Source organism: Castanea sativa, chromosome 5 (genome assembly GCF_040712315.1).
Source record: "Castanea sativa cultivar Marrone di Chiusa Pesio chromosome 5, ASM4071231v1".
In the NCBI taxonomy this organism is placed as follows: domain Eukaryota; kingdom Viridiplantae; phylum Streptophyta; class Magnoliopsida; order Fagales; family Fagaceae; genus Castanea; species Castanea sativa.
In genome coordinates, this window is record NC_134017.1 from 50,597,672 (window position 1) to 50,741,850 (window position 144,179).

At 34.7% G+C, this 144,179-nt stretch overlaps 3 protein-coding genes, 1 long non-coding RNA gene, 1 other non-coding gene and 3 pseudogenes across 9 annotated transcripts; 1 reads left to right on the plus strand and 7 right to left on the minus strand.

The window, feature by feature from the left end:
• Positions 1-5,783: 5,783 nt before the first annotated feature.
• On the minus strand, positions 5,784-15,430 carry LOC142633994 (protein SRG1-like). Its single transcript, XM_075808256.1, has 4 exons — positions 15,087-15,430; positions 7,641-7,888; positions 6,698-7,022; positions 5,784-6,238 (listed from the first exon to the last, which is right to left on the minus strand). The coding sequence occupies exons 1-4, from the start codon at positions 15,336-15,338 to the stop codon at positions 5,996-5,998; spliced, it is 1,068 nt and encodes a 355-aa protein (XP_075664371.1). The 5' UTR covers positions 15,339-15,430; the 3' UTR covers positions 5,784-5,995.
• Positions 15,431-48,580: 33,150 nt separating this feature from the next.
• Positions 48,581-49,701, minus strand: LOC142635366 (uncharacterized). The gene is made up of 3 exons (XM_075809535.1): positions 49,433-49,701; positions 49,139-49,330; positions 48,581-48,857 (listed from the first exon to the last, which is right to left on the minus strand). The coding sequence occupies exons 1-3, from the start codon at positions 49,699-49,701 to the stop codon at positions 48,581-48,583; spliced, it is 738 nt and encodes a 245-aa protein (XP_075665650.1).
• Positions 49,702-50,450: 749 nt separating this feature from the next.
• LOC142635367 (protein SRG1-like) lies at positions 50,451-60,627 on the minus strand (annotated as a pseudogene).
• Positions 55,517-59,835, minus strand: LOC142636888 (uncharacterized). Of its 2 annotated transcripts, none has more exons than XR_012844423.1 (4): positions 59,747-59,835; positions 59,154-59,225; positions 58,346-58,414; positions 55,517-55,900 (listed from the first exon to the last, which is right to left on the minus strand). It is a non-coding gene; the product is annotated as an uncharacterized LOC142636888 (long non-coding RNA). The 2 variants fall into 2 exon arrangements; XR_012844422.1 differs by lacking the exon at positions 55,517-55,900 and adding an exon at positions 56,862-56,995.
• On the minus strand, positions 56,715-56,808 carry LOC142637729 (small nucleolar RNA Z223). The gene has a single exon (XR_012844855.1). It is a non-coding gene; the product is annotated as a small nucleolar RNA Z223 (small nucleolar RNA).
• A 12,521-nt stretch (positions 60,628-73,148) lies between the features above and the next one.
• LOC142636739 (protein SRG1-like) lies at positions 73,149-76,327 on the minus strand (annotated as a pseudogene).
• Positions 76,328-77,533: 1,206 nt separating this feature from the next.
• On the minus strand, positions 77,534-80,747 carry LOC142634386 (protein SRG1-like; annotated as a pseudogene).
• Positions 80,748-85,382: 4,635 nt separating this feature from the next.
• Positions 85,383-111,499, plus strand: LOC142637193 (cyclic phosphodiesterase-like). Of its 4 annotated transcripts, none has more exons than XM_075811482.1 (3): positions 85,383-85,904; positions 86,214-86,268; positions 87,026-87,372. In XM_075811482.1, the coding sequence occupies exons 1-3, from the start codon at positions 85,608-85,610 to the stop codon at positions 87,229-87,231; spliced, it is 558 nt and encodes a 185-aa protein (XP_075667597.1). In that variant the 5' UTR covers positions 85,383-85,607; the 3' UTR covers positions 87,232-87,372. The 4 variants fall into 4 exon arrangements, with proteins under 4 accessions (XP_075667597.1, XP_075667598.1, XP_075667596.1 ...); XM_075811483.1 differs by lacking the exons at positions 86,214-86,268; positions 87,026-87,372 and adding exons at positions 110,323-110,377; positions 111,140-111,499 and having other exon boundaries at positions 85,517-85,904; XM_075811481.1 differs by lacking the exons at positions 85,383-85,904; positions 86,214-86,268; positions 87,026-87,372 and adding exons at positions 109,651-110,225; positions 110,323-110,377; positions 111,080-111,499.
• The last annotated feature ends 32,680 nt before the right edge of the window (positions 111,500-144,179 follow it).

Here is a 144,179-nt window from a genome sequence, read left to right on the forward strand (position 1 = left end):
TAGCCTAATCTAAGTGTATATGTGTGTGAAACTCCCTTTTGGAGACTTGAACCCTGACCCTTACCCCTCACACCCCACAAGCATTTATACTTGTGGAGTGACCATCGCATCAAGGGTGCGCGGTGGCAAGAGTTTATATATGCAAGAAAAGTACTTCTAAAAAATAATAATAATAGAAGAAAATTTTGGGCTAATAATAATCTTCTAGGAGTATTAATTAAGCCCTAAAAATTGGCCAATGCATGTGAATATAACTCTAATCTTCCTTATGCATGTGAATATAACTCTAATCTCTGAGCTCCTTTGCACACTAAAAATATAGACCAAACTCTCTCTCTCTCTCTCCCTACTAGCACAAGAACTTTAGGGTGTGTTTGATAGAGTGAATTTTAGGAAAGATGGAAAAAAAAGGGAGAAAAAAATGAGGAGAGAAAACTTTTTGAAAGGTGTTTAGTTGAAAGAGAGAGAGAGAGAGAGAGAGAGAGAGAGGAAAATAATGGTGAGGCTCACGTGGGCTCACCAAAAAGTTCTCTCTCCAAAAATAAGGAGAAAACTTGGTGGGGGAAATTTGATAGGTGAAGGACAAAAATGCTCTCGTGCAAGTACATATGGGCTTCTTTAGAACTTTTTTTTTTTTTATATTCCAATTTTAATAAGTTTTTGATTTTTGTTCTATTTTTTTTTTTCATTTGCTTTCCTAGGCTTCAGTACCATTGTTAAGTTTTTCTTTGTTCTCATTCCTTTTTTATTTTAGACATGATTTTTTTTTTCTAGACATGATTATTTTATTTTTTCTGATAAAACTATATAAATTAAATAAAGAAAAAGATAAATGAATTGAATTTCAAAAAGGATCTCTGAATAAATGTGTTGATAGCAATAAACAAAATATAACAAAAACTTGGTTCTAAAATCGCACAAATAAGCAAGTAATTTATAACAAGAAAAAGGTTAAAATATTATGGAATGTTACAACTAGAAAATAATAATAAAAGTAATTATAATGATGATCAAAGACTCCCCTTAACAATTTGTATTTTCTCTAATGGTGATAATAATTACACCTCTCACCCTTGATTGAAATTATTCACTCATATAGGAGGAGTCCCTCCTCCTCTCACAATAGTGTGGTACTCACCATGATTTCTCCACCCTTAGACCTTGGCTTTGCTTTTAGATTCACAAGTAAAATATTTGTGAGATAAGCTTTAATTTAATTAAGATTTTATGTTTGTGGAAAACTAAACATAAACTAAGAAAAAAAAAAACCTACAAACTATATTTAACTGCGCATATAACAACAAAGCATGACCCTTTTGAGCAACATCAAAGCGTGACCTCGAAACCGTAGTTTACTACGTAAAATTGCTCTTCGCTTTTTTATTTTATTTTTCAATAGCAAATAAATTACCAATGATACCAAAAACTTAAGCTCTAATGGTTACATATTTGATATTACAACCATACTATTCTCCTTACTTTACATGTGGGCTTGAACTCTCTCTATTAAGTGGGGCCAACACGTGAGAATTTTTTTAAATACAAAAAAAGATGGAGACAACTTTTGAGCTGAGGACCTCTAACTTGAATATTATAATAAAATAGTTGGATATTGATTTTCTCAAAAGTTTAAACTATTATTAAGTTTCAGTTAACTCAGTTGAGAAAGTTTTTTGTTGTTGAACAGAGAGAGAGAGACAAAGAAAGAGAGCTTACCGATCTAAGAGGCGTGAGGGGTGAGAGACCATGAGAGGCATGAGGAGTGAGGGGAGAGAGAGAGTGATATCTGATGGTGAAAAATTAGGGTTTAGATTACTTTTTTTAAAAAAAAAATATTTACTATTATAGGCTTTATAGTGATGATTTGTTTTCCTTTGGTGATAAATAATATATATATATATATATATATATATATATATATATATATATATATATGTGTGTGTATATATTACTCCTAATCGCGCCTAACAATTTCAACCCACGTACTTTGATATTTCACAAATGGGTGACAAAAACATATTTCGTCACCAATGGCACCAAAGTTTTTACATATTGAACGACTATATTAGCATTTTATCTCCTATTATTAGTATTTGGCGACACCTATTTTATTCTCCATAGATACCACTTTTCAGGACAAAATCGTTTGTTGCCATAGACATTCATGTATCTCGCGCCTAAAAATTTGGATTCGGTGGGTGCTTCAATACATTACAATCCTCTCTTTCTCTATTCTCATTAATGGAGTTCCTTATGGGTGCTTCAAATCTAAAAGAGGCCTTAGGCAAGGGGATATTTGTTCTAGCAGTCAAGGTCTTATCTAGAATGATTGGAAGGGTACGTCATAATGACAGGATCAAGGGGGTCAAATTATCTCAAGATAGTGAACCAAATACTCATTTAAAATTTGCTGATGATCTATTTATATTTGCCCATGCAAGGGAGATTGATGCAGATGGCATCATGGAGTGTATTGATTCATTCTCAGCATGGTCGGACCAAAAGATGAACTTGTCAAAGTCTGTTATCATGTTCAGCAAAAATGTTTCACTGCTGCTTAAAAGTCGGCTGGCAAATATGTTAGGGATAAATGCCTCAAACAGGAAGGAAAAATATCTTGGGCTCCCTCTAGTCTTGGGCAAGGAGAAAAGGATGGCGCTTCAAGAGGTTATTGGTAAGGTTAATAGCTGTCTTCAAGGATGGAAAATGAAAACGTTATCTCAAGCAGCGAGAGGGCCTCTTATCAGGTCAATATCTTCATCCATTCCTTCTTACCACATGTCTTCCTTCCTTTTGCCAAATGCTATCTGTATGAAACTTGATAGTATTAATAGAAATTTCTGGTGGGGAATAGATGAAAAGAAACAAGGGTTGTTTTTAAGAAGTTAAGACTCAATATGCCTCCCTAAATGGGCTGGTGGTATCGGTATTAGGAAAACAGATGATTTGAATAAAGTTTTAGTAACTAAATTATCTTGGGAGATGGCAAGTACTTCTGGGAAAAAATGGGTTCAATTCTTTCGGAAGAAATATGTGAAGCATAGAAATTTTATGAAGATGCAATGCCCATAACTTGCTTCTTGGGCAGCTATGAGTATATTAAAATGCAGAGATGTCCTTAGCAATGGGCTTTGCCATAAGATTGGGAATGGTTGGGGTACGTGTATATGAGAAGACCCATGGGTTTCTGAAATCCCAAGATTTATTCCCCACCAGCTCCAATGGCATAAGTAGCAGTGATGTTTATGTGGCTAGTCTCATTGACCACGACTCAAGATAATGGAATCGTGGTAAGCTATTCAATTTATTTGGTATGGAGACAAAGATGAAGATCTTTAAGATCAATCTTCCCCATCCCCAACAAAATGACCAGATTTTTCGGTGTTTATCAAAATCAAGCTCTTTCTAAATCAAGTTAGCTTATATCTCAATCATCCAACCCAAGTTAGCTGGCCCAAGTCCTCTTGGTATTAAAGAATGGAAAGGTCTATAGAAACTTAAGGTCCATGCCACATTCAAGAATTTCCTATGGAAGATTGCTTGGAGGCTGCTTCCTGTAGATGCAGAGTAGGAAAAAAAGATTTCATGTCCATCTATTGAGTGCTTCTTATACAAGAATGCAGTTGAGGCAATTGAACATATTTTCCTCTAGTGTCCGTGGACCTCTCAAGTATGGCTTATGTCTCTATGGCCTTTAAATATGTCTAATTTATCACATATTGATATTATAGAGTGGGTAAAATGTATCATTGACCCCAAAGAAAAATTTGGAATAAGGGAAGAGGAATCCCAACATTTCCAATTATATGCCTCAATTGTGTGTGACAGGATTTGGATGTTGAGGAATAAGGCGAGATTGGGCGAAGATATTGGTTCGTCTGTAGAACTAGCCAGGAAAATCCAGAACTTTTTCAACGAACAAAAAGCAGCTTGGGGAGAAGATTGTGGGGAAAAACTAAAATTGAATGAGTCTAGTTGGACCCCTCCAATTGGTTGGGTGAAATTAAATTTTGATGCTGCAATAGGAGAGAACAAAACATCAATTGCGGTGGTGGGCAAAGACAATCATGGCAGAGTTTTTTTTTGGCTTGGATTGACATTTTGGACCCAGGAAGCCCCTTGTGGGGTGAAGCTAAAACGGCCTATGCAGCGGTAAATCAAGCAGTTGAAACTGGGCTCAAAAGAGTGATAATAGAAGGTGATGCTTGAAATGTTATTGCTCCTCTTAAAGACAAAAAGACATCCTCTCAATGGACTATTGATGTAATATTGCAGAATATTTTAGCTTTTTGTAAGCTGTTTGATGATGTTTCTTTTTCTTTTGTGAAAAGAGAGAGCAATTCCTTAGCTCATTTGTTAGCCCTTTAGGCTGCTTTATGTAAAAACTCTGGGCCTGTCTCCATCTCTGATCTGTCCTTGTTAGTGGTTTTAGCTTTGGAAAGAGATGAGCAAAGGCCCATGAGTTCTTTGTTGTACCCTTTGTGGCTTCTTTTGTGAAATAAAGATGTTTATTCAAAAAAAAAAAAAAAAAAAAGACAATGGTCTTGATTAGGGTCAAAACGTACTGTATATTAATACATGCAATTTAACTACTGTATGCGGCATGCCCCATAATCAACATATATGATAGAATTCATATTGGCTACAGAATCTGATTTGGGTACCATTTTGTCCCCGTTCTCCTTCCCTTGTACCCAAATGTAATGGCTTATAATAAATCTAGATACATAATAAATGTGACAAGCTGTTCTTTTCACAATGGTTGAAGTGATAGTATGATAGATTGTGACTGATATATTGTTAGGGTAATATATTTATGTATTTAATATATTTTATAACAAAACACATTTTTCTTATAATTGGATAGCGTTTAAGTGGTGTTAAAAATATCATAACAAGTGGTATTATTGAAGATATGAAAATTACTCAAGAATCAATACAAGAAAATCTAAAATCGGTAGTCTCGATACTTAACTCGACACCTTCAATCTATCGAGCTAAAATGAATCCCGATACCTATCTCAATACTTCTCGATCTACCAAGATTCGATAATTTTGAAATACGAGATCTGTTTTCAACCCATGATGACAAGGTCTTTCTAGGGTTTCATGGTGTAGGTTTCTAGAGTATATAAAAGCTATCTTTTACTACTGTTATCATTCATGCATAGATATACAAGGACCTAGAGAAGCACATATTGAGATACACGCTTCATAAGAGTTGTTGCGACTTCTTGTGTGTCTTAGGGTTTTGTACCAAGCTACTTTAAGATCTACAAGCATGGATTGAAGAACTTTGCATCAAACAGCAACAATCAAGTTACTATGCTGTTAGTCATGCACTCGAATCCATGCAAAGAGAAGTCTCTACATGAACAAATCTAATTGAAGATTAGAAAAAATGTTCAACTGTAAGTTGGTATTTTGGAATAAGCCAATAGAATAAGATTCCTTATACTTGTAACTATTTGTTTTTTAATTAGTGGATTCTTCGGAAATGATGCCTTGAAATTTACCTAGTGGGGCTTTTGCAAACAAAGGTTTTTCTCATTCATAAGCAATTTACCATTTAAGATTTAATTTTCGCTACACTCTAATTTAGATTGGTAATTTTTTATGTTCTGATTTAATTTGCATATAATTTGATCTAATTAATCAATTTGGGTAATTGGTTAATTAATTGAAGCCAATAAATTTTTAACCCATCATATATAATAAAAGGAATATCAGTAATAATTCGATATTAAAATGATTTTGTACTAATCACAGTTTGCCAACTAATATACAGTAAAAAATAGTAATCGCAATTCATTCATCACAAGCTGGCCTGAATATAATAGTGATTATTAACACTAGTACTAGTTTGCACTCACATAAAGATAATGACGTTTTCCAGTCACTCCTTTAACATTTATTTCCTTATAATGTCTTTAAGGGTAATCATATACAAATTAATACATGTGTAATATGTTCAAATACTTTTATCTTCCTCCTTTTAGATCCTCATGGCATCCACGTACGATTTGCCATGGAGTTCACGAGAAAAAAATCCCTTGAAGTAATCTGCAACCCCTATTCTTTTGAATAATGCAGGTCTCTCTGGCTTAACAAGGCTTGGTGCCGGTCCCATATCCCCATCCAGCTTTGGGCTGTAAAATGTAGCTATAGAGAGTCTTTCACGTTCTGAATTAACTGTTGCTCGATGTTCGATGCTACGGTATATACCGTTTGTCACAATCTGGCAAACCACAATTAGCTAGTTTGAGCTCCCATGATTAAATACAGAAGCTCTGTGAATTATTGTCCTCCTTATATATATATATATATATTTGATGAATCCTCCTTATATTTAATATATTATATATTAGATCTGTATTCTATCTTATAACATGTAGACTTACGGTGATGTAGACTTACGGTGATATATGAAATAGAAAACATATCTATTCGATGCATTAGATGCAAACTCCTGACATTTATTTATTTATTTTCCTTAAAATCATTGGTGAGGATTAGCTCTATATGTGCATAACCTTTGTGCATATACTTTTTACGCATTAAAAACATTATTTATACTCAAAAAAAGAATTCAAGATATTCGAAGGGGGTGACGTCCCTTGATTTGGTTTTTGACGAGATATGAAAGTTGATTACGACAAGTCAATTACACAAAGACAATGTTATGCCATATAGGTACCTCCAAAATATCTCCGATGTTGACAACAAAAGCATTATGCGGCGGTTTCACGGGAATCCACATCCCATTTTGTCTAATCTGGAGACCTTCCATTTCATTGACTTGTAGAAGGATTGTTAGACCAACGGCATCAGAGTGAGAATTGAGGCCAATAGCAAGCTCTGGTTGGGGACATGGAGGATAATAGTTCAACCTCATCGCTTGATGCCCTTCTTCAAACAACACTATCATATCCACGGTTTCCATTTTGAGAGCTTTTGCCATGAGGTCAAGGATTTTCATGGCAAGAGCTTTCAAGTCACGAGAGTAAGCTTCTAAGGTATCTCTACATTCAAAGAACGTATGGCTCAATCCTTAGTAGAAGGTTAACCAAAATTGGAGTACTTTTCCAAAGCAACAACAAATTGATTTGATTTATGGATAGATCCTATAATTAGTTGCTGTATACAAACACTACTGCAAAAATTTATAGAATATTTTGAAAGTACAACTCCCTCTGCTCATATGAAAAGTTTGTCATGTCATGAATTTAATTAGCAGCACTTAATAATATTTGAGGAGTACAAATTCATTGTACTCTCAAAGTATCTATAATTACCGTACTATTGCTCGCCTGTAGTTGTTGCTGTATTAAAAAAGGACTATAAAAGAACGGTAATGATAGAAACCAAACATCTTTCACAACCGCTTCCATGATTTGTTTTTATTTAACATGAACTCCTCACTGACACCGTTATTATTATGTACTAATCACAACAGATCATATTATAATATTCTAATCTTGGAATAAAGTTAATTTGTTATTTGGCACAAGTATCTCATATTGTGTTAGTATTTAGTTGGTTGTTAATATTCTAGTCTTAAAATAAAGTTGATTATTAATAGTGTGAATTTATCAATTCTATCTTATATATATTGCATACGTAATTGGGAGAGAGAGAACCTGAATGGAAGAGGGAGCTTGGGAAACAAATGAGGCTTCCTCAAATGGACAGGAAGTGTGATCATGTAAAACATGTCTGCCCAATCGAGCTTCTGCTCCTCAGACACAACAAAGGCTTGCCCAAAACCCTCTATATCTCCAGTTTGTTGCGAAAACATCTTCTTCTCTTCCATCGGAAGATTAAAGAATTCTTGAATGCCTGACTTCACATTCTCCAACAGTGAAATGTTCACCCCATGGTTTATTAACTACAATCAATCAATCTTTAGTTAAAGCCGAATATTAAGGAGATACGAAGAAATGATATTGAAAATTGAAATACTCTTCTTACTTAATTTGGTAAAATTACATTTTTTGTTTTTAATTCTATAATTTAGGAGGTGTAATAAATTAAGGTTCTCATAGAGTTTAAAATCAATAATTTTAAAAAGTAAAAAATTAAACCTATAGTTTCAGGATTAATTAGAAACTAAACCATCAGCTTATATTAAATCACAAAGACAATGTCATACCATTCAAATGAGTTGGGATTTAATTTATTACTTCATTTATTCTTAAGGTTTAATTGAAAATGAATTTTGTATAAATAGAGTTTTTCTATTCTATATGAATATTGGAAATAATTCTTATTACTACCATGCAAAAGTGGCACACGCACAGAACAATTGAGGGAGGAAATTGTTTGCTAGTTATGATTAGTAAATTTAATCTTAGAATTTTTATTTATATTTGGTTAAGTACAATAAAAATGATTATGACGTCTTTAATTTTGACGAGGTGAGCCAAGTCCGTGTTGATTTGCATTACATGTGATGATACCCATTTATATATCTAGCCCACTTGTTTTAGGTGACTTTCTTTTTGTGTGTCATTTAATAAATTTTTAAAGAGTAATATTTTTAAAAAAAAAAACTATTAGATTACATGTTCTTTAAATTATTATAACATATGTCAAATTTTGTATGAATTAGATATTGTTTACTATTGAAATTTAAACAATTTATCATGCTCAAAGTTGCACGTGTGTGTGTAAACGACCTAAGTTTGAATCTCCCTCTCTCCCAATTAAGATGTATAAAACAAAATGAAAAAGAAAAGAAAAGGTGTTACAAGTAAATCATAGTGTTTTGTATATTGGTGTGAATCGGAACCACCAATTCAATGAAACCCAACCCAATGCTTCAAGTTGATTTTTGTGGGTTGGTGGGTGGGGTTGTGTTGGAATTTTATATTAAGTCTAAGTTTGGGTTGGGTTTCGACTTTGGGTTGATAGTTTTTTCAACCATCTTACTTCTCACCATATATATGCTTACTATATTTCACTTATTGTCATTTTTTTTCCTGTTTCATTTATTTGGTATTTTGATAATTATTTTGAATGAATTTGAAAAAAATAATATAATTTAAGAATAATTTTTTAATTGTAATAATTTATTGAAAAAAGTAATTAAATATTTGATAAAAGTTCAACTATATTCAAGTGATAAACATCTAAATACAACCTACTGACCCAACTCAACCTAACCAAACCTGACTAATATGGTGTGGTTGGATTGGTTTCAACACATGTGATGAGTTGGGTTGGGTGGGGTTGAAAATTTCTCATCCCAACATGCTTGGGTTTGATTGCAAAACCTTGCAACCCAATATAACCATTGACATTTCTAGTTAAATTACTTTTTTTCAATAGAAATAAAATTAGATTGCTTGAAATTATTTATTTTTATTATTCACGGTTGGCTAGCATGTGGTCTCCCCCCCCCCCCCCAAAAAAAGAGATAATAATTGTGGGGGTAAAATGGTCAAAACATGAATTTGGGCCTTAGGCCTGATTTGGTGATATGAGCCTGTCTGAGCAGAGACTTTGGGACCCACAAGCCAACTCGTGCCAGAGAGATTGGTGAGGTTGTCCGAGGAGAGGCATCTCCTCGAACAAGTCGAAATAAAGATCGTATGACACGTCATGATGTTTGGGGAGAGAACTCCGGAAGGTTTGGTGGGTAAAGATGTGTTTCACATAGTTATAGAGAGGAAGAACGTATGAGAAATATTTAGGGAAAAAGGCTGCTACCACCACATTAAAGACCCTACACCTACCTCCCTGGCCGCATTAATGGAGAAATGACCTTTGAACAGTAATGTTCAGCCTTCCAGCTATTGTTTGAAGATATCAAGAAGGTGGTGGATGTGACAAGTATCTAATAAGGTAATTTGTGATACACATAGAGGATAAATGGAAGAAGAAAAATGATATAAAAGGGAAAGAAAGGGCATCGGAAGGGGGGAAACATGAAAGAAAAGAAAGAAAGAGAGTATTGTATACTTCACCTTCAATTCTAGTCTATAATTCAAGGAAAGAATAGCAATATAAGGCTTCCTCGGCTTACGTCTGAGGAGGATTTCTCACTATTTTCATCCTTTGATTGTGTGTGAAGTGGTAATCTAGCCTTCCATCTGTAGTCCAATATCCGTAAGACCTAGGTTTCAAGTCTACACTCTACAAATTTGATTGTATAAGGGCATTTAGGCCTGAGCCCATCACGCGTTAGGGTCTGGGTACCAATTGTGCGCTTACAATAATAATAATAATAATAATAAATAAATAAGAACTTCATGAATGAAAGAAATTTGAAATTATTAGATAGCTTAGAAATTCTCTTTTGGACCGCTTTAGGGTTGGACCTTTCATTAGGCAAGGCCATTGCGTAAGAGCATTCACATTTGGAATGGCATATGCCATATGTTGATAGTATTTAGCATCTAAGCCCTAAAACCTCCCAACAGCCGGTCTTGCAAAACCTAACTATTGCAAAAAAAAAAATCAATTATGTTACAGTACGATTCTAAATGTAGAATTGCACTGTAGCACAATTGTAAAACTAAATAATATTTTTTTTATTCACATATCTGACTCTCTCTCTCTCTCTCTCTCTCTCTCTCTCTCTCTCTCTCTCTCTCTCTCTCTCTCTCTCTCTCTCTTTATTTTCTCTTCTTTGTTTCTCATCTCCTTTCTCTTTCCACAACGGCCTCTCTCTCTCTCATCACACCTCTCTCTCACAGTGGGCTATTCTGGCGTCGGTCATGGGTCTGACGTGGGTCTGGCGGTAGCTTGGATCTGGTGGTGCCGTGGGTCTAGTGGTTTAGCCACACAATGTCAAAATAGTAAAAGCCACACAACAGAAAATGAAGGGATGCAGGAAAAAAAAAGGAGAGGTATTTTGGAAGACATTAGAGAGTGAAATCAACTCAGATTAGTGAAGAGAAAAAGCATACCTTAGCCGATTAAACTCGTGGGTAAGTGTGAGCATTAACAGTAGATCGGATCGGAGGGGAGGTGGAGAAGCACCAAGCCACAAACAAAGAGAGAGATGAGAGAGGGAGATTGAGAGTGAAAACGGTATGGGTAAAATTTTGAATTTGTGATCTGTGTATTCAGATTTGTAGCGATGAGCTTTTGCAGTGATGGGTTTTGCAGCGATGTTGGCAGCGTGTTTTGCAGTGATGGGTTGCTCAAGATCGCTGCCAATGGATTTGATGTGGCAGTGATTTGGTGGTTTTTTTTTTTTTTTCTTAATTTGGGTTTTTGGTTCCAGTGAGATTTTGGTGGGTGGTGGGCAATGTTGGCGTGGTGGGCATGGTGGTGATGATTGGGTTGTTTGGTTGTTGAGAGAGGAACAGAGACTCAAAGAGGCAAGGACAGAGATGAAGAGAAAGGAGTGATAGATAATTTGTTTATTATTTATTATAAAATTTATATTATTTTAGTATGTGGTATTGTAAAATAAAAGTTGGGATGTTGAGAATATTGTAAAATAGTATGTTATAATTGATAAAATAGCTTTTTGAGATGGTTAAATAAGATATGATAGAATTTTGGGATGAGGATGCTCTAAAGCCCCAAGTGGAAGGGGCCCCAAAATTTTAGAAAAGAAGGGTTGTAGGAAAAAAAAATAGTTTTAAATGAAATCCAAAAAATATGATACATCCTTGGGACCAAAGAATAAAAAATCTGGTATATTCTAATAAACATTGGTACCCCAAAAAAATTTCTGGTTTAAACAAAATCAATTTTCTCAAAAATAACATCAGTAACCTCTAGACAAACCAAAATTCAACTAGATAAAATACAAATCCGATCTAAAAGATTAATCACAAAACAATCACAAATTAAAAATCTCAAATCCCTAAAATCTACTCATATTAATGTTTCTCTCTCTCACTCTTGCTCTCTGCCTCTCTACCACAACTTTTGCTCTTTGCCTCTCTTATTCTTTCTCTCCACTAGTCTTACTCTTAAATCCTTCTGTTGCTAGTTCAGGCTTCCTCTGATCTGATCACATACTCTCTAAGCACTGTTTTATTCTTTCTTTGAGTTTCTCTTTCTAATTTGATTTTTTCTACTGCATTATGCATAGGCCTATCCATGGGTCGGGTCGGATCGGGTTTGGGCTCAACCTGCATCCGACCTAACCAGATCGAGTGGACATAATTTCAACCCGCCGTCGACCAAGAGGATGATTGGTTCGGACGGGTTGGAACAACAACGAGCGGCGGTCAGGTTCAGTTGGAGCCGAGATCTGGAAAATAGAGCAAACCGACGAGAAAATGATGAAAATCGGCTAAAATCCTTTGAGATTTTGCTGGAAATAGCAAAGATCTTAACTAGATTTGGCGAAATCTCGCTGAATATAGCCAAGAACTCAACTAGATCTAGCGAAATCTCGTTGGATTTAGCCAAAAAACATCTCAAAATTCGCCGGATGATGAAAATTGACCAAATCTTTGGAGGTTTCGCTGGAAATAACCAAGATCTCGACTAGATCTGGTGAAATCTCATCGGATCTAGCCAAGAACTCGACTAGATCTAGCGAAATCTCACCGGATCTAGCTAAAAAACATCTCAAAACTTGCCGGATTTATCAAATATCACTGGAATATTTGTGGGTCGGTCGGATCGGGTTTCTCGGATTTTGAAGAAGGAGAACCAATGTCCGACCCGTCAAAGTCGAGTTCTGGAGGAAGCAAACCATCACCGATTGTTGGAGAAGTCAGTTCGGTCGACAACAGGTTGGGTGCAGTCGGCAGAGGCGGGTGGGTCGGGTCCCGCGGTTGATTGGATGGCCCTAATTATGCAGATTCTATGTTTTTACTGTGGGTGGAGTCTTGTCTAATAAGACTTCTAGATAGGGCCGTGGGCCTACTTGAGTGCCTGTGTTCTGGTTGGGGCCGCTGTGCCTTGAAGTTTTAGTTTTAAATTCTTGCATTTTTTTTTTTTTTTTGGTTATATGTAGTAGGATCTTTTTTCTTTTTCTTTTTTGGGGGTGAGTCTTATCTAATAAGACTTGTGTGGCTGTGGGTGGAGTTGTACGCTGGGCCTTGAAGTTTTAGTTTTAAATTCTTGCGTTTATTTTTTATTTTTTGGTTATATATAGTGTGTTTGGAATGATGAAATTTGTCAGCTTATTATACTAATTAGCTTTTTTTGTTACTATTCATGGGTCTCACTGCACTTTTTAATAGTATTTATGGGTCTTATTGCACTTTTTGATACTATTTATGGGTCCCACTGTACTATTTCAGCTAATTTTTACCTTCATCTACAATACTTTCAGGAAAAAAGTTTTTAGTTTCAGTAAAATAAGCGGATCTTAAACAGACCTGTAGTAGGATCTATTTTGTTTTTTTGGAGGTGAGTCTTATCTAATAAGACTTGTGTGGCTGTGGGTGGAGTTGTACACTTGTACTTCTGGTTGGCTTTAATTTTTTTTTTTGTGCTTATATGTATTTATTTATACAGGTTGAGATTGCTAGATACTTGTTATCATTTGGTGAAATTACAATAGTACTTTTTATATATATCAAGTTCATTGCTCTACACTTGAAGTTATTTTTTATTTCAATCATTATAAATATATTGTTTGATTAGAAATGTCTACTAGAAAATATGCATCTACATATGAAAAAATTAAAAAAAGAAAAAAATAAGAAATATTAATCTTGAATCTTTTCTCAAACATGTTGTTTATTATGATATTGATGGTTTAGATTTATTTCCAAAGTTAAAGGTTTTAAAAGAAATTTTACAAATAAAAAAATATACTCTAGTTGACATACTAAATTATATAAAAATGTTGGATTCATTTCCATATATATGCATTACTTATTAAATTTTACTAACAATACCAGTTACAGTTGCTTCTACCGAAAGACGTTTTTCAAAATTAAAATTAACAAAATCATATCTAAGATAAAAAATGTCTCAAGAAAGATTAAGTAAATTAGCTATATTATCGATTGAATATGAGATGTTAGAAGAACTTGAATATAAAAATTTAATTAGTTAATTTGCATATTAAAAAGTAAGAGAAATAAAACCCTCTAAATAAATAATTTAAGACACATGATGCAAAATTGGACTACAATTGTATAATCTAATTAGATTTCTCTAAACTTTACCTATTAATATATATATATATATATATATATATATATATATATATATATACATACATACATACATATATATATATATATATGACTTATAAAATTGATTTTTTCTTTTTTAGTTATACAAAAAGAAGCTCATAAATATAAAATCATTCAAACTATCTCTTTCTCTATTTTTATATATAGTGTTAGATATATGATTTTTTTTTTTTTTTTATATTGGACTCTTGGTTTTCTACATTAAATTAACTAATTTGGCACAAAAATTAATTTTTTTTATTAGATGGGACATATATATATATATATATATATATATATATATATATATGTGTGTGTGACTTATAAATTTGAATTGTTTTTAGTTCTATAAAAAAAGGCTCATTAATATAAAAGCATTAAAAAATTATGTTTTTTATGATTTACTTATATTGAACTCCTAGTTTTTTACATAGATGACTTATAAACTTGAACTGTTTTTAGTTCTATAAAAAAAAAATGCTCATTAATATAAAAGCATTCAAAAATTATTTTTTTTATAATTTACTTATATTAAACTCCTTGTTTTTTACACTAAATTAACTCATTTGGCATAAAAATTTAAAAACTTAAATTAAATGGCACATATGTCGCAAAATTAAACTCTAATTGAAATCTAATTTTTACATTGAATTAATTTAGTTGGCACAAAAATTTAAAAATTTAAATTAGATGACACACGTGGCGCAACATTAGACTCTAATTGAATTTCAATTTAAAATCTAATTGAATTTTCTCTTAGTTTTACCTATTATTATTATATATAGATAATATAAAAATATTGAATAAATATTAATTTAATTAATACATAATTATTTTTAAAAAAATCTCATTTTAGTTCTCGGCTAAAGCCCTAAAATATTATAGAAGGATTAATCCCATCATAGTTTCACTTTTGAGGTATATTATAGAAGGATTAACCCAGACAGAGAGAGAGAGAGAGAGAGAGAGAGAGAGAGAGACCTGAAAGAAACCCCAGTGTTTGCAAGCATGGTGCAACTTCTCCAGCTCCTTGTCCATGAAATCCTTGGAAGTTAACCTTTGCATGTCGATGACTGGAACTTGGGGTAAAGAAGAGGTGTCAGATACAAAAGGAGGGTCTTGATCCAGCCGTACATATCTTGGTGGCACTGTAGTTAGTGCCTCCTTCGCTAGCTCTTGAACACAAGGTACCGGAAGAGAGCCCCCCAGATTTGTTAAGTTTATTTCTTCCATGGCTGCCAAATAAACTCAAGGTCACAAAGAAAGAAAAAATGAGTCTAAATTTTTTATTTAATAGATAAAGAAGAAAACTAGAGGATATGAAAGGAAAGGTGTACAAAAGCGTGAGGAATGAAATCTTATCTAGGCCCTGTTTAGTTAGACTTATTAAGCTGAAAAAGGCCAGTTGGCACCCTTTTTTTTTTTTTTTTTTTTTGTGTGTGCGTAAAAATAATAGCTTTATTTCAAACTTAGTGAATCTACTGATTTACAATTTTACATTGTGCATGCGTAATTAAATTAATAGCAATGTCTACTTCATACACTCACTTACACATATAGTATACGTACTCACCACTTTTGCACAAAAATTGACTTCAAAATCATGATTTTAGTTCAAAAAACTTGAGTACCAAGTAAGTGTGTGCAATAAAAGTTTTCCTTATTACTTTTTTTTTTTTGGGTGTGAACTATGGATTTTATTGAAAAGGAAAACAGAGATACAAAGACAAGACAATGCTACGACAGTGAGACAAATGACCAAAACACTACAACATAACTTAGAACATGACTAGGGGTAGAGCTACGACTAGGCTTGGGGCCCTGACCCCTCCAAAATTTTAAAAAACTCTTTTATTTTATGTATAGTTATTAAAAAAATTTAAATATTTAGTTACAAAAAAGTATTACAACCAAGCTACTCTATTATCTAAATATTAAGATTTATATATGTATATGTATGTTTAGGTAGGATGGTTTATCTCGACTCCTAACTAATATATTAGTACGACAATTCAGCCCCCTACAGAAACACCAAAAGGCAGGACTTTGGTGGTAGGAGTTCTTCCAAATGTACTACACCTAACATGTGACTTGTATGCGCATTAGTTTTTGTGACATACTTGCACTCTATTCTAGGCTATAATCAGAACAAACTTGTGGATATTATGTTCTATAGACTTTATCTCATTGTTATTGATTCCGTTCCGTTCCGGCCGGAACGGCCAGAATATTTCGTACCGGCATGCAAACCGGTACCACAATAACCCTTGTTTCACCTCGGGTCAAATTTTGGCCTATTTCGGAGTGTTCCGGCCATTCCAGCCAATTCCGGCCAATTTCGGCCGAAATACAAATTTCAGCTGGTACCAAATTTTGGCTTAAAAAAAAAAAAAAATCATACCTTCTTCTTCTTGGTTACGGACCCTTCTGCTTCTTGTTTTTTTTTTTTTTTTTCTTCTTCTTCTGGGTTTCAGACCCTTCTTCTTCTTCTTTTTTTTCTTCTTCTTTTGGTGGGTTTCGGACCCTTCTTCTCTTCTTCTCTTTTTTATTTTTTCTTCTGGTGTGTTTTGGTCCTGCTGCGGGCTGCCACTCTGCGTTTTCTTTTTTATTTGTGTGCTGTAAAGGTAATGTATGGGACTACTTGTGAGCCTCCTTACTCTTCATTAATTGCTATGTCCTTTGTTTTGATTTTTTTTATTTGTTTCTTTTTGCCAGCCGACATGCTCCCTTTTGTTACTTGTATTTTAAAATTTGAATTCTTTCTTTGTTTTGTTTTTGTGTGCCCACGTGATTAACAATAAAAATGAATGTGGGAGCTTTTACCCTCTTTCACTGTTCCAACTTCCAATGTTAACTTCAATTTTTTTTTTTTTCATATTATTACTCTTATTATATTTTATACATGATTTAACTGATACTTATTATTATTATTATTATTATTTGGACTTAGAGATTACATATTAGTTGAAATATGTACTTATAACTTCTTTAAAACCTTTAATAATTTATAAAGGTTTTTTTATTAATAATATATATATTTTATTATAAAATATCGTAACTCCGAAATACTCTGAAACAGTACGCTGAAATAGATTGATACCGAAATATTTCGTTCCAATGGACAAACCGAAACAGGGTCCGAAACGGTATTCATAACAATGTTTTATCCATTTTTCTGTTTCGTGGGCCACTGGTTAACACTTAACACTCTTAGTGCCAACATATTTGATGTCATATTGATGAATTTTCTCCATGCTAGCCAAATGGCCCAAACCAAATTCAGCACACGTTGATTCTTAGGATTTCTTTCCCTTTATTTTTTTGGTAGATAAGTATACAAAACACAAACAACCAGATAGATAAAGCCAATGGCTTCTTTCCTTTTAGAGCATCTCCAATGGCTTCTTTACAGCAAATTTTAGAGAGAAAACACCCCCAAAAACTCACTCCAACAGCAATTCCATCTCCATTTTTTAAATTAGAATTGTTACAGTGCTTCTCTACAAGTAGAGAACACTGTAGCGTTTACTGTTCACACTTCAAACATTTTTAGCTATTATAATAATCAGCTATTGAATAAAAAAATGTTGGAAGATGTGTAGTTACTAAAAAAAGAATAAAGAATGAATAAAGAATAAATGAAAAAATAATATTTAAATGAGATGGAGAAAAATATAGAGAATCTGTTAGAAAGCATATTTAAAAAAGTAGATAGGTAAAAGTTAAATATCACTGCTCATTGTCCAAACAGTACAAAAATTTAGATAAACTGCTGGAGATTCTAAGACCCATCATGTCAAAATTTAACAAGGGAAATATATCTTTTTGGAGGCAATGGATGTACGACCCCTAACCTAACCCCTAAAAGTACTAAAATTAAAAGGCCTCCCTAGGAATAGAAGAGGCATCTTAATGCAATTACATTAGAAACTTTCTAATATCGCATTGGGAAGACTTACACGTCCCAAATGACCCAAACCCATGAAGCTCCACAAGAACCTTTGCACTTTTTAATTTTTGCCACTCACACACACCACATCCGTTCAGGTTCCTTAGAATCCGTTAGGATCATTTAGTGCTGGAAAATTTCATGTCAAAGTTTCAAATGCAAATGCAACAAGTTTTATATGTATTTCTGTTATTTGGGTTTTCAAGAAAAAAATATCTAGCGAAAAGTTTTTTTTTTTTTGGAGAAACATCTAGCTAAAAGTTTGAAGTGCCGATTCTGAGGAGTTGGGTCAACCAAGCTCATTAAGATGGACTTGTAGAGGAGTTTGTCAGACAATTGGGTTAATCAAGCCTTTGTGGAAAGCATAGACCTGTACTTTTCCAAGGGCTTTTGCAGCCACTTTAAAACCAAACCTTACATATATTTAAACATAGTTTTAACCCTAACTTAGAGAAGAGACGGCCATAGAGCTAAGAGAGAATAGAACTAAACATTCCTAAAGCCTTTCTACCCCTCCCATTGAATATCCCTGAAAGGTTTATTGTTCAAACACCAAGATAAAAGAGTGTTGGACATTTGTCAAAACCACAGAGCTTTCATCCTAGAAGTGTTGCTGTGGAGTACAAATCTTCCAAAGGTTCTTTGATGTCGGTCAAAGGTTTCGGCCATGATATACCGTGGATGCGTCATTCATAGAAAGTTCATATAGTAGAAGAGTTCAGAAATTTTAAAGTTGTAGAAGGTTTCTGCAGTAAGTTTATCTATTATGATTATAGAGTTTAAGGACAAAATTTTTGTACTAGATCTTAAACTTCTTTTTACTATAGCGAAATGCTTGTTGGGAAGGTTTCTCTCTAATGGTTTTTACTTTGGGAATAAAACAAGAAGAAACCTTGGTATACATTGCTGGAAAAGGTACATATTTGGGTGATGGGACCGACATCATCAAATTGAAGATGCCAATGTATGAAACAAATTAAACATTTAAAACTACAAATATATGAGCTCAAATTGGAAAAGACACTGTAATGAGAGAGAGAAATTTGTAATGGAAAAAGTATAGCTTTACACCGGTTTGAAACTATCTTTCTCTAATCCATTATATGGAGTTGTGGTATGCCTTTGTGTTAGAACCCCTTTCCTTCTCCCTTGTGTGTGTGTGTGTTTGTTTGTTTGTTTCTAAAAAAATAATAATAATCCATTATGTGGAAATGGAAAAAACAATTCATGAATAGTTTTAGTCACATGACTATTTTAATGAGTTATGTAATTTCTTTAAATAATACACACATATAGTTTTATAAATCACTACGTAGTGGATTGGACTAAGATCTCCCACACTAATTTGGAGCTAATATTTGTCACAAGGGATTTTATATGAAGTCATCTATCAGATCATGGATGTAAAAATATGTTAGATCATTCACCATTAGTCAAGTAGTATGATAGAAATTGAGACTTGAAATGTGTTACATCAGTGCTTTGTTAGTCACGTAGATAGTAGACATTGAGACTGCTCAGGGGCCTTTTTCGATTGCTCGGCCACATGTGGTCCTTTGGAGGGGCGACCTTGCTAGACCCGAGTTTGTTTAGGGAGTTACGTCCCGAAACTCAACATTGGGTCACGTGGTTCAACGGCTACCGGTGTACTTTTAAGCCTACAAAACCATCAAAGCCAAAATCTAAGAATCATGATAATAGTTGAATAAATATGTAATATGTGTTAGATATAATAGGTTTGATTATTAGTTGTAATAGTAGTTAAAATAAAGTAGTATTTATTTAGAAGTAAAGTAATCATGTACTCAATGATGTAAATTTAAAGATATGGAAGCAAAGTCATTTATCTTCGTATGGTTTATAGCCCAACTGTGTAGCATCAGTGACCTGATAGGATTCTAGCAGAATGCCAGCGGTAGAGGCTAGTTAAGCTTGTCCCTCTTATCATGCATTTAAATGAGTGTAAGCCTTAGTTAATAGTTGTAATAGTAGTTGGAATAAAGTAATATGTATTTAAATGTGAAGTAATCGTGTATTCATTAACGTAAATTGAAAGATAAGGAAGCAAAATCACTTATCTTTGTATGGTTTGTAGCTCAGCTATACAGCTTCTGTGAGTTGATGATATCCCAGCAGAGTGACCCTAGCGGTAGAGAGGCAGTTTGTCATGATAATTTCAAGATTGAGGGGGAAAAATGGGTGCAACTGGAGGGAGAGAGAGTATGTCCAACTGTGTGTAAAGGCTGGTTAAGCTTGCCCCTTTTATCATGTACTTAAATGAGTTTTTCCCTTGACAATGCTCTTTTAGTTCTTGTGAAGTTATGAATAGTGTTGTCTTCCATGAGAAGGGCTTTGGTATGGAGTATTTGTGCCTTCTTAGAGAAGGGCTTTATGTAAGATGGATTTGTAACTTCCATAAGAAGGGCTTTGATATGAGATCTTGATGCCTTCTAGGAGAAGGGCTTTAGTAATAAATGTTCATGCCTCCCATGAGAAGGGCTTTTATAAGAGAGATAAAGAAGAGTATTAATATGTGTTTATGAGCAGCAAAACAGTAGAACTTCAGAGTGAGAGAGTATGAAAGTGGAGTTTAGCTAAATGTAGTGTATTATATGTAATGGTGTAGTAAATGTATATGGGACTGTGTAAGAGAAGTGGAGAAAGAGATGTTTAGAGATATGAGTATTTTGTGGAATGTAGCATTTGTAATATGTATGGTATATGAAAGTATGAGATGTTAAGTTTTTAGACCCTTTAAAACCACAAATTAACCTAGTTATTTAGCCAAGTTATTAACTTAGATAAATTATACAAATCTAGGTTAACACAAATATATCATATCATGCAAAGCAGCGGAAATATAAAGAACACAATGATATGAGGACCTAGGAAAACAAAACCGGTAAAACTTGAGGAGGATTTAACCTAGCTATCCTTAAGATAAAACTGAATCCACTATGAAAGAATCGAAGTTTGTACAATAGCGACTTAAACCATTAACATCCTATTGCTACCCACCAGTAGAAAACTTATTGACACGACCATGTGCAAGCTCCGAGACTATGGACTCCTTCTTTCTTGGATTCTCCAGCAAGCATAAGCACTTCCGCTTGTATATCTTTAAGCTCTTAATGCAACAACTAAATGATCATCAAGTTCTTGACATAATCTTGATTCTTGATAACCCTAAGTATATGTGAAGGTAAACACCTCTAGATCTCACAAAAGATTCACAAATACAGCATAAATAAAAAGACTCTAGAGAGCTTTTGGGTACAAACCCTAGATACAAAAAGAGGCACACTCTTCTCTCTCATAGAAGCCTTTAAAAATGTGCTTAGGGTTTCCTTTATACAGTGGGAGAAGTAGATCTGAAACCCTAATCCTTAATAGGCTTGGGCTAAGTTGGAAAAATCTGCAGAAAAATAATTTGCATGACTTTCAATCAGTCGAGTCTAATTTTTGATTGATCGAGCCAGGTAGAATTGCACAGTAAATTCTGCAGTAACTCGATTCCAACTTTACATATAAGACACATACTTTGAGCAGTCTAAACAATACTAAAACGTTTTGATCATGGTTTACCAATATTACAAATTAGTATTCTAATACATTTAAACCTAAAGGTCTTAGAATCTAACAAACTCCCCCTTTGGAAATTCGTGACAAAACACAAACATAACAAAATGCTCAAAGTTTACATATAAACAGCCAATTACAAAAACATAGTCCAACATAACAAATTCAACCTAACTATTATTCATCAGTTGCAAGTGTAGACAGCAACACGACTTAATCAATCTGTATATTCCTATAACACTCAACAAACACATAAACGCATGTGTGGAAAGAAAAACAGAAAAACAGTAAAACAATAAATATGTAAACTAACTCTCCCCCTAAGTTAGATACATAAGAAAGTTTTTATATTCTCCCCCTTTCAAAAACAAATTCAACTCCTCCTAAACAAAACCAACAGGATTCCCAAAGTTGTACATTTCATCTATTTCTCCCCCTTTTTGTCACGTATTGACAAATACAACTCAAACCAAGAGTAAACAGAAAACATACGCAACAGAGAATAAGAGAAAACAGAGAATTAAGGGAACACAAAATAATTCAACTCTATACAAAATAGAGACAACTCCCCCTATGAAGAGCAAAGTTTAAAAACAAGTTTCTCCCCCTATAAATATAGGAAAAACAAAACAAATTTTGGGAAAAACAGTTTTTGAGAAAAATAGGAGGTGGGGAAAAATAAAAAGACACAAATCAAACTTAAAAATTAAGTTGAGAATACACATGAAGAAAAATATTCTCTCTTTTAATAAATGCAAACTGGACACTATGTGACCCATAAACAGTTGCATGAGTAGAGTAAATATTTGCACATTGATTATTCATCATATCTCTTAAGAAAAATATTTTCTATAGTTCACACATAAAAATAGCATATACTAGAAAGTACAAAGGACTCAAAAATTAATCAATCAATTTTTAAATCAAATTGAGTACTCAATTTAGCAAAGTGTATGTATGTTATGTGTGAAAACAATGAGAGATATGACTGCAAAACTACGAGATAGATACAAAAATTAGTGCAATGCATGTGAATCCTAAGCATAAATGATGCACGAAAAAAAAATTTGGTCAAAAACATAGAAACTGAAAATTTTTCAGTTTTGATCGATCGAGCATCGATCGAATACCAATCAAGTTAGGTAGAAGCTAACCAAAAGTTTTATTGCAATTTCAATCAGTCGAGAGACAAATTCGATCGATCGAAAATTTGGAAAAATCAAATTTTTTGAAAAACAGAGCATTGTAATGCAGAAACTCCTCAAAGCATAGTGTTTTATGAATGAAATGCATAAGTATGAGATCAAAAGTTTTTCAAAAACACTTGTATTTAACTCAGATTTTCCATAAACAAGATTTTCACACTTTTTTTCCTCAAAAAACAATCAATGAACACATTTTGTATCAACACCGTAGAAAAATTAATCTTGGATGGCGACAACAAGATCACACACCATATAATGTACTAAGTTTAGTAAAGAGTAACTTGTGTAGTGTGTGCAACTAGTAAAAACTTGAGATACATGTAAGGTGATAAGTAGATAGTAATCAATCACAATTTCTACAAAATCCATCACATACAGTTAAAAGAGCATATCCCTTAAATAGTTACATCATATAACTCTCACATCTTCTAGAATAAAAGTTTGCAATCATGTAAGTTTCTTGATTTGCCTCATAATATACACACCAATTTTATTTGATCAAAAACTTATTAAAATGGCTAGGATAATATATACACCAATTTTAATTGATTGAAATTATTATAGTCCAATAATATACACACCAATTTTATCATTTAAATCAAGGCTACAACTTATGTTCTTTTTGTACATGTGATACACTTTTTTGAGCACAAAATCTTACGATATGCACTAAGGTGTTCATAATTGGCTAGTAAACAGTGATGAGATAGTTATTAATACATTTCTCATTAAGATCAAGTCCGACAATCAAAGGCATGTGACCTCAAGTTCAAGACAAAGTGATAAAAAATTATAAACATCTTCCCATACAACATGCACTATAAAGCTCAAACTAGTAAAATGCAATAAAATAAGCTTATCTAAGCTAAACAAGGTACATAAACAAGTTATGTAAATATAATATGGGCAACCTCAATTGTATATCCATGATGTGTAATACAAAAGAAATAAAAATCTTTTTGGTTTAAAAAAAATTTTATGATCAAAACTAAAAACACACGTTACGCTAAATGATTAAAAATGCAATGCATGACAGTGCTTAATTAAGCTATAAAGGGTACACAAACAAGAAATATCAATTTCTTAATTAACCCTTGAGTACATGTACTAACTAGTATATAATCACACAAAATCAAAAATAGTTTAGCACATATATAACACATACTATTCAAGTTTCTCCACAATATCAAACATGTTCTAAATCAAGAGAGAGATATTATAACTCATGTAATCCTCAAAACAAATAAAACAAGACACAAAATAAAATATTTTTGTCTTTTTGAAATTTTTTTCAATGTTTTTGGATTTTTGAATAATCAAAACAACCTAAGAAAATAAAACAACCAAAAACTAAAAGAAAACATGTCCACAATTAATTGAAAGAATTAAATCAAGGACAAGTAAACAACACTCACCTTAGAGAATCTTTTCTTACCCATATAGCACGAGTTTTCGGGTTTGTAGGCGAAAATCCATGAGAAGTAGAGTGTATTTGAGGCATTACACCAATTTTCTGAGAAAGACTGAAATCCTGCAAATTCCTTTCACAAGCCAACAAGCTTAAATTTTTTAAAAGCATATGAAACAATTTATTTAGACGTATGGCAGGAGAAATATCATCACATATCCTAGATTGAAACAAAAAAAAAAATTAAATTTCAATTTATGACAATTAGGACGAATGTGACCGGAGACACCACAAAAGTGATAAAAAGGAACAAATTTAGGAACATCAGTATTCCTAATAGAAAATCTAGTCTCAAATTTTGGTTTTTGCCTCAACAAAGAACAATTTGGTCTAATGTGACCAACAACACCACAGAGGTGATAGGTAGGCACAAAAATAGATTTCTTATGCTCTCTAACAGTTGGTTTAGACATAGGTTTAGAAACTTCAGCGTCTACATCAGAACTTTTACCTTTGTCTAGCCTAACAAAATAAGCATTTTCTTTATTATTCCTCTTGAAAGGAGGGATATGAACTTTCTCATCTTTAGGTTTAAGAGAAACAGAAACACTTCTGTTATCAACAGCAGACTTGGTACTAGTCAAATTTTCAATTCTAGCCTTAAATTCAACTAACTTTTGTTCCAAGCTTTTCATCTTCTCATCTTGAGAGGAAATTTGATTTCTCAAAAATTCATTCTTTTTATTAGATTCATCTAATCTAACAATCAAATCATCTTTTTCAAGATTAGCCTATTTTAACTCTTCCTTGAATTTCTTAGCAATTTTCATAGATTTCAATGATTCCTTACGGAGATTTTCACAGGCATCAATAAAATCAACAGAAACAACAGTGTCCTTTTTATTCAAATCATCAAAAATATGAGCAGAAAGACACTTCAAATTATCCATAATAACAAGGATCCAAGATCAACTCTTAGATCAAAAGATCTAAACACTAGAGTTAACCCGCTCTGATACCACTTGTAAAGTTTTTAGACCCCTTAAAACCACAAATTAACCTAGTTATTTAGCCAAATTATTAATTTAGATAAATTATGCAAATATAGGTTAACACAAATATATCATATCATACAAAGCAGCGGAAATATAAAGAACACAATGATATGATAACCTAGGAAAACCAAACTGGTAAAAAATCTGAGGAGGATTTAACCTAGCTATCCTTAAGGTAAAACTAAATCTACTATGAAAGAATCAAAGTTTGTACAATAGCGACTTAGACCATTAACATCCTATTGCTACCCACCAGTAGAAAACTTACTGACATGACCATGTGTAAGCTCCGAGACCATGGACTCCTTCTTTCTTGGATTCTCCAGCAAGCACAAGCACTCCCGCTTGTATATCTTTAAGCTCTTAATGCAGCAACTAAATGATCATCAAGTTCTTGACATAATCTTGATTGTTGATAACCCTAAGTATATGTGAAGACAAAAACCTCTAGATCTCACAAGAGATTCACACATATAGCATAAACAAAAAGACTCTAGAGAGCTTTTAGGTACAAACCCTAGATACAAAAAGATGCACACTCTTCTCTCTCATAGAAGCCTTTAAAAACGTTATTAGGGTTTCCTTTATATAGTGGAAGAAGTATATCTGAAACTTTAATCCTTAATGGGCTTAGGCTGAGTTGGAAAAATCTGCAGAAAAATAATCTGCACGACTTTCGATCGGTCGAGTCTAATTCTCGATCGATCGAGCCAGACAGAATTGCACAGTAAATTCTGCAGCAACTCGATTCCAACTTTACATATAAGACACATACTTTGAGTAGTCTAAACAAGACTAAAACGTTTTGATTATGGTTTTCCAACATTACAAATTAGCGTTCTAATACATTTAAATCTAAAGGTATTAGAACCTAACATGAGAGATGTGGTAGTTAAAAATAGTAAAAATATGAAATTATAATCGTTGAAGTTGTAAAGATTAATTTCCAAGAGGAAAGATTTTGTAAGAGAAGAGTATGAAGATGTGTATAAGTATTTGGGGTTAGGATTAGTAAGATAAACGTATTTTTTGAATATGGAGAGTGAGATAATGAGTATAAGAAAGTAATGGTGTTGTAGTGTGTTTAGCAAAACTGCTGGGATTTATAGCTAGGATGGACAGGAGCTTATAAAGAGCTCATAAGTGGGGAGTAAGGGAGTATTTGAGAGCTAGGGGTGTGTTATTAGAGAGAGTATAGGTAGCTTAGAGAGAGTATATGTAGTAAGTAGTGAGTTATTTGGTAGTATGGGCAGTGAGAGAGAAAGTGTTTAGCAGGGCTACTAGGTATTTTTGTTGGGATTTTCTGCTGGCGGGTGTATGAAGGCTTATGAAAGGCATTTATGAGCTAAGAGCTGAAGAGTTTAGTTCCTGATTTTGAAACTAAAAACTAAAAACTTCTTTAAGAGCTTGAGAAGATAATTAGAGGGAGAGAAAATAGAGAGGTTTATGAACGAGTTGCTCTTCTCCATTTGTGTCCCCCCCTTAAGGTGTTGATGAGGGGTCCTATTTAGCTGAGTCTAAGGGAGGTATTTTAGCAAAGAATCTCAGTCAAGATTTGTCCCAACTAGCTATGAATTTTCAAAAAATCCATCTTAAGATTTGGGCAAAAAATGGTATGTATAGCTTTAAGGTGTTCTTACTGTTTTGGGTAAGAGCTACTGGGGAAAGAGCAGTAGAAAATGAAGGTATTTTGGCAAGAAAAAGATAGTTACTTTAGTTGGTTTTGGTTTTAGCCAAATGTGGAAAAAATCAGTAATGCTCAGGCTACTGGGTTAGCTGTTACATCTGTTCTGAAAAAGTTGTCCCAGTTGTCAAGTAAAACTGTCCCAGCTGTCATAAGTTAACTGTTGCTTTGGGCAGAAGCAAATGAGGTCAGCTGGGTGATTTCAGACTGCTAGAAAGGACATTTAGCATTTACTTTATGGATTTAGTTGAAAATGGTAAGATCTCTTTCAAGGGTATCTTGCTATTTTGGGTATTGCAGCTAGCAGTTGGAATTTTAACATTAAATGGCTAATGATATTGTAAGAAAAAACTGGTTTTGTATCTCATACAAAACACATAGCGGAAACAACAAATAAGGATCTATTTCATTCATAATTGATAACGTCCACTATGTAAATTTCAGAATTTAAGACCAAGATAGCGTACCTTGATGTGGAGAAATTCAAAAAAAAAAAATTAGAAGCACTTGGAAACACTTTTAATCTTCACTCCAATTCCACTTTACGCCCAAGATGTGTGATCTCTCAATCAGTTTTCAAGGGAGAATGAAAGTGTGTCTCACACTCTCTCACACACCGTTTCTTATTTCACTAATAAAAATTCTGTATGTTTCTCCCTTTATAATTAATTGATTATCTAATTGGGCTGACCTATTGGGCCTTTCCAATTGGGCTTTAGTGTGTGGCTTGGAGTGGAACCAAAATGAACCAATAAGACACTAGCTCCAATAGGCCTTAGGCTTTTCCGTCAACTCTTGACAAGTCCAAAGTTACCATTAACTATATTTAATATCACTATATAAATATAGTTGCACTCTAGGCCTTATCTATAAATTATATTCCAAGACTTTATTGTACATGCAACCCCTTCATTAAAATATTCGTAGTAATACAAAGTCATGAATATAGACTGCCACTTTGAAGATTACTACATCTTAATCTTTGAGTACCCGGTTTAATCTTTTATGTTATTCATCATATATTTATGAAATCCAATTTCATAAATATATACTTTAGTAACTTCTTACTAAAGTGGTTGGGTCCAACTCTCTGAATAATTAAACCCATTAAACTTATCTCAATGGAATATTTTATATCTCCATTAAGAGATTATGAATTCCATCTTGAAAATATATGTTCCATCAACACTAAATGCGGCTGCCCAACATACTGAGGTTTTGATCGTGACAAATAGATCTGACTCCTGATATATCAAAGCAACCTACACATCATGATCAGGTCCATTATTCTCTCAAGATTAAGAGTTCATGCAAATAGAAGTCGTGAGATTTATTATTCATTTGACAGTCGTTAGAAGAATAATAAATCTCACAGCAGTCCAGCTCAATATGTCTTAACTCTTAAAACATATCAACATATCAACTAGAAATCTCCACTTCCATGATCAAGACAAATCATCTTAGTTGATACGTTATAGTCTTCGCAGATAAAATGCCCAATTTCATCACCGACTACGAACTATAAATTTTAAGTTTACAAAGAACATGTGATTTACATCTTCTATGACTAAATCACATACAATGCATCTCATGGACTATTATAATGTCTCATTAGTTCATTTATAAATAGTCTCATATAATTAAACAATTTAATTGTTTATGACATGCCAATAAATTGGATTTTAGGGCACAAACCCTAACAGATATTACTTCTAGCCAAGTGTCAAGTGCTAAAAACACTGTTGGGGTTCTGCTAGAAATGTTTCCTTTTTTGGGTGTTTGTGTTTTTGGTACAAGGTTCCATTACAACACATTTCTAGTAAGTAATAGAAGGATTTGTTGAAAGTTAATGAAGTTTTAGAGATTTAATCAAGGTCTCATTGTATTGTGACACAATCTTGATGAGCAAGAAGAGTATCTAATGTTTTGTTCTAGCAGCTGGCAAGAAATATATGTTCAAATTGTGGTAGACAGTAGCTGGATATTGAGAGATATCATGAATATTTTGCATATAGTTGGAGATTAAAGATAGCCAATCAAATTAGGTCATGTGTTTGGGTTGGATTTTAACTTAAAGTAGTAATAAGATTTATGTAGAAAAATATAATGAAGTTTCCAAATTTGTATAGCAACAGCTGGGGATTGAATGAACAGTTATTTTCCCAACAGTTAGATGGCTGGGGATATTGAGTATTTGTCAATTGATGAATATTAAGTTTTAGGAAAAGTGCAATGAGGAATTTTATCATTTTAAATGTTTTATGATAAGAGATGCTTACCATATGTTACCCGCTACACACGCACTCATCAGAGTTTAGGGAGTTGGAGAAGACACGCCAAGCAACATGCTTCTTTTATCAACTTTAAACCGCTGGAACTTTACTGAACATATCTTTGGGCCCTCCAAACCACAACTCCCAAAGTTTCCCCAAAGAGACTCATGAGCTTGGATCATAAGTCGAAGATGAGATGACGTACCTCGGGTTTTGTTGTCATTTTGTGTAAATATGGGCTCTTGTTGAAGAAGTCGCTTGCCATGAGTGTAAGAGAGGTAATATAGGCCGTAAGTTTTGATTCATTGCTTAAGCCCAATTCATATGTTGATGTTGATGAAGTCATGAGTTATGATCCCAATTGATGAAAAGGAAATGTGGACCATGAATTCGCCTTTTGAAGTGAGGATCTTGTGGGCCATGCGGGCCCAGTCCATGAGATATAAGCTTATTTTGGGCTTTATAGATATTTACCAAAAAAATCAATAATATTTTGATGTGGCATAGGTTACCGATGAAGTAGTGCCACGTGGGACGAAAAAAGAATCCTCAATAGAGACTAACAACTTGACAATTAACTGAACGATCAATCACACTAATTTTTTGAAATTTAAAGGACTAATAAAGTTCACTTGAAACTTGAGAAACTAAAAGCGCTTACTTAATAAACTTTAGAGTCCAAAAGTGTTGTATTTTGGCCTTTTATTTTTGTCCCACAATTTTCTTTTGATACAAGATAGAATTTCTACTCTAGCCTAATCTAAGTGTATATATGTGTGAAGCTCCCTACTGGAGACTTGAACCTCGGCCCTTGCCCCCTACATTCCATAAGCACCTATACTTGTAAAATGACCATCACACCAAGGGTGTGTGGTGGTTGTCCCACGATTTTAAATTTTCTAATTTTGTCATTGAAAATGGAGAAAATGGGTTTTTATCTATTTTGCCCAAAACAAGTAGCAAAATGCCCCTGTTCTAAAACTATTTAGCAAAATGCCCCTGTTTTGAAACTCGATTTTTAGAAAATCTAATTTCAATGAAAAACTTGATTTGGCAAAAATCGAGTTTCAATGAAAAACTCGATCGGTAAAAATCGAGTTACTTGAAAAAAAACTATACGGAACTCGAGTTCCATTTTTTTTTTTTTTAAAGTTTGATTGCCTATAACTCGATTTTCTAAAAATCGATTTTTTCATTGAAAGTATAAAACAATGGAATTTTCCTAAATAGTTTCAGAATAGGGGCATTTTGCTACATGTTTTGCGCGAAAAGAGTATATCCCCATTTTGGTCCATTGAAAATTATAGAAATCTCTTTATTGATCCTTCCACCTAGTTTTATTATTAATATTTTCTTTGGTACAAAACAGTGAAATACATATTTTAGGGATGGAAATTGAACCTAAACTATATTTTCAAGGATAAAAAGAACGTAGTGTAAATTCTATTTTTGTTCCTACAATGATGTCAAAGTTATATTCCACTGGCGAAAAGAATATTTTTGCTTATGTATATAAAGAATATTCCAAAGAATAAGCCACCTTTCATTTGCAAATTGTTCTTAGACGCTTATTGTGAGGTACAGGAACTCCAATAAGGTAATTGTGCTACGTTTCATACCCATGGCCGAGAAGGGCCATCGTAAGGCCGAGGAGGCCACGCACTCGGACAGTAAGGTTACGTCAGTAGCACGTCATAAGGGGAGAGTGTACTATAGAGAAAGAGCTTCGGGGAGGCGCCTAGCACTAACATGACTAAAGGGATGATGGTTGCCACCACATTTAATGCAACTCACCAAACCTCCTGGCTACATTTATGTGAAGAAAACCTATGAACAGTGCTGCCTTGGCTACCACGACTCACAAGGAGTTTGGGAAGGTGCTGATGGGATAGGCACTCAAGTAGTGGCCTGGATGATCAACAAATGGAAGGCCAAGATCATTTAGGGGTAGATATGTAATGTAAGGGACCCTTCGGGGGCAAGGGGAAATCAGAGAAGGAAACACTATAGCAGCAAGACTGTGATAGGATCTAAGTCTAAAAGAAATATAAGCCAGGATCAATCTCCTTGGACGTTGCCGAGGAGAATTTCTTTCGTTTAGGAGCTTGTTCATCTTACTTTCCTGCTATTTTTTATTCATTGTGTGTATTCATGGATCTACTGAGCCTAGTTTTTAAGTCCACTTTCTACAAATTCACTGTGTTGGGCTCTTTGGGCCTTAATCCACCCATCCTTTGGGCTTGAGAACCAAAATGTGCCCTTACACTTATCCATCATATTTTGAGATTTTTTTTTTTTTTTTTACAGAAGAATTTTGAGATTTCTTCATTGTACTGTAACAAAAATTTCATTTAAGTGTAGTGAAAATTTAAACATTTCTATAGTGCCACCTAAGAGCATTCACATCCGCAAATCCTATCCTATTCTATTTTACCATCTCAAAAACCTACTTTATCAATTATACAATACCATTTTACAATACACCCAGCATCCCAACTTTTATTTTCCTATTCTACTCATTAAAATAATATATCTACACAATAAAATATATTTTTTCCTTTTTTGTTTTTTCCCAATTTTCTTCTCCATATGCGTATGTACCTTCCAGACTCCTTCATACCTTTACTTTTCACCTTCTTCCAGACTCCTCCATTCATTTATCTTTCATCTTAATTTTTCTTTCTTTCTTCGTGTTTTCCCATTCCTTTATCTTCAATCTTCATTTGTTTCGTCTAACCATACGATTTTTTTTTCTTTCTTTGTGCATCTCTCTGGTTCTCACTCACTCTCAGATCAACCCATCATTTAACGTTTCGTCTAACATTTTCTTTCTTTCATCTAACGTTTCATCTTCATTTCTTTCTTGTTTCGTCTAATGTTTCCTCCATCGTTGATCAGCCCAGATTAGCCCATCATCCATATCAACCCAGATCGGCGAGAATCATAGCATCACAACAGAGGAAAAAAAAATAAAAAAATAAAAAAGAAAAGAAAAAAGAACCAAAACTACAAACCCACCATCCATATCAAACCCATACCCAATTTAGCCATACCCACCTTTTCCTTTAGGCGTCAATCACAATTAGAAAAAAAAAAAGAAAAAAAAAAGAAAAGAAAAGAGAGAACCCAAAAGAACCCAGAACACAAAACACGACCCAGATCGCAACCCACCAGAAAAAATGAACCACTGTGATGTGGTTTTGCCTTTGAATCAAGTTTTGCTATTTCAAAACTAGGTTGGGTTGCTATCTAGTATTTTGTCTCTAATGTGGTTTTGTTTAGGTTTGATCATTGATGTGTGATGTTGGATTTGGGAGGAGGATGGTGTTTGGGTCTAAAGAGAGGAGAGAGCAGATGAGAAAGAGAGAAGAGAAGAGAAATAATGAGAGAGGAGAGAGAAATTTCAGGGAATTAAAAAGGAGGAGAGAGAATGTATTACAAAATTATTACCGTACATACCATTCAGCTACTATACCATCATACATTTATGATGGTACTGTAGCACTATGCCAAAAAGATTTACACTTTTCCATGTTTATACTTCCGGATGGTGAGAGTTATTGGGCCTGAATGCTAAATTTTGGTTACATTTGGCATATGGCTTGCCCAATGTGAATGTTCTATGAATATACAACAATTTCACTTGAGTATTGAAGAATGTCAAGTCTTGGAGGTGTTGTTATTGAGATAGTAAGTCATCCCTACTCCAAAATATTTACAAAGAAAAAGTTTTCAAAAATTTTGAAAGAAAATAAGAAATAAAATGTTGGCGGAAACATTATTTTGGTCCCTACATTTTGGTGTCATAGTCAATTTGGTTCCTACATTTTGAGAGCGATCAATTTGATTCCTGCTATTTTCAAGTCATAATCAATTTAGTCCCTGTTGTCAGATAACTAACCAAATTTGCTTAGGTGGCAGACAGAATGGGAGTTCAAGATCATCATGAATTAGGGATTTGGAATTTTAATTTGGGTATTTTGAATTCAATCGTGTTTGATAGTGAGTGAGACTATGAGGGTGTTGATGATAAGTGAGTCATGTGAGAGTAACGTGGGATTGATAGTAGTAGAAGTTGATGTGTAAGGGCTAATGTAGAATAACTATTTATATTTTAATTTAATTTATGCCACATGTGTATTTTGTCTGTCATTTAAGTAGATTCCGTTAATCATCTAAGGCAGAGACTAAATTGACTATGACTTGAAAATAGCAGGGACCAAATTAACCGCTTCTAAAATGTAGAGATCCAATTGACTGTGACACTAAAATGTAAGAACCGAAATGATGTTTCCGCCTAAAATGTTTAGTGGGAATATGAATTTAAAATTTCAATGTTTGAACTAACTTTAGGGGCAATGCCTATGTGTGATGAAAGGAATTAAATTTAAAAATTTGTCTAGTATGGGAATTTTTTTTTTTTAACACTTTTTTATTGTATGGGAATATATTTACTCCAATTTTAAAAGAAAATGGGTCAAATTTAGAATAAGTTGATCAATTCTGAATTTTTTTTTATCAAACTAAAAATAATAAAGTGAGATTTACGGACCCTATTTTATGAAATCTGGAAACATTCCAAAAATTGAAAGTTTACGTCCATTGACGAGTAAAATAATTTTCTCTTGGATTGCACCCACTTTACGTGCTTATTTATACCTTATAGGCCCATGGACCACCACAGTATCACTGCCACTGCCACTGCCACTGCCACTGCCACTGCCAATCTGTAACAAAAAACTGTTTTGTGAGACTTTGTAACATGTGGAAATGGGCTCTTTTTCTAGGTGAGTGTGTGCTGGACCATATGGGCATATTTCCTCCAAAATTTATCTATGAAACATATAATTAGTAGCGGAACAGTGTGATTTGCAGAAAAATTTGACTTTTTTTTTTAATTTTATTAAATAAAAAATGAAAAATGTAGATGAGACTTATAAGTATTATTTTCAGACTATTCGTAATATAATATAATTATTTTCTAACAAAATATAGTTGATATAATATATTAGTTTTTTTTAAAAAATTAAACTATTTATATTTGTTTAAATTTTGTACGTTTTTTAATTTTTTTTAAAGAAAACATAATGCACTTTATATTCAATAATTATATAAAGCACTATATTTTGTAAACATTATAATGTGTGGTTGATTTTGTTTCTGCTATCTAGTACTCCTTAGTCGTTACAAAAGATTCATTCTCTATACATCTTGAATGGTTTAAAGAGAAAGCAAATATTAGTAGAATTTACATAGTAAGCCGTGACAGTGTCGGCTGAGTTGTCGGAGACGAGCTTTAGCTGCATGTCGATCCTTCCAAATAGATATGATCTTTTGGATTGGAAGCCGGAGCCACAAATCTGGTCAAGATTAAGAGTGAGGAGCTTCCCATTATCGAGTATCATAGCACGATGTTCACCCCATGTTATGTTGAAATCTTCATAGAAGGTACCAGCATTAGCAACTATGATGGAACTCAAAATGAACAAGAATAAGAACATCACTGAAATTCTATGATAAGTGTATGTTGCCATCTTGAGAGAGAGAGAGAGAGAGAAGGGAGGGTGAAGAATTACACGATTATGTAGGTAATTGTACTCTTAAGAGAGAGCTACAAATTATAAAGAGAGAGTTTCAATTTGATAGTTGGATAATATTGATAAGAGGACTTTATAGAGGTAATGGTCCAAGGATGAACTAGCTAGGAATTAGAAAGAGTTGTGGGATGCTTGAATTGTACATATATCAACTGCGTACAGAGGAATTATAGAGCTGCCAATTTGGTGACTTTAGCTAATGTATGGGGTTGGGGTATCAAGGAGAGAACATTTTAGTGACTTTTGAGGCCGCATTGGATGGTTTTGTTTCATAAGGCGAGGACCAGCTAACCTTTAGTTATGGTTTTTTTTTACTTGAATTATATACTAAGCCATGCAATGCATAGGCAAATGTGCCTGTATATGTTATAGTCTTCCCCAATTGGATGCTTCTGGATAAAGGTGTTTTGATACGTGATAATTAAACTGGTGACTTGCATCCACTTTAATCAAAATATATGGCAAGGTTTCGTGGTGGAAATGTCATACAGATGTGTGACTCTTACTCAAGTTGACCATGTTAATTCTTCATCTCAAATGTGGTAATAATCCAATGTTCTTTCATAAACAATTGAGCAATCACAATATTGAGTGTTCAACGAAGAGGGAAGTGACTATTTAAAATTTTAAACCACTTTGGTTGTGTTGGTAACTCGGAAGCATGTATATTCTAGCCCACTTTAAAAATTTGCCACATTTGAATATAAGGTTTGACAAATACTTCCCAATTACTTAGCAAAAAATTAAAAAAATTAAAAAGCAAATGTTTCCCATGTTAAAACGTAATGAATAATCAAGAGGCTACCAGAGATTTCGTCAATTTTATCCATCACTTTTTATGACCGTCATGTATGTAGCAACATACGCAACGTTGTGCAAATTTAAAAGCTATATTTAGTACAATTTTGAAAGGTATAGAATATCACTGGCTCCATTTATCTATCCGTCTGAAATGTTGATTTTAATAATACCTCATATTATATAGCAATTATAGCTACCAAGTTATAGGCTTTGTCATGGAAACTTACTGACAATGTATGTTGCAGAACAACAATGAAAAGAAAATCATCCTCTAGTAGAAGAGGAAGAACCGAAAAGGATTAGCCAAACCAATCATGGCATGTTGCTAAAGCCAGCATGAGCTGTATCTCGTTTCGTATGAAGGGTTCTCTACAGCATAATTGCTATGTTTAGGTTGTGTTTTCTTAGAGGAGAAACTTTGATTTAAGATGTAGAACGAAGGAATTAAGATGACTTGAGAGTTAGGAAAAGAGGGTAGAAATACGAGAATACACGTGAGGGGCGGTGCTTTGCTTTGTGAGTTGCCAACTGTGTCATCCTTACATAGGTTTAGACTTTGAAACCCAGTTATTTTAGAGTTACAGACCTTTTTCACAATTATTCTATGTGTCAAATTGTGATTAATTGTCTATCATTTTCATATGAAATCACAAATTTTTCTCTACCATTCACAATCTGTCATATTAAAGTTGTGACATAAAAAATTGTGGTTCTAGATTTTATCCTTGACATGAGAGGACTAAGCTAAATTTAGGCGTATTGACTAATTTTGAAGTAATGCTTTAGACCATAGTTGGTTCCCCTAAAAAATTTCCGCATATGTATAAAATACTAATATTCTTAGAAAATGTGGATTTTTAGTGTCTGCATTTTACATAAAATATAGCGTGTATGGTGTGTTTACATTATTAATGTGAAGTAATACTTTTCCACTGTATTTTCCATTTAGTTAATTGATCTGTGCTAAACAGGGACAGAACCAAGATTTGAAACTAGGGGGGCCAAAGCTTAAAATATATATATATATATATATATTTTTTTTTTATTTTATTTTATGAAAATAAAAACTAACATCTATTTCATATTCAACAAAATACTACACATAAAATAAGTGTTTCTTAAACATTTGATATTATAAAAATGTCAACAAAATATAACATACAAAAAAAAAAGTTTCATTATTTCCATATTTCATAGTTCTATACACCAACTAAAACAAAGGGACTTCTCAAAAAAAAAAAAAAAAAACTAAAACCAAAATAATCACAAACAAACAAGCACTAGTTTATATATATTACTAATATTAGCCACATCACACAAAGTGACAAAGGCAAATTTCACAAGTTCATATATATATTATTAATATTAACCACATCACACAAAGTGAGAAAAACAAAATCTATAATAAAACCAAAACATGAAAGCAGTGATCAAAGACTTTGGTCAATTGGTCTCACAAAAAAGTCTCAAGAGCATCCGCAGCAGTGGAGCTAAAAAATTAGCTATTTAGCTCCACCAAAAGTTACTTTATCTATTTTACCTATACATATCTACACACATGCTGCAGCAGTGGATCTATTTTAGCTTTCAACACAATAAAATAATATAAACATCACAATAAAATAATATATCCCACAACTCAAAAAACATTCACAACACCAACTACAATAAAATAATATTTTTTTTGTTTAGCTCTCATGAACAGTGCACATCTATCTATAGATGTGCACTGTTCATTAGAGCTAAAAAAAAAAAGATTTAGCTCCACTGCTGGAGCATGCTTTTTGGTGTTTGAAGAGCTAAAAAATATCAATATACCACCACTGCTGTGAGTGTTCTTATGACTCATCAAATACTAGTCTCACAAATTCAAATTCACTCTCACAATTCTATATTCAGCACTCACGTCCTACTCCTAGTGGTCCCAGTTTACTTCTTTATAGATAAAACCAAAACAAAAAAAAGTTATAAACAATGGAAACACTCAAGTAGTGACCGGTCCACACAATGACACAAAAAGCCTCAATTACACATTACTCAATACAAAGCCACAACCACAAACTACTCTACGGTCCACACATGACACAACACACCAGTGACCAGTCCATAAAAACTAAAAAGCCACAATCACAAACACTGAAACACAACAGTTCATAAATAAATAAATAAAAACGTAGAGGGCAGACTGCAGAGGGCTAACCGGCTTAAGGCAAAGCAAGAAAAAAAAAAAAAAAAAAAAAAAAAAAAAAAAAAACCTTGAGAGAGGAGAGAAATTTCTTAGATTTACCAGACTCGTGTGTGAGGAGGAGCAGGCTGAGCAGCAGCAATAACACCGGATCTGATCTGAGGAAAAGAGCAGCAGCAGCAGCAGCACCCAAATCTGATTTGAAGAAAAGAACTGAAGAAAAGAACAGTAGCAGCAAACCAGCAGTGATGGAGGCGTTAGGGTAAAAATTGAGTGGAGGAAGAGTGAGATTAGGGTAAAAATTTGAAAATTGTAATCTAAGTTCAATCCATATTTATTTTTTATTTTGTAGTTTTAATTTGTCGGTTATTATTATTATTATTATTTTTTGGATGAGTTAGTCGGTTATTTTTTTAGATTGCATTCCTATGCCAGTTTTTTTTCCTTAAATTGGGGGCTATTAGGACGAAAATAAAAAATTTGAACACACACACACACATATATATATATATATATATACTAGCTTTTTTTTTGGAGGGGGGAATGGCCCCCCTGCCCTACTGTAGGTCTGTCCTTGGTGCTAAAGGCTGACCATTAGGATCAAATCCTTGGTTAAATAGGGAAATTAATTACTAGCTAGTGTGGCCAGAAGACTTTGGATTGGCAATTGAAAATTGAAATTACCATCCAAATCCATGCGTTGGGGGAGTTCCATTTTAAATAATGACATCAATATTTTAGGCCCAACCAATAATAACTAAAAATCACTCAAATTTCATAGTTTTCTCTCCTCTAGGTAGGAGCCTTTTCTCTCACTGTGGGTGAGCTTTTCTTCCCACTACTAGATATAGTGGTGTCACTCTACTACTCTTTTCATACAGCAATAACACCTTCAAGTTTCAAATGGATTTTGAATTTATAGAAAGGATGCGGAGAATTAAACTCACAAATGAAGAGGGTGAAATCATCTGAGTTTGCCCAAGCCAAAGGGATAAAATTTTGGAGGAATTTTCACTCAGCCTATTTGGAAAATTCTTAACGAATAGACCGTGCAAGTGTGGGGCTTGCCTTTTGAACTCTTTAGTGAAGATGTAGCGAGCAACATTGGGAGAGGAATTGATCCGGTGGTGGAAGTGGACTGCAAGGGAGTTGCATCAGACCAAGCTAAATTCCTTAGAATTAGAGTGGAGATTCCATTGGAGAAATCGCTTCAACGAGGCAGCAAAATCAAAGGACCAAAGGGCGAAGTCATATGGGTAAATTTTAAATATGAAAGGCTAATCAATTTTTGCTTTTGATGTGGTGTACTAGGCCATGAAGTAAAATTTTGTACAGCACTAGGGGAGGCAGATACGCTAGAAAACTAGTATAGGGACTAGATGAGGGCGGGGCACCGGAGGGTGGAAGGCTAGGGAAGGAACACCACTCACGGACAGCCACTGAGGAGGGAGACGATGCCGGAAAGTCAACCACCACGGGCAACAAATGAAAATGTACACGTTAGCACCAAAAATCACGGAAAGGATTTGGCTTTCATTCCATACCATGATACGCCACTAAATGCTCCAACAGTTACAAATGAGGCAGTATTTTCTCCAAAAACAAATACTACACCGATGAATCTGGACACAATAGGGGAGAAGGGAGAGCAGCAACGGAAAGGACTTGAAGGGCAAGCTGAAAATTCAGAGGAGAAATTATTCAGCATGCCAATTGATTTCATTGAAGGTAATCTAAATTTTTTTGAGCGGGAAATGGTTAGGATTCCTAGTCCGAATCAGATTTCAAATTCTCAAAGAGATGAGGCAAATGTAGATCTGGTTTAGTCTCTAAGTTAGATTCTGATTTGAATTTGAAAGGGAGAGATAAGGGTGAATCTAGAAAAATGGAAATTGGAGTTAAACTGAAATTCATAGGGGGGCTCCAGATAGCATCCTCTTCAAACTCAAAGTCTAGCCAACTTAGGCCTTCTGACATGAACCTAACTGAAGAGAATTTTGAAATGCTTGGAGAGATTCACTCTAAAGTTGCGGAAAATATTGAGATGAGCACAACGTCATTTGAATGTCCTGAGAACTTATACTTGACAAAACACTTTTTACGCAATTGGAAGCGTATTATTCGGGGAGATATGGTTTTGAATTCAAATCAGTCTTCCAGTCTGAAGGTGTTAAGCTTCAAGCAACATGTTGAAAGTCATGATCCCAATCACTCTTTAGAACTACATCCACATCAGAAAAAACAAGCCATTGATCCATTTGATACCCATTCTTTCTTTCCTCTAACTGGGGTTGGTACTCAATCTCCCCCTTCTCTTCCATGAAAATTCTCAGCTTTTCAAATCCAAAAAAAAAAAAATTAAATTAAATTTAGTGGGTTTTGGTCTCCTTATACGAAACAACAGAGGTGAAGTGCTTGCTGCATCATGTGTTCATGTGGAGAAGACTTTGAGCTACATTGGTACAACGACTTCTTTAGTGAGAACAGACTTACAATTCAATCTCAGCATCAGATTTTTAAAGTTGAAAAAGAGTGTAACTTTGCTGAACTTGTTGATCTTTTAAACTCTAATAGAATTTGCTCACTAGAGGTTGCTTGGATCCTTGAAGACATTAATTGGATTAGAGATAGTTTTTGATTTGATTTTATTTGATTTTTAATTTTTACTTTTTTCTTACGATGTAATCGTGCAGTTTTAGCTTTGGTTAGTGCTGTAAAAGAAAAAGAGAAGGTTATTCTTTGGTTAGAAGAATTCCCATCTTTTCTTTTTCTCATTGTACAACGTGATTCTATATAAATAAAGTCTACTATCGTTTTTGCTCAAAAAAAAAAAAAAAGAGTAAAAATCTCTTCTATTTTCAAAATGAGAAAGAATTCAAATCTCACACCCTCAACTATCAAATCATCAAAAATGAAAATAAATTTGATGTGCCCTAACAAGTCCTTAGGAAAATTTTTCAAAAACATGGACAATGTGAAATGACAAAACCAAACTAATGTTCCCACTTAACATGATCGCGTGGTGATTATGAGCCAAATGATTCATATTGTTTTGAAATTTATTGTGTAGATACATAGTGGTATGGTTGTTTTTCTGTTTCTGTTTCTGTTTTTATTTGTTTGTTTTTTTTTTTTTTTTTTTGTTATCAAGACAAATTAATAGTCTAGTTAAAACCAAAAATGACTTTATGGAGAACCTCCATGTAGTTGTTCAATGCGTATAAGATAACTCTTTCAAAAGATTCTAGACTTTGCAACTTTACATACCTTCATGTGTGTATCAAATATAATCGTAGGTTCGAATTTTAGTTTAAAGGATAAGATTAAAAAATTAGTGTTACGAGAAAAATTAATTTAAAAATATTTCACTAAAATAAATAATAAAAAGTAATAATTAAAAAATAAATATAATTGTGGGGACAGAAGGGTCAAGATGTGTCCTTGGGCCTGATTCAGGGGTATTAACTTGTCCGAGCAGTGTCTTGAAAGCCCATAAGCATACTATTGCTAATGAGGTTGATGGGAATGGTCCGAGGAGGGGCATCTCCTCAGCTAAGTCAAGTGAAGATCATATGATACACTATGATGTTTGGAAGGAAATTCTGGAAGGTTTGGTGGATGAAGATGTGTTCCACAAGAGCACAGAGAGGAAGAACGAATGAGAAATATCTTAGAAAAAGCTGTTACCACCGCATTAAAGACTCTGCACCTACCTCTTTGGTCGCATTAATGGGGAAATGATATCTAAACAGTGGTGATCAGCCTTACAGCTATTGTTTGAAGACTTCTAGTGGCCGGTGGATGAGACAAGTATCTGGATCATTGATTTGATCCATACGTGGAGAGAAGAAGGCGAATGATATAAAAGGAAAAGAAAGGCATTCTAAGAGGGGGGATCGGGGAAGAAAGAAAAAAATATTGTACACACCACTTACAATTGTACTTTGTCTTTAGAACAAGAAAAGGCAATACAAATCATCATCGGCTTATGTCCGAGGAGAGTTTCTTTGACATAAACAGTTCGTTGCATGTGAATCGCGGGTATAACCCATCATCTTTGTTATCCAATATCCATAAAACCTAGGTTTCAAGCCCACGCTCTACAAATTTCATTGTATTGGGCTTTTTGGACCTGTTCCCTTCACACAGTTGGGTTCGGGTGCGAATTGAGGCCTTACAATAATTATTATACAAAATATAAACTCTAATTGATATGCTAATAAGAACAATTTTATTCTTAAGCAATAATGTATAAGAACATTCAAAAAATCTACCTTTACACAAGTTCATTTAGGATTCAATTAAGGTCCATATAATCTTTACGTTCATGATTCTTTATAATCTGAAATAACTATTATATATATATATATATATATATATATTTCAAAACTCATATAGATAAAAAGAAAATCAAAATATAATTATAAATAATTCATAGAAAATTGTTTTAAAATATCAACTGAATACTTAACAGTAAATTGAGAATACAAATTGATGTTAAAAGTGAAATATATATTATTTGAATCAAAATGCAACTCAAAAAGAGGGTTGTGTTTAAATAAAGAAGATTTTTTATTAAAAGAAATTAAAAAGAAGGCATAATCATTTTTGTTTTTTATTTTATATTTTAGAGGTATGACTCTAGTAGTCTAGCTAAGAGCCTTGTAGCTTAGTGGCCTAACGTTTTCTCATTTATTAGGAAAGTCAAGTTTTTTTTTTTTTTTTCCTTTAACAAGTAGATTAGATCCTTTGAACTTGGGAAGGAGTGGCTTTTCCTTTCCTTGAGCTTTCTCCAAACTAGTTTGTAGAGAAAGTTTTCAATCTCTTCATATACCTTTTTATTTGACAACTACAAGGAGTATTTTTTAATTTCATTATTATTATTATTTCTATAATCTTTGTAGAACTATAGGTCAACAAATTATAGTTCGCTACTTTGTTGATTTTTACTTTGAAATTTCTATAACATTACAAAACATACTCCTTATCAACTCAAAATATACGGATAAGCTTGTCCATCTACAAGAAGTGATTGTAATCAGAGCATCTTTAACCTGTTTATACAAAACCATAATATTATATGGACAAAATCATCCTAATATAGTGGAATGGTATTTATACATATACGTCACTTCTACTATCTCTCTCTCTCTCTCTCTCTCTCTCTCTCTCTCTCTCTCTCTCTCTCTCTCTATATATATATATATATATATACACACACACTAAATAACAAGGAGACTATACAAAACTAGTTATATGTACAAATTAAAACACTGCTTCTCCATGCTGAGGCTCTTAGGGCTGCAGTAAAGAACTTCCTACAAAACTGAGCAATCAATTTTTTCAGGACCTCAGGTAAGGGAGGTATGACATGAAGATTTAATAGTATGCATGCATGCATGATAAACAAAATATTTCCATGTTGATATGACTTGCTTATAAACAGTTAATGCCAAAACGATTTCATGAGCTTTTTGAATATATAACTATTATGCTGGTGAACATAGCATCTGATAAACTACAAGGCACAATTTATTGCTTAAATCTGAACATATGGCATGGCATGATTCCATTATATATAAACATAAAATGTTCCCCGATCTGTTTTGAAGAAAAGCATACTTATTCTATTGCATAATATAGCAAAACTATATGGAACATGTGACTATACTTTATCTTTAAAATTTGACCTCTCATGACCTAATGGGTTGCCAGTCTCTAAAGATCCGAAGATCCTCTTGTGGCACGTACTACTGCTTGCCAGTCTTTAGAGATTCGTCGATCTCCTCATGAACTAGGTTGCCATGTCTTTAGGGAATACAGCCCCTAGTGACCTAAAATGTTGCTGGTCTTCAGGAAATAGAACCCCTCAAGGCCTAAGGTTGCCAGTCTTCAAGGATCGATCATTGTCCCCTCATGGCACTATGGTGTCAGTCTTCAAGGCCATTACACTCTAGTATTGAGATGGCTCCCTATGAGGCTTTGTATGGTAGAAAATGCAGGTCCCCATTGTGTTGGAAAGAGGTTGGTAAGAGAAAATTGTTGGGACCAGAAATCATTCAGATGACATCTGATAAGATTAATCTGATTCGTAAAAGATTGCAAACAGCACAAAGTCGACAGAAAAGTTATTATGTTAACTCGAGCAGGGGAGTGGAATTTGAAGTTGGAGATATGATATTTTTGAAAGTCGCCCCAATGAAGGGTGTGATGAGATTTGGGAAGAAAGGGAAGTTGAGTCCTAGATTTATTGGTCCATTTGAGATCCTAAAACGCATTGGTAAAGTTGCCTATGAGTTGGCCTTACCGCCTACACTTGCAAGAGTGCATAATGTGTTTCATGTTTCCATGTTGAGGAACTACATCTCGGATCCTTCACATGTTTTGAACTATGAGCCACTCAAGATCAAAGACAACTTGACTTGTGAGGAAGTTCCAATCCAAATTCTTGACCATAAGGATCAAGTGCTACGCACCAAGATCATATCATTAGTTATGGTCCTTTGGAAGAATCACATAGTGGAGGAGGCATCTTGAGAGCAAAAAGATGAGATGAAATCAAATTATCCAGAGTTGTTTGTTAACGAAGGTATGTACAACTTCGAGGACGAAATTTTTTTTTAGGGGGGAAGGATGTAACACCCCATAATTTTATTACTTATTTAATTATTATACGTAAATTTAAAAGGAGGCCTACAATTAAATGGATTAAATTGATATGGGCCTAAGATATTAAAAGTAAGATATATACTATGGAATATGAAGCCCAAGTGAGGTGGCATAAGTAAATATATGAGCCTTGTTAAGCTAATAAAACCCTAGCCTTCTTCCTCTTTAGTCACACATGTATTTCCTTGTGCTTCAGCCAAAAACTGAACCTTACTTTCTTCACTGTGGCGTTGAGTTGGAAACTACAGGTACGGTTCTCTTTTGCTCCTAAACTTAGAAAATTTGAAATACTCATGAATCTCCACCTATCCTTACATTAAGGGAAAAGATGTCATATATTGTTATTATATTAGATTAGGAGCGATGTAAATAGCTATATGGCAGGAAGGGTACTTTGTAGCTTTTAATGTTGAAAGAAAAAATAGAGTACCTATAGAAGTATGGTTACTCTGCCAACAACAAGATATAAGTGACAAGTACTTGTAACTCTAGCTTCTGCATATGGCCATGCTAGTTTTGTTTCTTTCGGTTTGATTGACCCTTCTCAAGCCAATTCCATCTCATGTATTGTCGTGAGCCTGCCAATGTTCAAAACTTGTCCAGCTCCATCATTAAGTTTGGCAGTATTAAGGGAATAATGGGCTGGCTATGGGATTGATATATTAAGAATAATATTGGCTTCAACTATATATATTAGATTGATCAAATAAATATTATTAAGCCATACTGAAGTTTCATGAATACCTATGATTATGTTAATGGGAAAACCTGATTAGGCAGCAATATTTTAAGTCCAAAAATCTGATCAAAGCTGAAAGTGAACTTGAGAGTTACGTAAATAAATGTAAAATTTTGGATATAGCAATATTGTCTAGGATAAAATTGTTTAAGTGTGAAAATAGATTTTTAAAAAGGAAATTGTGTATTGATGGATCTATTTTTGGTGTTGCTAGGTTCTAATTCTACTGAATTGTTGTAATTCAAGGGAGGTTGATTTCCTTTATATTTGCAACTAAGAGATAAGTGGTGTTTGCTGATTTTAGGAGTTTTCTCAAACAATGTTGATTAATTAAACTATTTCATATCAAGAAAATATGTCGTTATTCTATATATATATAAATAGATATTTTATAATTGCTTGATGTGCATATTAATTGTTCATTTTATGAAAAACTTGTGAGACAACCTAAATTTATTCAAATTTGTATGTGTAAATATATTCTTATATTTTTGAGAATTATGAATGGATTATTTTTGTGAGCATCTTGAATGAATTATTTATGTGAGCATCTTGAATATGTGTTGAAAACCTATGGCAAGTCGTGATTAAAAGCTCAGTATTGTGTTAGTCCTTAGCAAAGGACAATCATATTGCAGTTAGTCCTTAACAAGGGATGGTCCCAGAAAAGGGGAGAGTGCACATTTGGTAGCTCCTTAGCAAGGGAGTATACTATTGAAGATCCAAAAAGGAAGTTCCTTAGTAAGGGAGTACACCTTTAGGTTCCAAAAGAACCATCCTTAAGAAAGAGGATGAAAAGGAGGTTCCAATCCCAGAAAATGGAATAGCACAACCCTGTCAACGGGGCGTAAACGTTGACCACAAGTAAAGTCTAGGAAATTGTGGTTGTGATGGTATTGATATATATATATATATATATATATATATATATATATATATATATATATGATGGCTCACTATATAAAGATTTTTATTTCTTTTATATGAAATATTTTATGATAAAATATTGATGAGGTATGAGTAATGAATCGTTGTAAGAATTTTTTTTTTAAAGGTTGTTCCCACACCCCAATGTTAGTGAATTTCACTTATTGAGTTATCTCACCTCCCTTTATTTCCCCTTACAGATACATTAGATGGATTATTGGAGTAGAAATTCCTGGAAGTCAACAGTTACAAATTATTTTGTGGGATTGAAAATTTTATTTTTACTTTTATGATATTAAACATTGTACTGGAGAATTTTTTTGAGGATGTTTTAATTTTTGGTGGATTAGAGCTCTGATATTTGTGATGAAATTTTAGGTTGCTGGATTCTTTTATTTAATATTTTTACGGATTTTTCAGATTAAATAGAGTTTTATTGCTTATGATTTTTTGGGGCGTTACATAAACCCCACACAATATGTTCTAAGCATCCCAATTGCATATAGAATATCCAAAGTGCACAACAATCAATTATACATCTACTTCCATAACAATTACATTTGCACAAGACTATTAAGAAAACCAGAATTTCAAAACTTTACCAACTTAATTTAGAAACTTTAAGCATACTCATATATTCACTCATATATACAAAGCTCATTGGCAGCTTTCATGTTCAACATAGGAAATTAAACTATCAATTTCATATATCCTAAAGGAGAACTCTCTCAAATTAAAAGGTGAATACAAGTGAATTCGGTAAAGGGCATATAGCCATAATGGTTCCTATTCTCATGTACAAATGCAATATAAATTATTCATATATATACCATGCCACGGCCTTATGTACAATCCTAACATTCAACTCAAGCAATATGTGTCGTGCAATACCAAGGAAAGAAACCAATTATTGTTATGATCAGTATGAAATCCACGCAAGGTCCATCCTTACAAATCAAATTAATCTTTGCACATATTACTTAAACAAAGCCCATCAACTCCAGCCCTAATTAAAGAAAATACATAACTGAAAATCTATTGTGAACCCTAAGAATTTTAAGGTTAGAAGCAAATAATCCTACTATTTTCTTGCCGAAACTTAAATTCTTGGAAGGGCTTGAGCTAAATCACCTTGCTTTGCAAATGTTTTGGTGAGTAATTAAGGAAAATAGAGGAATTTCTCCTTTGATATTGCTGGAACCGAAGTATGAGAAGTAGAGAGCTTAAGAGCTTGTGTTTCTAGTTCTTCCTTAAGAGGAATGAGAGCGGAATGAAGTGAAAATTCTGGTTTGTTTGACCGGCTAGGAGATTAGTGGGGTGGGGTTAGGTGGTTATTAATGGCATTGCCACAAGTCTCATATGCATGGCAAGGAGGGCAAGTGTTCTAACAAGATTGGTCCAAGTGTTGGTCTTTGGGTTTGAGAGGATAACATGTGTCGAATTTCAATTGGTTGCATGTATAGGTGAAATTACCACTATATCCTCCTCTTGACTACCTATTTACAACCTTAACCATGTTATAATATATCAAGCATCATACCTAATTACTATATACTTATGTTAAGTTATTTTGCTATGTTACCACATACATTCATATATATATATATATATAACATAGGTATTACATTATTGTAACTTATATACCATACCATTAATTAAGCATTTTGTCTTGTAACTTGACTTTTAAACTAACTTGCTTAGGATTAAAAAGTTACTAAGTATATATCACTCATGCTAAATTACTTTAATATCCTAATTGGTGCGGGGCACCACATCCTCCCCTCCTTAAAAAATTTTCGTCCTCAAAAATGAAGAACATACCTCCATCAAATAGATGTGGATACTTTTGTCTCATATTTTCTTTAGTTTCCGATGTAGCTTCCTCTATGGACTGACTCCTCCACAACTCCTTAACCAATGGAATGGTTGCATAGGATTTGATCTTTCCAATCTAATATCTTGATAGGAACTTCTTCATATGATAAGTCCTCTTGAATCTGATGAGGAATATACTCCAAGACATGTGCAAGGTTTGGAACATCCTCAACCTAGAAACATGGAATTCATCATGTACCTTAGATAATGATGGAGGTAATGCTAGTCGGTAAGCAACTGGCCCAATCCTTTCCAAGATCTCAAAAGGTCCAATGAAACAAGGGTTCATCTTGTTCTTCTTCCCAAAACTCATTACATCCTTCATAGGAGAAACCTTAAGGAATACATGGTCTCCTACATTGAACTCCACTTCCCTACGGTGACTATCTGCATAGGTCTTTTGTCCACTTTGAGCAGTTTTCAACCAATCCCGTATCAATCAGATCTTATCAACTATGATTTGTACAATCTCAGGACCCTATAGTTTTCTTTCTCCAGCCTCATCTCAACATATTGGTGATCTACACCTTCAACCATATAGTGATTCACAAGGAGCCATCTTAATGCTGGCATGATTGCTATTGTTGTAGGCAAACTCAATAAGCGGCAAATGATCATCCCACTTGCCTCCTAGATCCAAGAAACAAGCCCTCAGCATATCTTCTAATGTTTGAATGGTACGTTCAAATTGCCCATTTGTTTGAGGGTGCGATGATGTACTAAAGCTCAATTTAGTCCCCATGGTTGCTTGCAGGCTTTGCCAAAAATGCGCAATGAAACGGGGATCTCTATCTGAAACAATAGACCTAGGAGCTCCATGCAATCTCACAATCTCTTGTATGTACAACTAGGTCAGCTTACTAAGAGAATATTCATCCTGATAGGAAGAAAGTGAGCTATCTTTGTCAATCTGTCGACAATCACCCATATTGCATCATTGCTTCGAAAGGTCTTAGGCCATCCCACAACGAAATCCATGATGATGTGTTCCCACTTCCATTCCAGAATAGAGAGAGGCTATAACAGTCCTGCAGGCCTTTGATGCTTAACCTTTACTTGCTGACATACTAAGCACTATGATACATACTTGGCAATTTTGGCCTTCATGCCACTCCACCAGAAATTAATTTTCAAGTCCAGATTCATCTTTGTACTACTAGGATGCACTGTATAAGGAGTACTATGAGCTTCCTCCATAATCTGCCTCTTTAACTCTCCAATTGCTAGTACACACAATCTAGTGCCATGCTTTAGAATACCATTCTCATCAATATGGAAACTAAGAATTGTTCCATTCATCACTTTACCCCACAACTTGCACAAGCTATTGCCTTCCGTCTTTTTTCTTAACAAAGAGAACTAGTGCACCCCATGGAGATACAATGGGTCTAAATGTCTAATAAACCCCTTGTCCAGTAACTTTTGCAGTTGCGCCTTCAATTCTTTTAGTTCTATTGAGGCTATCCTATAAGGAGCCTTGGAAACAAGGCTTGTACTAGGTAAAATATCAATAGAGAACTCAACCTCTCTATCTAGTGGTAACCCTAGCAATTCCTTAGAAAAAACATCTGGAAATTCTCTTACTAGTAGGATGTCTTCTAACTTTTGCTCGCTAATCTCAATATCAATCATGTAGGCCAAATAACCCATGGCATCTTGGGTGGGATTTTTTTAGAGAGCAATATTGAGGATTAAATTCTTGCATCTCACCATGTCACCGCTTGACTCTTTGCTTAAATTAGCTTACACATTCAACATTTTTTAGACGTAATATCATAAGTACAAAGCTTAACTATAAAATTAGTTGTAACTTTAGACTATAATCTTACTCAATATCTTTTAATGGGAGGTGAATTTTGACAAATTCACTATTAGATTATATCTTCTTCTTATATCCTTCATGCTTGCAAAATTTTAAAAAATTAAATATCAATAGCTATATTATCAATAAATTATTTAAATTGCAAATTTTTATAAAATAAAATTATGCATAAAATATAAACTTATAGATTATATAGTAAACAATATGATTGACACTACACTTGATATGTGTAAAGAGCATAAAACCATGCAATTCAACAATTAAAATTCCAAAATAAGTAGTAATGTTTATTTTATTGAGTAAAGTTGTAGTTTTATGCTATAACCAATTTTGTAGCTAAATTTTGTTCATTTCACAAATAGAAAAAACTATAAACCTTCAAGAAGAGGGAAGTCCTTGCAAGTTGTAACTCCAATGTCCCTTATTTGCTAGTCTTTCAAACAGGATCATAATTAACGAATATATTACAGAAGTTTCTGCATTTTATTTTTGTAAATATTAATGAAGCCACTGAATTTTACTCTTCATGAATCATGATTTAATAAAAATTCTTGCAACTCACCATTTTGCTACTCAACTACTGCATAATTTGGCGATCCAAAAAGCAGGTGTTGCCCTCCCCATTTTTCTATTCTCATGAAGTCAAGATCTAACTTGCCATCTAGTTTTCGAGCAAAAAGATCCTCAAAGTACTTCTCTATAGAAACTGTTCAAAAATTTGCTGGGTTGTCAGGGCCACTAAGGCAAGGAGCAGGACCCAGTTCCGAGTCTAGATTGGAACTATGAAATGTAGCAATGGAGAGCCTCTCATTTGTAGAATTTCCTATTGCTCTATGCTCAATGCTTCGATATATGCCATTGCTCACAATCTGCAGGATAAACAAGAAAATTTAATACCAACGTTTACTTCATTTTTTATCAAAAAAACTGATGTTGTAGTGGATGAGCAAGGTCCCATTGGGAATAGAAATGTAAACTTTAACATAAAAGAAACAATATTCCCAACTTGACTCAATTCGGGACAATGTTTGAGTTAATTGATGAAAGTCATGAGTAAAGTTTCTTTAGTCATATCTTCCAAAATAGGAGTCTGGTGATGCTCTTGCCGAGTACAACTGATTCCAGGACCTAGAAGAAACCACACAATATGCAAGAATAGATAACTAAGTGATTCATATTGATGAGATAAACATCCTCCTAGCCCACTTAGTTTGATCCAAGACACTGCGTTGCAGACATAGTTTCCTATAGAGTAGTTGCTTTCTAATAAATGAGTGGAATGGTAGTGAATGCATGAAAACTGGCTATAACTTTAATCTGGAAAAGTTCCAAACTTTCTGAATATTCCAGTTGACCAAGTAATATCATAATACACATTCTTTGGCTTCTACAGCTGAAGAATAGCAAAAAAGAAGGCCATTTGTCAAATTCGTTTGCTTCTACAATGCTATTCAGATAACTCATTTGTGGACTAATCTTATAGGTTTCGTTTCAGGGATTAGTGAAGCAGTCTTGGACTAATGAAGTTAAGCTATACTATAACAACATCAAAATATATTAGTACCTCCATGATACCACCAATATTGACTATAAAAGCATTTGCAAGAGGTTTAACAGGAACCCAATTTCCTTCCTTCCGGATCTGGAGGCCTTCGGTTTCATTGAGCTGAAAAACAACTGTCAGAGCATCAGCATCGGAATGAGGAGTCAACCCAATGGCCTTATCTGGTTCAGGGCATGGAGGATAGTAATTCATTCTCATTGTCTGAACTCCATCAATAAACAACTCTCTCATTTCCTCAGCATCCATCTTCAAAGCTTTAGCCATATAACCTAAGATTGTCATGGCCAGCTTCTTCACTTCTATAGAGTACGTTTCCAAGGTCTCTCTGCATCACAAATTTGAAGCTGAACTAAAATTGTGTGTGTTATACCTAAAACCAGTGTTTCCAAATCAAACCAAGAAGGTAGAAGGAGACCTGAACTCTGGTGGAAGCTTGTCAAATAAGTCAACCCTCCTTATATTATGTGGTCACGTAGTAAAGAACATGTCTGACCAGTCTAGCTTCTGCTCGTCTGACACCACAAAGAGCTGCCCAAAGCCCTCTTGATGGTTTGGCTGCTGCCATAGCTTCTTCTTTTCTTCATATGGAAGTTTGAAAAAACTCTCAATCTGTGTCCGGAATTCTTCCAGCAATGAAGTACTAACTCCATGATTTACAACCTACACTGACAACAATTGGATTGCTAATGATTCAATATATGTCTGTGTGCTCGCCTTAAAATCCAATAATTCAGTTTAAAACTATAAAAATGGAAGCATGGGGCAGGGAAGATCATCAAATTTGGGAAAAAAAAAATTAACCAAAAAAAGTTCGAAAATATATGCTCAACAGTGCAAGAGACTAGCAGTAAAATTTGAAAACATGAACAACTATCAACAACTCAAGGACTGGGAAATACAAATAAAGGCCCCTAATTGGGAAAGGAAAAGAATTCTCTCCATTTCATGGTTCAACTTAAATATTACAAATTTAAAAATGTATCTAGTCTCACGTCATTTAAAATTTTTAAATGGTTATACATGGTTAGATTCAAAAAATACAATCTTAGCCATGAAACGGATTGTCTCGTCTCCATTTCGGTGGAAATAATATCTTACGGTAGGAGTACAGTAAGAATCATCACATGTGCACAATTGAATTACCATAAAACCTAACAAACTGAAAATGGATTTCATCCTGGGTTGTATGGATCCTATCTAATCCTACCTGGTGCTTTATTTTCTCTCTCAAATTCCGATCATTTCTATTTACAACCATAAATATTGTAACTACCTTCTTTGACGTGAATAACTAACTTCACATAAAAGTAAAAACATTGCAGCCCACCCAATAGATTAGTATACAGCAGTTTAATATGTCTTTTATGAGAATGTACCATAATTTTTTTAGAAAATTTAAAATATAAAGATGTCATGTTACATATGAAAGATTGACCCAACTCAATATAAAAACTAGGAACGTAACACTTCAAAGAAATAGTTTCTTCATTTGGCGAATGTATGAAAATCATATTTCAGTCATGAAAAATCGTTGGGACAAGGCTGTAGTGCAATCAATACATATATACCTGGAAGAATCCCCAGTCTTTGCAAGCAGATCCACTACAACAAATTAGACTTTTTTCAAGGGTCAAAACCCCTAAAAAAAGTATTAAAAAACCTTGAAAGAAGTTATTTTAAGAGTCCAACCGACCCTTGATAACCTTTGAAACATATACCATCGAAAAAGAAATTTTGAGAGCCTTCGTGCCCCTCAAAACAAGTGCTCTAATCTTATTTTGAGGGTCAAGAGACCCTTAAATAACCTTTTACCAAGGTTTAAAAGATTTATACTTATAACCCTTGATAAATAAGGTTATTTAAGGGGTCTCTTGACCCTCAAAATAAGATTTTATTTTATTTAAAAAAAAAAAAAAACCACAATCATGCACTATATATATATATATATATATATATACACACATTCATGTTGAAACTACCATATTGAAAAAGCATAAATCATAGTAAAAGATAATAGAACAACGGGAAGAAAAGTTAGACATGGTAGCAAGTGGTGGTGAATTGATGCCAACCATAAACCTGGCAATTGATTAAGAAAGCGTAAAATAAGAAATTAAATGGCTGCACAAGAACCCAAATACACAAAGTGAGAAGTATCAACAATCCTATATGATCAAACAATCGTTAGGGGAGAGAAGCATCTATAAAATCCCCTAAGAAAATTTCAATATACTATAGCTTTAACAGACACACAGGTCTAGGCCTATCACTTATCAGTTTAGCAAAATCAAAAACAACACAAATCCCTCAATGATTTGAAAGTCCACTATGCAGCAACAATGGAGAACCACAAGAAATCATTACTGGGAACTGGGAACCTGAAAGGCAGATACAATATCATAAGTATGGCCTTGAAAATGACCAGTCTGCAAAAGGGGGAAAAAAATCAAAAGAAGATACGTATATCATGCAAATAGTAAACAGTTCAAAATATCTATAAAGCTGCCATCCAAATACCATTAGGCACAAATAAGCTTCAGAATAATTAAAATATCTAATAGACATGTTATTCCAGTATCAAGTTACATTTCCACGCTAAAAACATCAACACAAAATATTTGTAGATTCAAGATAGATTTGGATAGGTTAGCTTTCGTGCAAACAAACCTGGTCAACCTTATTGGGGTTCAGTGCCCAATCTATCCTTCGATATGCCTTGCGAACTTCTTCACAGGAATTACAACAATCTAAATATGACTGCAGTGACAAAGAAGGAGGATGGGGGTTTGAATAATAAGTGATTTAACTATTTCTATGGATAGGAACAACTTTCAACCATAGTCACCAACTCTGCATAACGAAATCACAATGTACAACTTAAAAGATTTATTTTTTTGAGGTGGGGGGAATAAGGCTTCCTAAAGAAATGATATATCATTGATATCAAGTTAGAATATGGCTTTGCTTCTTCTTTATTTTATTTTTTTTTTTTTGTCCGGATGATTAAGACTTTGTAAGTAGTTCGACATTACACATAATCAAGCAAAGAAATATTGCACAAACTTGAGCCCAAACCATAATAAAAAAATTAAAAAAAAATCTTAATCAAATAACTATCAACACTCTACATTCAACTACATTTCTATTACAAAGTAATTAGCTGGCATTTATCCAGTAATCCTTAAGGTAATAGACTCATATCATACAAACAACTTCCAACAATATTTTGAATTAGCAAAAAGGGTCCAGACAGACAACTTTACCATTGCAGCACCATAGCTGGAGCCACAGTGTGTCTCATAATGCTCGAGCCTGCCACAATGTCTCTGTAGTGGTTTTTCAATCTGAATTGGCAGAAAGAACATAGATGGAAGCAGTTTCGTCATCGTCACATTCACATGGCAAACGTGGACATTGAGATTTCTTATTCTATTAGTGTAAAGTTGCATTTTGTAATGGTGTAAAGTCATTAGGAAGTCATATTATTTGAGTCTTATTTACCACAAACTAGTCACTTAGAAGAGGGAATAGCCAACCTACTATGCTAACTACACAACATTAACCTTTTTTTTCCTATCATCCACAATTATTCTAGCCCAGTAGTGTGAATGCAAAAAAGAGTTAGCACATCTTCCCATTGATCTATATATTTCAAGAGATGTATATCAAAGAGGAAAATTCATGTAGAACTTACCATACTTCCCAACGATACCGGCCTTCTTGGTTCTCCTAGTCTGCATAACATCAAAATGATCAAGACAGAAGGTAAGGCACAAACCATGAAAAGCAAGAATTAAAAGGCAACCAAGAAATAGTCATTTTCTTATCTATGATTAATATCAACCAACAATAAACGCATCCATTACTGGTAAACAGGAACAAAGAAACAACACTAGAATCAAAAGCTCAAGGGAAAAAAAATATCACAGTGCTATTACTCATATGATAAAAGAAAAACTCCAAAAAATTATGAAATAAGTCATCTCACTACATACAAAATCAGTCATAAATCACACAGACTAGATGGCAACACATGTTTTCACAAAAATAGGACAATAAAATAGCAGCCTAGGATATCAAACTACAAAGTAGACCCATAAAACATTATATTTTTCGTTCACATGGATTTATATATAAATATTTTAGTGAGACCCCTAAATTGTGTCTCAAAAAATGGAGACGTAGATATTATGTACAAAAATGGAATTTCAAATTCAAACTCCAAATATTTTTTTGACAAAGATAACAACTTAGTGTAAACAACTCAACAAGTCAATCCAAATTTATCCAATAGTACTAAAATAGTCACTAGCTTGAGTTAATCTTCATACCTTAGTGATCACTACTAGATTGGGCTGATTGCAAGGTGATATAACTGAACATCCGCATCACCATATTGTCATAATGTGCTCTTTGTTCAGCCATTTGACTAGCTTGTTGTACCTCAAAATGTCTTCTTTGTTCTACCATTTGAATAGCTTGTTGTTCGAGCATGCTTTTGAGGTGCTTTACTTCTCCTTTCAACTCTGCATCAGCCTCTATTCGTTTGTGTTCAGATTCTAAGCGTTTTGTTTCAGATTCTTGGAGTCGCTTCTCAAGATCATACATTCTAGATGAGGAGGAACCCCATAACATGGTAGGAGTGACTCCAGCCCCATAGCCACGAACTCGTCCATGACGCTCAGGTCCAAACACCTCCACAAACATTTGATCTTGAGATATTTGCAATGCCCCCTCATTCACTTGAGTAGTAAGATTCCTCAATGCCACCTAAAAAGAAAAGTAACTTGCAACAAAACCACATATAAATATACTATCTATATTAATATAATTAGAAGATTTCATACCAATGCATCTTGTGTTGATTCATTTACTGCGTACCCATTAGCTTGCTCAAATTGTCAGCCTGCTCAGTGCATTTTTTTTTTTTTTTGGATAATTTGATAATTACAAGGAGGGAGGGGAGATTTGAACACGCCAAAAGGTGCCAACTAATTGAGCTACAAGGCTCTTCGTAGGATATTTTGAAATTTAACAATATACTTAGTAGCTTTCATTTTGCCATACTTTAATAAAAACTATGTTTTAGGTGAACATACTCAGTAAGTAGCTTTAGATGGTCGAGCAAACAACCAAAGCAATCATAAATATAGCAATATAGATCTGTTAAAATCATCATCGAAATCTATCAATTGGGAAATAATAGATTTAAAAACAAGTTATACAAATTTGAGAAACAGTTTTCAAACAAGATATCTTAAAGGTGTATTGTGTATTTAATGGCTCAGATCATAAAACAGCTCTATCAATCAAGAATTTTCTGAAGCAGAACTGGCATTTAAAACTGAAATTTTCATCATCACTGCCAATTTATCAACAAACCTCACATTTTGCTAAATTGAAAAATGTAATTGATAGAATCACATACACCAAGACCGCTCTTCTTTGGACATCTCTTGCAGTCAACACAATTCACCCATAGAATGTCACTTCCTGTGTCAATTTGCACATAATAGTCTTTTGGAGGGGACCCAAGCCAAAGTTTGGCAAAGTACAGCCTACAATAATCAAGTAAACCATATAAGCATCCAAAAGACAAAATGATGAATATGTCTTTTTTTTCCTGCTAGGTGATATTATATGTCTGCATTGTGCTAGTAAAATAGTGTGATAGAACACACAGAAATTATATTTTAAAATTTTAAAAAAGAGTCCAGTATTTTAATATTAGAAACCAAAGATTTTCAGTCAGTTAGGCCTTAAGCAACTACACAGATCAACCATGCCAAATTGTCTATTTCTATCTGCACCACCAATACAGCAGCAAACAAAAGATTTCTTTTATAATCATTCTTTCAAATTATTTAGGTAGGAGATAAAGGAAAAAATGAACTGAGTTATAGATGGTACTAAAAAGAAAAAGAATATATTGACTATTACATTCAAACAATAAAAGCCAGTGCATAGACAAAGGACCAGATGCTACCAACTCTTAGTACTTTTTTCTTCTTTATAAGTCAATTTGATGCGTTGAGTTATTACAAGAACAACATCAATTCTAAGCGCAACCTACTATCCGTACCATTTTTATCGTGTATCAATTATAACTTGTCAATCCTTTTTTAAAAAAAAAAAAAAAAATTATCCCTAACTTTATTAAATATGACAAAGGAATTGAAAGAGGTTTACCTGTCCAAGTTTGGCGTTAGGAACTTTATTACTCAATTCTTTTCTAAACTAATACGGTTGGAATATCGACACATGAGCATAAGATACTAAAGAATATTAACTTGGCATGCATATCCCTGGGTAAAAAAAAATGAATGTATAAAATGATGATCAGAAGATTTGTTTAATATTTTAACATAAAAATATTTATCTTTCCATAGCTGGAGTATGCTCTGCATTGAAGTTCTGGTATTTCCTAGATACCATCATATATATGAAGATTCAGTCGCTCACAAATAAAAACATCTTGACCCTCATCAATATATTATGCCAACTCTAGCGTCATTTACTGAAACCTTTTATTATGCAGAATAAATCCCTCACAAGTATGCCCAAAAAATAAATGAACCACCAAAAAAAAAAAGTAAGAAATTTTTCTTCCTACAGAACGGGTATGCTTTGAGTTGATACTCCTAATTGTACTAAGTTTCGTCATATAAATAAATACATGTTTGCACTCTCTAATAAAAACATCTTGTTCTTTATCAACAGATTATGCTAGATTTCAAATTCATTCCCTTGATATCTTCAGTATAAATCAACTCTTTAAGGTAACAGCCAAAGCATTAAAAAGGTGAAATAAAAAATTAGTTGACAAGTTCCAATCAAAAGACACATTCAACCAAATTCAATTTTCAAAATAAGTTTAATAAAAATAAGAAGTTCAAGGTAATTTTCACCTTGGGGGTGGAGAAGTTCTTTTAGATTGTGAAGGTGGAGTGCGACCTCTCCTAGCTACTTCAGCAGGACTGTGAAGATGAAAACGCAAGAACAAAGTAACATTAAAATAACAAAAAAAAAAAACATAGAAATGTGTATTGCTTACAATGAACATAAACATAAGTTCATAAAAATCAATGTGTTGGAAATTTATACGGATATGCATGTTGAGTGTATGATCAAAACTATCTGCATTGCTTCAGAAAATTGCAGGAAAAACCCCTGTAAACTAGAGACCCACACTCTCCTTTCCCAGCAATCAACTGCTCACCTACTTTGTAGTTTTAGTTCTTGCCGCTAACCCCTAACATGCTTCCCACTTTTACTATACATTATGACAAACATTCAACTTATGCTGTCTGCTTTCAAAATCTCAAGTATTCATATCATAACTTAAAAATCCAACTTTCAAATGTGTCTTCATACAATTCCTCAGCAAACAAATGGAGCCAATGTCCACTTTTAATGATAATCACGCACCAGGTGGGTCTTAAACCAACGACCTCACTCTCCATCTACAATGGCAAAATACTAATTCTACAAACCATACAAATATAGGCCAGTTTTCAGGCTACGTGTGAACTGGGAATGAGGTGTTTTTTCTAATTCATCCAAATTATTTATAATTTAAATCCATGGGTCAACACACTCATGGGTTGCATACTAACACTTAAATCTAATTCATCCAAAGCAACTGAAAAATCCAATTACTCCAAAACCAAATAAACAAATACACATTTCGTTCAACACACAGATAAAGGAACTTACAGCCTAGTGAGATCCAAGTAATTAGTCACAGCAGTAGGGAAAGGTCCAACGATCGAAATCGCGTAAACTTCTCTGCAAAAATTGAATCCAATTTAGCTCAAAAACAAGCTCCTAATTACACAATCACATTCTACAAAATTCGAATAAAAAAAAATTCATCAAATTGTGAAAATTCCAAAAAGAGACAAAGAAAGAATCAATATTAACATAATTCTATAAACAAACACACACAAAGGTTCAGATCAGTTTTGTATGAAGTGTGGTAAAAGTTGGCATTAAAAAAATCACACAATCTGTTAAAGTTCACATAATCACACTCTTTCTTCTTCTTCTTCTTTTTCTTTAATTTTCTAGTAGGTTCGAGAACTATAGCTTAGGAATCACAATGAAAAGAGGAACACCTAGCATTTGATTTGACAGTTATGGAAATTTTTAGTGAGAAATGAAACCCTAGATCAATCGCATTACAAGTACTAAAATGTGAAACGAAATGGAGAAATGTGAAACGAAATCATGGGGAAATTGATGAAAAAGTGTGGGTAAACCAAAAAAACAAAAAAATCAAAGACGAAATTAGGGTTTGTGATTCGTACCTAATCGGAGCTGAGAAACGGTGATCGTCTAAATCGGCAGAGAGATGAAGAGTCACAAAATGGAGATGAACTCGTACCTAATCGGAGCTATGCGAGACGTACAAAATCGATGATCAACGAGCTCTATGAGATCTCCATGATCGACGAGCTATGAGATCTCCATGCTCTGCGATTTCTAAGCTTTGAGAGTGATAAGAGAGCTGTGTTTTGTTAGTTAATTTGTTTTAAATTTATATAATATGAGTTCTATAATAGATGAGGTGGCACTTTTTGGACCGTAGATCTTTTTATTCAAACAGATCCAAACCCTTAACCGGAAAATTGGAACTCATATCATATCATATCTATAGTTTTAAATTTAGTTGTGGGCTTTTTGCAAGGGATGAAAATTTTGTTGTGGGCTTTTTTCAAGAGCTGAAAAATTTGTAATATTTTACCAAGGGTTGTTGGCTGAAAAAATTGGTGAGTTTTTTTTTTTCCCATTTATTTCATGGGTGCTTTAACTTATTTTGAGGGACCAAATAACATTTGAAATAAAGTTTAGTAATAAAGCCCTCTGCATTTTTATTTATAGTTTGTATCGACAGATTTTAGTAAACCCTCGATAAAAAAGGGTTGAAATAACTACACTTTGTTGTAGTGAGAGTGGAGTCTATCCAATTCAGAATTCATGTAACCTTCAACATCCATCCAATCTCTCAACATCAATAAGTGGCACCACCGATGGAAGTGATGAGTGATGAGAGACAATCAAAGGGTCCTCCTGATCATCTCTCACGTACCTTGCTGGTATGTTAATGATGGGCTCCTTGGTCAGCTCCTGGACACTAGGAACGTACTATTATAGATTTTCCAGGAATTACTTCTGTTATTGACTCCATGGTCATGCTGTTCTAGGATTTTGGCCAATAGTTGAAAGTTAAAGACCAGAGAAAGAGAGAACAAAAGAGAATTCAGCTCACCTCAAAATTTCTTCATTTCAAAAATTTGTAAAAGTTTGGAGCCGGTGTCATTTGCTGACTTCGTGGGACACATTATATTTTATTACTCCTACATTGGATCAATCTACAAATTGGACACACGTGGTCTTACAAGAATTTTCTAGTATCTAATAGAAATTTGTTGATAAATAGCACTAAAAAAAATAAAATAAAAATGTAGAGTTGTATACCATACAATCCGCAAAGGATTTGATACCACATAAAAATTGATGTGGCGCTGTCAGCAAAGGCTAAATTGGAGGCTTATCAGTGAAAAAGAAGCAATATGGGTCTGAACTCTTTTACTACAAATAATTTACCTAAGCCCATAATGAGTCTGGAGTGTAGAATTTGGAAGGCTATCAAAGTGGGCACTCATGTCTTTATAAGAGGCCTGAGATGGGTTGGTTGGTTTTAAGGAGTGAACCCCATGTCAAATATTGTTTGGACTCATTGTCCAGATTGGGCACTATCAGGAACCTGTTTCCTAGTCCCATAGGCCCAAACCAGGTCATCTCTTGGTCCAGAATGTGTTTTTCCGTGGATCTATTTCTATTTTCTTTCTGCCTTGTGTGGGAGGGATGAAATGAATGGAATGGATTGAAAGAAATTGTCTGGAATATTTGTAGGATAGTATACAGTCCACCAGAGAGGACTAAGCCGCATTTAGGTGTACTGTCTTATTTCCAAATAATGTTTAGACCATGATTGGTAACATGTATAAAATATGGATGTTCTTATAAAATGTGGATATATAGTGTATACATTTTACATAGGGTGTGTATGGTGTGTTTACACTATTAATGCAAAGTAATAGTTTTTCATAATATTTTCCTTTCAATTAACTGATATTTTCTTTTCAAATTTGACCATTAGGCTCAAATCCAAGAAGGTATTTGGTATCAATGATACCATGTCAGCGGTATCAAAATCTAATAAGTATGAGACATGTCAACAAAATATAACTAACCTACTAACAATATTTTTTTCAATTATTAGTAGGTTAGTTATTTTTTGTTGACATGTTTCTCGTTTATTAGATTTTGATATGGATGACATAGTATCACTTGATACAAAATACTTTTTTCTCAAATCCTTGGCTAAATAGAAGAAACAATTACTAACCAATATGGCCAAAAAACTTTGGATTGGCAGTTGAAATTGAAATTACCCTTCAAATACATGTGTTGGGAAAATTCCATTTTGAATAATGGCATCGCTATCTTTTAGGCCCATCAAAAAATATAAAATAGAAACCTCTTAGTGTTTTTAAAATGAGACATAACAAGTCCTTAAGAAAATTGTTGAGTTTATTTAGACCCCTTAAACCACAATTGGATTAACCTAGTTAACAAGCCAAGTTATTACTTAGTCCAAATTCCAGATCTAGGTTAACACAATCATATAATCATATCAATGCAAAGTGCGGAATATAAAAAACACAAAGATATGATGACCCAGGAAAACCAAACCGGTAAAAAACCTAGGGAGGATTTAACCTAGTTATTCTTAAGGTAAACCTGAATCCACTATGAAAGAATCGAAGTATACAATAGCGACTTAGACCACTAACATCCTATTGCTACCCACCAGTAGAACTTACTGACACGACCACGTGCAAACTCAGAGACCACGGACTCCTTCTTTCTTGGATTCTCCAGCAAGTACAAGCACCCCCGCTTGTGTATCTTTAAGCTCTTATGGCAGCAACTAAATGATCATCAAGTTCTTGAAGCAATCTCCATCTTGATAATCCTAAGCTTGTGTGAAGACAAGCACCTCTCAGATCTCACAAGAGATTCACACAAACAGCAATATGAGCAACCTCAAAAACGTGACTAAGGTTTGCCTTTTATACCTAAGGCAAAACATAAAACCTTACACGTCATATTGGCTTAGGGCTGAATTGGAAAATCTGCAGAAAAAACAATCTACACGACTTTCGATCGATCAAGTCTAATTCTCGACCGATCGAGTCAGACAGAAATGCACAGTAACTTCTGCAGTTAACTCGATTCCAACTTTACATAAAACACATACTTTGAGCAAGTCTAAAACACAACTAGACACCTGCTTTGATCATGGTTTGCCAACAATACATATTAGAGTTCTAATACATTAGTTCCTAAGTACTTAGAATGTAACACCCATATTTTTTTTATACCAATTTAATTATTATACTTAAATTATAAAAGAAGCCTACAATTAAATGGATTAAATTGATCTGGGCCTAAGATATTAAAAGTGAGATATATATTTCGGAATATGAAGCCCAAGTGAGGTGACATAAGTATATATATGGGTCTTGTTAAGCCTTAAAAAAAATAATTAAATAAATAAAACCCTAGCTTTCTTCCTCTTTAGTCACACGTGTATTTTGCTGATGGGGCATCCTTTTGCTTCAACCGACTGTTGAGCTTTGCTTTTCTTCACTGTGGCCGTGAGATTGGAGTCTACAGGTATGGTTTATTCCCACTCTTATAGGAGGCGTCTCTTACTGGTGTACCTGATAGAATAATCAGGCTACTCTATGGTTATTTTAAAATTTTATATAGCCTTGTTAATTTCTCCACCATCTGTCATGCACCTACACCCTTATCATTGTCCAATATATACCCAGCAACATCCTTTATGTCTTGCGGCATCAAAAGTTATGAGTCATTTATTAGATGAACTAAGATATGTAATATATGGCTAGAGAATCATCCCACGTTTACAGGGAGGAATAGTGCTTGAAATTGCTTTAGTAGCTAATAGGACAATAGGCATGACTTCATAAAATCTAACCTATCAATATATTAAATGTAGAAGGACTTTTAGGCATACATTCTGATCTCATCAACCCCCATTTATCCTTATATCATGGGAAAGGATGTCCTAGATTATTATTATATTAGAGTAGAAGTGATGGATATAGCTACATGACAAGAAAGGATGTGAATTGTAGATTGATGAGATTTCGCTTATTCAACCATTTTAAAGTCTTGAATATTCATGACTATATCAATGAAAAAAAAAAAAAAGTTTTGGCAGCAATATTTTTTAAGTGAATAAATGAAAATTTTTGGATATATTAGTATTGTCTAGGATAAAATTGTTTAAGCGTAAGAATAGATTTTTGAGAAGGAAATTGTGTATTGATGGACCTATCTTTGATGTTGCTAGGTTCTAATTCTTCTGATCTATTGTAATTCAAGGGAGGTTGATTTCTTTTATTGAGCAACTAAGAGGTAAGTGGTGTTTGCTAATTTTGGGGGTTTTTCCAAAACAGTGTTTGATTATTAAACTATTCTATATTAAATAAATATGTTGATATTATATATAAATTGATACTTTATAAATGCTTGATGTGCACGTTGAATATTCATTTTATGAAAAACATGTGGGACAACCTAAATTTATTTAAACTTGTATGTGTGAATATATATTTATATTTTGAGAATTATGAATGGATTATTTATATGAGCATCTTGAATATGTTTTGAAAACCTATGGCAAGTCGTGATTAAAAAACTTAGTATTGTGTTAGTCCTTAGTAAGGGACAATCATACTGCAACTAGTCTTTAGCAAGGGACGGTCCCAGAAAAGGGAACAGTGCATATTTGGTAGCTCCTTAGCAAGGAAGTATACTATTGAGGATCCAAAAAGGAAGCTCCTTAACAAGGGAGTGCACATTTAGGTTCCAAAGGAACCATCCTTAAGAAAGGGAATGAAAAGGAGGTTCTAGTCCCAAAAAGAAAGGGATAGCACAACTTTGTCAACGGGGCGTAAACGTTGACCACGAGTAAAGCCTAGGAAATTGTGTTTGTGATGGTATTGATATATATATATATATATACACACACACACTATGATGGCTCACTTTATAAAGATTATTATTTCTTTTATATGAAATATTTGATGATAAAATATTGATGAGGTATGAGTAATGAATTGTTTGTAAGAATTATTTTTTTTAAGGTTGTTCCCACACTCCAATGTTAGTGAATTCCACTTATTGAGTTATCTCACCCCCCTTTATTTCCCCTTACAAATACATTAGAGGGATTATTGGAGTAGAGATTACTGGGAGTCAACAATTACGAAGTATTTGTGGGACTAAAGATTTTATTTTTATTTTTATTTTTATGGTATTAAACATTGTACTAGAGAATTATTTTGAGGATGTTTTTAATTTTTGGTGGATTTAGAGCTCTGACATTTGTGATGAAATCTTTAGGTTGCTAGATTCTTTTATTTAATACTTTTATGGATTTTTCGGATTAAATAGAATTTTATTGCTTATGATTTTGGGGCGTTATATAGAACCTAACAAACTCCCCATTTGGCAATCCATGACAAAACACAATTAAAAGCTCAAAGATTACAAAGAAAAGCCCTTTACAAAAAAAATGCCCATTAGAACAAATCCAATCCTAACTACTATCCATCAGTTGCAAGTGTAGACAGCAGCTTAAATGAATCAACCTGTATATTTCCTGAAACACTAAACAAAACACATAAACGTATGTGTGGAAAATATAAGTAAATAAACATAACATTCTTGATTTCACAGAACACAAAATTATAGACAAAAATCAATGATATCAATGAATAACTCATAATCATAAGTAACTCATAATCATAAGTCTATAAGCAGTGAAACAAAAAACAATATAACTCCCCCTATCATGAATACATCAAGAGCCAAAAACAAAAAATACACAGTGAAGCACCTAGATACAATCTAATCTCCACAAGCTCTTAAGCTCTCCAAAAACAAAAAACTCCCCCTAAGATATACAAACTCAATCTACTCCCCCTTTTTATGACGGAATGCTAAAGAACAAATCAAAATCCATCATCAAAAGGAGGTGGCTAAAACAAGCGTCTAAGAAGCGCCAAATCTACTCACAAAGCACGGATCTCGTACAGAATGTCCACCAAAATCTGACCATGAGCCGCCGCCCAAACGGTCACGACAAACTCCAACGTACGACGAATGTCAAAGTCATCTGAAGTCAATGGCGGAGGAACATCAGCAGTAGTATCTCCGACAGGATCAGCAGGCTCCTCACCCGAAGGAACACCTATAGAAGAAGAAGGGGGAATGATACTAGAAGACTCAACTCGAAGGCGTTTAGAGCGCTCTCTCATCTGAGCAGCCCTCTGCCTAAGGAAAGTGGCACCAATGGGAGTAATAACATAAACAGGCTCAGACACGGGGAAGTCGAACAAACCTAAAACAACAAAATCCAATGAATGAAAATAGGATGAAAAAGAGCATGAGTAGTAGAGGAACTCCTATACACTTCGTTCAAAGAACGAAGAAATAGATGAGGAAAACTAATAGGAGCATCCGTAACCAGAGCATACAAGAATGCACATCGCTCCAAAGGAATGGTGTGCAGATGCGAAATAGGCCACAGGGAATGACACGCTATCCTAAAGATAAGATAGGTAGACTCGGTAAGCTCAGCAAAAGTGATCCGAGGATTAGAACCCCACCAGATAGAAGTACCAGTGATGTACGACATGATGTCGTCTAAGGGAGGAGACACAGCATAGGGGTAAACAGGATGCTGAACAAGAGGCACCCCTAGAGCATTAGCCACTACCGAAGGAGTAATAGTATACTCATCACCACGAATCCAACTCCTCACAAGAGTGCCGGAATCATAGGGGTGAACAGAGAGGTTTGAATAGAACTCTCTAATCAAGATGGCTGGAGGAGGAGCATCAAAATTCAAAAGAGACAACCAGCCCTGGCACTCAAAATTTGCCTAATGGCAGGATCAATCTCATCTAACAGAACCCTACGCTCAGCCCAAATCTTTCTCTTGGTGTTAAGATTCTCAAAAGTCTCTTAGTGCTTTGCACTCAAGAACCTATCACTCTCAAAGGAAGGGTCAGAAGAAGAGGTGGATGACTTATTGGCTCTAATCTTCCTAGGCATGGTGCTAGAGTAATAAACAGAGACATAAGAGAAAGAACAAAAAAAAAACAACAAGGGCAAACTGCAAGTTAGCACAACAAAATAAATCTATATGATGCATGTAAAAAAATGTCATGATGCATGCTCTAATGCAATGACAACAAGTTCTAATTTAAGTTTAGAATTACAAAATTGGCTTGACCATAGAGTTTAAAACAAAAACAAAAAAAAACTCTAAAATTTTTAAAAACCACTTGTAGAATTTTACGCAATTGACCAATTGATCATAACACAAGGTAGAAAACAGTTTATAATGATCAATTACATCAAATCAACAAGCCCATTTCATCAATTCAACCTAAATTGAACAAAATCCCCAATTCGGAACAAAACAAACCCTAGAATTTTCAATTCTTCATAAAACACCAAATTGATCAAATTAAACATTATGGATCATGATTATAGCATTATAGGACAAAAACCCATCAATCGATTTCAGAAAATAAGGCTTGAATTATCAAAAATTCCAAAAATTGCTTAGTCCGAAAATATCCCTTAAAATGCATGAATTTATGCATGAAACATGAAATAAAATGCAAAATGAATGGTATAAAGGTCTTACCGGCCTTTGGAGAGAAAAACCTTGCAAAAAGAACATAGGAAAATGACAAAAAATTGGATGGTAGCCTTGACCGGTTCGTATGGAGAGAGAAAAATTGAAAAACTTTTTAAAAAGTGGATGAACACGTGAGAAGAAAACTCTTTTTAAAAAGTCTTCATACGATTTTTGATCGATCGAAAAACAAATTCGATCAATCGAAAATGCTTCAATTGATCGAAAACCAATCGAACACCGATCGAAACAGACAGTGTCTGACCAAAAATTTAATCGCAATTTCGATCGATCGAAAAACATGTTCGACCGGTCGAAATTTTGGAAAACTCAATTTTTGAAAAAATAAAGCAAATTTATGCAGAAACTCCTCAAAGCATTGAATTTTATGAATAAAATGCATGAGTATGAGATGGAATACTTTTCAAAAACATAAGTTTTGAACCCAGTTTTCCAAATATATAGATTTTCCAAACATTTTTCTTGAATTCTCAAGCATTAAAATGATTTTGCAAAATTCTCAAGGCATTTTCAAACTTGGTTGGTCAGACCAAAAACACACACAATAACATGTACAAAGTTTAACAAAGAGTAACTTGTATAGTGTGTGCAACTAGCAAAAGCTTGAGAAACATGTAAAGTGATATGTAAGTAAAAATCAACCACAAAGTCTCCAAAATTCATCACAAAGAATGTAAAAGAGACTATCACCGAAAGAGTTACATCATATAACTCTCACATCTCCTAGATCATAAACTTGTAATCATGTAAGTTTCTTAAGTTTGCCTTATATTGTACACACAGATTTTAAGATTTTTAGAAAATTATTAAATAAAAGCCGGGATAATGTACACACCAATTTTATGTATTTGATTTTTGCATTAAGTCCAATAATGTACACACCAATTTTAAGCAATTAACCCGAGGCTACACCTTATGTTCCTTTTTTTTGTGCATGTGCTACACTTTCTCAAGCACAAAATCTTATGATATGCACTAAGGTGTTCATGATTGGCTAGTGAACAGTGGTGAGATGGTTATTTATGCCTTTCTCAAAAGGATCAACTCCGTCAGTCAAAGACTTGTGACTTCAAGATCACGACAAAGTAGTCAAAAACTACAAACATCTTCCCACACAACACGCACTACAAAGTTTTTAACTAGTAAAGTGCAAGAAATAAGCTCATCCAAGCTAAACAGAGTACATGTACATGGTATATGAAAATAAATTGACCAACCTTATTTTCAAAAACAAAAAAAATAAATGCAAAAACATATTTGCTTTCCCTCTTTTTCTTTTTTTTTAAAATGAAAATTAACAAAAACATCCTAGAATGAAATGCATGAATGTTATGCAATGCAAATTCTAGAAAACAAAGAGAACAAAAAAATGGTCACAAAGAGTATAGCAATGAAGCACAAAAACCATGTCAAAAAGACTCACTTAGATTGAGCCTTTTGCATCCAAAGTCTTTTAGATGCACCTTAAGCATTGGACTTCTTATTCATATTAAAATGATTTCCAACTCTAGAATTGGAATAAAGGTTTAGAGCCTTTACCAACTCACCAACAAGTACCATAGGATCATGTGCTTGAGGCACAGATACTTTTGGTTTATTTGCTCTCTTAGCAGCTTGAAGCTTGTAACAGTTTGGACGAATGTGCCCAGACTTTCCACAAAAATGACACACCCAAGTAGACTTCTCATGTGTCCTGTTCCTAGAAAGGGTAGACTCCTTAGGTTTAGACACTTTCAGATCAACCCTAATCTTCTTGGGAGGATAAACTTTTATGGGTTTGACAACCTCACGCATAGGGGGTTCAGAAGAAGATGGAGGAACAAAGATTGTGGAATTTGGTGCAGACACGTTGATGCTCTCTACAAAACCTAACCCAGTTTTTTCGGAAGGAGACTTTTGAACACTCAACATCTGATCAAGTTTGGAACTAGCAGACCTATTCGTTTGTTCTCTAGCAACAGATAATTCATGTTCCAAAGATTTAACTTTATCAAGCAAAAGCATGTTCTCAGTCTTCACATTATTCAAAAGTTTAGTAGCGTCAAACAAATTCACAAGCAAATTTTTCTTTTCAAGCTCAAGAGATGCAATTTTCTTTAAGCCTAATTCAACATTCATAACATCCTTTGCAGCAACTTTGCAAAGTTTATTGTAGGCTTCTTGAAGATCTGCATCCTCAGAGAGTTCCCCATCAGAAGGGTTCTCTTCAACAATCACACTTTCATTGACTACAGCAGTAGCAGTGAAAGCAATGAAGTTTCCATCCTCGTCACAACCAGACTCATCATCAGAAACTTCATCATCACTAAGGGTTACAGCCATAGCCTTACCCTTAGACCTCAAGAAAGTTGGACATTATGATTTCACATGACCATACCCTTGACATCCAAAACATTGAGGACCCATAGAATTATTTGAAGATTGACCTACTTTTTCTCTAGGTTTTTCTATCTTGTTAACCTTAGTGGGATCATTCTTCCTAAAATTTCTAGGTTCATCAGTGTTTTTACCTCTTGCCCTTCTGCTGCTATTTCTAAGAAAATTTCTAAAATTTTTGGCAAGATAAGCAATCTCTGTCGCAGAGAGATCATCATCATATCCACCAACCTCAACATCATTAACAGACTTAAGAGCCATTGATTTGAATTTGCTAGTTTTGGGTAGGTCCAACTCATAGGACTGAAGAGATCCTACAAGTTCATCAACAGGAATGGAGTCCACGTCCTTGCTTTTAGTGATGGTAGTCACTTTGGGTCTAAAATCTTCAGTCAAAGTTTAAGAATCTTCCTAATAATTTTAGGTTAATCATAGATTTCACCCAAGTTGTAAGCAGAATTAACAATGTCATTTAGTTTAGCACAGAATTCATTAAAAGATTCATCATCAAACATCCTAAATGCTTTCAAATCTAGTTGTTAATTGTTGCAACTTATTGATCTTAACTGCCTTTGTACCTTCATGCACAGTTTGGAGGAAATTCCAAGCAGTGTGAGCAACCTCAACATTAGAGATTTTCTTAAATTCCTCCATAGAAACAGCATTAAAGATAGCATTCATAGCTTTGCTATTGAAGACTGCTGCTTCTTTCTGAGAAGTTTGCCACTCACTCACAGGAGTAGTGGGCTTCTCCCATCCGTATTCAACGGAGTTCCAAACTCTCTCATCAATGAATTTCAGGAAAGTTTTCATCCTTACTTTCCAGTAAGCATAATTATTCCCATCAAAGTGTGGAGGAATAACAAGAGTGTCCGTGTTCTATGACAACAGGGGTCAAGGATCAGCTCAGAGATCAAAAGATCTACACACAAGGGCTACCCACTCTAATACCACTTGTTGAGTTTATTTAGACCCCTTAAACCACAATTGGATTAACCTAGTTAACAATCCAAGTTATTACTTAGTCTAAATTCCAGATCTAGATTAACCCAATCATACAATCATATAATCATATCAATGCAAAGTACGGAATATAAAAAACACAAATATATGATGACCTAGGAAAACCAAACCGGTAAAAAACCTAGGGAGGATTTAACCTAGCTATCCTCAAGGTAAACCTGAATCCACTATGAAAGAATCGAAGTGTACAATAGTGACTTAGACCACTAACATCCTATTGCTACCCACCAATAGAACTTACTGACACGACCACGTGCAAGCTCAGAGACCACGGACTCCTTCTTTCTTGGATTCTCCAGCAAGTACAAGCACCCCTGCTTGTGTATCTTTAAGCTCTTATGGCAGCAACTGAACGATCATCAAGTTCTTGAAGCAATCTCCTTCTTGATAATCCTAAACTTGTGTGAAGGCAAGCACCTCTCAGATCTCACAGGAGATTCACACAAACAGCAATATAAGCAACCTCAAAAATGTGGCTATGGTTTGCCTTTTATACCTAGGCCAAAACATAAAACCCTACACGTCATATGGGCTTAGGGCTAAGTTGGAAAATCTGCAGAAAAAATAATCTGCACGACTTTCAATCGGTCGAGTCTAATTCTCGATTGATCAAGTCAGGCAGAAATGCACAGTAATTTCTGCAGTTAACTCGATTCCAACTTTACATAAAACACATACTTTGAGCAAGTCTAAAACACAACTAGACACCTGCTTTGATCATGGTTTGCCAACAATACATATTAGAGTTCTAATACATTAGTTCCTAAGTACTTAGAACCTAACAAAAATTTTTCAAAGAAATAGACAAGATGAAACAACAGGCCCAAACCAATGTGTTCCCATTTAATATGATCACATGGTGATCATGAACCAAAAGATTCATATTGTTGTGAAATTTATTGTGTATGTAGTATGGTTTTTTTTTTTTTCCATCAAAACAAATGAATAGTAGCAAACTAGTTAAAACATTACTTTGTAGAGCACCTCCCTGGAGATACTTGCTTGAAGTATATAAGCCCACATATTTCTAGGTCACATGTTGTGAGAGAGTGGTTTCATTGCCAACATGGTCATTCCATGAGACACTCTTTCGAAAGATTCAGGTCGTATCTCATTTGAAAGATTCAAGTCTTTGCAACTTTATGTACCTTCATAGGTGTATCAAATACAATGGTAAGGTTTGAATTTTAGTATAGGGGATAAGAATTAAAAAACAATGTTATGAGAAAAATAAATTTAAAGATATTTCAATAAAATAAATTATTAAACATAAATTTCATTATTATACAAAATATAAACTGTAATTGATATGCTAGTAAGAATAATCTTCTTCTTAAGCAATAAGCTATGAGAAGATTCAAGAAATCCACATTTATACAACTTCATTTAGGATTCAATTAAGGTCCACATAATTTTGGAGGGGGGGGGAGGTTTATAAATGGCACACTTCTCAAAATGGGCCTCAGGAGCAACTAGGCCTAATTCTCCTTCAAATCATCCTACTCCAACTAAGATGACAGGCTCATTTGACAAGCAAATATTCCTTAGGGGTATCCAATACTCGAGGAAGCCCTATTAGGGCAGCCACATGGTAGACAAGGTCGAAGCCATTCCAAATGAGAACTAGATGGCCGAAAAGGGTGATGGTGATAGATACAAGTAAGGGTAGAAGAAAACTTTCCTATAAACCAACTATCACCTCTACATTGAATGCATTGCAACAACCCAGCTGGTCGCATTAATGGAAAAATAATGCCTGAATAGTGATCATATAGCCTGTATCTCACTTAGCCACCACTTGGAGGGGAAAGATGAGACAAGTATCCAAGGGAAGATCAGCAACCATTCAATTGGAAGGCCCATATTAAAGGAAAGCAACAATAAGAAGGGAAGAATCCCTAATGAACAAAGATCGGAAAATTTAGAAGAGAAATACATTGTCCATAAATTGTAAAGCTTGTATGAAATCACTCCTCGGTCTACTCGAGGAGACATAAATAAGAATTTACATCCTACTTATCATTCCTTTTTGTCAAAAATCAAGGGAGATTTGCCTTTTCTTTATACTTAATCCAAATTGTACAAATTTGAAGCCCAAAGTGTTAGCCTACATACTCATTTCTATATATTAATTGTAATGGGCCCAAGGAAGTAGTTCCTTGGCAATTTCGAGCCCATACAACTACATTTACATTTGATTAAAAATTGACATAAAAAAAAATCAAAAGATAATTATGAATGATTTATATAAAATATTTAAAAATATTAGTTGAATACTTAACTGTAAATTGAGAATACAAATTTATGTTAAAAAGAAAAATATAATATTTGAATAAAAATGGATCTCAAAATGGGTAGTGCTTAGTTATGATTTTTTTTTTTTTTTTCCTGTTGAAAAAAGGCATTATTTTAGACATATGACTCTAGTAATCTAGCCAAGAATCTTGTAATTAAGGCAAACGTCTTCCCTTTTATTTAGGATTGTGGGTGCCAAAGAGTGGGGCATTTCTTCTGGGAGCAACGTTGCTGACTAAATTCTTGCATGTCACCACTCTACTCGTTGTTTAAATTCGCTTACACATTCAACATTTGTTAGAAGTACTTTTACAAATAGCAAGTTGCAACTCTAATGTCCCCTATTTGGTGGTCTTTCAAATAGGATCATAACCAACGAATATATTACACTAGTTTCTGCATTTTATTTTCATACTTATTAATGAAGACATTGAATTTACTCTTTATGAATCATGATTGAAGATAAATTCTTGCAACTCACCATTTTGCTACTCAGCTACTGCATAATTTGCGTTGCATTCAACTGGTGTTGCCCTCCCCATTTTCTATTCTCATGAAGTCAAGGTACGACTTGCCACTTAGTTTTCAAGCAAAGAATTCCTTAAAAGTACTTCTCCGAAGGAACTCGCCGAAAATTTGCTGGGTTGTCAGGACCAATAAGGCTAGGTGCAGGACCCAATTCTGAGTCTAGATTGGAACTGTTAAATGTAGCAATGGAGAGCCTTTCTCTTGTAGAATTTACTGTTGCCCTATGCTCAATGCTTCGATATATGCCATTACTCACAATCTGCAGGGTGAACAAGAAAATTTAATGACAATGTTAACTTTGTATATGATGAAAAATTGATGTTGTGGTGGATGAGTAAGGTCCTATTGGGAATAGCAATGTTAACTTTAACATAAATCAAATTATATTCCGAACTTGACTTAATTCAGACAATGTTTGAGTTAATTGATGAAAGTGCTAATTGAAAGTTTCTTCTGTCATATCTTCCAAAATAGGAGTCTGGTGGTGCTCTTGCCGAGTACAACTGATTCTAGGACCTAGAAGAAATCACCCAATCTGCAAGAATAGATCACAAAGTGATTTATATTGATGGGATAAACATCATTAGCCCCCTTAGTTTGATCGAAGACATTGCATTGCATACATAGTGTCTATCTATCTTCATAATAGTTACGAAGGAAGTTTATGATTGTGTTTACTATAGAGTTGTTGTTTTCTGATAAACGAGTGGAATGGTAATAATAAATGCATGAAAATAGGCTATATTACTCTAGCATTAGTCTGGGTAAGTTCCAAACATTCAGAATATTCAAGTTTGACCTAAAGTAATATGACAGGACACATTCTTTGGCTTCTACAGCTGAAGAACAGCAAAAAAAGAAGGCCCCTCGTCAAATTATTTTGCTTCTACAATGCTATTCTAATAACTTAATTTTGGCCTAATGAAGTTAAGCTATGCTATTGATTAAATACACTAGTACCTCCATGATGTCACCAATATTGACTATAAAAGCATTTGGAAGAGGTTTAACAGGAACCCATCTCCCTTATCTGGAGGCCTTCAGTTTCATTGAGCTGAAAAACAACTGTTAGAGCATCAGCATCAGAATGAGGAGTGATCCCAATGGCCTTATCTGGTTCAGGGCAACAAGGATAGTAATTCATTCTCATTGTCTGAACTCCATCATTAAACAGCTCTCTCATTTCCTCGGCATCCATCTTCAGAGCTTTAGCCATATAACCTAAGATTGTCATGGCCAACTTCTTCACTTCTATAGAGTACGTTTCCAGGGCCCTCTGCATCACAAATTTGAAGTTGAATTGGAATTGTGTATGTGTTATACCTAAAACCAGTGTTTCTAAAACCAAACCAAAAAGGTAGAAGGAGACCTGAGCTTTGTTGGAAGCTTGTCAAATAGGTCACCCCTCCTTATATCATGTGGTCGGGTAGTTATAAAGAACGTGTCTGACCAGTCTAGTTTCTGCTCGTCTGACACCACAAAGAGCTGCCCAAAGCCCTCTTGATGGTTTGGCTCCTACCAGAGCTTCTTCTTTTCTTCATATGGAAGTTTGAAAAAACTCTCAATCTGTGTCTTGATTTCTTCCAGCAATGAAGTACTAACTCCATGGTTTACAATCTGCACTTACAATAGAAGTATTAGATTGCTAATGTTTCAATGTATGTGTGCGCTTGCCTTAGAATCCAATAATTAGGTTTAGTACTATAAAAATTGAAGCATATATAGGGCGCGGGACATCATCAAATTTGGAAAAAAAAATTAAACCAATAAAAGTTCAAAAAATATCTGCTCAGCAGCGCATGAGACTAGCAGTAAAAATTGAGAACAGGAAGAACGACTATCAACAACTCAAGGACTTGCAAATACAAATATAGGTGGGGACTTGTTGGCTATGTAATAGGGAAAAGACTATCTATATTTCATGATTCTAGTTAAATATTACAAATTTTAAATGACAGGATTTCATCCTGGGTTGTATAGATCCTATCTAATCCTACTTGGTGTTTTGTTATCTCTGAAATTCCGATCATTACTATTTCCAACCATAAATGTTTTAACTACCTTCTTTGATGTGAATAACTAATTTCACATAAAAGTAAAAACATTGCAGCCCACCCAATCTAAATTACAGAGTTCATGTGTCTTGGCATAGGAGGCATTTCAATGTTCAAAGCAACTTAGATTAGTATATTGCAGTTTAATAAGGCTTTTATGAATACCATATATAGTAATAACATTTTGGAACATAAAAATAAATAGGTCTCATGTTACACATAGAAGAGTGATCCAACTCAAAATAAAAACATTTAAACGAGCAGAGTGATCCAACTCAACATAAGAATCCCCAGTCTTTCCAATTCAGAATTCATGCAATCTTCAACATCCAATCTCTCAAGATCGATAACTGGCACCGATGTAAGTGTCATGAGAGACAATCAAAGGGTCCTCCTGATCATCTCGCACGTACCTAGCTGGTATGTTGATGATGGGCTCCTTGCTCAGCTCCTGGACACTAGGCACTATTATAGATTTTCCAAGGTTAACTTCTGTGTTTGACTCCATGGATATGCTGAAGCAAGTTGAGGTAGAGAAGAAAAAATCAATCTTTGTCCTTTCGTTCTTTGCTTTTGGCCAATAGTTGAAAGTTAAGATCAGAGAGAGAAAGCAAAGAGAATTCAGCTTACCTCAAAATTTTCACTTCAAAACTTGTAAAGTTTGGAGCTGCAGTTGATAAATTCGTGGGACATGTTATATTATATTACTCTTACATCGGATCAAGCTAAAAATTGGACAAACGCGGTCTTAAAAGCATTTTCTAATAGAAATTTGTTAATAAATAACACTAAACTACAATTCTAGTCAAAAACTACCTAAGATTTTGTAGAGTTGTATACCATGCAATATCTGCAGTGGATTTGATTCCACTTAAAAATTGATGTGGCGCTGTCAGCCAAGCATTATGGGCCCAAACTCTTCATATCAAAGTGGGCACTCATATCTTCAAAAGAGGCCTGAGATGGGTTGGCTGATTTTTAGGAGAGGACCCTATGTCAAATATTGGTTGGACTCTTTGTCATGATCAGGACACATCAGGGACCTGTTTCCTAGTCCCCTAGGCCCAAACATTGGAATCATTGTCATGATCATCAGGCCACATCATTCTCTTGGTCCAGAATGTCTTTTTCTGTGGGTCTATTTCTATTTTCTTTCAGCTTGATTGGGAGGTTGGGAGGGTGGAAATGAATGGAATAAATTCAAAGAAATTTTCTAGAATATTTTATTTATGTCTTTGTTTGAGAGTTTAATGGAATGGAAAGGAAAGGAATTGGTAGGAGAGTGTATTATTCCATTCTATTCTCTTCAAACCATTCATAAAAACTAGAAATACTCATTCTTCAATGAAATAAAGGTGAATGTCAATTATATATTTCTTTCATTTCCCCTCATTCTTTTATATACTCCTAGACATACTAGTAGAAAATACATCATAGTATACCCTTTCATTTTTTATTAGGAAACCATGGTTCAAATCCCTTTTCTTCCATTGTTTTAACCATCAAATTATAAATTAAATAACAAATGTACTACTCCTAAAGTTAGGCTCCGATCTCTCTCTCAAAAGTGGATTTGAACCTTTTGAACTTGGAAGTGATCTTTGGTTTGTGGGTAGCCATAAAGGGCCTATTTTTTTCTTGGAGTAATATAGTTGGCTTTTTTTGTGGTGGGGTCCATTCCAAGATCAAACAGGAACCTAAAGAATTACAATATTACAGAAGTTGTTTTATGTTCTTGATTATTTATAAAGTCAGTGAAATTCACTCTTCATGATAGAAGATATGACATTGAGACCTAAATTCTTGTGTCTCACGATGTCGGTACCCACTACCCGACTCTTTGCTTAATTTCGATTATACATTCAGCATTTATCAAATGTACTTTTACAAATTGCAAATAAACCTTCAAGAAGATGGAAGTCCTTGCAACTCTAATGTCCCTTATTTGCTGGTCTTTCAAGCAGGATCATAAAGAACAAGAATATTACAGAAGTTTCTGCATTTTATTTTCTTAATTATTGATGAGGCCACTGAATTTCACTGTTCATGATAGAAAATACTTCAAATTTTTGCAACTTACCATTCTGCTACTCAAGTACCGCACAATTTTGAAAATAAATAATAAATTCAACTGGTATTGCCCTCCCCATTTTCTATTCTCATGAAGTCAAGGTACGACTTGCCACTTAGTTTTCGAGCAAAGAATTCCTAAAAGTAATTCTCCAAAGGAACTCGCCGAAAATTTGCTGGGTTGCCAGGACCAATAAGGCTAGGTGCAGGACCCAGTTCCGAGTCTAGATTGGAACTATAAAATGTAGCAATGGAGAGCCTCTCTTTTGTTGAATTTACTATTGCCCTATGCTCAATGCTCTGATATATGCCATTGCTCACAATCTGCAGAGTAAACAAGAAAAATTTATACCAACTTTATCTTCTTCTTGATGTAGCATTGAAAGTTGTAGGAGATGAGAAAGGTCCCACTGGGAATTGCAACGTTAATTTTAACATAAAACAAAGAATTAATTCCCTAACTTGATTCAGTTCTGACAATGTTTGAGTTAATTGATAAAAGTCCTAAATAAAAGTTTCTGAAGTTAGATCTTGGAGAACGGTGCAGTTGCCAAGTATAACTGATTCTAGGACTTGGTAGTTGGAAGAAATCACCCAATATGTAAGTGTTCATATTGTAGGGATAGAATCCTCTTACCCCCGTAGTTTGATCCAAGACATTGCATTGCAGACATAGTTTCTATCTTCATAGAAGCTCTAGCAGCTAGGCTATGACTTAAAAAGGAAGTTAATGATTGTGTTTCCTGTAGATTTTTTTTTTTCCAAATAAATTAGTGGATACAAATGGTAGTAAATGCATGAAAATTGGTCACTTTAGTCTAGAATTATTAGTCTGGAAGAGTTCCAACTTTCTTAATACTCAAATTGAATTAAAATAATCTTACAGGACACATTCTTTGGCTTCTACAGCTGAAGAACAGCGAAAAGGAAAGCCTTTTGTCAAATTCTTTTGCTTCTATAATGCAATTTTGATGACTCATTTGTGGCCTAATCTTATAAGTTTCAGGGATTAGTCAAGTAGTCTTGGACAGTTGGACCCATATTTTGGAGATTGAAAATGAGGTTAAGCTAATACTATATCAACATTATAAAATACTAGTACCTCCATGATATCACCAATATTGACTACAAAGGCATTTGGAAGAGGTTTAACAAGAACCCATCTCCCCTCTTTCCAGATCTGAAGACCTTCAGTTTCATTGACCTGACAGAGAATTGTTAGAGCATCAGCATCAGAATAAGGAGTGAACCCAATGGCCTTCTCTGGTTTGGGGCATTGAGGATAGTAATTCATTCTCATTGACTGAACTCCATGACTAAACAGCTCTCTCATTTCCTCGGCGTCCATTTTCAAAGCCTTAGCCATGTGTCCTAAGATTTTCAAGGCCAGCTTCTTCACTTCTATAGAGTAAGTTTCCAAGGTCTCTCTACATCACAAATATGAAGATGAAGTGAAATCATGTGCATGTGTTATACCCGAAACAAGTGTTTCTAAAACCAAATGGTGAACATAGAAAGAGACCTGAGCTTTGGCTGAAGCTTGTCAAATAGGTGATCCATCCTTATATTATGTGGAAGGGTAGTTATATAGAACATATCTGACCAGTCAAGCTTCTGCTCGTCTGACACCACAAAGAGCTGCCCAAAGCCCTCTTGATTGTTTGGCTCCTGCCAAAGATTCTTCTTTTTTTCATAAGGAATTTTGAAAAACTATCAATTTGTGTCTGGAATTCTTCCAGCAATGAAGTACTAACTCCATGGTTCACAACCTGCAATACAATATAAAAGTGTTAACATATCAGTATCTATGTTTGTGTGTACGTGCCTTAGAATCCAATGATTCTGTTCAATACTATATAAATAGAAGCATAGGGTGCAGAATATTATACATATTTAAACCAATCAAAGATCAAAAATCATCTGCTCAGCAATGCAAGAGTAGCAGTAAAAACTGAAAACAGGAAGAACAACTATCACCAAATCAAGGACTAGCAGATACAGATAAAGGCAGGGAACTTGTTGGCAATGTAATAAGAAAGAGGTCCTCTCCATTTCATGGTTCTGATTAAATTTACAAATCTAAAGGGGTATCCAGTGCCACATCATTTAAAATTTTAAATGACACGCCACTTTGGAAGATGTTAGATCCAAAGAACACAATCTTAGCCGTGAAATGGATTGTCTCAATTTCACTTGAAATAATATCTTATGGCGGGAGTACGGTGAGAATCATCCTACCTAGTGTTTTATTCTCTCTCAAATACTGGTCATTTTGCTTACAACCATAAATACTGTAAATATCTTGCTTGATGTGAGTAACTAACTTCACATAAAACATTGCAGCCCATCAAATTTATTGCACAGTTCATGTGTCTTGGCATAGGAGGCATGTTGTTCAAAGCAACTTATTAGATTGGTATAGACTATAGAACCCACTGGCATACTGCAGTTTAATAAGGCATTTATGATCACCAATACTAGTAACAATTTGGAAACTTTAAAATGTAGAAGTGTCAAGTTACATATAAGAGAGTGACCCAACTCAAAAACCAGGAAGGGAAACAACTATAGAGATAGTTCCTTGATTTGGCTAATGTATAATTATCATCTTTTAGCAATGTCAGATTTGCTTGTGTGCGTGGAGAAAATATATATATATATATATATATATATATAAGAAGCATTACAGACAGTCATAGCAAATTTGGGACACGGCCTGAGTCCAAATATAAAGCCCATATACAATCCATACCTGAAAGAATCCCCAATCTTTACAAGCAGAGTGAAGGCTGTCCAATTCAGAATTCATGTAAGCTTCAACATCCAATCTCTCAAGATCGATAACCGGCACAGATGGAAGTGATGGGTCATAAGAGACAATCGAAGGGTCCTCCTGATCATCTCGCACGTACCTAGCTGGAATGTTGAAGATGGGTTCCTTGGTTAGCTCCTGGACACTAGGTACTATGATAGATTTTCCAAAGTTAACTTCTGTTTGTGACTCCATAGTCAAGGATAAAAGCTGAAGCAACTTCTTCTACGCTTAATTAAAAGTAGAAATGAGACTGAGAAGAAAGAGACTTTCGGCTGTACCTTAAAATTTCTCCATGTCAAAACATATAAATTTTGGAGCTGATGTCATGTAACTTAGTAACTAGCTGACCAATGGTCTCATTGGTCATATATTCTTACCGGAAAATTACACTTTGCCGACGTAGTTTGCTTAAAAAACATGTCATTTACTATGGTTTAAAAATTAGCACTTTACTCAAAATAAAAGTAAATTTAAAATTTTGTTATTGTTTTATATTTCTCTCCTCTTAAAACATAAAAAAATTAAAAAATCAAGAGAATAAAATATCTAAAAGCTACATTTTGTAAAAATTAAAACCTAACTTTTAGACCTATCAACTTTTAGATCTTGTAACCTAAAAATTAAAAGAGCGCCAACTGCCTAACCTAATGTCAAAGAAAAAGTGATGTAGTCGATGGAGATTGCTTTGGAATTGGGTGTTGCCAGATGGATATTAATGGCCACAGACATGTTTGGCTTTCAATAATCCATGTGGCTTTGCCTTTGTTATTCAAAAAGACCAGTTTAATTTCTCCTCAAATTACCTTACAAGTCTACAAAAAAATATTTCCCATCCGATGGTTCTTGGTTGGGCTATTGGTTGCGAGAACTGTGAAGTTGCTCAGAACAAGGTATGTAGACAGAATAGCTATTGTGAGGATTCAAAAAACAAGCCTGGGTAACGTTGCAAGTGCGACGAAGGTTATGAGGGGAACCCATACAATTGTAACATTTTATGGCGCACAGTGTTAATTTAGAAAATCTAAAAGTTGATACATGAAAGAATATTTAAAAGTTAGGTTTAAGGTTTACAAAATCTAGATTTTAGATCTTCCTTCCTTTTAATTTTTTAGTTTTTTTATGTTTTGAGAGGAGAGAGATATAAAAGGGTAACAGAAATACAAATTTATCTCCCACATGTAATAAAAGGATAACAATAAGGAGAGAGATATATGTGCTTGGGCAAAACACAAATGGATAAAGTGTAATTTTCCCTATTCTTATTTATTACATCAAGTCAAATTGAAAATTGGAGAAAGATGTCTTAGGTTGTGTTTGGTTTTGATGAAAAATATTTTCAAGTGGAAATAATTTTTGGAAAATAAAATATTTTGAAGTGTTTGGTTGTGTTTTTTAAAATACTTCGGAAAATGGTTGCATTCTAGAAAGTACTATGGAAAATATATTTTCTACTATTTTCACACATTTTCCTATCTCCCGACCCAAGCACATATATAATAATAAATTTTAAAAAAAAAAACTTTAGATAAAAATTCGTGATTGGGGGACTAGCGGCGGCGATTGTGGATGCCGTCGGACACCAAGAACATTAGTGGAGGGGTGGTGGGAGTAGAGGTTTAGTTGATATGTTTTGGGTGAGGCAAAAAATTATTTATGAAAAATGAAGTGTCAATCAATTTTCACCATAATATCTTTATTTTACGGTCAACCGGAAAAAAATCTTTAATTGACCAACATTTTTTATCACCCCAAACACCCATTAAAGCAGAAAATATTTTCTGAAAATCAATTTCCATCCAACTAAACATAGCTGAAGGTATCTTTGAAATTTGTTAATACATCACTAAACTACTTTTAAAAGGTAGAGTTTTAGACCATGCATTCTGCAAATGATTTGATTTAAATTGAATCCTAAATACCACAAAAGTCCCAAAATCAAAGTCAATTGGTTTGCATTTGGTAAGCTCAATTGGAGGCTTATCCGTGAAAAAATAAATATTATGTGCCCAAACTCTTCACACCAAATTATTAACCCAATCCAATATCCTTCCGAAAGACTCTAGATATTGGAAGGTTATCAAACTGGGCCCTCATGAGTCATGTCTTCATAAGGCCTAAGATGGGCTGGTTTTAAGAAGAGGATCCCCTATGAAATATTGGCGGAGCCGTGGTCCACATTGGGCCGCATCAGAAACCTGATCCATAGTGCCTTTGACCTAAACAAGATGCACCTGTTGATGTAGGATGTCTTTATAGGTGCAATGGCAATACCCCTTTTTATTTTCCTAGCTTGCTTGAGAGGGAGGACAGAATGAAATGGATTGAAAGGTTTTTTTTTTTTTTTTGGGGGATTATTACATTATTCTTTTATTTTGAATTTTTCAAGGAATATTTTTCAAGAGATTAATGTTAGGGGTGGTATAATCCAACATGACCCGTAAACGGTCTGTGTTATATTCAGGTTAAAATGTAACTCATTTAATAAATATGTTGTTTTTTTGTCTAACCTACGGAACCCATTTGATCTGTTTACTTAAATGTCATTTTGCCAATATAACCTTTAAAACCCTAGAAAAATAAACATATTAGTTATTATGGTTTATTCTGTTTGACATATTGTGATTGATTATTTGTGATATTGAAATATGATTTAGTTTTGAACATTTATTTGTGATACAATTACTTATTAGTTTTGAATTTTATATTTAAAAAATATGTTTGTTTGTTTTTTCATAGTTTAGTTCAATTGAGGTAATACTAAAATTTGTATTTTTTTTTTTACTTTGATAAAATCTAATAAACAATCGACACAGCTAACACATTTAATAAGCAAGTTGTGCTTGGGTTAATGAATCCTAATCCATTTAATAAACTTATCGGGCTAGTGTTGACTTGTATAGTCGAATCCTCATAAATCGACATGACATGAACCAGACACATGAATACAAATTGTCACTTCTAATTAATATGAAGGAATGAAGTATTTAGGAGAGAATGTTCATTCTATTCCATGCCCTTTTAAAAGTGGGATGAAATTGGGGTCAAGTATTGATTTTATCCTAGTAATATAATTACGAAGACATATTTCTTTCCTTTCCAATCATTATTAAATGAACTCCTAAACATACAAGAGAAAATATGACATATTTATTTCCATTCCATTCAAAATTCTCAAACGTAACCAAGAACCTAGTAACACAACTGAAACATTTAATCTTTCCATCAGAGACTTAGGATTCAATATCTCTCAACCCCCAACTATTGGGAAATGGGGCATTTGCCCTTCTTCTTTTTTGTGCAAAATGGGCATTTGCCCTTTTTCGCCCCAAAACCCCATCACCATTTTGGGTTTTTTTGTTCCACATCAAATTTCTGTTTCTTTTTTTGAAAAAACCAACAAATTGTTAGAAAAATAGCATAGGGTGAATAAGAAATTGATATTTTCTATGTTCACTTGAAGATGTTATTAAAAGTGGTAAAAATCCTAAGTCACACACAGGGGCGGACCCACACTAGGGCAGAGGAGGTCCATCCCCCCCCCCCCCCCAAACACCCAAAAAAAAGCTAATATATGCAATATAAGCTTTTTTTAAAAAAGAAAAAGAAAACTGGTATACAAAAAATTAAGATTTGTCCTTAAATATAAATATATATATATATATATATATTTTTTGGTCTCTCCTCCTCTAAAATATTTAGATATTGACCTACAAGAAAAGAAATATATAAATAAAATTCATGTCTCTTTAACTACAAAAACAAAATAAATAAATAAATAAATATGGGCTAAACAAAAATCGTGCACAAAATAAGCTTCTTATTTTGTATGTTATACTTTGTTGATGTGTTTTATAATATGAAATGTTTAAGAAATAATTATTTTATATGTAGTATTTTGTTGAATATGAAATAGATATTAGTTTTTATTTTCATAATTATTTTTTGGTTTTAAGCTTTGGCCCCTCCCAGGTACGAATCCTGGTTCAGTCCCTGGTCCCACATAGGAAAGAAAATAGATAATATATGAGTTTATATGCTCATGAGTTAGACATTGGGTTGGACTTTTGACATATGTGGACTAGGCCTATTTGTCCAAATAATAATTTTTTTTTTAATTTGTTGAGTCAGTTAGTCTGTGCACAGCAGTTATTACTGAAACAGAATACCTGTTCAGTAACGTATAATTTTTACATAGTCCCACATTCATAAAAACTACTTTTCAGAGAAAACTCTCTTAGGAAGAATATTTTTGTGCATTTTCATTCTGTGTCAAAGAGAGAGCAAGAGACATTAAGTAGTTTGCAGAGCACGACCTTGTGTGCTTCGTTTTTGTGTTGTAGATCATTTTATCCTAGGAGACGTCCGTTGGTCTCAAAGCACCACAGTGATTGTGTGAGGGGCGAAATCTGCTTTAAGGAGATTGTATCAAACACAAGATTTGATCTGAATTGTTCATCCTTCACGCATTTAGTTAGTGAGTTTTTAATTAATTGCAGATTTCTCTTTTTATATATATATATATATATATATATATATATATATATATATATATATATATATATTCAGTATTTGTTTGTTACTGTTGCCTTGTACATATATTTGTGTTATTTCTTATTCTTAGATATGTGTATGGTTCTTTTTGCTTTATTACAAAAATAAATTGTTGAAATAGAACCAACAACCTTAAAGCAGATTTTCAAAATATATTTTAATTTATTTTTGTGACTTAACGATATAAGAAATTTGTATTTGTTGTAATATACTAAATCGGTAACAAGAGATACATTGAACAATTTTATGTTTATCATGTACTTGGATATTTTGATAACGTCGATTACGTGCTTGACTGAAATTAGTACGGTTAGTCGATATTTTATTCTTCCTTTTATAATATTTTATTAGAGCTTTTTGTTTTATATGAATCTTGGTTGACTGGTTTTGATTTGTATCTTTGTTGAGATTTTGCCTACAGTATTCGATTTGGAAGAATAGGTAGTTTATAATATATTATATTAGATACGTGTATTCCTCCTTTTGTTTTATCGCAAAAATAAAATAAATTGCTGATATAAACCCAACACAAATCACTCTCTTCCTTATTTGCATCAAAACCCACTTCCTCTTCTTCTTCTTCTTCTTCTACTACTACTTCGACCTTAATATTCGATCTCATGGCAACCTCCCAACAAGTAGAGCCAGAGAAGCACATGTACTCGGTTTGGGCTGTCCCACCTGATGACGTGGCGGCCAGGCTGAGGAAGCTGACGGATAGCCTTGGGTCCGAGTTCGGTGGGCCCAAATTCGAGCCCCACATAACTGTTGTTGGGGCCGTCAGTTTGACACTGGAAGATGCGGTTGAGAAGTTCAGATCAGCCTGTGAAGGCCGCAAGGTCTACACTGCCACCGTTGATCGCGTGGCTACGAGCACTTATCAGTGTGTTTTCCTTCTCATCCATCCTACCACTGAGGTCACTTTTTGTTTTTTAATTGCTATTTCTTTATAGTCAATGTGTTCTCGGGTATTGATTCTCTCGCACTCATAATTATGTATCACGTATTTCAATAAATAAATATATATATATATATATATATATATATATATATATATATATATGTATATATATATGTATCTAAATGTGGATATCGGGTACGTGAAATTATGGATATTATAGAAGCAGATTTTGGTTTCAATTTTAATAAGTTTTTGTCCTTTTCTTTTGTTGGTTTTAATTGGGCACTGATTCTAAGATGGGATTATATTTTGTGTTTTGTTTCAGGTAGTGGAGACTAGTGCACACTGCTGTGGTCATTTTGGATACAAGAACTCGACTTGTAAGTTTTTGTGTTTTTTTTTACTTTGTATGATTTTCAGGTTACTATTGGCTATTTATCAAAATTGAAATAATATTATTTACTACCTATCTATATGATTGTTATGTATGTTCTTCCTTTGGTGGGACATGTTTATGTAAAATGAAATTAGGACTCTAATGGAGTGCATAAATTTCGGATGAAATTTAGTTTGGGACTTGGAAGTTGGAAGTTTCGATCGTATGGTAAACTGGAAACTTGAAAATTTTGTTAGGAAATCGTACAACTCTTATCTCTTATGATTCAGGAAATGTACATATGTCAACAGGGGACTAGTCCCATTTTCTGGTTACAGATTGATATCTAGAATATACATATAAGGAGTGTGATTTAGGAGGAACATAAATGCTATTACTCATAATTATTATTAAATCTTACAATGTCCTTGTTAATTAGTAACTTGATGTGGCACACAGATAATCATGCATTCCTAGTGCACCTAATCACAAGTTTGTCACCTCTGTTTTACTGAATAGTTGGTCGTTTTGGACCTATTGGTGCTTGTTTGTCTTGAAGAAACTACCCTTCTCATTCTTTTTTAAGCCTGGGCTTTTGCACTTATGAGACACGCATTTGCTTCTTCTGAGATTTTCATTATATAGAAAGAGAAAGTGTGGAATTTTATGTTATTTTCTTTTATGGGGACATTAGGAAATGGATTTTTGGGTTGTGAGGCCAGAGGCTCCCTGTATTCATGAATGCCCTGTATAATGCGCAGCTTACATGCCACATTTGAGCCTCCTTTATGCGGATCTGACAGAGGATGAGAAGAAAAAAGCTCAAGAAAGAGCCAGTATCCTTGATGAAAGCATTAACAGTTTGAGCTTCCAAGTTAATCGCCTTGCATTATACAAAACAGACACTGAGGACAAAACTCTCGAATCCTGGGAGAAAATTTCTGAATGCTTCCTTAGCCCAAATTAGCTTCTTCTTCGGCATGTTTATAGTTTGTAATAAGTATCATGGTGTACTTTGAGCTTTTACTATGTAACAAGAATTATTATACTGTTCTTCTGACTCTTCTTACTTTTGGTTTATAATAAGAATTACATGTTCTGGTGTTCTTCTGCCCTTGCCAATGTTGTCTCAGTTGTATTGCAATTTCTCAATTTTGTTCCTACTACAACCCCCCCCCCCCCCCACCTCCCTTTTTCCCTCCTCACCTTCCACATGAAATTTTAGGAGCAGTTTTGAGGTTTTGAACAACTTTCCATAGTTCTGGTAGGTGTAAACTCCTCTCTAACTAGGTTGGTGGTTTTAGTGGGATGGATTGCTAGCCACTCGACATTTATTGGGTCAATCTAGTGTGAGGCAAATTAGCTCATCCTCTGCATCAATGAAGCTGACAAGGATGAAGATGATAGTTGAACCTATTGAGTTAAAACATTGATGCAATTTCTCTAGATTCCATTCTTTCTTGGTATGGTCCATAAGCGATTCCCCTTTTGAGCTTGGAGTAGGAAGAAGTAGAATAGGATGATGCCCCATAGTCCTCTTCTTTTCCATGCTAAAATGTTCACTTTCTAACCACCGCCAAGTCTCCAACAACATTTTCTTGAGTATCTTGGTGTACTTTATAAAATAGATGATGCCCCATAATCATTCTTTGGGAAATGGATGAAATAAGTGACACAATAAATTTCACAATTGTTGAGGTAATTAACATATTGTGATTGGTGTATAATAAAAGTGATTTCAGTTGGTAATCTTGTGTGAACTGATGTTATACCCTAATCATATCCTATAGAATTACCACATGTTCTGGAGTTCTGGCATTGAAGTAGATGTATGCCCTTTGGGGAGTGAGCAGATCTTAAGTTTATGCTCTAAATGAAGATATACTAGAGGGTTGGTTAATGGGCATTCCTTGTTACATGACTGGCTTAACATACTTGATGAACTGACATTAGGCTTTTTGCTTTGTTAATAAAGGTAGAGACAATTTTAGACTCGTTGTTTGGCAGCATAATTAACCAAACATAGTCATCACTTTCTTCTAATTATCCTGGAAACCCAGTTTTCCAAAGCTCTGGGATTCATCGTGCGTGCTCATGTAAAATTTGAGCACCAAAGTAGATAATGGGACTAAACAAAAGCTTTAGCTGATGGTCCACTTTGATTTGTCAAGCTATGATTGACTCCAGCCCAATTGGGATGAAGCTCATCAATACTGAATATAATGACCCAGTCAGAAGGCCTAACCCACTGACAAAATTTTGGCCCAAAATCCAAATTAAACCCAGTCTACCACACTATTTAGCCCATCAAGCCAGTCCAGATTTATTCAAACTCAAGCAGCTAAAAACACAGCCCAAAATCTAGAACTAGCTCAATCAGTCAAAATCTACTCAAGCTCTCTGTGGCAGATAGGTCCAATTTTGGGCCCATATCCCCTACTGTTGAGACTTGAGATTTATTCGATCAAAAGGCATAAATCCCGCACATTGAGTAAATTAAATTTTGATATATATTTTATGGGTCCGGTTAATATATGCCTTAAAAGTATACATTAATCATCTATTTTAGGAATATTTTTTTTACGAAGAATTGAAAAAGATGTTAAAAAAGTTAATTACTTTTTCATTTTTCCATAAAAATTTTTGTAAAATAGTTTACTAATATATGGGCACATGTTAGTAAAACTCATATTTTATATTTTTAATATATTAATTCTTTTTATGAAAATATTAAGTTTATATTTTAGAAGAAGTTCATGAAACTTCTATCTACCTTGAAATTAGAGAACCCTATTAAGAGGCTTGTTTTCATGCATTAGAGGTAAATAAAATAAGAAAATTATCAATTTCCCAAAAAAAAAAAAAATATACATGCTAATGGTATTTAGAGGTAAGTATAAGAATATTATTATTTTTGTCTTTTCATTAATGGTTGACAATGAGATTTGTGGTTTATATTTTTTGGGTTTGGCTTACTAATGTATGAAAATTTAAGGGTTATTTATAAAATTATGTATTATAAACAAAATAGAATTTATGCTATATTAAAATAAGATAAATTTGAACCTGATATTTCAACTCAATCACATATTAAAGTAGAATGCTATGTTGTTTAAAATCTCAAAAATCATTTATAAGGATAATACAATATTTAGTATACAATATATTTTTTTTAATTCAAAATAGTATTTGATAAACATTGTAACACTCCGTATTTTTTTTTATACCAATATTATTATACTTAAATTATAAAAGAGGCCTACAATTAAATGGATTAAATTGATCTGGGCCTAAGATATTAAAAGTGAGATATATACTTTGGAATATGAAGTCCAAGTGAGGTGACATAAGTATATATATATATATATGTGGGCCTTGTTAAGCTTTAAAAAAATAATTAAATAAATAAAACCCTAGCTTTCTTCCTCTTTGGTCACACATGTATTTCTTTTTGCTTCAGCCGACTATTGAACTCTGCTTTCTTCACTGTAGCGTTGAGTTGGTGTCTACAGGTATGATTTTCTAATGCTCTAGATTTAAGAAGGTGGAATAGTCATAGATAGAAATTGTTATGAACTTAGACTATCTCTATACTAATAGAAAAGAGTGCAGCCTCCATTGTTGACCGAATCAACCATCACCTTTTTGTTATTGGCTAAAACAAGTCCAACGGCATCATGAGAATTATAGGCTACTAGATTGATAGTTAAGGCTTCTACATGGCTTCCTATATTTGATTGAATAGATATTTATGTATAATAATTTTTTACTATGAAGATTTAAAGCTTTTAAAAGGGAGTTTTGGCTTCTCTAGCAGACCATGATGATTATTGTAGTAGGAATTGTATATATATAGCCGTATGGTCACCATAGACTTTGAAATTAAACAAATAGAGTAATAAGATTGGACTTTGTGACTATGTTAAAGGGATGAGGGTGCTCGTGTTAATATGTATTCACACATAGCCTCCATTGTTGACCAAATCAACTATCACCCTTTTATTGTTTTCTAAAACTTGTCCAGCAACTTTAATGGGGGAATAGGCAACTAGATGAATGAATTAAGGCTTGTACGTGGGAGCCATGTTAGATTGAATATATATAATGTTAGAGTCAATAGATATCTCACTTGATGTATATATATAATATTAGAGTCAATACCCAGCAGCATCAAGTGGGAATGCTAAGCAACTAGATGGATAAATTAAGGCTACACATGGCTTCCAATATTAAATTGGATAGTTAAGTGAATAAATAGAGGATTTTGGATATAACAATTTGTCTAGGATAAAACCGTTTAAGCGTGAAAATAGATTTTTAAGTGGAAAATTGTGTATTGATGAACCTATTTTTGGTGTTGCTAGGTTTTAATTCTACAGATTTGTTGTGATTCAAGGGAGGTTGTGATGATGCGAAGAAAATCAGTAGGCTGGATGTTTCGGACTTGAAAGGACCACTTGCTCTCTCGATGGCCTGAAAAAGAAAGAAAAACGATCAAAGGTGACCGGGGTCGCCGGCCAAGAACCCTCCGATGGCAAACTTAGTTTTCTCTCTATATTTTTGGAGTTCCTACTTTTTGGGAGAAGTAAAAAACATACCTTTTTCTGGTCTAAATGGGTGTTTATATAGTGTCCTAGGAACAGTTATTGGGATTGTAACCTCCCCTGGATTTGAGGAGGTACAAGGGTTCAGGGATAACTTCCACAACCATTTAGGAGTTATATTTTCTCATACAACGGTCACTGGAAGTTATGCGTATGTTGTGAAGTGGTGAAATGTAGTCAGTAATTCCCAAGTGTAAAGGTCTCGTCCAGGGGTCCTCTTGTGGACGAATCCCTTCAGGACGGGGATGATAACTTTCCTAGGACGAGTGTTGCGGGTGTGTTTTCGCCTATGGACGATCATGGGCGTTAGCCTCGTCTTGGTGCTTTCTTCTGGACGGTTGCTGGTGTGGATGACCATGGACGGTCTGGACTAATTTAATTTTTCTTCATTCCTCATCAGTTGCCCCTTCATCCAGGGGTCATGCAGTACATCGCCAGACTTCAGGACGAGTTTTTCAAGAACATTTATTATTATTATTTTCTATTTTATTTGTTTTTCAGACAGCGTACCACGTGACATGCTTTCATAGGTGGTTGGTCACGTCGACTTACCTCCTCGAGGCAAATGCCATGTGTCGCTTTCTCATTGGTCTCGTCGTTGTGAATACCAAGACTCCTCTACCTATAAATAGTGGTTTCCTTCTCGTGCCCCTCTCATTTTTTCAAATTTTCTGTTTTGACATTCTCGTCCATCGCCTCGTCTAGGAGTGTTCTCAGCGTCTTTAGTATCTTTCTTCTAGAGCCAGGTATTCCCCTTACTCTCACTCTCAGGCTTTCCTTTTTAAGCTTTAGGACGTCTGAAATGGCTACCTGTTCGTCTAGCGGCAGTGTAGACAAGGCCATAGACGAGTACCATGATTTTTCTAATTATAGCACTTCTAGTAACGATAGTAGTAGTAGTAGTGGCCACACAACAGAGGAGTATACCTCTAGTGTTCCTGGAATTCCCGTCGAAACCTTACAGGAAATATTAGGACGAGGGCAGCCTCTGAAGCTGATACCTCGACGAGTGTCCCGCCGTCCTCCCTTTTGGACAAAGAAGAAACTGTGTATAGTTGTGCTATAGAAATCCCTTCTAAGACGGACGAGAAGAGGTTAGATGCTCTTAGGAGTTAGTTCCAAATCCCAGACGATCTGAATCCTAGGTTAGCCGTCCGAGGGGGATGGTGTTGCCAACCCTGTTTTGGAATAGGTATTTACGAAGCTTATTTGCTAGAGGAGCTTAGATTTCCTTTGAACGCCTTCGCTAGAGAATTACTCACTAGGCTGGGCTTGGGAGTTTGCCAGTTTAACCCCAACACGTGGAGACATATTGTCTCTATACAAGTCTTATGGAGGGAGGTATTTGATGGGAACCGTCCTATCACCGTGGACGAGTTTCTGTACTGTTATAAACCCTCCAAGATAAGTCAATCTCTAGGTTTTTATCAATTCACAGCTAGGGGCAATAACTGTAGGTTGACTAAGTCTTTGCCTTCGTCTGACAGAAACTAGAAGACAGAATTTTTCTTTGTCTCTAGTTTCTGGGCGGGGCATCCTATCGAGGTTGGTAGAGATGTATTTGCCCCTTATACTGGAGAATTAGGGAACCTTCGTCAAGAAGGTATGTTATGTTTTTCCTTCATTCTTTTTTATTTGTTTTGGTATATTTTATCTTTAGACAGTTGTCTAACCTTAATTTTCCTCTCTCCTTTTTTCAGCTGTTAGACGTCCTTTTTTAAGTAAGTTTCATCGTGACCGCATCCACAGAGCTCGTCTACACCCCAAGAGGAATTTTCACTCGTTGGTGACTCTTTGACGCTTGCATAGGTGGGGACTTGGCCCTGATCCATCTGTTGAAGCTCTTGCGCACGAGCAAACTGTCCGTAGACGTGAGTGCCTTTCTTACTTGAAATTTTGAATTTTTTTTTTATATGTGTACATGTGTTTTTCAGGAATGGCAACCATGAAAGAAAATAAGGGGAAGGAAGTGATTGATGAAACGGCCAGAGTTGAAGTTCAACCCCAGCCTCATCCTGCTGCTGGAGACAAGAGGAAAAGCTTGTCCAAAAATTTGGACCTGGGAAGCTTACCCAATCGTCGGGGGAAGAAGACCAAGCATGGGTCGTCCAGGCCCGAAACTGCTAAGTCTGACCCTCCTTCCTCCTTGCCGTCCATCACAGTCGTTGATGTTGACTCGTCTACACTTGTTGGTGTCGCTCTGTCCAAGACCCACGCTCCTGCTTCGTCCTAGCCTCCTCAAAGGATTTCTACGAACTTATTGGAGAATGAGGATTTGGCTTGGGAATGATTCCAAGAGGCTGTAACAGGTGAGGACGTGGCTGCGTGCTACGACATGTCTTTGAGGGAGTTTGAGCACTCCGGTGTCCACGACCTTTTTAAGGTGAGCATCTTTTTCTCGTCTTGCTTTAGCCATGTTATCTATTGTTATTTTTATTTCTTGAACCTTCTTGTCTTTTATGTAGGCAATGTCAAAGTTCATAGATGCGTCCAGGCAGGCCACAGAAATGAACAAGATAAGGATCCTTCTAGAGAAAAGAATAAAAGAGATTAAAAACGACTGCAGGACTTGGGTCGAGGTGGCGAATAAGGCCAAGGACGAGGTTAAGGGGTTGAGTGCTTTGGTGGGGGAGCTGAAATCCGATGCAGCCAAGAAGGACAACCGTCTTAACTTTCTTTAAAAGAGGAATGACGAGTTGAGTCTCCTCCTCAAGAAGGCTAAAGACGACACAGTGGAGGAGTTCAAAGCGTCCAAGGAGTTTACTGACCTGCTGGACACGAACTATGCAGCAGGGTTTGAAGATTTTAGAATGGATGCTATAGATAACTTTCCTGGAGTTGACTTTAGCACCATGAAACTTAACCTTGGCACTGCTACAAGTTCTCTCCTCTAAACAGGCTCAGACAATGTTAACATTGAGGACGATGCCACCACCAAACCATCTTAGGACGACCCCAACGTTGATGCCCCCCCTTCTTGAAGACAATTTTTAAATTAGTGTTATTGTTATTCTGCTTTTCTTTTGGTCCGTTGTTTTTGGACCCTTTTTAAAATGTATTCGAGTACAATTACCTAGTCCAGAGTGTTCTGGACGAGTTTATTAACAATTGCCTTTTAAGGCTTATTTTATAAGGGTTTTTGGACGGTGGTCGTCTACCTTCTTTAGACTAAAGAATATTTTTCTTTTATTTATTGTATGGACGAGTTTATCCATTATTTTCACCATTTATGTCATTGGCTTTTAAACAGTGTTCTAAGTGTTGAATGATCGTCCATGCGATTTTCTTATGGACGACCCACCTAGGCATGGATGTCTTTATTAGCCAGTCAAATCTTTATAAGTGTAACTCGTCTTAGGATGATAATGATGACTTTGCAGTATTTTACCTCGTCCTTTGGGCAATTATCACTCGTCTACTTGCAAGAGGCTTATAATGTTTTACTCGTCCTAAGACATTGAGGCGTCTTGGCTAGATGCTCGTCTTTGGAACTTTATGCCTTAACGTATGCATTTTTCTTGCCTATCTTTCTTAAACAAGTATGCCTTGGCTTTTTCTTTTTGCTTTATCCTTATTTCAAGGAAAGCTTGGACGAGTATGCCTTAGCTTTTTCTTTTTACTTTATCCTTATTTCAAGGAAAGCTTGGACGATACATCCCTGTGTCCAGAGATTTTCATTCGTCTTAGGCTTTTTCCCCCCTTATGGGTATCATTATGGAAACTAGATTAAGTATATCAGAAATCCAAACCATATTATTGCATGAACATTATCCACAAATATGGCACGCTTTAAAAGCTGATGCCTTATTGAAACACTTAAGAAAATACATAACCTTGTCTTTTACAAACTGGTCTGTAGACAGTGTAAAAATTTAAGAACTAGTGCACTTTTTATTCTTAGTACACACTATAGTAGTAATAATAACACAACAGTAGGTATAAGTAAACACAGATTGTGGCTGTAGTTGCCCATAGTATCAACCTTGCCCCCGGATTATTTCGTCCAAGTTCATCACTGATAGTACCTCTTCAGGTGTTCCACATTCCAGGGGTGCTCTAACTTTCGTCCGTCTAGGGCCTCCAAGCAGTATGACCCCTGCCTCTTGCAGTTGATTACCTTGTAGGGTCCTTCCCAATTGGGTCCCAATTTTCCATGAGCCGAATTCCTAGTTGCTAAGGAGACTCTTTTGAGAACAAGGTCCCCAACACTGAATTGTCTGGGTTTCACCATGGCATCATGCTGCCTAGCCATAAGATTCTTGTATCTTGCTATCCTTTGCTCCACATCCATTCTTACCTCATCAATAAGATCGAGGTCAAGATGAAGTTGTTCCCCATCCTATCTCTCCTGATACTTCATCACTTGATGATTAGCCATATGAACTTCTGTTGGTATGACGGCTTCACTTCCATAGGCTAGCTTAAAAGGGGTCTCTCTTGTCGGAATTCGTATAGTCGTCCTGTAGGCCCAAAGAACACCTGGTAGCTCGTCTGGCCATATCCCTTTTGCCCCCTTGAGCCTAGTCTTGATGATTTTCAGCAGGGATCGGTTCGCTACTTCTACTTGTCCATTCGCCTGTGGATGGGAGGGTGAGGAATAGTGATTCTTGATTCCAAAATGTTTGCAAAAGTCCCTAAAGGGTGCGTTGTCAAATTGACGTCCGTTATCCGATACTAGTACCCTGGGTACTCCGAACCTACATAGAATATTCTTCCATACAAAATTTTTAACATTTTCTTGAGTGATTGTTGCAAGAGGTTCGGCCTCTACCCACTTGGTAAAGTAATCAATCTCTACTACCAAAAACTTCATTTGTCTGGTTCCCATGGGGAAGGGACCTAGGATATCCAATCCCCACTGTGCAAAGGGCCATGGGGCCATCATTGGGGTCTGGTACTCTTACGGCTGTCTAGGGACATTGCTATAGCGTTGACACTGGTCACAGACCTTGACATAGGCCTTGGCATCTGCCTACATTGTAGGCCAATAGTAGCCTGCACAGACGACCTTATGGACTAGTGATCTCGCTCCTAAATGATTTCCACATGCTCCTTCATGAACTTCCCTCAAAACATAGTTTGACTCGTCAGGAGCTAAGCACCTTAAGTAAGGTTGGGAAAAACCTCGCTTGTACAGCATTTCGTTTATGAGGACGTATTTGGCTGCCCTGACTCTCAACTTCCTAGCTTTGTCTTTGTCTTCTGGAAGCCTTCCATCTTTAAGATAAATTACTATTGGACTTATCCAATTTTCTCCCCCTCCTATCTACTGTATGTCCGGAAAGTCTATGTTTGGCATACATTGGACGTTGTCGTACTCGTCCGTAACTCCTCATGTCGAAGCTGCTTTTGTCAAGGCATCTGCTTCCATATTTTCCTCCCTAGGGAGTTGAACAAAACTTACTGCTGAAAACTTTCGCGCGAGTCGTTTCACTTTGCTAAGGTATTTCTTCATCTGATCTTCCTTAGTATCACATGTTCCATTTACTTGGTTGATGACTAGCTGAGAATCTCCTCTGACTATTATTGACTTCGCCCCTAAGGACTTAGCCAATTCCAATCCTTTGAGTAGAGCTTCGTACTTAGCCTCGTTGTTGGTGGTTTGATACTGTAGACGGGCCGCGTACTTCAGCTTGTCACTCTCTGGGGACTTTCGTATGACTCCAATCCCTCCTGCATATAGTGTGGACAATCCGTCTACATTAATGACCCACCTTTCAACTCCTTCGTCTTTGTCCAGCTCATCCTGGCTGGGGGTGAACTCTGCGATGAAATCTGCTAATGCCTGCGCCTTTATCGCACTCCTTGGAAGGTATCTGATGTCAAACTCACTAAGTTCAATAGCCCACTGTATTAATCGTCCAGCAGCTTCCAACTTATTCATTGCCTTTTTTATAGGGTGATCTGTTAGGATGTTGATAATATGAGCTTGGAAATAATGCCTCAGCTTCCTAAAAGCCGTAATCAAGGCAAAGGCTAGCTTCTCCATCATTGAGTATCATCCTTCTGCTCCTCTCATTGCACGGCTTATGTAATAAACCGGTTTCTGGATTCTCCCCTCTTCTCTGACCAACGCCGAGCTTACTACGTGTGGGGACACCGCCAAGTACAAATACAGCTCTTCTCCAGGTACAGACGGACTCAGCAACGGCTCTGTCATGAGATATGTCTTCAAGTCTTGGAAGGCCTTTTGACACTCGTTTGTCCACTCAAATGCCTTCTTGAGGACTTTAAAGAATGGCAAACACTTGTTAGTAGCTTTTGACACAAACTTGTTAAGGGCGGCAACTCGTCCGGTAAGAGACTAGACTTCCTTGATATTTTTCGGTGGTTCCATATTCAGTATCGCTTGGATTTTGTTCAGATTTGCTTCAATTCCTCTGTGCGAAACCATGAACCCCAAAAACTTCCCCGACGAAACTCTGAAAGCACACTTGCTTGGATTTAATTTCATGTTATACCGCCGCAGTGTATCAAAAGTCTCTTGAAGGTCGTCTAAATGATTGTCCTCGTCCTGACTTTTCACTAGCATGTCATCTACATAAACCTCCACATTTTGCCCGATTTGAGGACGGAACATGTGGTTAACCAGTCTTTGGTAGGTCACCCCTGCGTTTTTCAAACCAAAGGGCATCACCTTGTAGCAATATAACCCTTGACTTGTAATGAATGAGGTCTTCTCTTGATCCACTTCATCCATCTTTATCTGGTTGTAGCCTGAGAAGGTGTCCATAAAGCTCAGCACCCTATGACCTGCCGTCGAGTCCACCAGGTGGTCAATGCGTGGCAATGGGTAATTATCCTTGGGGCAAGCTTTGTTTAAGTCATTAAAGTCCATGTACATTCGCCACTTGCCGTTAGTTTTCTTCACCATGACCACGTTCGTCAACCAATCTGGATAATAAACTTCTCGAATGAACTTCGCGGTAACCAACTTCTGGACTTCTTCCTTGATGACATTGTCTCGCTCAGAAGCGAAAACCCTTTTCTTCTGACGCACTGGTTTTGAATAGGGACATACGTTCAGGCTGTGAGTAATAACACTTAGATCAATGCCAAGCATGTCTTCATGACTCCATGCAAAGACATCGAGGCTTTTTTTCAAAAACTGGACCAAAGCATGCTTTGCCTCTTCTTCCATGCTCGCCCCAATTCTAGTGAACTTCTCAGGTTGGTTCTCATCCAAAGGGACGTCCTCTAACACCTCAGTGGGTTCCGCTGCGATCCTTCTCCCGTCTATACTCATTGCCTGTATATGATCGTCCATCGTCAGCATGGCTAAGTAGCACTCTCTGGCGGCCAATTGATCTCCTTGTACTTGGGCCACTCCGTGCTCGGTTGGGAATTTGATGGACAAGTGGTAGGTAGAGGTTACCGCCTTCCAACTATTCAGAGTTAGTCTTCCAATAATTGCATTATATGACGATGCACAATCAACAAGAAAATTTACCTCCTTGGTTATCTGTTGTGGATATGTTCCAACGACCACCGGTAATGTGATGGTGCCCACTGGTTGCATCTTTATTCCTTCGAATCCTACCAATGGCGAATTCACTGGTCGAAGCTGATCTCGTCCTAGCCTCATTTGCTGGAAGGCGGGGTAATACAGAATGTCCGTAAAACTGCCATTGTCTATCAACACCCTCCTAGTCATGTAGTCAGCAATGAGTAGGGTGATGACTATCACGTCATCGTGTGGGTGGTGAAGTCGTCCTGCTTCCTCGTCTGTGAACGTAACGGCCTGCTCGTCTACCTCACTCGTCTTAGGAGGTCGTCCAGACAGCTGGATGTTCTGCACCACCTTCAGGTATGTCTTCCTCGACTTGGATGACTGCGCTATCGAGTTTCCTCTTATAATTACTATTATCTCTCCTAGTGGAGGTCGTGATGACTCTTCCACCTTAGCTTTCAGTTTCTCATCTCTCTGGTCTCGTCCAAGGAAGTTCCTTAGCTTTCCTTGTCTAATGAGATTCTCTATCTGCTACTTCAAATTAAAGCACTCGTCCATGTCATGCCTGTGATCTCTATGAAAGCGGTAGTACTTGCTCCTATTGTGCTTGTTAGGATCTCCTTTCATCTAATCCGGCCACTTCAAGGACGGATCATCCTTGATCTGCATAAGAACCTGCTCTAGTGGCATAGTCAGAGGTATGTATTGCTGATTCCTCGCTGAGGAACTTGCCTTCTTACCATCCTTGTCTTTTCTCTCGTCTACCCGAGTCTTCTTTAGACGAGGTCCCTGATCTGAGTAACGCTGGTGGCCTGCTTCCGAGTGCTCTGCTCTCTTTCTCTTCTTGGCTATGATAGCGTCCTCAGCATTCATGAAATTTTGGGCCGAATGGACGAGTTCGGCCATAGTCTGTGGTTCTTGCTCGTAGAGCTTATGGATGAACAAGTCAGAATTGAACCCATTATGGAAGGCGGCCAACAATAACTTGTCATCCATTTCATCTACTGTCAAGGCTTCCCTATTAAACCAGGTGATGAAGGACCACAAACTCTCATTTTCCCCTTGTTCCATAGTCAGCAAACTAGAAGAGGAACGCTTGTGGTGTTGCCCTCCAATGAAGTTATTGACAAACAACTTACTCAAGTCTTCAAATGATCCCACTGAGTTTGGGGATATTTTACTAAACCACACCCGCGCTGGTCCCTTAAGTGTGGTAGGGAAAACTCTGCACATAATCTCGTCCGGGACCCCTTGAAGGTGCATGGTCGTCTTGAAAGTAGCGATGTGATCACACCGGTCACGATTTCCATCATACGAATCCAAGGAAGGCATTTTGAATTTCGGAGGTAGAAGATGACTATTGATGGAAGCTGTGAAAGGGGAGTCCGTTTGGTGCACCAAATCATCCACTGGGTTTGCCCGCCTCATATTCTCCCTCATCTCATCCATGGCTTTTCTCATCTGGTCCATCTCTCTTTCCAAGTGTGGCACTCTTCTTAAAGCAGTACCCCTTGTCTGATTTTCGGACTCAACATTTTCTCCTCCACCTTCCTGACTCTAGGCTCGTCCTTCCGTGTGCCCATCTTGGCGCTGCCTCCTAAGGTTGATCTCCTTATTCAACTCCTAATTCTAATGGGTCAGTTCTGCCATAGCGGCAGTCATGGATTGTATATGTTGAATAGAAGGCGGTTGCATGACAAGCGCTGACCTGTGATCGCGAAGGGGATTACTAGAAGCATCCCTACTCTCCTGGTGGCCTGGGCTGGTAGCCCTTGATCTTGTTCGAACCATTTAGCTTTTTGTCTGGGAAAGGCTAATCGTTGACAACAAAAACAGATAGTCGAACGAAAAGAACAGTGAATAGAGTTTCCCATAGACGGCGCCAACTGATGATGTGAAGAAAATCAGTAAGCTGGATGCTTCGGACTTGAAAGGACCACTTGCTCTCTCGATGACCTGAAAAAGAAAGAAAAATGATCAAAGGTGACCGGGGTCGCCGGCCAAGAACCCTCCGATGGCAAACTTAGTTTTCTCTCTATATTTTTGGAGTTCCAACTTTTTGGGAGAAGTAAAAAACATACCTTTTTCTGGTCTAAATGGGTGTTTATATAGTGTCCTAGGAACAGTTATTGGGATTGTAACCTCCCCCGGATTTGAGGAGGTGCGAGGGTTCAGGGATAACTTCCACAACCGTTTAGGAGTTATATTTTCTCATACAACGGTCACTGGAAGTTATGCGTATGTTGTGGAGTGGTGAAATGTAGTCAGTAATTCCCAAGTGTAAAGGCCTCGTCCAGGGGTCCTTTTGTGGAAGAATCCCTTCTAAACGGGGATGATAGCTTTCCTAAGACGAGTGCTGCGGGTGTGTTTTCGCCTATGGACGACCATAGGCGTTAGCCTCGTCTTAGTGCTTTCTTCTGGACGGCTGCTGGTGTGGATGACCATGGACGGTCTGGACTAATTTAATTTTTCTTCATTCCTCATCAGGTTGATTTCCTTTATTTTTGCAACTAAGAGGTAAGTGGTGTTTGCTAATTTTGGGGGTTTTCCCAAAACAGTGTTTGATTATTAAACTATTATATATCAAATAAATATGTGATATTATATATAAATTGATACTTTATAAATGCTTGATGTGCACGTTGAATATTCATTTTACGAAAAACATGTGGGACAACCTAAATTTATTTAAACTTGTATGTGTGAATATATATTGATATTTTGAGAATTATGAATGGATTATTTATGTGAGCATCTTGAATATGTTTTGAAAATCTATGGCAAGTCGTGATTAAAAAGCTCAGTATTATGTTAGTCCTTAGTAAGGGACAATCATACTGCAGCTAGTCCTTAGCAAGGGATGGTCCCAGAAAAGGGGACAATCCATATTTGGTAGCTCCTTAGCAAGGGAGTATACTATTGAGGATCCAAAAAGGAAGCTCCTTAGCAAGGGAGTGAACCTTTAGGTTCCAAAGGAACCATCCTTAAGAAAGAGAATGAAAAGGAGGTTCTAATCCCAGAAAAGGGGATGACACGTCCTTGTCAACGGGGCGTAAACGTTGACCACAAGTAAAGCCTAGGAAATTGTGTTTGTGATGGTATCGATATATATATACACTATGATGGCTCACTATATAAAGATTATTATTTCTTTTATATGAAATATTTGATGATAAAATATTGATGAGGTATGAGTAATGAATTGTTTGTAAGAATTATTTTTTTAAAGGTTGTTCCCACACCCCAATGTTAGTGAATTCCACTTATTGAGTTATCTCACCCCCCCCCCCCCTTTATTTCCCCTTACAGATACATTAGATGGATTATTGGAGTAGAGATTCCTACAAGTCAGCAGTTACAAATTATTTTGTGGGACTGAAGATTTTATTTTTACTTTTATGATATTAAACATTGTACTGAAGAATTTTTTTGGGGATGTTTTAATTTTTGGTGGATTAGAGCTCTGGCATTTGTAATGAAATTTTTAGGTTGCTGGATTCTTTTATTTAATATTTTTATGGATTTTTCAAATTAAATAGAATTTTATTGCTTATGATTTTTGGGGCGTTACAAACATAGTTATAATTTAATACAAAATATTATTTGATAATACTTTTTTTTTAACGAGGGAGGGGATTAAATCCTAAATATCATAGAAATACCAAAAAGTGACAACCAATTGAACTACAAGGCTCTTGGCTTAATGTCCACCTTTTTAAATGGTCCAAAATATTCACTCATTAATCATGATAAATTTAAAATCTTCAAATAATAGGGTTAAATTATGAAAATAATAATCACACATTACTCATAATAAATTTTTAAATTCTTCAAATAATAGGGTCATATAAGGAAAATAATAAATTTCATGAAAATAACTTAATGTATTTATACTATTATTAAGGGATACCATTTTTGGTGTCCACTTTTTAAATGGTTCAAAATGCCCTTACATATTAATCAAAATTAATTTTAAAAAAAAATAATTTTAGGGTTGCATATGGTAAAACCTAAAATGTAAGCCGCTTTTAAACTTTAAAACAGATAATCCATATTACCCACTTTTTGCACTAGAATATCACTTACAACAATAGATATTTTTCTAATTAAAAATAAGGTTAAAATGCAAAACTCACCCTTCATATTTGACAAGAATTCATTTTAATCCTCTAATTTTTCTTTCGTTCTTGATAGTCCTCTTCTTAAAAGTTTATTTGATTAAGGCCTCTCCATCTACTTCTATTAAATGTTGCAGTTAATTATCCAATTTTTTAATTTATTTTCTTAAAAATTTTTAAATTAAAAAATCCAATTATGATTGAAAAATATTTTCCAGAATTTAGTTTTTAAACAAATTTTGATGGAAGTTAACGGAAAAGCCTTAGTTGAATAAACTAGAAATTTAGTGGATTGAAATGAACGAAAGCAAAGTTGGAGAGCTGAAAATAATTCTAATATAACTTAGAATGCAAGTTTTACGTTTTAGCCTAAAAACAATTATATGTATTGTGGGGAGTAAAAAGATCCTGATGGGAATATAGGCCGTTGGGCCATGCTAAGGAAAGCCGACATGCTCTTGGGTTTAGGACTTGTCAGTACTGCGGGTCGGCCCATACGCCGAGGATCCGAGGATCCAGCCGAGGGTGAATTTCCCTTCGGATGGACACCGGAGAACCTGGGACTTCATGGTAAAGGTTAGGGAATGACACGGTCAAGACTATTGGTTAAAGGGGGTGAACCCTTGAATGTTCTAGAAGCACTGATGTTAGAGAAATACCAAGGATAAAGGCTGCCACCTCCACATTAAAGACCCTGCACCTACCACCCTGGCCGCATTAATGGGGAAGTGACACCTGAACAGTGGAAGGGAAACTTCTGGTTACTATTCAAAGGCACTGAGAAAAGAAATATCTAGGCTAAAGGGGAGCTGGGGCAACACGTGTACAAAGTATCAAAAGGAGGAGTATTTAAGGGGCAATCTAGAACAAGAAATGGGAATCTCTTTTTTGTAATCGAAAAAGAAAAAGAAAATAAAGAGAAAGAGATAATATAAGAACAGCCCTCGGCTTACGTCCGAGCAGGTTGATTTATAATATTCCTTGTTGTTTCTAAATGTTACCAATCTTTGATTTGTCATAGAATCCTTAAACACTTCTAACCTGGGTTTTAAGCCCACACTCTACAAATTCATATTGTTTAAGGCTCATTGGGCCTGAGCCCATAACTGTTCTTGGGGCCAGGTGCAATTGTGCACTTACATGTATTATAAATTTTTTAAATGTTGCTTATGTTGTGATGGGGAATATGTGGATCATCTGCTAGATCATTATAAGTTTTCTCATGCCTGATGGTATGAAGCTTTTGAAGTGTTTGGGATTCAATGGGTAATGCTGAAGTTAGTTAACTCTCTTCTCTTTGCTTGGAGAAATTGATTTGGAAAGCACTAATCAACCATATGGAATATGGTCTCGGCATGTTTAATGTGGATCGTTTGGCAAGAACGTAATACTCACATTTTTTAAGACAAGGAGAGACCCGTAGACCTCTTAAAGTCTCTTCTCTTAGGTAATTTGCTTCTGTTGGCTCATATTTGGTGTTGTATGAGTTGTATTTCATTATCTAATTTTTATACTTTCTCTTTCTTTTTGCTCTTGATTTAGTTTTATTTACTTATTTTACAGACTACTCACTATCGTGAACATGATGCTCAGTTGTTTTAATAGAAGTTTTATTATCTCTATATGTGTGTGTGTGTTACACACACTAAGTATAAAGTAATATATGCTACTATTTTAAGGGGTTAAGTTACTATATAGATATAGTTAGTATTGTAATTAGCTACTTAAGGGAAGGGTATTTTAGTAACTTTTGACACACATGAATCAATAGGCACAACACACAAGACACTGGGCCTAATCCTTAAGAGGACGCTAGTTCTTCTTACCATGCATGTGAGACCTATGACAAGCCACTGACTAATTCAAGCGAGAAACTTCCCTAGCCAGCCAAATAAACCAAAATTCCTAGCTCCTTTTGCTTTCATTTCTCGTATAAAACTAGAAAGAGCTAGAAAGCTCAAGCTCTCTCCCTCTCTACACATACGGGTCCAGCAAAAAAAGGGAAAGTTTCTTCACTTTCTTCTCAAGTGTTTGCTTAAAGCTTCTTGCTACAGTAAGTCTAGCTTCCAATCCTTCAAGGCCCCTAAGCTTGAGTAAGAAAATCTAGCTTCTGAACCTTTCAATCCATAAATTCTCCATTGTTGTTTCTAGTAATTGGATTAGGGGTTTGTGAAATAAGAAAATTGTGAACTTGTTAAGTCTAGGGTTCTTATTTTAAGAAAGCTTTGAAACTGATATTGGTGATTTGTTGAAAACAGATTAGGGTTCTTATTATTTGATTATTGCATGTGAATAAGAAATTAATAAAACGTTAAGGTTAGTACAAACTGATGTTACTATTGGGATTTTTGTTGTTTCCCATTTTGTTATAAATGGTTAAATGACTATATATAAGTGTTTTCTAACGTGTTTAATGAGAGAATAAAAATCCCCATATGATAATAAGACCATTTGTAATCATTTTATGATTTTGGGGGTAAAGTTGTTAAAACTGTCTCTGTGATAGATTCTGTGTTTACGACATGAAAAATTTTGAATTAAATCCTATTCTGTAAATTTGGATGCTAGGGATAGTTTATATGAAAGCTAAGACACTGGTTGTTATGGAACTGATCTCACAGCAATTGGATCAATATAAAAATAATAGTGTAATTTCTAATTTGACTGATATTCTATTAGGGTAGATTTGAGTATGATGGATTGTATGATTTTTAATAAATCATGAATTTATTCTAAGGCTTTAAAACTAAAAGGGAAATTACTAGACATCTAAATGAGTAACTCTGTAAATTGGCAAGAAAATTGGATGTAATTTGATAGTTCATTTAAAATTAGTAAGTGAAGTATATGCTAGTAGAATAGGCAGTAAAGAGTAGAACATGTTATGTTATATATAATGGAATCATGCTATATGTTCAGAATTCAATAGTAAATAGTATACCTTACGGTTTATCAGAATTATGTTCACAAGTACAGTATTTATAAGTTCCAAAAGCTCATGAAATCCTTTTAGCATGAACTATTTTTAAGCAAAGGTCACACATTTTTATCTGTTTTTTGTATAATATAGTACGAAAAACATGCACATATGGAATGAATGTAAAAAAACTAATTTCTTTTTTGTAATAAGTTTATATTTAAGTACATGTTTATGTTTAAAAAGATTTATGTATTTTATTAAACAAGACAAAATAGTTTTTTTTTTTTGGTAGAATCTGATGACGAAATAAATAAGTGCAAGTTGATACTATTTTAGTTTAATGTAACGCGTAAATGTTTAAATTCATTGGAGCATAAGTTTAACATCATTTATTGTAACGTTTGCATTAATTTCTAAAAATTGTAATCAATAATTTCTTTTACTTTAGTTTTTTTTAATAGAGAAATATATTTAGCGAGTGTTATGGATAAATGGCCATAATACATGTGCAGCGTAGCGCATTGTGTTTTAAGAAAGAAGATAGAAAACAAAATTTGCTTTTTTTTTTTTCTTCTTTTTTTGAGAAGAAAATTGCTTTCTTCTTTCAAATGGGTTGAAATGTCTCAATATTTTCTCTTTTTATGTGTATAGCATAGTCTAAAAAATATGCATATATGGAATGAAAATAAAAACTTATTTAAATTCTTCCATGTTTTAATTATAGAAGGTTATGTTTGACATGTTTATATTTAAAAACAATTGTTAAATAAAATAAAAATTAACAAAGACATTTGATACTTTTGTACTTTAATGTGTGCCATAACAATTTAAATTCTTTGAAATATAAGTTGAACATTATTTATTATACTATTGTACTATTTTTAAAAAATAGTAGTTGATGATTTTCTTTTATTTGTGTAGATACTCCATAAAACATAAGAACAAAACTCTTTTGATTACTTATCTAATATTATTACAGTATATATATAATTATAACATCATTTTATATAGTATTCTAACAATAGATTTAAAAAAATTTCTATCTTCACCAACACTTCGAGTTGGTGAATGGGCAAATTTGTATACAAAACTTCAATTGCGATAATTACCAGAATTTATAATTATCATGTGTTTTGAAATGGCCTTTGATACTTTTAGTAGTCAATAGAAGGAACACAGTCAATTTTCTTGCATATTGGCATTGGTCAAGAATACATGCTTTGCAGAAAAATAAATACTGGCATATGTCAACAATATATGCTCTGCAGAAAGTCAATATGGCCTTACAATTGCAGAAAAGCCCTAACCTTAATGCTCTTTGGAAATATTCATTTATCATAATTTTGGAAGTCATAATTAATTTTCCTTCTTTTTGATGTACTTATGTATGTCACAAAAGGGCTTCAAAAAAAAAATTGTGAAAATTATCTTTGGGTGAATTATACACCAACACAGTAGAAGAGATGATGGACCCGATTAAGTATTGATAACAATAAACTATTACACTAATAATGTATATGACATAGAAAATAATCATAAATACGTATTAAGCATATCTAAAAATAAATAAATGTCACAGGCCTTGTAGCTGATTTGGCACCTCCCCATGTACAAAGTGCTTGGGGGTTTTAGGAGGGAAATTGTTCAAGTTGCGGGGTTAGCAGTATGTTGTAATTATCTTTTAAAAAAAAAAATTTAATGCCCAGTTACACCTATAGTAATTGGTATGTTATTAAATTCAATAATTTATGAATTTAAAAAATACACTGTTACCCTAATTATGTGATTTTTTTTTTATTTACATGTATATGCATATAGAAGATGATATGTTTGTACATATGTTATGTTTTGCGTTGTGGGTTTCTACATTTTTAATTATTTATTATTATATTTTTATTTTTATTAATTTTCTAATCATATAAACAAAAACAAAATTAATACCAAAAAATTATAGAGGTATTGGTTGGACTATGTGGATCATTACACTAACTTGTAATTGTATTATTGTTTATTATATTATAAATAATAAATAAAAAATTTCATCCTAAGATCTCTATACAATTTGAAAAAAAAAAATGGTAATTATCAAATGCTATATTTGGCACGTGCCTAAAACTATATATTGTTGTTGAATGATTGACAGCCAGCCCTTCTTAACCTAAGATTGGTAATAAAATCAACTAGAAACAGGTGACCAATCACACCTTAGAAAAATTCAATGATTGGTGGCGACTCTACTTACCTTGGGTAATCCCTTAAAATTTGGCCCAATTTCATGTCATAACACCAAAAGTAGACCTATCTTCCTTCACTGAGAGAGAAAGCACACGAAGCTACGCGCGAACAACACATCACATTATTTGAGAGGGGCCCTCCAATGGGGTCCTGCACGTGCACGAGCTGTCGCCACGGCAGGTGGTCGAATCAAGGCACAGGCGGCCGTGGTTTTCTGCTAGTCCGATCAAGGCCGAGCGTCAACAACCCATATCCAATGACAAGCAATTTCTTAAACCAGTAGGATCACACAAAATGAATGGAATGCAAAATACTATCATAGTTCCTTTTGTTGTATTTCAACATGGAGATTTTCTTATACGCCTCATTCTTTCTATCTCATTCATAAATGATTACTTTTTATTATTATTATTATTATAGATGAGTACAAATTGTCATTATTTATTGTTTTTGTCTCATTCATAGATAATTACTTAGTTTATTTATTTATTTATTATAGATGAGTACAAAATTGTCATTATTTTATTGTAATTTTTATAAATCTTTCTTATTGGGAAATGTCTCCAAGTCCACTCAAAGTTACTCAGTTAGCTTTGATACTATTTGTGACAAACTAAGGAAAAATGCTAACCACATATACGCTATACCTCCAAAAGACTAATTGAGGTTCATGGTTGTTTTTATATCTCAAATCAACCTAGTATTACATGCCCCATCACAACAATTGAAAATTTGACAACAATAATGTTCTTATCAATATATAAAATAAAAAATGATGAAAATCCTAGTGTAAAATATAAATATTTCTACAAATATACTACACAAAACTTATTCATAATTCATGAGCAAATAAAATAAAATAAAATTAAGACACTTAAAATCAATGCCAATTTACAATAAAATTCCATAATAATTTAGAATATTTTTTTTTTAAAAATGTATTTGGATTTGTATTTAAAAATCAAAATGGACAGTGATACTTAAAAACCTATGGCCCGTTTGGTATTATTATTTAAACAACAGCTATTTTTGTTTAAACACGTATTTTCATAACGCTTTTTTATTCGCACGTATTTTTATAACACTTAAAAACGTTACTTGAAATTTCTTATCAAACGCCCCAAATCACTCCAGGACACCTTTTTCTCCCTCTTATTTTTCTTGATCAATTATTATCCAAGCCCAAAATTTTTTTTTTTCCTACGTCTAATTCCTTCCCCAAAGTCCATCAAACTCTTTTATTCTTTCTGTTTAAAGTTTTCTTTTAGGTCCATTTTTCTTGCCAAAGCCCAATTACAACGTTCACTCATTTTCCTGGTCTTGTCCTTTTTTCATTTCTTTTGTAGGCTTGATCCATATATACATAGTTCATTCTCACTCTCTTATAATGGGCTCGTGTCAACGGTCCACAGGTGTCGACCACTTTCCTCTTCATGGATTGCCTAGTTCTTTTTTCTTTTTTTTGAAATGGATTGCCTAGTTCTTTTAAAGCCTAGGGCAACTCAAAAAATAATAATAAATAAAATAAGGGCAACTCAAAATCTCATTATTTACTGACATTCTACATTGAGTTTTAACATTATTATATTTTAAAAAATAATTCTATCAAGAACTAATATATATTTTCAAAATTAAGAAAATAAATGTGAATTCATTACAAGGTAACGTTACATACACAATAACTTTGGTATCATTTTTCCATAACAATTAAATTTGCAAGCTTTTAAAAAACAGGTCATTGCGATTTAATATGAGAGGTGCTACATTTATAATATTTTTATAATATTTTCACAATAAATTATAGGTGGTTAGTTGTTATTGGTTCAAATTTGAACCTAACACTAAAATTACTTTTTTACCCTAATAATAACAACCAGTAACAACCTGTCACTTATAATTTATTGTAAAAATATTATAAAAGTATTATGGATATATCATTTCTCATTTAATATTTGTGGATGATTTTATGAATTAAAAGATGATAGACATTAAGGCTTGAAGGCATATACGACACGGATATACCCATTACCGATTCATGTGCCGCTCCACTTATGATGCCACGTACCTCTCTCAATGTCAAATTCCAACTTTAAAAAATTGCTTCCAAGTTACGTACAAAGCCGAAGCACACAACAACCTCAATATTCAACACAACAGACAATCAAAATCACCCAAAACCCCATCACCATTTTGGGTTTTTTTGTTCCACATCAAATTTCTGTTTCTGTTTCTGAAAAAACCAACAAATCACTCTCTTCCTTATTTGCATCAAAACCCACTTCCTCTTCTTCTTCTTCTTCTTCTAGTACTTCGACCTTAATATTCGATCTCATGGCAACCTCCGAACAAGTAGAGCCAGAGAAGCACGTGTACTCGGTTTGGGCTGTCCCACCTGATGACGTGGCGGCCAGGCTGAGGAAGCTGATGGATAGCCTTGGGTCCGAGTTCGGTGGGCCCAAATTCGAGCCCCACATAACTGTTGTTGGGGCCGTCAGTTTGACACCGGAAGATGCGGTTGAGAAGTTCAGATCAGCCTGTGAAGGCCGCAAGGCCTACACTGCCACCGTTGATCGTGTGGCTACGGGCACTTTCTTCTATCAGTGTGTTTTCCTTCTCATCCATCCTACCATTGAGGTCACTTTTTTTTTAATAAGTTTTTGTCCTTCTCTTTTGTTGGTTTTAATTGGGGCACTGATTCTAAGATGGGATTATATTTTGTGTTTGGTTTCAGGTAGTGGAGACTAGTGCACACTGCTGTGGTCATTTTGGATACAAGAACTCGACTCGTAAGTTTTTGTGTTTTTTTTTTACTTTGTATATTTTTCAGGTTACTATTAGATATTTATCAAATTTGAAATAATAGTAGTTACTATCTATCTATATGATTATTGTGTTATGTATCTGCAACTTGTTCTTCCTTTGGTGGGACATATTTATATAAAATGGAATTAGGACTCTAATCGGAGTGCATAAATTTCGGATGAAATTTAGTTTGGGACTTGGAAGTTGGAAGTTTGGATCGTATGGTAAACTGGAAACATGAAAATTATGTTAGGAAATCATACAACTCTTATCTCTTACGCTTCAGGAAATGTACATAGGTCAACAGGGGACTTAGTCCCATTTTCTGGTTACAGATTGATATCTAGAATATACATATAAGGAGTGTGATTTAGGGGGAACATAAATGCTATTACTCATAATTATCCTTAAATCTTACAATGTCCTTGTTAATTAGTAACTTGCTGTGGCACACAGATAATCATGCATTCCTAGTGCACCTAATCACAAGTTTGTCACCTCTGTTTTACTGAATAGTTGGTCGTTTTGGACCTATTGGTGCTTGTCTGTCTTGAAGAAAACTACCCTTCTCATTCTTTTCTAAGCCTGGGCTTTTGCACTTATGAAACATGCATTTGCTTCCTCTGAGATTTTCATTATATAGAAAGAGAAAGTGTTTATGTAATTTTCTTTTATGGGGACATTAGGAAATGGAATTTTGGGTTGTGAGGCTCCCTGTATTCATGAATGCCCTGTATAATGCGCAGCTTACATGCCACATTTGAGCCTCCTTTATGCGGATCTGACAGAGGATGAGAAGAAAAAAGCTCAAGAAAGAGCTAGTATCCTTGATGAAAGCATTAACAGTTTGAGCTTCCAAGTTAATCGCCTTGCATTATACAAAACAGACACTGAGGACAAAACTCTCGAATCCTGGGAGAAAATTTCTGAATGCTTCCTTGGCCCAAATTAGCTTCTTCGGCATGTTTTTAGTTTGTAATAAGTATCATTGTGTACTTTGAGAGCTTTTACTATGTAACAAGAATTATTCTACTGTTCTTCTAACTCTTCTTACTTTTGGTTTATAGTAAGAATTACAGGTTCTGGTGTTCTTCTGCCCTTGCCAATGTTGTCTCAGTTCCTACTACACCAGTGGAGGAGGGAAATTTACTCTCTCTCTCATTTATTCGCCTTTTTTTGCTCCCTCTCATTGTCTCCATAAAACAGAGCAAGCTTACTCTCTCATTTTAGTCATATTCTCTTTTCTCTCATTTGTCTTTTCTTCTAATCATTGTATGCAACAGACCCTAAGTCTCCACGTATTGTTGTAGAAAGAAGGAAAATTAATGTATTTTGAAGCTGGAAGCACAAGGAAAAATTAATGTTAATTTAGTATTATTTGATTTTGGAGTCAACTGTAATTTTTATTGGTCAATTGTGTTATTATCTAAGGTATTAGTAGTTAACTAGGTTATTAGTATTTTTAATTATTTTCCTAAAGTCAAATAATTTTGTAATTCAATAATTGGGATTTCCTAAATCATTTAAAATTATGTTTCCAACATCAATTAGAATTAGCCTAGGTTAGCTTAAATTAGGTTTTAGTAGTCTATATAAGCAAGATTGAAGTACTATGGAGAGGGGATCATTTTGACAATAAATCAAATTTATCTTGGAATAATCCTAAATCCTAATGGTTTGGTGTTGTCTCCAGCCAACCCTAGGTGTGACTCCTAGTGGTCTTCTCTTGTTTAGTACTAACCCCAAGCAAGCCTAAATATTTACTCAGAATCTCAGATCATCTATATATATTCCATTCTTTAATTTGTTGCCTGCTTTTATTTTGTCTTGCATCATGTATTCTACCGTAAGAATCAAGGAGCCTTTTTTTTAATAAGTAAGAATACTTTATTAAAAACAAACTACTTCATGCCAAAAATAAAAAGGGACAAAGAAGCCAAAATAATTACACAAGAAGAGAAAAAGAGCAAATATGTACAAGAAAAGAGAGAGTTTAAAGTTTATTAACATCAGAATGAAATCACTAGATGTAAATTCACAAGCTTGAGCCCAATTAACAAAGTAATAACAAATTATGCGAAAAGTTGGTCTACTGTTTCCCCACTACACCAACACATACAACACCAATTTACTAGCAAGAACCCCTACTGATGAGGTTAACTATAAGAATCTTACCTCATGTTAACCACTAAAGAATGACATCCTTTTGGGGGCCTTAACATACCAAATGCTCTTCCAAGGGAAAGAATGAGAATTGATGAGATGGATAGTGTTATAAAAAGATTGAACATCAAAATTAAAACTCCTATTCAACCTCCAAGACATTCTATCAAACCCTTTCCCCTAGGCAGCTTTGTATAGATATGATCGAAAAAAAAAAAAACATGCCTCCATCTCTCAACCATGAAAATCTCTATGGAACCTCAAATTCCAACTCCTAACCATCCCAAGTGATGAACGGTCCAAAACATCATAAATCAAATTTTCCCAGTCCGATAAGCATTCAAGCAAGTCCAGGTATAAATCCTTCAGAGGAAGATTACCACTCTCAAGGATCATACCATAAACCACATGTGGGAGGAACTTATCCCAACCCACACTGATACTCCATCACAATCCACACCCAGATAACCCTCTTACCAACTCCTTTGCACCACCCCCCTCTATATTCACCATATTTGGAAACAATCATCTCACGCCACAAACGAGTGTCTTCATGTCCGAAGTGACATAACCATACATTGGTAGGCAAACAAAAACCCTACATCAAAAATAGACCTTTATCCACTATTTATATATAAGTTAATCTACACTATCAGGAAAGATATAGAAAACAGGGGAAAAAAAGGCTAAGAACTTTGCCGGTCCTAAGAAAAATCACCCTCCCCCCACATCGAACCTGGTATTCACTATTTGATTTATCAAAACTTACCATACAATGGATTACGACACCAGAAATACAATCCTTTTTAAGGACTTTTCTAACGTAGTATGTAAATCATGTAAATAGAACATTTTTGTTTATATAAAATATAATTAGAGATTTTCTCAATAAAATAGAAAAACCAGCCCCATATTAAGATAACTCAGCGATTATCATTTTGAACTTTTATATTTAGAAGCAAAAGCGACACCTAAGAGCAAACAAAAACATTTCTAGATATGCAGTCAATTAACCAGAACCAAAATAAGATAACAAATTTACATACTTCTCTTAAAATCACGGCATTCTTCCCTCCTTTTGAAGTAGTTATTACAGTCATAACCGGTGGTTTTATTCACGCACTGCATAACAGACCAAAGAAAAATTATGGAAAAAAAAAAAAAAAGCCCTGTATATAGGAGTAGAACCAAAGAAAAAGGAAGCAAGAAAATATGAATTTAAAAAAATGAAGAGAAAACAGATTTTTTTTTTTATAATAAGTACATGATTCTTTATCTAGAGCATTCAACTCACTCCACAGCTTCTTCTGCTTGGCTACCACATTACTTAAAAGTCCATTAAAATCGGTTCCCCACATTTCTAAATCTACAAGAAACTGAATATTACTCCACTGCCTCCTCCACTTTCTCTACCAGACTTTATCCCACACAATCAAAATCCCACCCACAGAACCCAAATACAGCCAATCCACATAGTGACATCCCTATAAACTTCTAATCATCCCTCTGGATTCATCTCCTGCAAACAAATGATATCAGCCCACCAAGAGCGAATCTCTCATCCATTGTCATTTAATCCTTGCACATTCCAAGACACTATCTTTAGATTCATTGATGAACAATCGTGACACTAGAAGCCCATTTCCCACGCCTTTGTCATTTTTTTCTGAGCACTCTCATCCGTCTCCCCCTATTTCATCTGAGCTTCAACAGCCAAAGAAATTATGTTGCTTCTTCTTCTAATCCCTCAAAAGGGGTCCCCAAAAAATAATCAAAGCCCTTGAATTCGCGCAAATCAACTGACTTTCCCTTTAAGCTTTCTTGTGCTTCCATTGGATCGAAAGAACCAACGGTTCAACATAAATAGGTTCAACACAACCCTCAAAAGGCTAAGCTACTTCAACCATACGGACCCTAGAGCCCTCTCCCACAACCTACGTGCTCAAGCTCATTCCCAAATGCTACCATTCAGCCCCATCTTGGGGCTTGTGTAAATGGGATATGAACGCTGGACTCACTATTTGCTTTAACAGAGAATTGCGCATCAATCAGCCTCCTCAACTCAATCTGAAAGCCCTGCCACCCACTCTTCCTTTGACCTTCTTCCTATTGCTGTATAATCGGTTTTGTCACTGCTTAAAAACATTTAAAAGCATTCAAATTCCGCTGCTGACAATGAGCTATGTATCCGCTGCTGCTGCTGGTGCTAGTGCTGCCGCCGCCGCCGCCGCCTGGTCTCCTATTTGCAGAAAACAAAGCAGCTGCGGCAGCTCCAACCTTAGCACCTACGAAGATTTAGAAGACACGGAGACACGGGTACAGGTAAGTAGAAGAAAACGGCTACAGAAATAAAATGAAATGAATAAAGGTAAAATGCTATGCTATGTAGAGATGTTGAAGAAAACCGATCAAGCAGTTGTGTTTGTTTGATTAAGAGAAAGATGCTTCACACTTACGCTTGGAAAGTGTTCCTGCCAAAGTGCAACAAAAATTCAGTACAAATAATATCTACACTACACATAACTTAAAGCCAAAAAAAAAAAAAAAAACCTTCAATTTGCAAACGCACATGTTCTATGAAAAGATAGGCCCGTGTTTAAAAACTTAAAATTGTTGTTTGAAAATATTTATGGAAATACGTGTGGTGTAAAAGTGTGTAAAAATATGTGTAATGTTGTTTTAAAACTGAAAATAGTTATTTGAAAATACAAACTAAACACCCCATAGTTATTTAGGGCCCTTCTCATAGTTATTTACGACCATTTGTTACCGTTGGCTAAGCAAGTTTTTAATGTTTAAACAGCATTATACTATTTTTATATACTATTTTTATATACTTTTTCATCTATACCAAATAACGTTACACAATAGTTTTCAGTATTTAAATAACATTACACTATTTTTATACACTCTGTTTAAACAACATTACACTATTTTTATACACTCTTTCACACATGTATATTTTCAAAAAACAAACAATGCTACATAACATTACCAAAGGGGCCTTTACTCTCTTTTTATTATTTTATTATTTTTTGAGTTTGACACTATAGGCTCTACTTTTCGGTATAGGCCAAAATTAAATTCTAAACTTCTTATTCAATTACCAATGCTAGGACTTCAAAATAGAATATGCATAAATTAAACAAATTTTCAAATCGACCAAAAGTCTCTATATTTCGAAAAAATAATTGCTTTTGGAATATTAAGTGAAACAAGAGAGAGACAGCCAGCCATAAGCGAAACAAGACACAGACAGACATACCTCCCGAACGAGCCATGGATCTAATCAACAACGGGAACAGGGACAAACACGAACAGCCGCTTATAGGTTTTCTTCAAAGCTTCTTCACTTCGCCTCAAAAATAAAACTAAAATAAGTATAGAAGGAGAAGATTAAAATTACGAAAGTGTACCATTGTATACGTATCTTAATATATTTATAAGAGATAAAAACTATTTAATCATCCCCTCAAAAAAAAAAAAAAAATTACTATTTAGAGACCGTTTGGGTTTTGCTTATTTTGCTGAAATTTTTTTGTTGAAAGTACTATAGATAAAGGTAAAAGTTAGCTAAAATAGTACAGCGGGATCTATGAATAGTACTAAAAAATATAGTGGAGCCCATAAATAATAGCAAAAATAAGCTGAATAGTAAAATAAGTTGACTTTTTAAGCGAGTGCAAACACACCCTTAATTAGGTCAACCTCCATTTAAAGTTCTAGAAGGATACAGACTTAATTTCACACTAGAGTCCTAGAGAGACACAAATTTTTGGTTTCCTTTTTAAAACTCATCCCAACGTAGATATTATTATTATTATTATTATTATTATTATTATTATTATTATTATTGTATAAAAAATAAAACACTCTTAAATGTGAATTTTTAGTTAAACGTTCATCTATCTATATATATATATATATATATATATATATATATATATATATCATATACTATAATATATAATAAAAGTTGGATTTAGATGCCATGGTTATCTCAAGTTGTGGCATCAAATTACAGAAATTTTTTTTAGATTTTAAAATGAAAAAAACTTTTATATATATATATATATATATATATATATATATAAAGTCTAATTTATATCATATCATATACTATAAAAAATAATAATAAAAAAAGGTAATTGTCTCACATTACTTAAGAGAGTGTGTTGTGTGTAATATAACTTGCTTCACACTCTCTTAAAAGTTACCATGGTTTTTGAGTGAAGTTATGGTGTGCCTTTATATTAAAACCCCTTTCCCTCTCCCTTGTGTGTGTGTGTGTTTATTTCTCAAAAAAAAAATTGTAAAATGTTTTTTAGATTTTAAGAAAAAATATATACAATTTTTCTTTTCTTATAACTTCTAAATTGATCAAATTCATAATTTGATTACCATCCAAACTCTATAATTACAATCCAAATTCTTCATCTAATTTAGGGGTGTCAAATGGGTGAATTTGGGGTGATCATAATTAGGTTGGGTATATAAAACTCATTTACTCATTAAAACCCACTTAACTAATTATTTCTATAATTACAATCCAAATTCTTCATCTACTCCATCTAATTTAGGGGTGTCAAATGGGTGGGTTTGGGGTGATCATAATTAGGTTGGGTATATAAAACTCATTTACTCATTAAAACTCATTTAACTAATTATTTCTAACCCAAACCCAACCCTACCCAACTCAATTATTATAAGCAAACCCCAACCCACTCAATTACCCAATTACCAAAATGCCCCTAAAGTGTAAATGACCAAAGTACACTAAAATCTCTATAAAAAAAAGACTAAATTACCCCAAAACCTCAAAATTACCAAAATAACCCTGAAACCTACAAAATGACCAAAATACCCCCGAAACCCAAAAATGACCAAAATACCCACCCAAACCCAAAAAATGACTAAAATACCCTAAAAACCTAAAAATTACCAAAATACCCCCCAAAACCCAAAAAATGACCAAAATACCCCCTGAAACCCAAAAAAGGACCAAAATACTCCTGAAACCTAAAATTACCAAAATATCCCCAAAACCTATAAAATGACCAAAATACCCCCAAACCTAAAAATTACCAAAATACCCCCACAAAACCCAAAAAATGACTAAAATACTCTTGAAACCTAGAAAATGACCAAAATGACCAAAATACCCCCAAAACCTAAAAATTACCAAAATAATCTTGAAACCTAAAAAATGACCAAAATACCCCCAGAACCCAAAGAATGACCAAAATACCCCCAAAACTCAAAAAATGACCAAAATACCATTGAAACCTAAAAAATGACCAAAATACCCCCATACCTAAAAATGACCAAAATACCCCCACAAAACCCAAAAAATGACTAAAATACTCTTGAAACCTAGAAAATGACCAAAATACCCCCAAAACCTAAAAATTACCAAAATAATCTTGAAACCTAAAAAATGACCAAAATACTCCCGGAACCTAAAGAATGACCAAAATACCCCCAAAACTCAAAAAATGACTAAAATACTGCTGAAACCTAAAAATGACCAAAATACCCCCCAAAACCCATAAAATGACCGAAATACCCCCGAAACCTAAAAAATGACCAAAATACCCCCAAAACCTAAAATGACAAAAATACCCCCTAAAACATAAAAATGACCAAAATACCCTTGAAATCAGAAAATGACTAAAATATCCCCTAAACCTAAAATGACCAAAATATCCCCAAAACCCAAAAAATTACCAAAATACCTCTGAAACCTAAAAAATGGCCAAAATAACCACGAAGCCTAGAAATTTACCAAAATAACCTAGAAACCTAAATATGACAAAAATACCCCATAAACCTAAAAATGATCGAAATACCCCATAAACCTAAAAAAATGATCGAAATACCATCAAAACCTAAAAATTAACTAAAACACTCCTAAAACCTAAAAAGTGACCAAAATACCCATGAAACCTAAATATGACCAAAATAACCCCTAAACCTTAAAATGACCAAAATATCCTTAAAACCTAAAAAATGACCAAAATACCCCAAAACCTATAAAATGAGAAAAATGCCCCTTAAAGGTTTTATAGGTTTAGAGGTATTTTGGTCGTTTTAGAGGATTTAGGGTATTTTTGGTAATTTTAGAGGTTTCAGGTTGTTTGTGGCCATTTTAAAGGTTTTGGGTTTATTTGGGTCATTTCAAAGGTTTAGGGGTATTTTCGTCACTTTATAGCTTTGATGGTATTTTAGTCATTTTTTAGGTTTTAGCCTCGGCCATGAACATTTATTACAAATAAGATTTTATGTTCTTTTATGTTAGGACATATGTGTTTCACTTGTTTAGAACATATTTCATTCATTTATATAATTGGCTAATCATTTGACAAAACACACTTTACTTGTAATTGGGAAGAATTAGGATGAGTTTTATACTTCAAGAAACTGTGTTTCAAGATCAAGTGTTGAAGTCATTAAGTTTGTCCAAGAAACAAGCTGAAAAGTGCAAGTTTATTAAAGCTCGACAGCTAGCATGTGTCGAGGTTTAAAGAGCTGTTCCAGCCCCGTGGCTCGACAGTTGCTCGACAGCATCTCGATACCTCTATCTGTCGAGGTTTAAGAAAAACAGATTTTGAGTTATGTTTTAATTCTAATCCGTGGATGTGTCTTTGGACCTTCTTTTCCCCTAACCCTAGACATATAAAAGGATTATTTTAAGGGCCGTAAAAGTGAGGCAAGTTGCACAAGTATTGAGAAATCCTTATTCATGCAAATTGTGACTTGAGACAAAGTTCTTACCCTAGTTCATCTTTCTTGTGAAGAAGTTGTTGTGTCTTTGCACCATAGGGTTTTGTAACCAAGCATCTTCTTGATCTTCATCATATGGATGAATTGAAGAACTTTGCAGCCAACAATCTTATCTAGTTGGTGATTGAAGTCTCGTACTGGGATCCACGCAATTGGTTAGTCACGTACTTGGGAGTCGTGCATTGAAAGGAGAAATTGTCACTACAGAACAAATCCAATTGGGTATTGGGGTAAGGATTCAACTGTAAGTTGGTAAGGTACTTGAGATTCCTTTACTTATAACCGCTTATTATGATAATAGTGGAATTTTGGGAGTAGTAACCTTAAATTCACTCGGTGGGGTTTTAGCCGTGTAGGTTTTCCCCATTCGTAAACAAATCACCGTGTCATTTATTTTCCGCTGCATACTTTAATTTATTGGTGATCTGTTTGTGCTACCACGCGTTTGCATGTTAATTTGATTAATTAATTACTTGGCTAATTAATCAACTTAATTCATCACAAGGGGTCAATACGTTTTTGGCCTATCATTTTAAATCTTAAAAATAATTTATAGGGATAATGCAATTTTTACTGTCCACCTTATATATATTTGATAGTTACAATGGAGGAATGAGCATTTGAACCTTAAATGTCATGAAAATATCAGAAGGTGCTAACCAATTAAATTATAAGGCTCTTGACTTAGTATCCTCCTTTTAAATGTTCCAAAATATTCACTCATTAATCTTGATAAATTTAAAAATCTTCGAGTAATAGGGTCAAATAAGGAAAATAATAAATTTCAATAACATAATGTATGATATTTATGCTATTATTAAGGGATACAATTTTTTGGTGTTCACCACTTAAATAGTTCAAAATTCCCTCACATATTAATGAAATTAAATTTAAAAAACTTCAATATTAGGGTTACATATAGAAAAACCTAAATTGTAGGCCATTTCTAAACTTGAAAATGGATTCTCCATATTACCCACTTTTTGTACTGGAATGCTGCTTACAACTACAAATATTTTTCTACTTAAAAAAATATATATTATACACTTTTTAAATAAAGAATAAACAATTACTATAGAATTTCCCACTTTTTATATACTAAAACAAATCTGTCAACATGTACATAGTGCATGTAAAGAGTAAAATAATAAATTTTACAATTAGTATAGTTGAAAACACATTTTAAGCATACTTAAATATAATAATAATAAAGATTGCAATGCCCACTTGCATAAACAAAAATTGGTGTTTTACTGGCACATATATTAAATTAATTCTAAAATATTAACATCATAACTTGTTTCTTCTTTTTTTTTTTTTTTTTTTGCATCTTGAATTTTTACAAAATAATTTATATCTTATCCCCTTTCACTTTGTTTTTCCTCCTTTTAGAACCTTTTTCTTTACATATTAAATCTCAAAAAAATATTTATAGTTTCAAATTTTGCTTTTCACATCAAAGGTTTCAACATTTTTTTTAAGACCTTTCACAAATATATTCTAATAATTAATAGTTGAAATTATATTATTTGAATTAATTTAACTAACACAATTTTAGGTAGTTAGTTAACCAATAATAATCAAACAACCACAACACAACTAGGGGTATTTTCGTCACTTTATAGGTTTGAGTGTATTTTGGTCATTTTTTAGGTTTCGGGGGTATTTTGATCAATTTTAGGTTTCAGGGTTATTTTCATCAAATTTTAGGCTTTGAGGATATTTTGGTCATTTTTTAGGTTTTGGGGGGGGGGGGGGTTGGTCATTTTTAGGTTTCTAGGTTATTTTGGTCAATTTTTAGGCTTCCTTTGGCCATTTTTTAGGTTTCAAGGGCATTTTGGTCATTTTCTAGATTTCAGGGTTATTTTGATCAATTTTTTGGCTTCGGAGTTATTTTGGCCATTTTTTAGGTTTCAAAGGTATTTTGGTAATTTTAGGTTTCGGAGGTATTTTAGCATTTTTTTTTTAAGGGTTCGGGGGCATTTTGGTCATTTTTTGAATTTCAGAGGTATTTTGGTAATTTTTAGGTCCCGGGGGTATTTTGGTCATTTTTAGGTTTCAGGGGTATTTTGGTCATTTTTAAGGTTTCAGGGGTATTTTGGTCATTTTTAAGGTTTCTGGAGTATTTTGGTCATTTTTTGGGTTTGGGGGGTATTTTGGTTTCAAGATATTTCGGTCATTTTTTATTTTTTGGGGGTATTTTGGTAATTTTTAGGTTTTGGGGTATTTTGGTCTTTTTTTGGGTTTCGGGGGTATTTTGTTCATTTTTTGGGTTTCGAGGGTATTTTTAGATTTAAGGGGCATTTTTGCCTTTTTTTAGGATTTAGGGGGTATTTTGGTCATTTTTAGGTTTAAGTGTTATTTTGGTCATTTTTTAGATTGAGGGGGTATTTTGGTAATTTTAGTAGTTTTAGGGTATTTTAGAGTTGGGTAATTTGTAGAAACTAGTCAATAGCCCATGGGACGCATGGAAAAACTATTAACTCTAAAAAAAAAATCCACCACCGCACACACCCTTGGTGCGATGGTCACTCTACAAGCATAAGTGCTTGTAGGATGTGGGAGGCAAGGGTCGGGATTCAAGTCTCCAAAAGGGAGCTTCACACACATATATACTTAGATTAGGCTAGAGTAGAATTCTATCTTGTATTTAAGTTGGACTTATTAGAGAGATAGTATTTCACTCCTGGTTAAGTTTGAACTAAAAAAATAATTTTATTTAAATATTGAGCTTGTACGGGCGGCGTTTTGGTTCCCAAACCCAAAAGGTAAATGGATTCTGGCCAAAAGAGCCCAATACAATGAATTTGTAAAGGGTGGGCTTAAAAGCTAGGTTTCAATGGATCAAACAACACGCATAGTGGATTAAAGATAATGAGAAAACGAAGAAAGAAAAGCTTTATACAAATAAATCCTTCCTTGGCAAAGTCCGAGGAGAGTAGTTCTTGAATATAGTTCTTGAATATAGTTCTTTTAGATTTGGATACAATTTCAATTATGGTTGCTACAGTGTTCTTTCTACAGATTTCCCGATCCTCTCTCCCTAGAGGGTCTCTCACATTATATAGCTCCCTTTAGACGATTTTGGCCCTCCATTTATTGATCATCCAGGCCACTACTTGAGTGCTTGTCCCATCAAACACCTTCTCAAACCCCTTGTAAGTTGCGGCAGCCAATGTAGCATTGTTCAGGGGTCTTCTCCACACAAATGCAGCCAGGAGGTTTGGTGAGATGTATTAAATGTGGTGGCAGCCACCATCCCTTTTGTCATGTCAAGGCTAGCCCCCTCCCTAAAGCCCTTTCTCTACAATAGGACCTCCTCTGGTATTGTGCCATTGATGTGGCCTTACTGTCTAAGGGTGTGACTTCCTCAACACAATAATGGCCCCCTTAACCATAGGTATGACACGTGGCACTATTACCTTATTTAAATTCCTGTACCCGACAATAGCCCCTCAAAACTCCAATTTTTTCCTCTTATTCGAGGAGAAAAGTGGGGTTTTGACATTGGATAATTAATTCCACACATGAGAACGTCACTTCGCGTGCCTCGCAACCGTTCTTGCGCTTCAGAGTCCACAATGTCTCATTAAATGCTCCAGGCAACGCTTTGTTCCCCAAGCCCTACAGTGAGATGGAGATCCTACGACTGACATTTCTCCTCAAATTTTGGGCGGGATAACTCCCACCCAATTCTGCCTCCTATATAAGGCACCTGGGGGATTCATCTCTCTCACTTTACAAATCTTCAAACTCTCAAGACTTCCCAAATTCCCAAACTTTCAAGACTCTCCAAATCTTCTAACTTTCAAGAAGCTCCTAAAGTGACCCTTGTCCTTATTTTCGTAAGTTTTTGTTTTCTTTTTGTTCTTAGGCTCTTTTCTCCTCAGTGAATCTCTTCGGCCTTCTATTATCTATTTCTCTTCCTTACAAAAATTTCTTTCACTTCACCTTAGCCTGCTTAGATGGGTAGGTTTGCTCACCTAGTAGATTCTCCCGTCGCTATAGAAAGGTTTAAGGCCTTGTATCACATTCCCCAAGGCGTTTCTCTGCAGTATTGCTCTCCGGGTGAGTGGCTTACCCACATAAGGGAATGGGAGGTCGTCATTCCCATGATCACTTTCATAGAAGGGGGAATGAGGCTTCCCATGGGTAGTGTGACTAGGGACTATCTGATCGCCCACAGGCTATGCCCCCACCAGTGCGTGCCCAACCTGTTTAGGGTCCTAGGTAGTGTGGACGCTTTTAATAAGCAAATGGGGTTAAACCTCACTTGGCATGATGTCGTTTGGATGTACGAGTGCTATCTGCTCACAGACTCAGGGTATTATCTTAAATTTAGGTCTTCTGTTGTTAGGCTCGTCTTGTGTCTCCCCAAATCCAACAAGGGCATGAAGAACGACTTTATAATCGCCTCAGGTGAATGGCATGACGGTCTTCACTGTCCAACCCGAAAGGGAGAACCGGGTGGGGTTCCCTAGGTTTAGGTCCTTTGATACGGGACTTAATTTTGTGGTTCGACCCCCCCCCCCTTTTTTGTTCCTTTAGCACTTTTTTTTCTTCTGACTGAGGGTTCATCTTTCTAACTGTGATTTTAATCCTTAACTGTTTTCGAAGATAAAAGACACGTGTCTCCCAACCTCAACCTCGTCAACGTCGCAGATCTCAACAAGGTGCTAAGAGTAGAGATGTATGTGAGCGAGGACAAACAACTGAGAGCTGTCCACCTCATCCTCGATTTTAAGCCCTTGTCCGACAAGTTTCAAGACATAGGCCATGTGAGAGCAAGTGATCCTCGGCTTGCTCGGATAGACGTCTCGGTGCTTGGATTCCTAGCCTGAGAAGTCATCGTGCAAGTTGAACTGCCCGCTCGTCACTTTCTCGTGAAGCGGCGGTTCTAAGAGAAGAGACAGCCTCTCTGCGCCTATCACTAGAGGCGAAGATAGACCAGTTCCATCTTGAGGAAGAGGGAGAGGAGCAGAGAGAGCTTGTGATTCAAGTCTCGAACTCAGAAGACGCGCCTGATAGATTTTCAGGTGTTCGCACCTCCGACCTCATCGTTGCTCACATAGATAATAGCTCCGAGGAAGAAGAAGAGGAAATGGCTCTGAATAGGAAGAAAGGTCTGCGTTAGCTCCTCGTGGACAGGACCAAGGGGTTGGCGCCCAAGGACGCCTTAGAGGTAGCCGAGGAGGGGGAGTTGGTCCTTCAAAAGGAGCCCAAGTAGAAAAAGATGGCCAAGGGCCAGGGGAGGGCCTTCTCGGTCGAAAGCAAGGAGGACCATAACGTGGCCGAGTTGCACCCTCAGAACCTAGTGTGGGATCCTCGGCTGGAGCTAGAGGGGGCGGCCATACCTCGGAGCTCCTCCATCAAGAAGTTCCAGAAAGGGCACACTCACTACCTCGCTGAGGCCTTGGAGCAGCCCTTGTTGCTACATAAGGATATGGCTGCATTGTAGACCATGGGGCAACATGATATTTTTCTGTCCCTGAAGAGGGATTTGGCCTTGGTAAGTTTCTTATCAGCAAGATCTTTTCTTTTTATTATTCAGTAACGTATTCCTCTGTTATTTTTGTACAGGACATCCAAGAGGTATTCATGGCTGAGGAGTAGGTGAGAGACGCCCACAATGAAGCTAGGTTCGAGGCTAATCTTCACTTCGAGACCAACAAGGCCTTGGGTGTAGCTAAACAAAAGAACCAGGAGCTAACTGTGAAGCTAAAGGCTGAAGAGAAGGAAAGGAGGAGCGTTGAGGCCAGCTTCAAGAACGCTCAAGACCAGGCTGAGGAGCAACGCAAGAAGCTCCATTATGCTGAGATAGAGCTGGCCACGGCCAAGAAGCAGGTCGAGGACTTAAAGGCGGAGCTAGAGAAGGCCAATGAGGCTCTTCGAACTGCGAAGGCTTCGGAGCAGGCATCCTATAACCTTGGGGTGCTGGAGATCGAGGTCTGTTTGGCGGAGGAGCTGGCGGAAGTCTGTAGGGATTACTGCCAAGAAGTGTGGTCAGAGGCACTCAACCTGGCAAGAGGCCCTATTACTTTAGAGTGGAGGAAGGCTGAGAACATTTATTACCCTCCAGACATCTGCGAATCTCTAGTGGCCCTTCCTCCTCCTACTGCCCCTACGCCAACCTCATTGAGCAGCCCTCTTCCACCCAAGTCTCTCTTCCTCCTCCTAAGGTCTCCAAAGGGCCTGACAAGGCTAATGACCAAGGCCAAGGAGTGGAGGTGGCTAAGAGCAAGGGAGCTGGCTAGGGTGGTTCTCGGTTAGAGGATAAGGGAAAGGGTAAAGAGGTCTAGACCCTAGTAGAGGCCAAGGACCCAGAGGCTGCTCTTAAGGCCAAGGATGTTGCTCCTAAGGTCAAAGATACTGCTCCCTAGGGAAAGGAGGCTAATCCCAAATCCAAGGAAGTCGATCCTAAGGCCACTAACCCTTCTGTCTCCCAGCCAGGCAGCAAAGAAGACCCTTCTCCAACCAAGGCATAGATTAGGACCTTTCTCTTTTATTCTTTTTTCCTTTTTTTTTGTACTTACTTTCCCTTATTTGTAGTGGCCATTTGCCACTGTTCATGATGTATCTTTCCTTTGATCAACGAAAAGATATCAACTTTTGCTTTATGAACCTTTGTTTTTCTTGCTGTACTTATGTCTGATTGACTGTAGCAACTGTTTATCCTTTGCTAAAAGGTTAAATTGATGATTCTTCTAAGAGTGAACACCCATTTTTTAACAAAAGCTACCAGTAATGATTCGTTTCTTAATTCGAGTGGATTAAGCCCATGTGAACAGTGAGAAAAATGATTGTCACCTTGATTAAGATACATTTTGACCCCTAAAGTTAACAGTTACTCATGCAATTAACAATCCAACTATTACCTTTCATGTAATTAGCAGTGTAGTTGGACAACTTTACCTTGTCCGTGGCACTTTTGCATCTGGTAAATCAACTTAAAAAACAAACTTTGTGTACCTTAGGTAAATAGCTCAAAGGATTATGTGTACTTCTAGATTTTCTTCCTAACCTCAAATGATAGTGAAGTTCATGTCTATCTAGGGTATATAATCCAAGAAGGCTATCATATTTAGAATTTCACTTAACACTCCATTCAATAGTAGGTTCGTATAACTATAAGTGTTAATTTACCCAAAGCATGTGGTCCGAGGAATTCAATGTTACTAAGGTTCTGTTTAACACTTAAAGAAATAATGAAGAGTATTAATTTACCCAAGGTATGTGGTCCGAAGTGCCAGGCATGACTAAGGTTCTGTTTAATACTTGAAGAAAAAATGAGGAGTATTAAATTACCTAAGGTATGTGTATCTAGGAGCCATACATGACTAAGGTTTTGTTTAATACTTAGAGAAATAATAAAGTGTATTATTTAGAATTTCATTTAGCACCACATTCAACAGTAGGTTCGTATAACTATAAGTGTTAATTTACCTAAAGCATGTGGTCCAAGGAACCTAATGTTACTAAGGTTCTATTTAACACTTAAAGAAATAATGAAGAGTATTAATTTACCCAAGGTATGTGATCCAAGGGGTCAGACATGACTAAGGTTCTGTTTAATACTTGAAGAAATAATGAGGAGTATTAATTTACCTAAGGTATGTGGTCCTAGGAGCCAGACATGACTAAAGTTTTGTTTAATACTTAGAGAAATAATGAAGAGTATTAATTTACCCTAGGTATGTGGTCCTAGGAGTCAGGCACGATTAAGATTCTGTTTAATATCCATAGAAGTATTTAGAAATATTAATTTACCCAAAGTATGTGGTCTGAGGAGCCAGACATGACCAATATTCTATTTAATATCTACACAAGTAATTGAGAATATTGATTTACCCAAGGCGTGTGGTCCGAGGAGCCAGACATGACCAAGGTTCTGTATAATTTTCCTACAAGTAATTAGAAATATTAATTTACCCAAGGTATATGGTCCAAGAAACCAGATATGACTAATGTTCTGTTTAATATTCCCACAAGTAATTAGGAATATTAATTTACATAAGATATGTGGTCCAAGGAGCCAGACATGACCAAGGTTTTGTTTAATATCCACACAAATAATTGGGAATATTAATTTACCCAAGGTATGTGGTCCAAGGATTCAGACATGACCAAGGTTCTGTTTAAAATCTACACAAGTGATTAGGAATATTAATTTACCCAAGTTATGTGGTTCGAGGAGCCAGACATGACCAATGTTCTATTTAATATCCCCACAAGTAATCAAGATGACACATAACTCTAACAAAAACATAGCAGATTTGCCTTTCATTAATAATAATATCTTTGCAGGTTATTTACATTCCAAGGGCATGGTACAACATTTTCTATCGGATCTTCTAGGAAGTATGCTACCAAGGTGATGTGATATGATCTTTCCCAATTAGGCCCTAACTTTCCCTATGCTTGGTTTTTTGCAGTACCCAGAACCTTCCTCAATACCAAGTCCCCTGGGGCAAATGGTCTTAACTTTACGCTTGAGTCATACCCTTATTTGAACTTTTGCTAATAATATGCTAATTGAATCATGGCATTTTCTCTCCGTTCTTCAATTAAATCTAGGCTCTTCTCCAGTAGGTTGTTTTTGCTGTCTGGAGTGAATAAGCCCGTCCTCAACGTTCAAAATCCAATCTCCAGAGGAATCACAGCCTCGGCTCTATAGGTCATTGAAAATGGTGTCTCCCCCATTGACCTACGAGGAGTAGTCCAATACGTCCAAAGAACGTGTGGCAGCTCTTCCACCATCTACCCTTCACATCATCCAACCTCTTCTTGAGTCCACTCACTATGACCTTATTAATAGCCTCGGCCTGTTTATTCCCTTGTAGATAAGCCAGGGTGAAGTACCTATTCTTAATGCTTAAATCACAACACTACCTCCTGAAGACTTTACTATCAAACTGAAGACCATTGTCTGAGATGAGGGTGTGAAGGATCCTAAACTGAGTGACAATATTTTTCTACGCAAATCTCTTGGCGTCCACATCTATAATATTTGACAAGAGTTCAGCTTCAATCCACTTGGTGAAGTAATCAATGCTGACCAACAACCACCTCCTATTTCCCGCTGCTTTAAGGAAGGGCCCCACAATGTCAAAGCCCCACTAAGCAAAAGGCCAGGGGCTAGACAAAGGATTGAGGACACCCCCTAGCTGATGAATATTTGGGGCATACCTCTAATATTGGTCACACTTCTTCACGTACTCCTATGCTTTCTTTTGCATATTTGGCCACCAATACCCTTAGGTGAGGGCCCTGTGAGATAGTGACCTACCCTCTGTATGACTTCCATAAATCCCTTAGTGTAGCTCCTCTAAGAGTGGGTCCACTACCTCAGGATGAATACATAGCAAATATGGCCCTAAAAAAGAGTATTTGTATAACTTCTGATCCTCGGACAACCAAAACCGAGGAGCTCTTCTTCTCACTTTATCAGCCTCTCCCTTCTCCTCGGATAAGATGTCGTTTTTAAGAAATAGCACAATAGGATCCATCCAACTAGGCCCCACCATAGTCTGGTGAATAAGGACCCTCACCTCTCTTATCTCGATAGGCTTACATAAATCTTCAACTAGGATAATACAAGGTAAACCCTGCGTCGAGGAGGTTACAAAAGTGGCAAAAGAGTCAGCATACGTGTTTCTGCTCCTTGGGTTTTGTTTTAAAGAGAAAGATTCAAACCCCGACTGCAAGTGCCTAACTTGTTTCAAATAGTCCTGCATTCTTACATCCCTAACTTCTAGTTCTCCCTTTACTTAGCCTACAATCAACCTCGAATCTAAAAATATCTCCACTGTTCTTCTTCCCATTTTCTAAATCATAGCCATTCCTACCAACAAAGCTTCGTGCTCAGCCTCATTGTTCGTGGTCGAGAAACTCAGCCTCAAGGATTTCTCAATGATGATCCTTTCTGGAGATACTACAAGTAGCCCCGCTTCTGATCCCCTTTGATTTGCTGCACTATCGACATACACCTTCCAAGATAGAGGTTCCTACAAGGAGATTATCCCAAAGGGAAGGCTCGACAAACTCAACCACCAAATCTGACATGACCTAACGCTTTATAGAAGTGCGAGACATATACTTGATATCGAAAGCCCCTAGGATCGTTCCCCATTTTGCGATCCTCCCTGTGTAATCAGCTTTCCGAAGTAGTGGTCGAAGAGGGAGTTGGGTTAGAACCACAACAGTGTGAGCCTAGAAGTAATGTGGGAGCTTCCGTGTAGCATGCACTATTGCCAAGGTGACCTTCTCCAAGGGTAAATAACGAACCTCTGCCTCATGTAGTGATTGGCTCACATAATGAACTGGTCTCTGTACCCCATCATCAACTCGTATCAACACTAGACTCACTGCGTGTAAGGCCACAACAATGTAGGCAAATAGAACCTCCTCCTCTTCTGGTTTGGACATAATAGGTGGCCGAGAAAGATATTCCTTCAATTGCTAGAAGGCTTCCTCTATCCATTCAAATCCCTTCCACTTATGCAACAACTGGAAGAAGCGCCTACACCTGTTTGCGGATCGAGAAATGAATCGGTTTAAGGCAGCAATCATTCCTGTCAACTTCTGGACCTCTTTAGGATTCCGAGGAGGCCATAGGTTGTTAATTACTCTAATCTGATTAGGGTCAACTTCAATTCTACGATGGGAAATCATATAACCTAGAAACTTGCCAGAGCCTATATTGAAAGAACACTTAGTGGCATTAAGGCACAACTTGTATTTCCTCAGTATCCCGAAAATATTCCCGAGGTCATCTATATGCTCGAACTCTACTTTACTCTTCACCACCATATCATCTATATACACCTCAATATTTTTGCCTAATTGAGGCTTAAACAACCTAATTATCATCTTTTGATAGGTAGACCCTGCGATTTTCAATCCAAAGGGCATTACTTTGTAGTGGTAATTCCTAGTGAGTGTAAGAAAAACAGTATTTTCCTGATCATCTACAGTTAAAGGTATCTGATGATAGCCTTGGAAGGCGTCCAAAAAGCTAATCTAAGAATGGTCCACAGTAGAGTCCACTAGTTAATTTATCTATGGCAGGGGAAATGGGTCTTTTGGACAAGCTTTATTTAAATCCATAAAGTCCACACATACTCGCCACTTCCCAGTTTTCTTTTTCACTACTATTGTATTCGCCAGCCACTCGGGGTAAAATACCTCCTTTATGGCCCCAGCCTACTTGAGCTTAAGTACTTCCCCATTGACAGCATCAGAATGTTCCCTAGATGAGCGCCGAAGCAGTTGCTTTTTAAGGATGGTAGAGTAATTGACATTTAAACGATGACAAATGAAATTTAGATCCACCTTAAGGCTTCATAGGCGCTCGACGCAAACATGTCAATATTTTTTTAGAGAAAATCTATCAGCTTTTGCCTTTCCCTAAGAGGCAGCTGAACTCTGACTTGAAAGAACTTCTCCTCGTCATCGCCAATGACAACTCTTTCCAATTGTTCGCATTTTGCCCCTTCTATCTCTACCTCCGTGGATAGTACTGGCACCTTTGATTGCTATAAGTCCTGCCTAGCAATCATGCATTGCATGGCCATAGATTGACTCCCCACCAACTCCTCCACCTGACCCCCAAACGGATACTTCACCTTTAGGTGCAGAGTGGAAGGTACGGCTTCCATGGCGTGAAGCCAAGGCCTTGCCACAATAGCTGTGTAGGGGGAGTAGGCATCTACCATAATGAAGTTCACCTCCACGACCTCTGTCCCTGTCTAAACGGGTAGTCAGATTTGGCCCTTCAGAAAGAAAATCTTCCCATCAAACCCTATTAAGGGGAATTATAGCAGACCAGGTCCTCAGACCTCAGCTTCAGTCCCTTAAATAGGTCAGGATACATGATATCTGTGTCGTTGCCTTGATTTACCAACACTCTCTTCACATCATAACCACTTATCATGAGGGTGACCACTAGAGCATCATCATGTGCCGGCCGAACTTCCATTTTACTCCTCTTCGGATCAAGGGACGAGTCATCTGCAAATGGCCGAGCTACAAACATCACCCTAGATGGCTGAGAACCAGTCCTTCCTGAAACAGCAAGGATGACACTAATTGTACCTAAAGGTGGCCTCGCAGAAGCATCTCTCTAAGGCCCCAACCCTGCTTGACCACCCTGTCTGCTGGGTTGATAAAGGAATTGCTTCAACTTTCCCGCATTAACTAATTGCTCTAGGTTGCTTCACAAAGTCTTGCAATCCTCGGTAGTGTGCCCTCGTTCCTACTGGTACTGGCAATGAAAATTTTGGTTGCGTTTCGTGGGGTCTCCCCCCATCCTGTTTGGCCATTGAAAGTATGACTCATTCTTGATTTTTTCCAGGATTTGGTGTACTGGCTCTCTGAACACAATACTGATTACCTGCATAGTAGTAGATCCAGAATGCCCCATAAAATCTCTCTGAGGTCGATTGTTATTGTACCTATCCAACCTAAGTTCCCTTCTGTCCTTAGGGGCCACCTTAGCCTTCCCCTTTCCCTGCTACTAGTCCTCCTCAACTCACTTATACTCATCAATACGGTTCATGAGCTGATGCATACTCCTTACTAGTTTCCTAGTCAAAGACTTTCTTAGATCATGCTCGGTGGGCAAGTCGACCTTGAAAGTCCTTATAACCACATCATCAAAGTTCTCATCTATCTCATTGAACATCTCCCACTACTAGTTAGAATACGTTTTTAGGGTCTCCCCCTCTTGCATAGTCATAGATAGCAGGGAATCCAAGGGTTGAGGAACCCTACTGCAAGTCACAAAACGAGCCCCAAAAGCCCTAGTAAGCTCCTTAAAGGAGCTAATAGAACCTTCTTTCAAGCCATCATACCATCTCATTGCCACGGGCTCCAAACCATCTCAGCTAACTTTTACCTTTATTTACAATACTTTCTGCAAAAAGTTATCAGTTTCAGCAAAATAAACAAATCTCAAACACACCTTAGATATAAATTTATGTTTTGTAGCCTTATGTGATATTGTGGGATTTTAGTTTTGTTTGGTATTTGTAGAAACTGTTTGTTAGTTGTTTGGAGCAGAGATTTAAGCCCCAAATTCGTTTGATGATGAATATGACTCTCTCCTCCCCTTATTACTGTGTGTCTTGCTCAAAGTGCACTTGCGCCTTCCAACTTGAATTGTTTTTTTTTTTTTCATTATTTTCCAATTTAGATTTCTAGGATAAGCATGAGTAGTTCTTTCGCAACTCTAATTTCCAAACACGTTACGGGAGGAATATATCATTCATTTTCATTATATTTCAGTTTTTTATAGACTCCAATAGTAGTCCACCAATAGGCCCATAAATGTAATGGGTGAGGCCGTAATATCATTAACCTAACCATTTTAGTAAATAGATAGGTTGGTTACCATTAGGCCCAATAAAAAGCCCATTTGGTGAAATTTCAATGTGGACCTGTGCAATAGCAATGAGCCAAGTTGGGAAATGCCAAAAATATAGTAGGTTTTGAGTGAGTTCGCTCTACAACAACTCTCGTCTACTTCTACCTAGCCTGATGGTCGGTCAATAAGAAGTCCAAAAGATTTCTTACAACCATTTTTAAATTCAAAGGAAAAAAGAAAAGATATAACCATTTTTATTTCTTTTTCTTTTCTTTTTTTCCTAGAAATATTGTTTTAAAGCTATAACCATTTTAAAGTACTTTAAATTTATTCGAAAGGAAAACACATATTAATTATGTGCACATATGCATTGAATGTACAATGTTTTTAAATTTTTTTCTTAAGTTTTAAATACAGGTCTATGTTTAAGTACAGAATTATGTTTAAATACATGTTTATGTTTAAAATATTTTGGTTCAGATTAATTAAACATTATCAAATAATTAAAAGTTGAGACTTTTTAACTGTTTACTATTACCCAAAAAAAAAAATCAATTTTTTGGAGTGGATGTCACCAACTCTTTCCTCTAATTGCTTTAGGCAGTGGTATCTTCCTAAGAGTCATGGCTACCATCAAGAGCTTATTAAAATGCAAGATGGCACAGTAAGAAAATTCAATTTCTTGGGCATTATCTATGAGGAAAATTAGAAGAATAAGAATGGGAAAGAAGGAATAGGGTATACAAGGGGATCCCCATGTTTAAAACACAACAAAATGATCTATGTTAGTATTTATTTGGAATTCCAATCATTTGTCATGATCTTATTGGTTTATGCAATTTGGCAAGCACTTGAATGCAGACATCATTTAACTGTGTTGTTATAGTGGGAGAAAAGGATCAAGACTTGACTTAGATGAGAATTTCAGTTTGAAAGATTTTACTCTCAAAAGAAGCGTTATACTTATTATAGGGCTTTTGAAATGGTTCACTATAAAATTTGAAGATTGACTCAGGCTAGGCTTTTGTGTAAGAAAATGGCTTTTCTTTACGTGGTTTATTGCAAGATCTTTAGCCTTTTAGCTCTTATTAATATTTACGATTATATGGTTAAGAGGCTAATACATAACCATATCTTTACAAAGTTGTAGATCTTTAGGACTAGAGTTGGATCTAAGTTTGAGCCATTAAGGACCCCCAAATTGATGTAGTTTTGTATTGTACAAACTTGAAAGTTGACGGTGCAATTCTGATTATGACTTACGGGAGGACTGAATTGAAAAAAACAAATTTGAAAGTTGGAGCTATGAATAATCATATCTTTAAAAAGTTGTAAATCCTTAGGACTAGAGTTGGATCTCTATGCAAGAAGCTTATTTTGCTCTACCCAAATAATCTAAAGGAATCTGTAAACAATTTGCAAAGAGTCTAAAAAATCTAGGGCTGACTCAAAATAAGTCAACTTTTTTCACCAACAAAAAAAAAAGTGGCAACTTATAGTGTTCTAAATAGTTGTTATTATTTTTATACAAGAGGAGCTATGATTTTTTTAACTCGATAAATACTTTAGTTTATAAATTTTTTTTCTTTTGGTAATTAAATATGAAAATAAGTTGGTAATTATCAAATGCTATGTTAGGCACATGCCTAAAACTAAAATTATATATTGTTGTTGAATACAAAATTCTTTTTAGATTCCAATACATAAACTTATAAAAATAGTCAATACTTTTAAATAATATTTGCGCTTTTTAACCTACAAAATTTATATTATATTATATTATAAAATAGTATATTACATTTTCTCAGGCATCTCTAGTTAATCAAACATTTAAGTCATGGCTTTCTTCTAATTGCCCAAGAAACCCACAGTTTTCTTAAACCACTTGACTCATGTGTGCTCCTGTAAAATTATGGCAAACCAAAATTATTAATGGTTCACTTTGATTTGTTCAAGCCATGATTGATTGCCAGCTCAATTAGGGCGAAACTCATTAAACCTGAATATATAAAGACCCACTCAGAAGGTCTAAATCCACTTACAAAATGTTTGGGCCAAAATCCAGTTTAAACCTAGTCTACCGCAAGATCCAACCAGCCCAAATCTATTCAAACCCAGTCTTCCTGTTAGGCTTGTTTTCATGCATTCGAGGTTAGTATAATAAGAACGTTATTAATTTCCTCAAAAAAAAAAAAAAAAAAAAACACACACACACATGCGAATCGTATTTAGAGGAAAGTATAAGGATATTATTATTTTTGTCTTTTCATTAGTGGTTGAAAATAAGATATGCGGATTATTTCTTTACGTATTGGAAATTCGGAATTGTATTTATCAATCTGGAAAAAAAAAAAAACAAACAAACAAAAACAAAACAAAACAAAAAAGATGGTACAAGCAAAAATTGAGTTAATGAGAGCACGTTTTCTTGGTTCTTATTCCCACCTTTTTCATTAATCTTGTCTTCTCTGAGAAGTGGCCAGCATTTTTGCTAAAGCTCATCTGTTTCTAAAAAAAAAAAATGTTAATAAATACTCTAAGGCATTGGTTTAGGAAATATTTTTAAAAACTTTTTATAGGAAATGAGAAAAAAAGCAATTAGTAATTATTTTGACAGTTTTTTATTTTATAAAAGTAGTGTTAAAAATTTTCTAAAATAATTTATTAACAATTGCTTTAAGACCAAAAATTTAGAAAAAACAAAACAAAAGCTAAAGCTTATCTTTCATGATAGTAACATTATGACTTTATCACTGATGACGATGTTTAAATGACATAATCTATATTTATTAGGCAACAGCAGACTATGTTCTAAAGGATAATTATGTTTAGCTGGAAAATTTCCGAACCAAAATCTCATACCAAAGTCTTTTCTTCTTTTTTTTTCTTTTTTTATATAATCATTTCCCCATCATTCATTGAAGTATCTAAATGAATAATTCTTGTTTAGCAATCAGCTCCCACCAGCTACCTTATCAATTATTATGGTTTATTTGAATAAGGATGTTTGACTTTTTCCGAGCCACTTGCTATTACTAAAAGTCAAGACAAATTTTAATTTGCTACTAGGGAATTAATAACAATCAAAATGAAAAGCTCCGTTTGACTACATTTTCTCCTATTGTTTGAGATAGAACTTGTCAAAAGGCTTTTAGTACTATTAACAGTTTCATTTTTTATGTTTGCGAATTGGTAAGAAATTTAAATTAAAAATTCATACTGGATGGGTTGACAATTCTCATTTCTCACTAAGCCAAACTGTTATCATTTCATGTTTCTTCTTTTGTTAGTGTTCTCTTTTTTCTTTTCCAACAACAATGTATCATTTTGGCTTTTATATCCATGCATGAATCAAATCAATTCTTTACTCTCAACAAATAATGAAAAGGCAAAAATAATTAAGCGTTAGCAGAGATGCAAATACATAGGATCCTTCTGAAACTAATGATTTTTTTTTTTAATAGAAAGTTTGGCTTGAATTCAAATTCTTTTATACGATGACACAAAATATTTTACCAGTTTAGTGAATCAAAATCCACGAAACTAACGAACTAAACAGAGAGGATCAATTTATTGAAACAAAAGAGTATTGATTTTGTATATTCTTTAAGTTTTCATTTTTATTCAATTTGAGAATCTTTGAACCATATATATAGCGTCCTTTTTGAGGAAGGATCTTTGATCTTACTACTAGAGTATGGGTTCGGAGTTTAGATACACTCTTGAGAATGTGTTAGGCACCTAAGATTGCTCAACCCTAAGGTTGACATCTCATCATTGTGTCTTATGTCTTAATCCTATTAAAAACTAATACAACACTTGTATTCTAAACTCAAACACACACACACACACACACACACACACACAAAACATGCATCTAACGCACAACATGGCATCTTTATCCCTAAACAAACATACTTGTCTATCTACAAAGCGAAAAGAGAGCGAAACACACATAAGAAAACCCTAGCATTTATCTAATCATGGCACCAAGACATTTAACACATTAGAAACCCTAATCATACATCTAAGCATGCTTTATCATATCATCAAAATAAAACCATAACACAAATGCATGGACATTTCTAATGCATGACTTGCCTTTCACTTACCTTGCAGCAACTTAGCACCCATAGCATTATGTATGAGCATGTGAATGCATGTTCATGGTATTCAAAATAAGAAGCAAACGTAAAATCCTAATTTAGGCATGTTGAAAGACAAACAAGCATGTGAGGTAGAGACACAAATACATATGAACATATGAGGAGGCTTTAAAAAGGGGCAAAGCATGTGAAACAAACCAAACAAATAACATAAGGAATCTAGATTAGGGTTTCTAAGCAAGTGCCTGCGTACGCAGCCGGATACCTGTTTACGCAGGATTTAACCTACGTACACATGCTCATAACATGTGTGCGTTGGACTTGTTCAAGAACCCTAACCCAGAAACCCAAAACTAAAAATAGAGCACAAACAGAAAACCCTGATTCTAACTACCTAACATGCTCTGAACACAACAGAACTATAAAAATAACCTAAGTAAACATATAAAAACCTAAACGACGCAAAGAAGTAGGATTAAAACTAAAAAGAAAGACATAAAATGAAAAAAGGAAAAAAGAAATAATACCTTAAAGCAAAAGCTCCTAGGCTTGATTTTTGACCGTTCCCCTCAGTCAATCTATCACAATTCAATAAAACAGTGATTAAAAACTTTAAACTCAAATGATTAGGGTCAGAAAATGTTATAATTAAATAAAAATGACTTGAGGGTGTTTTGTGAAAAACTCCCTTTTGATTCACTATTTTCTAATGAATCTTAGATTTTTTTCATGGGATTTCGGTGTGTTTTGAAAATGTACCATTTAAGACTTTTTATAGTTGAAAAAATGAGGTTTGGAACGGTTCTCAGACGATGTGGGATTCATTCCAAACTTCAGTCATTATTGCAAAAAACTTGCATTTTCCATATTTCTAAAACCCTAGCTGCGTACGCAGGAATATGCCTGCGTACACATGCTTTGGCCCACGTACATGGGCCGATGACTCCTTTGATCTTTTTATTTTCAAAAATAGATTTTTGTTCATTTAAAAGTAATATTTTCTATTTTAACACTCCTCAAGTCAATTTGATATCTAATTAGGCTTTAAATTGACCTTGGACCATAGAGTTCGAGCATCAATGAGGAACAGAGACCCGAGTCATAAGGGGTACAAAATATGCTGTCTACACATGTACATATGAAATAAATGTAAAAAGCTAATTTCTTTAATATGTTTAAAAAATAAGTTTATTTTTTTGAGTGCATGTTTATGTTCAAAAAAAATTTTGTATTTTTTTAAAGATGATGAAATGGTTAAATGCGAGTTGATGCCTTTAAAACGACGAAAAATGATATATGAAATTATGAATTAATATATGCTTAGTTTAATGTTATATGAAAAAGTTTAAATCATTTGGAGCATAAGTTGAACATCATTTATTGTAACATTTGCATTGATTTCTAAAAAGGGTAATCAATAATTTATTTTACTTTAGGTCTTTCTAATATAGAAATATATTTAGCGAATGTTATGGATAAAAGACTAAAATACATGTGTAGTGCATTGTGTTTTAAGAAAGAAGATAGAAAGAAAATTTGCATTCTTCTTTTATATGGAATAAAAATAAAAATCTATTTGAAGAGTGGTGTCGGGTTTCTACATAAAAACACGGGAATAGCTTCACTTAGAATAGAAGCAATAAACAGCTCTTACATAATTATCCTTCAAAAGAAGCAGCAAGCATTTATCAAAACAAAAGAAGCAGTAAGCAGTTATATAATATTATTACAGTACATATATAATTATAACATCATTTATATAGTATTCCAACCATATATATAAAAATTTGTATCTTCACCAACACTTCGAGTTGTGAATGGGTGAATTTGTATATAGAATTTCAATTGCGATAATAATAAGAAATTGTAATTATTTTGTTTTTTGAAATGGACTTTGATAACATTGCTCCAGTCAATACAAAGAATACAATTATGTTTCTTAAATACTTGTGTAGGTTTAAGTTGCTTACACCTTTATGGCATTTCTACAATACCTTACAATTGTACAAAAGCCTGTAACCCTACTGCATTTTGAACATATTCCTTTATTTGAGGTTTTTTTTTTTTTTTTTTGGGTGGGGTTGGGGGGGGGGGGGGGGGAACATTCATTAGAAGAGACATAACTTTGGAAGCCAAAATTAATTTTCCTCGATGTACTTATATATATGCCACAAAAGGGATTTAGGAAAAAAATGTCACAAAAACTACCTTTGGGTGAATTATACCAACAAAGTAGAAGAGAAGATGGAACCAATTAAGAATTAATAACAATGAACTATAACACTAATAATGTGTATGAAATACAGAATAATCAATAAAGACATATTAAGCATATTTAAAATAAAATTTAACACCGTTACCATAATTTTGTGATATTTTTATTTGCATGTTTATACATATAACATGATATGTTTCTACATATGTTATGTTCTTCGACATGGATTTCTATATTTTTAATCATTTATTCTTAAATTTATATTTTTATTAAGTTTTCTAATGATATAAATAAACAAATTAACACCAATAAATTATAGGCGTATTGGTTGGGCCATGTGGATCTTTACACTAACTTTTTACTATAGTATTGTTTATAAAATTAAAAAATAAAAAATTTCATCCTAAGATTTCTATATGTAAAGAAAAATCATTCCAAGGTTAACAATTTGAAAGAATAAAAAATAGTAATTATCTAATACTATGTTAAGCACGGGCCAAAAAGGCTAAAATTTTATATTGTTGTAGAATGAAAACTTCTTTTTACATTCCATTACATAATAATTATAAAAATAGTTAATACTTTTAAATAATCTAAAACAATCTCCAAACCATCATAAAAAGTAAAAAATTTCTAATTTGGCTTGAGGGATGAATCGAAATAAGCCAACCTTTTTTTTTTTTCAAAAATAAAATACAATTGAGACAACTTATAATGTTCTAGTAGTTATTATTAATTTTAGGTTAAAATGCAAATCTCTCCTTTTAAGTTTCACCACTTTTTATTTCAGTTCTCTAAATTTGCATTTTGTCATTTCAGTCCTTTAAATTTCAATCATTCTCAATTTAGACCTCTAAGTTTCGGTCATTCACAATTCAATCCTCTATTAAGAATCTGTCAATTGTTGCCGTTAACTTATCCAAACGGCACCATTTTGCTCTTTATTTTTTATTTCTTAATTTAAATGTAAAAAAAAATTAATTAAAGAAAACTTTAATTAAATTAAATACTGCAAAAAATCGTTTCTTCCCACGTCTGAAAACTCAAAATTGAAAATCCACCCATAATGAAATCATCATTATGTTTTCTCATAATAAAAAAGAGAAAGATGTATCAGATAGGCAAAATTTAAAATAAATAGATTTTGGAAAAGAAAGAAATGACATTTCAAATCCCTAGAATCACATTGAAAAAACCTGTATAGAACAACTATTAGAATTTTTGGTTTCTAAAACCCTAGAAAATGTTAGCAGGGAAAGAGAAAAAGAGAGACCACTTTGGTGCCGTATTCTATGGCTTGTTCGGTGTGGAAGGTGTCGTCCTTCCTTGTGATGCCTGGGCAGCCAATGCAAGTGGATTTTCGAGTCTGTCCATGAAGAAGAAAAAGAAGAAGAAAGAAGCCCTAGAGATCGAGCCAATCGGCTTGGCGAAGGCTTGGCAACCCATCTTTTTTTTTTTTTCATAGGATTTAGCAACCCATCTAATTCTAATCTTTCTTTAATTTTTTTTAGCAGAGATTTGATTCATGTTTAGAGTTTGCCTTGCCGTCCTCGGCTATTTCCGGCTCTCTAAATTTCCCTAATATTTTGGCGGGTGGGGTTTCAATCTTTCTTTGCTACTATTGGCTCTCTCTTTCCCTAATCTTTATGTTTTTTTTTAATTAAGAAATAAATAATTATTAATAAATTTGGCTAAGTTAATGGTAGTAATTCATAGATTGTCAACGGAATACTAAATTGAGAATGTGTTAGGAATCTATATTCCAATTGCAGTGTAATTGCACATGTGAGGGTTATTGATTGTAACAGATAGGTAGTTATTAGTTAGTTACTATGGGGTTAAAGATTACCACACTAGTTAATAGAGTGATGGGTGATTAAGAGTATGAGTTAGTTGTATCATTGTACTATGAGTTAGTTAGGATCACCACGGGTATAAGGAGGGAACCTCTATAACAGATTCATTGATTGATTGATGAATAATACATTGCTCTCTCTCTCTCTCTCTCTCTCTCTCTCTCATCTTCCATGGAGGTCAGGTCCCCTTGAAGTGACCAACACACTTTTACCTTCAATTCCCTAACAGAATCTTAACAGAATGATTGAAACTTAGAGGATTGAAATAATAAAACTCAAACTTAGATGACTGAAATAACAAAAGATGAAACTTAGAGGGTGAGTTTTGCATTTTAACCTTAATTTTATATAATAGGAGCTATTATGATAGAAGGCATTTTATCAAACTTCTTAGATACTCTGTTTTTTTTTCTTCTGCAATTAAATATAAAAAGGTTGATAATTTTCAAATGATATGATAGGCATGTATCCAAAACTTTTACATTGATTATTATATTTACTATCACTTCAAAACTGGAAAATAGAGATCATTGGCGAACATGAATAAATACTTTAGTATTGTAATACAATACCCTTTCTTTCTCTTTTTGCTAATCACATTTTGGGACATAAAGACTTTTTTGTTTTTGTTTTTGGGTTTGTTTAAATCAATTCTTTGTACTTTCACTAAATTATTCTATATATGAAAATTAAAAGATTATTTATACAGTTTCAATGTATTATAAATATATATTAAAAAAAATGCCAAAGTATAAATAGATTTTTTTTACCATTTAAGAATAAGAAATATAATACGATTCAAAAATAAATTAATATATGAAAACCAAAAATAGAATTTATGCAGTATTTCTTAATTCTCTATCTTTTCTTTTTCAGAGTAAGGTAACTGTAGTATATTTTAGCTCAATCATCAATTAAAATAAGATAAAATGGAACCTGGTATCTCAACTCAATCGTTTATTAAAAATAAGATTTTATGTTCTTTTAAATTTTGAAAATCATTTATAAGGATAATACAATTTTTATTGTCCACATTATATATATTTGATAGTGACAATAAAGGAATAAGGATTTTAACTCTAAATGTCATGAAAACATTAGAAGTGCTAACCAATTGAATTACAAATCTCTTAACTGTGTATCCTCCTTTTAAATGTTCCAAAATATTCACTCATAAAATGTTTGACCCAAAATCCAATTAAACCCAATCTACCACACGATCCAGCCGATCAAGTCAGCCCACATTTATTCAAATTCATTCCGCTCAAAATTTAGCCCAAAATCTAAAATAGGCCCAAAGAGTCAAAATCTACTCATACACTCTGTGGCACTTAGGTCCAATTCTGGGCCCACATGCCCTACAATTGAGACTTATTTATTCCATCAAAAGGCATAAATCCCGCACAGTGAGTGAATTAAATTTTTATTGTATAGTTTATATTTTAATATTTTAATTCCTTCTCATAAAAGTATTAAGTTTATCTTCCTCAAAAAAAAAAAAAAAAAAAAAAGTTTATATTTTAGAAGTGGTTCATAAAACTACCATCTGCCTAGAAAATAGAAAATTATGGGTCTGTTTGAGATCTGTTTTTTTTTAAAGGCGTTTGAGATCCGCTTATTTTGCTGAAATTGAAAACTTTTTGCTGAAAGTATTGTAAATAAAGGTAAATCTTAGTTGAAATAATACAGTGGGACCTATAAGTAGTAACAAAAATAAGCTGAATAATAAAATAAGTTGGCAAAAAATAAACTAGCCAAATAAACACTATGTGAGTGTTTGGATTCCACTGAAAAACCCATACATTTGCACTTGCGTTTTATTCAGTGGGTATCATGCACTGTTCACGAGACCTACAAGTATGGAATTCATCAAATCTAACTTTAAAATTGGGTCCCACGACACTATTCACACATTTAAAAATTATTTTGCTACAGTGTTTTCAGTTTTTAGTTTTCAGCAATAAGCGGTATCTAAACAGATCCTATGAATCATGTTTTTTCATGCGTTAGAGGTAAGTATAAGAATATTATTAATTTCCAGAAGAAAAAAAATAACACATATACCTTGAACACATACACTAGGTATAATTTAAACACACACACACATATATATATATATATATATATATATATATATATAATTATGATTATTTCTAATTGTATTATGCATATGCAAGAGTTATATACTAATAAAATATTGAGTTTATATTTCAGAAGTGATTCATGAAACTTTGCTATATACTTTGAAAAAAGAAAATCCTAGTATAATAATATTATTAATTTCAAAAAAAAAAAAAAACGCTAAAGGTATTCACACACTTCCTCATAAGCTCATAATGAAATTTGTAGGGGTTTTTTTTTTTTTCCACGTTTTCTATTATAATCTTGTACCCTCTCAGCAGTTGTAGCTTGTGGCCAACATTTCAGCTAAAGCTAATGCTTATCTTTCGTTGATTACTTTATCACAACAAATCATCACGAGGTGTAAATGACATAATCGAAAGGATAATTATTAAGTTTAGGTGGATCTACAAGTCTATATGACAATTTCCTAATAAAAATCCCATCCCAAACTCTACTTTTTTGTATCATTTTCCCCATCAACTTGAAAGGGATATATTGAAGTATCTAAATGAATGATTCTAATTGTTTAACAATCAGCTCCCACCGGCTACCTTATCACGATTTATTTGAATAAGAATGTTAGACTTTGCAACAATTCAAGAATTTCCGAGCCACTTGCTATTACTAAAGTCAAACAAATTTTAATTTGCTCCAAGGGAATTATTAATAATCAAAATGAAAAGTTACAATTGACTACATTTTCTTCTATTTTTTGAGATGGAACTTGTCAAAAGTCTTTTTGTACTATTAAGTTAACAGTTTCATTTTTTATGTTTGGGAATTGGTAAGAAATTTCTATTGAAAATTCATACTTGATGGCTTGATGATTCTCACTCGCGGCTATGCCTGAATATTACACATAGACGATCATCCTAATGAAACTTATGAGTATTCATTTTGTATTCCCTTTATGTTTTTAATTTTATTCAATTTGAGAATCTTCAAGATTTTACTTTTCAAATTAATTCACAGGCTCTCTTGGACAGTGATAGCATATTCTTAACTACGAAAACTTTGTTTAACATTTATTCCTGGACTAAGCATATATAAATGTTCATAATATTCATTACATCCCAGCCTAAAAATTGATCTTCTTGGGCCTTTTGAATAAATTAGTTTCAAACTTTCTTGTGACTATGCATCATCAACCATTAATAGGTGTGAATGGTACAGTCA

Coding starts and splice junctions, on each gene's coding strand:
- LOC142635366 (XM_075809535.1), bottom strand. CDS start 49,701: ATGGGTTATTTGGCCTACATGATTGATATTGAGATTAGCGAGCAAAAG. Junction 49,331..49,432: donor ATTAGACATTTAGACCCATT/GTATCTCCATGG, acceptor AACAATTCTTAG/TTTCCATATTGATGAGAATG. Junction 48,858..49,138: donor ATGAAGGCCAAAATTGCCAA/GTATGTATCATA, acceptor TGGAGCTCCTAG/GTCTATTGTTTCAGATAGAG.
- LOC142633994 (XM_075808256.1), bottom strand. CDS start 15,338: ATGGAAGAAATAAACTTAACAAATCTGGGGGGCTCTCTTCCGGTACCT. Junction 7,889..15,086: donor AACACTGGGGTTTCTTTCAG/GTCTCTCTCTCT, acceptor GATTGATTGTAG/TTAATAAACCATGGGGTGAA. Junction 7,023..7,640: donor AAGCTCCCTCTTCCATTCAG/GTTCTCTCTCTC, acceptor CTTTGAATGTAG/AGATACCTTAGAAGCTTACT.
- LOC142637193 (XM_075811480.1), top strand. CDS start 109,665: ATGTCAAATTCCAACTTTAAAAAATTGCTTCCAAGTTACGTACAAAGC. Junction 110,226..110,322: donor TCATCCATCCTACCATTGAG/GTCACTTTTTTT, acceptor GTTTGGTTTCAG/GTAGTGGAGACTAGTGCACA. Junction 110,378..111,139: donor TGGATACAAGAACTCGACTC/GTAAGTTTTTGT, acceptor TATAATGCGCAG/CTTACATGCCACATTTGAGC.